This window comes from Gnatocerus cornutus, chromosome 1 (assembly GCF_029298725.1).
Source record: "Gnatocerus cornutus isolate USDA-ARS CGAHR chromosome 1, icGnaCorn1.1, whole genome shotgun sequence".
NCBI classification, from domain to species: Eukaryota; Metazoa; Arthropoda; class Insecta; order Coleoptera; family Tenebrionidae; genus Gnatocerus; species Gnatocerus cornutus.
In genome coordinates, this window is record NC_142233.1 from 10884170 (window position 1) to 10999257 (window position 115088).

Sequence of the window (115088 nt, forward strand, 5' to 3'; positions counted from 1 at the left end):
ATTGACGTAATCAGTTTTAATCTAGTGCTAACCATATGTGATTTAAACGCCAAAAACTACGTTTTTCAAAAACCGAATTTAGAAACCGGATTTTTTTTAGAAAAGGCTTCCAGATTTTAAGTTTTGAGAATTTTTGCATTCCGAGTTTACTTGTTTTTGTAGATTTTCTGTTTTTCAGAATTTAAAATCAACATTTTCAATTTTTTAACAAATGTTCTGATCTTGAGTAACCGCATTCTTTGAAAAGTTTATGGCCGGTTTACACAATAATTTAATTGAAATTAAGTTATTTTTGCAACTAATTTGACGATTTCCTAACATTTGATTGGCGGAGAAACGATCACATGCCACTTTTAATATGATGTTACGTATTTAATCAAAATTAAAGATTTAAGTTATCTTCTGTAAACTGGCTCTAAATATTTCAAGTTTTTAAGTTATTTGACAAATACTATAAAAAATAAAAGATATATATTCTAAGAATTTCAAAATTCAAGTAGGTAAATGAAAACTTCGAAATTTGAAAAGCTGATAATCTGAGAATCTTACCAATCAAATCTTATCAAATTTTTAGAACGTAATAATATGTGATTGTTTGAAATTTTTACATTTTGAACTTTTAAATTAGAAAACTAATCCGTACAAAAAAAAATCGAATATAAGAAATTAAAAAAGCATAAAAATTAGGAGTAATTAGAATTTGGTTAACTAAAATGACGAGATTTAAACATTAGGAACTTTAAATCTTATAAATATTTAGATAATGACGTTTTACATTGAAGTCGTTGGAAAAGTATAGTGCATAACACGTGTTGATTGGATATTTCACTCTCCTGTCACAAGTCACAGTAGATTTATACGTAACATCCAACTTTTAGCACTACAGTAGAACCTCGATTATTCGGATCTTTATTATCCGGATGCGCGATGATCTGGATCACCCATTTAAAAAAAAATACGTGGCGAAAGGTTTTCTGTTATCGTTTCGGATTACGCCAATAAACAATGCGTGCCAAAGAGTTGCCTGGTATTATTGCTGGTATATTTTTAAACAACGTTTCTTTAATAACCCTCAAATGAATTCGAAACTTGGCCGCCATCAAGAGGAAAAGTTACAACAATCATTATTTGTGTTTTTTTTCATATATTCTATTATCCGGATTTTCGATTATCCGGATGACCTCTGCAACAATTAGTCCGGATATTCGAGGTTCTACTGTAGTTATACAAAATTTTCGACGACTGAAATGTCAAAAATTCGTAGTTAATACGGTTGAAAAGAAGCATAATTTTTTCCAAAAAGTAAACGACATAAATAAACAGTATCTGAACAGGCCAGGACGCATTTCGTACATTTCGATAAATTTCACTCAATGAATTTATTATAAGTTTAAATAACGACAGTTCCGAATCAGATGACAGTTTGATTTAAATTTAAAAATAGTCAAGTGTAAAGTTCCTTTATTAAAAAACCACCAACACCGCACTCTCCCACCACTTTACAACCGGCAACGTCGTCGATGGTGACTTTTTGCTGATAAAATCAAATAGGTTAGCTGCCTAATTGACAATTTGATTACACAAAACGGCCTTTCAGGCTGTGCCGAGTCTTTTCACTATTAAATCATTTGATTTGCAATTTAACAGGCTGTAAAAGAAACGTTTTTAACGGAAAAACTGCCTAATTTTTAAAAATGTCAAAAATTTGACAACTATTTTCTCACCAAAAATCTCCCTAGGCAACGTTGCCGGTTGTAATGCAGGGGAAAATTGCAGTGTTGGTGGTTTTAAAAAAAACGGACTTTACGTATGTAAATAAATTATATTCGATTCAATTTTCTTTTAAATACGACCCTGTTTAAGTACCGACCGATCACGGCGTGCGCTTATTTTTATGCTTCCTAACCACAAAAATTAGTACTGCCCGGTCCTCTCATAATGTGGCCATAAAATTTACTAGGTGTATGTCATCTGAGTTTACAATAAAAGAACAAAAATGAAGTTGTCAAAAGAGACCATTCCCACGAATCTACGCCACTGGTGGGCCACCACGCACGCGCTTTGCAATATCCAGTAAAAAACCACTTCATGGTTCCCACCATTCCGTCAGTTGATTCGCATTGAATTGAATGAAACCTCGTAATTTTTGTAGTTTCTTTCGAGTGTGAGCGTAGTGTTGCGCAATTTTCGTCGGTAAAAAATGGCGAGTGTCGAGGTAAACGGACTAAACTCCCAAAATGGGTCACCACGAAAAAGGCTTCGGACCCACGACCAAGAAACGAAAGCCCTTGTAATCCTAGGAGCCCAATGGGGAGATGAAGGCAAGGGAAAGGTCGTGGATATGCTGGCTGAGACCGTTGACATTGTTTGCCGGTGTCAAGTAAGTTTCCGTGTGATTTCATCACTGTTTTTAACTTAATTTTGTCTTTTTCGTTTTCACCAAATTTATGTTGTGCATAAATCTAAATTGTTGGAAACATTCGCGTTTTAATTGACCTTTATGTAACCAGAACATGGGGTGACACGTTGTTTAAATATTTAAATATAGATCCCCCATGTGGCGAAACATGTTCCAAGCATTTTATTGCAAACGTGACAGGTTTTTTATCACAATTAGAAAATTTCCAACAAAACTTTCAGTTCATCATCCTCAACCCTTATCCCGATTGCTAGATTCTGTTTTAAAACGGCAAAATCAAGTAGGTATGCATTGAACAACCTGTGAAAACTTGTTAAAACAGCTTCTAAACAAGTTGTAACTTGTTTCCATTGTAACTTGATCATTAACCTTCGTGGTGTACAATTTTTCAATCTTGTCAGAAAAACAATTGCTTCATGTTGCTAGATGTGGGTGTTACACACACGCTGCAGATTCAAATATTTATAGGATCACTTCGTCATGTGATTTTAGCGTTTAAACGCAGTTGGTTATGATTATTTGCGGGCTCAGAAATGTTGAGGCTAAATATATTTACAAATGCACGAGCTTTCGAAATCAATGGACAAAAATGAGTGTAGGTTCAATAAAAGATATTCTACTGCGACGAATTGCTTATCTTTGACTCCACCACGTTGCTTTGAAGTGACATTGAATAGAACACAATTATTGAAAATTCTAGTAAATGAGATCCTTTTATGTGCTTTAGAACGTTGGAGATTATCAAGTACCTTCTCATGTTACAATCTGATAAAATTAATAACAGAGTAAACAGAATGACACAGTTCACAGTTTGATTCAGCACGTTCAAAACGAACCTGATCAGCTCAAAAGACAAAACCGGCAGTCTATTTGTTTTGAAACACAAACTAGTTTAGTTTTGTTCTGAAGATACGAATATCGGAAAATTTCCATGTGGCTTTTTTTTGTGGAGCTTATTTTATGGTTCTAGACAAAATGTCAGAGGTTCTCATTGATAGGTGTCAAAAAGTGTAAAAAAAAACAATTCTTTTCAAATATTTCGTCAGTAGTGATTCTAATAGCAAAAATACTTATAAATACCGTTATTCAATTTTAACAAAAAAGACTTGATTATATTCTTTTGTAGCACTAACCGTCTTTTTTTTCACACCACCTTTTAGCGTCTTTTTTTGGATCCAAGAAGTGCCTGAAGAAAATATGTACCATGAAATGGAATTTGCAGAAGATAAATTTTATAGATTGCTGGAAATTTTCGTGGATTAGGCTGACTCGATGCTCCCTCGACATGAAAATAGCATTTCAACAAGCAAGTTCAACAAAAACAAAAAAATGAAAATCGAAATTTAGAAGAGTATTGCTATATATACATAATAATTATCTTAAAAACGGTAATTCCGACGAAAAAATATCACGAGTCCAATTTTCCTAATAAGTTTGTTTTGTCGTTGGAATCGTTACTGACTAAATAGTCCGTTTAAAAAAAAAAAAAAAAAAGCACCAACACCGCACTCTCCCACCACTTTACAACCGGCAACGTCGTCGATGGTGACTTTTTGGTGATGAAATCAAATAGGTTAGTTGCCTAATTGACAATTTGTTTACACAAAACGGCTTTTCAGGCTGTGCCGAGTATTTTCACTATTTAATCCTGTGTTTTGCCATCCAACAGGAGATAAAAGAAACGTTTTTAACGGAAACACTACGTCATTTTCAGAAATGTCAAAAATTTGACAATTATTTTCTCACCAAAAATCTCCCTAGGCAACGTTGCCGGTTGTAATGTAGGGAAAGATTGCGGTGTTGGTGTTTTTTCTTTTTTTAAACTGATTTTACAAGTTTCTAGCAACAAGGGTGGCTATAAAATGTTAAAGCAATTTGCTACTTATTACAAATATGGGTTTAGATTTTTCAACTGACATTTGTAGTTAACCTCAATCAAGGAGCAAAGAAAAAAAAAATTTTTTTGTTGTACAGTCGGACCTCGCCGTTCGCGGATTTGTCCTTCGCTGATTTAATTTTATGCGGTGCATTGTTGTGCTCTCTTTTTTTGTCATTCGCGGACAGAATTGCTGATATCAAGTGTTTATATTCCATACGATATCGATAAGTAATTAAAGCAGAGAGGTATTTTTTCATCTTATAGGCAAATTTTGTCTAAACTAAAAAGAAAGCAACATTAGAAATTAATCAGATTTTTTTTAAGAGTAAGGCCACCATTGAACCATCAACAAAAAAACTAAGAGACTAACATTTATGTCCATTAATGTGTACATATCCTTGTTTTCATTCGTTCTAAACTACTACACATTAGCCATCTAAATCTTGGATATTTTTGTGCCGAATTTTTCTGGACCATTGGATAGATGCCTAATTAGAATTAGACACTGGACACTGGTTGACAACAATTTTTTCACAGCTTAATAACACTGGATAATCAAAATAGTGGATTAATATTAAATATACACACATGCATCACCATTGTTAGAACTAATTATAATAATTGTTAGCTTTAATTATCGTTCATTTGCAAATTGTGTGATTAAGTAATTAGCGATTTTGCTCATATCTGAGATTTTTATTTAAATTTAAACAGAATGGCGATTGATGAGTAATCAATATTCTTCAAACAAAATGAATTGTCACAATACTTAGTTATTCTGAAAACTTTTGATCTATAGGACTTAATATTAATATTCTATAAAAATACAGATATGCTATTATTTGACAATTAAGGCGCGTATTTAAATGTCCATTATTTAAACTTTTTTTTTGCATAAATCATTTATTTTTAATGTTTTTAGACTCAACAGATTTATTTTTCGGTAGCTTATTAAGGTCCAGTTATCTCGAAGTTATTCGTAATCTGTACACTGATTTTCTACCACTTCTGTTGTGATTTAAGTTGATTTAAAAGATTTTTATTTTATTATGATTTTTAATTACCGAATCTAATCTGGTTTTGAAGATTTATTAGTAAAAATCTTTCAATATATGTACTATTTTATCTATTCACTGCAACTATCAAATATAATAGATGCATTATGTCTGTTAGTAGAAGTATGATGACATTCATATTCCAACAAGTGGTATAATGACCCTCATATTACACGGGCTTGGCTATAACCGTGGTTTTGTTATGTGTTACCATGCCTACGTAATTGTTACTATAGCTAGATTATGTAAATTAAACAGATGTCATCAGCTCATAAGTCACATTTCACATAGACATTAATAAATGTACCTACTTAAAACTGCTTAACATGGACTATGAAACAATTGTCGTAAATAAAACATAGTATTTGATTAGTGTATAATGGTCATGTTACAATTGCCGTCTAAAGTTTTGTTTTTTAAAACTTTATCCGTAATTTTTATTAAAATTTAGCTTATTAAATAATTTATTTAGTCTACTATGTAACGAATAGATAATTAACATAGACTTTTTTTGTAAAATATTTAACTTCATGTTTTAGTATGTTCATTTTTTTTGTAGATATGACATGCTATAAAAATTACAATTTGATCTCAATTTCATCTTCTTCAGTTGACCGGACTCATAAAGTAGTGTTTTAGCCCCTCAAATACAAAAATTAAACGTTATGTGTTTCCTCTGTGAATGAATATTGTTTTAGGAAGGTAATGTGTTGTCTAAATATGATTAAAAAAAAGTTAACTTTGGGAAATAAAAGCATGTAAAGCATAGATAGTCCCCGTGCCTGAATTTTTATTGCTAACCGTGTTTTGACAACATGCCATTAATTTTACCGTACAGATAAGAGTAGTGTAAGTGCTTCGTAATATAACAAACATTTAAAAATATAATTAGAAAAAATTAAAAATTACATGCAATAAATATGCTTGGTATCTTACAACTTTGGAGTTTTAACTTGCTATACATGTGTCGTATTGTACCTACATCGGTTGGTATGCAAATGATGGCATTTAAATTGTGTATTTTCTTACAAAAATGAATTAGGTTAAACGAAACGTTTGCTGCGATAATCACCATACCGTTAGACCAAAAAAAATGACCCTCAAACGTAAATATTAATAAAAGCTTTTTTTATTTATTTACTAAAAAATGACAATGAGTTCTAGGTTATTTTTTCAGTAAAGCTGATTGTAAGATTCAATTTACTACAAAACAAATAATTGTCCAAATATTCTCGTTAAATTGTAAAAAAAAGTAGGAAAAACATTACATCCAAGGGCAAAGATATCTTATATTAAAACTATACAGGTGTGGTATATTATTTAATGTCCATACATAATGGCGACTATTCCACACGTGCAGTAAGTTTAAAAAACGAGCCGTTGATAAATTATACCATGGCCATTATACCCGAATTAAATACTATGCTTTATCTACAACAATCGTCCCACTACACACACCAGTCACAATTTTAACCAAATTTATAAATGTTTAACGTGAAATGTAAATTTGGACACATTTTTACATGCTTATAGTCACGGTGTGGAATGTGAGGGTCATAATTCCACTTGTTGGAATATCAATGTCATTAAACTTGACATAAAATGTATCTATTTTTTAACAGTTGCAAATAAACAAATTTTTAAATTACTTATTATAAAGCTACTGTTATGGCTATCTTAACTGTGGTGATGATGGTATATTATCATTCACTAGACTGATCTTGAAGAAATTTTACGCCGATCAAAGTCTAACAGAAGTGGGACGCAGTAGATATGGAAAAACAAAGATCTATATTTTTTCACATTTTGCATAAAATTTTAAACTTCAATTTTATTTTGATGGTACATACATACAGATAAATGAAATATAAAAGACTCGTTTTAAAGAAACAGCACTTAAAAATGAAATTCAAAAATTTACCATTGTATTTCTCATTTTATTCTACATCTTATACCATTTTTATTTTTTAATGTAATTTAATAATTTCATGAATTTTTTTTTATTGCTATATCTTTATTTCCAGGGAGGAAACAATGCCGGTCACACTGTAGTTATTGAAGGAGTCGAATACGACTTTCATCTCTTGCCTAGCGGAATTATACACCCCCAATGCACTTCATTAATAGGTGAGTAACTTTAATTGTGCCAGTTTATAAATGTTTTAAAAATAGTTGGTTTTAGTTTCTTATTGAATAGAAATTGTATTTTTGTTGGCAACGACTTAAGTAAATATTTTGAAAGCGGACCAAAAAATATATATTTACAACTGTTCAGTTTGCTGCGGTTTTAAATAAATCTATTGCTTACGCGTATTTCATGCAGTTTTTTGTAACTAAATTGCGTTGTAGTTATTTGCATGCATACATGGGAAGACGTAGGTACATGAATCTTATCTAAACGTGTCACGGATACGATTTACCACCAAACTGTTGCTATTGTTAAAGAAGACAGTAATAGTATATTAAAAAAACAGTTTTATAAAACGCGTATGAACAATCGAATGCTGGAAGAGACGTTTTATAAAACTTTTTTTTTTAATTTATTTATACGAATAGTCCAACCAAGGGCTTCTCCCTCACCCCTGTTTTATTTAGTTACAAGTAGTCCCAACTGCACAGCTTGTCTCCCGCCTGTCTTATTTATTTGCAAGTGGTCCAACTGCACGGCTATTCTCTAGTCTGTTTGATTTATTTACAAGTAGGTTAACTGCATGCCTACTTCTCCGTCTGTCTTATTTATTTACAAGTAGTCAATTGCACGGCTACTCCGTGTCTAACTACACGGCTATTTCTTCGGTTACCTTATTTATTTACAAGTAACTGCACGGTTAATTCTCTGGCTGTCTTATTTATTTACAAATAGTCTAACTGCACGTCTACTTCTCCGTCTGTCTTATTTATTTACAAGTTGGACAACTGCACAGCTACTTCTCCGCCTGTCTTACTACACGGATACTTTCCCGCGTCTCTTTTTTGCACGTGTCTAACTACACGGCAAGTATTATTTATTAATAAGTAGTCCAACACACCGTTAATTTTCCGACTGTCGTATTTATTTACAAGTAGTTCAACTGCAAGGCTACTTCTCCGACTGTCTTATTTATTTACAAGTAGTCCAACTGCACGGTTACTTCTTCGTCCGGTTATTTACAAGTAATTACGGTTAATTCTCTGGCTGTCTTATTTATTTACAAATAGTCTAACTGCACGTCTACTTCTCCGACTGTCTTATTTATTTACAAGTAGTCCAACTACACGGATACTTCCCCTCGCGTCTTTTTTGGACGTTTCTAACTACACAGCTATTCTTCCGGCTATCTTATTTATTGACAAATAACTACACGGTTAATTCTTGAGCTGTCTTATTTATTAACAAGTAGTCCAACTACACAACTTCTCCGACTGTCGTATTTATTTACAAGTAGTCCTACTACAAAGCTACTTCTCCGATTGTCTTATTTATTTACAAGTAGTCCGACTACATTTTAAAAGGCCTTAACTGTGATGTTCCAAATACTAAATTTCACTGTCTTAAAACTTGATAATCTGCATTTCTTCTTCAATTTTAAACACAATGTGTATATAATCTAAAATGACAATTAAGATATTGTTAACACATTAAATTGAAAAAAATAGCGATTGGTTCTTAAGTTATTTTATTATTCAAGATGATTTTCTCACTTTAAAATTTAAAATTCAAAAATTGCAATACAACTGACATTGTCATTGTCAGATTAAGTTTGGCTAGTTTATCAACCAAAAAACATTTTACAAGATACTGGAAGAATTTTACAGCTCTCTAGCAAATGCCGCTTTCGGGTCAGGGGCCAGACATTGCTATCAATCCTACTTACAGTTGCTCGAATGAAATATTTGTTACTGTCGTCGCAAAAAAATGATAATGCAAAAAACGAATGCAAATTTGTAATATGTTGTAATATTTGGTAATTTCCCCTCTGGGATTTTTCGTTTAACTTTACTATCTTATCTGTTTACCAGCGTTCTTGAATGATTTCCGGTCAAATTCGGTCGATGGCATGGCGATAAACTCATTCCGCGGAAATAACATTAATTTTTATTTCTCCTCTGAATGGAAATTTCTTTAGCTTCATTTACTGCAATGCAGCGAAGGCTTTCACGATTATTTTAAGAATTTATTGACGACTATTATTATTGCATGCAAACTTACTTTTCTCCCGTGGACAATTATTTTGAAATCAGCGGACGAAATAAATTATACCAACCGATGAAATCAGATGATTGCTTTAGTTAACAATTCATAGGGAGAACCACGTAACTGTCGTTAAATATAATTCTTGCATGTTTTACTGAAGAGTTTCAACTCTGCAGGAAATTTATTGTCATTTGATAACTAAAATACCAAATGGCGCATGGTACCGGTACATGACCGTGTCCTATATTCTTCTAAAGGTCGTATGGTTTTAGGATTAATAATTTAAATAAATTTTAGATTTAATAATTCTCTTGTACTTCAGGAAATGGAGTGGTGATCCATCTACCAGGCCTCTTCGAAGAACTAGAGAAAAATGAACGCAAAGGCCTCACAAATTGGGAAGGCCGATTGATCATTTCGGATCGTGCCCATTTGGTTTTTGATTTTCACCAACAAGTTGATGGACTCCAAGAACAGGAGAACACTCAAAAAGGTCAGGGATTGGGAACAACGAAAAAAGGTATTGGACCAACTTATTCTTCTAAGGCGACGAGAAATGGTGTAAGAATCGGAGATTTATTAGGTGATTTTTCCCAGTTTGAGTCAAAGTATGTTAGGTAGGAAAAGTATCATTTTTTTAATAACGTTTTCATAGGTTTAAAGGCCTCGCTAATGTGTATCACCGCATGTTCCCGGATTTGATAGTGGACGTTGAGAGTGAGTTGAAGAAATACAAGAAGTATGCGGAAAAAGTGAGACCTTTTGTTTATGAAACTGTTTCTTATTTGGATAAGGCGATTAGAGGAGGGAAGAAGGTTTTGGTTGAGGGTGCTAATGCTGCGATGCTGGACATCGATTTCGGTAAGTTCGTTTTTAGTTAATAATTGTTGTTTTCCATGTACGTATTTATTTAATACACTCCTACAGAGTTATTCACATGTGTGTAGAAATGTCAATTATTGTGGTCTTAATATTTCTTAGCATTATTGTTTGTTTAAAGCCATAATGCACTATGCAAATTTGCATTATTTAATGTTCAGTTTGTTTTGTTGCTTAATATCTATTTTTGGTAAGTGATGTGTTCCGATCGGTGATGAAGTGTTAATTTTCTGTTGTAATTATAATATTTAGCGCATAAAACTGGGCTCAAAACTATTTAATTATGTGTTGGGAAGGACAGACCGCTACTTTATCATGAAACATGATAATAGAAATAAATTCGTATCGCATTTTCAATTAAATTTCCAATTGCAGTTGGCTTTGGAACAAAATGTAATCTCGTACCGGCCAAATTTTTAACATTTAAAAACTAGCAGGTGATAAAGAAAATTTGTAATTTTTGGTTTAGGTTGCAAATGTCTGCCAAGGTCAGAAATCCATTTTTTTTTTATCGTGTCATTTTCATTGCAAATGTTTGAATGGCGGTTTTAAGTGAACTGAGTTTTAGGGAACAAAAGGCGAGCGTGAAAGTTCTATCAATGTAATGTGTTTAAATTCAATTTTAAACGAAATTTCTTATAGACTTTGAAATTTTCACGTGTGCCCTAAGAATATAGGAGTATTTTTTTTAAATCTCAGTCTGTTGCTCTAGAATTTGGTGCAGTTGATAAATAATGAGCTCATCGTTGCAATCTATTCAAATTTCATTGCTGTGGCGTTAATTAAAAAAAAATCTACGATTTTAAATCTTGGTTAAATAAAACTCTGCATTCTAAATCAGTTGCTCCAGAATTTTGAAATTTAGTGCAGTTGATAAATGAGTTAAGAGTCGCAACTTCCTCAAATTTCATCGCTGTGGTCCTAATACAACCTAAAATACATTTTTTTTATAGATTTTTGATTGCCCTTACCTAAAAATAAAGTTTTAAATTATTAATCTGTTGCCCCAGAATTTTGAAAATTGGTGCCGTTATTAAATGAGTTAAAAGTCGCATCTCTCCAATTTTCATCGTTATGGCGCAAATAAAAAATTCAATTTTTTTACAATTTTTAAGTTTGCCATCATAATAAATAAAAATTTCTAACATCAGAGTTTGTTGTTCCAGAATTTTCACATTTGGTACAATTAATAAATGGGTTAAGATAATCTTTCCAAATTTTATCGTTGTGGTGCAAAAATAACAAAAAGTACATTTTTTTACAATTTTGAAATTTTTGAATTTGTCATAAAAATATATTTTTTCAAATCCGAGTTTATTGCTCCAGAGTTTGCACATTTGTTACAATTAATAAATGAGTTAAGAGTCACAATCTCCTCAAATTTCATCGCTGTGGCACTAACACAACAAAGAATACAATTTTAAAACTTTTGAGTTCGCCTAAAAATAAAAATGTCGAAATTCTTAGTCTGTTGCTCCAGAATTTTGAAATTTGGTGCTATTAATAAATGAGTTAATAGTCGCAATTTCTCTAAATTTTATCGTTGTGGCGCAAACATAACCAAAATACAATTTTAAGCTTTTGGATTTTCCCTTAAAATTAAAATTTCCAAAATCTCAGTTTTTTGCTCCAGAATTTTGAAATTTGGTGCATATAATAAACGAGTTAATAGCCGCAATCTCCCCAAATTTCATCGCTGTGGCATTAACACAACAAAAAATACAATTTTTTTACAGTTTAAAATTTTTGAGTTTGCCATAAAAATAAATAAAAAATTTTAAAATCTGATTTTGTTGCTCCAGAATTTTCACAATTGGTTCAGTTAATAAATGGGTGAAAAATCACAACCTTCCTAAATTTTATCGCTGTTGCGCTAACACAACCAAAACACATTTTTTTTTATAAAATTGTGAACTTTTGGATTTGCCCTCAAAATAAAAATTTTCAAAATCTCACTCTGTTGGTTCAGAACTTTAAAATTTGGTGCAATTAATAAATGAGTTAAGAGTCACAATCTCCTGAAATGTCATCGCTGTGGCCCTAACACAACCAAGAATACAATTTTGAAACTTTTGGGTTTGCCCTAAAAATAAATATTTTTAAATTCTTGGTCTGTTGGTCCAGAATTTAGAAACTTGATGCAGTTAATAAATGAATTAAGAGTCGCAACCTAAATTTCATTGCTATGGTAACATTACAACCAAAAATTCATTTTTAAAACTTTTGGATTTGCCTTAAAATATTTTTTTATAGATTTTTGAAAATTTTATGTTTGCCTTAAACAATAAAGCCTAAAATCTGTTGTTCCAGAGTTTGAAATTTGGTGCAGATAATAACTGAGTTAAGAGTCACAATCTTGCCAAATTTTATCGCTATGGCGCTAACACAACCAAAACACATTTTGTTTTTATGCAATTGTGAATTTTGGATTTGCCCTCAAAATAAAAATTTTCTAAATCTCAGTCTGTTGGTCCAGAATTTTGAAATTTGGTGCAGTTAATAAATGAGTTAAGAGTCGCAATCTCTTAAAATGTTATCGCTGTGGCCCTAACACAATTAAGATTACAATTCTAAAACTTTTGGGTTCGCCCCAAAAATAAAATTTTCCAAATTCTTAGTCTGTTGTTTCAGAATTTAGAAATCTGGTGCAATTAATAAATCAGTTAAGAGTCGCAACTTCTTCAAATTTCATCGTTGTGACAACAACACAACCAAAAATTAATTTTTGAAACTTTTCCCTAAAAATTAAATTTTTCAAAATCTTAGTTTGTTGCTCCCGAAATTTGAAATTTGGTGCCGTTAATAAATAAGGTAACAGTCTCAATCTCTCCAAATTTTATCTCTGTGGCGCTATCACAATTAAAAATACATTTTTTATACAATTTTGAAACTTGGGTTTAACCTAAAAAAGAAAATTAAAAATTTCATTCTATTGCTCTAAAATTTTGAAATTTGGTGCAGTGAATTAAATGATAGTAAATGAAAAAGCACACATTATACATATGTGAATAATTCTGTTTGTATCAACACAATTGTCAGCCCACAATTTCTCATTCCGGATATCTATAGTTTACAATTTCAGGTACTTACCCATATGTTACCTCTTCCAATTGTAGTGTGGGTGGTGTGTGTACAGGATTAGGTTTGAGTCCTTCTCGAATTGGCGAAGTCATCGGTGTTGTTAAGGCCTACACCACAAGAGTGGGCGATGGACCTTTCCCTACCGAACTGCACGATGTTCGTACAAATCCATTAATCAAAATTTAACAATATAACGATTGATGATTGTAGGCTATTGGAAAAGGTTTGCAAGAACGCGGCGCCGAAATTGGCGTTACAACCAAGAGGAAAAGAAGGTGCGGTTGGTTAGACATCGTTCTTCTTCAATACACCAATATAATAAATGGATACACGGCGCTGTGTCTAACGAAGCTCGACATCCTAGATGCGTTACCAGAAATTAAATTGGGAGTTGGGTATAAACTCAGAGGGAATAAAATAGAATATTTCCCGTCCAATGTTGCGGATCTTGCTGCAGTAGAGGTACGTGTGAAGCGCCCGTTTCAATTTAACAATAAACAGTGAATTTCACAGGTGGAGTACATTACTTTACCGGGATGGAACGTCTCGACCGCAAACGTGCGGAAATTTAACGATTTACCAGAAAACGCCCGGAAGTACGTGAATAAAGTTGAACAATTACTTAATGTTCCAGGTTTGTATAATTGTTTTATCTCCACAAGGTCGCTCAATAATTTCTTTTTACAGTTAAGTGGATTGGCGTGGGCAAGGGCCGAGAGTCCATCATTACAATAGATGGAGAATAATTTACAACGTATTTAGTCATAATGCACGTTTAATTAACTAAATTCTTACATGTTCTTATGATTTGTCGCGATATTGTAAATGATGCAATAGTATTAGCTCTTAAGTACAAAACTTAGTATTTTAAAACAAGTATTGTTATCTTGTGTTTAAACTGATCATGGAGACACAATTGTTACTTACAAACCAAATTTCTGATTTGGGGAGCACAAATATTGTAGTCACGATGAATTTAACTAAATTTTGCCTTCCAGAAACTGCTACTAGTAACATGTGCAATCAATGACTGAATTGCTGGCGTCAGTGCCTATTGCGTTTTGTAAATAATTTATACAAGGCCAATTTTTGTGTATTGTGTATCCCTTATCCTGTGTACATTAACTCTTTGTATTGTTAAAACTGGGTGAAATAGTTTAATTGCTGCGTGTATTGATTACGACTTCAGATATGTTTTACTTTTAACGAAAAGTGGAAAGGCATCACGTGACTAATCCATATTTATCAGTATTTGTTTTATTAGTCAATTGTAGTTTCTCAATTTTAACATTTTTGTGCTTTATGAAATCGTTGTTTTAATATACTTAGGTAAATAAGAACTGTACTTGTGGCACATGATGCTTTACCATTCATTTTTGGTTGTTACATAAAATATATTTTAAAAAGGAAAGACGTTTTATTTTCGCTTTAATTGCACAACATTGCATGTTTTTAAATCGATAGTTGCTTGTGAGACGTTCATAAAAATTAATTTACTTTGTTTAAACTGAATTACTGCTGCAAATTAAATTATTTATTTTCAGGGGTACATAGTACCAACATTTAATTCGTACTTTATTGTTTTGTTCCGTTGCTGTCTTCTTGTTCTGCTTTTAAACTTCTTCCTGAGCGATGTTGCTGTTGGATGTATACTTACAACTTTTTTCGTAAAAAGCAAAAGAGCTATGAAATGCGATTCTCCAGTTCATATGAAGCAATTGCGGCATGCTCAATTGGTGATTTCTACATTTTTAGCAACTTTTAATTAAAAGAAAGAAAAAAGCCTAGCGAGGTAATGTAGAAAATGATAGATATGAATAGGTTTAGCATTTGTACATTTAAAATTTTTAGTTCATAGTTTCCTTGGATTCTTGGATTCCTGAACTGACGCTTTTATATTCTTAGTTTTTAATTTTCTTTTTCATAAAATTTTGGTTTGTTTGTGATGTACTTTTTTTTCGAATTGTTAATTAAAGTTTTCTAATTTTATCATATTTCTCATATACAGTATGTCTCCGGATTGAGTTCACAAGAGGGAAAAAAAGTTTATTTTCCATTTTACAAAAAAATTACAAAGAAATAACATTTTTTGCTTATTTCAAAGCAGATAAATCTGCAATTAAAATTTCAAAATTATTAGTTTGTACTCTTAAAATTAATTTTTTCATTGTTTTTATTTATTAAATTTTGTAATCGTATTCAAATAATAGCAGGCTGTGGCTTCACAAAATCAAATAGTGCGTTAAATATTAAAGTATAATTTACCTAATAATGTGTAAGTATTAAAAAATTGGAAAAAAATGCAATGGCATCCTTAACAATAATTGAGAAAATTCGAAACAGTCGAAAGAATTATGAGTTAGAATTGAACTGGGTGCTAAAACAGGTAATGGGTCAATCAAATAGTAGAAATTGGTTTGACTTAAGGAACAAATTTCATTCCTTTGACATTTTTTGCTAAATTAAAATAAAAAAGTTCTTCGTTATTTTTTGTTTTTTTCGATTTTCAGAACACAGCTTGATAATATTAAAGTTTTAATTAAAGAATTATTTATTTTAAATTAAGCAAAAAATATTATTCCTTTGTCATTTTTCTGTAAAATGAAAAATAACGTTTTTTTTTCCTCTTGTGAACTCAATCCGGGGACATACTGTATTTTCACATACATATTATGTATCGAGTTCTGAAGTTTGCAGATTATCACTTTATTAGGATTTTTATATTACTTCTATGAATTACAACGAACACAACAGTCAAAAAAATTACAACCTGTGTGAATGTTAAACTTTTATGCAATAATAATCCTGAAAAGAGCCCAATGTGTTTATTAGGAAAGCATAAAAAAAGAAATTTGATAAAGCAAGATTTGAAACTTTGTAAAAGTTTCTGAATATTTTTTAATTTGTGAAAAAAAACTTAAAGTATGAAGCATTTTTATAAAATGTTAAATGCCGGCAAAAATCAGTAAAAATTAGATTTTTTTGAAGCGTTTTTTTTTATTTTGTGGGTATATCTTTCAGTACAACGGAAAGCAGGGATTTTAAATTATATTGTCTAAAAATATCAAGTCCGAATCTTTATGTCAGCAAAAAAAAATTTAACGTGGGAATCTCTATGGTCATTGTTAAATTATGCCTAGTATATCGTCGTCTAAAGCGGCAACCTCCGCAATCTCAATTTTTACAAAGTGCAAACAAACTGATTTTTTGGCAGTGTAAACAATTTTGCTCAATGATTACTTGGTATCAAATCTTAGCTTAAGATTAAATCTATTCAAAAATATGAAAAATAATTTCCACCAGTAAGATTCCCGTGAAAAATTCATCTAAGAAAAAGTAGAAACAAACTATTTTCACAACTGAGATAGCGGATGTTGATTGTTGATGTTGATGTAAATAGAAATATTATATAAGTTTTTTTTTACTACTTTGTAATTGTTCTTTGATGGGTTTGATTGGAAGTTTCGAATTCGCGCAATACCAAGTGACATTTTGGCACGCATTTTTTATTGGCCTGAGACCAGTAATCTGAAACAATAACAGAAAAAGTTTCGCTACGTGTTTTTTTTTCAAATCGGCGATCCGGATAGTCGAGCATTCGGATAATCGAAGTTCTACTGTAGCACCATTTAGAACAAAATTTTAGGTGTTTAGAGACCACTATAATAAATATAGAAACTAACCAAAAGAACGAATGACTAGGGCTCGAACAGTCACAGGCATGCAAAATGAGCTCTAAGTAATCAAAATTCATAAAATGTACAAAGTGGATGCTTACCTACGTTGATCTTTCATTTTTATAGAAATATTTTGGTATCTAATGACTAGTGGCAGATGTATTTTGTGTTGCGTTTCCAAGTCGTTAGGGTCCCGTTATTAGACGACTCACCTTGTATATTTCTTTATTGTCTATAAAGCCCCGTTTACACGTTCAAGTCATTTGCGCAAATGAAGTGAATGTTTGAAAACCGTTTACATGCTCATGTCATTTGCGCAAATGTTGAGGGAAAGTCCTATTCAAAGTTGTTGTTCCTAATTGAGACGTCTCAAAATTATAGTAATTATTATTTTTGTACGTTGGTTATTAAAACATGAAAACATTGAATCCAAGGAAGAACTAATTCTGTAGTCGCGATATATTTTCCTCACGCTCAATTTTTGATGAATTTGCGCAAACTGATTTATTAAGCCAAATTTGATAGTGTGTACAAATTCTGTGTAAACTTTAGCCAACGTTTACACGTAACGATTATAATTCGCAAATGGCAGAACCCTTTAGAAAGTTTTGTCTAAAATTATTTTTTTTATTTTTCAATTTTCTTTTCATTCTCTACGAGATTGTAAATTGATCGACATTTTGTGCAAATGACAAGCGTGTAAACCGTGCTTAAATTTGATAAGGGTAAGTAGTGATATTATAATTAAAAACTCAAATTGTTAAAAGCGCTCTGCCAACGCAATTCGGATTTCAAGCTCAAAGCAAAAATTATCCTGAAAATTTTCATGATCATGTAAACCACATCAAGTTAATTTTTCGGTCATAGAATATTACGCTCGCTATTCGCAGTACTTTATCTTATTATTTTGTTTTTCCGCTATGTTAACTTTTTATTCTTTTCTTTCTTTATCAATGTAATGACTTTTGTTGTAAATAAAATTATTAGTATTATTATTAGGATCTATGGTCACGTTTGTGATGACTGATGAGTGACGAGATTGTTATCAGTAGTTAATTTATTTGTGATGATTTATTAGAGGCAGTTCTTTTTTACGATAATTGCCACGAACGAGTTGGTAATTTCAACGCAAATATTATCGATCCGTGAAATTAAATTGACATTCAGACATTTCAAGATAACAAAAGAATGGTATATATTTGTAAGTAAAGAGTCTCATAATGCTCAAATTGAAACAGTGACGGCCGTTCGGTACTTCGATTATTGAAGAGTTCGACAAAACTCCAAAATTTCATTTATGTCTTATTGTACCGTATAATAATCTGTTTTACAATATTATTTCGCGTCTATAAAGTGGCTCTTTATTGACGGCTTCTATAATTTAAAGTAAAAGGGCCGCTTGTCACTGTCAAACAATTATAAATAAATGAATGTAAAAATCAATTTCACCTCATATTCAGGGTGTCCGGAAAGTCACGCACCACCTTAAAACTGTATTATCAGACAATGTCATAGATCACCGGAAAAATATTTAAAAAAATCCATGTCTTCAATTTTTCAAGGTATAATGGATTGAAGAAGCAAAGTTTGATGCGAAAATTAACGATTTCTGTGCAATAATTTTACTTCAAATGAATTTGTTACCTAAAGGACATTTTGCGCAAAGGCATGGTGCAAAGAAAATCGGAAAAATCATGTAAGAAATGCCTGAAAACTGTTATCAAAATTTTTGAATCAACAATCTATCAGTGTGGCATTGTTCTCGTGAAACCATAGTTACATTACTCGTTCATGAGCCGACCTGACTATCGCCAACAAGACAACAGCAACGTTACTAAGGCTTTGAATATTGGAAATTTAATTTATGGGGGGTACAGTTCTGCAATGTTGCCATTTTCCTAATTTTCTTTAAGTCTTCCTGCGAAAACAGAGAGTCTGGAATTTTTTTTAACATTTCTTTGGTATTCTGGGGTACCACCCAATTACCTACCCTCTTTCAAGGTAGTGCGCTACTTTCCGGACAACCTGTATGTGTTGTAAATCCCTTCATATTCACTTCAAAACTTGGTAGAAAGAAAATTACCAACCTTTAGCCGCAAGGTCTCTATGATCTTCCATTCTGATCAGTGAAATCATTTAGAAACGCGTGACTTAATCGAAAACCTACAATTTTGTGGACATTCAAATTAAATTATTTACATAATGTTCGAAAGTTAACGATTTTTTTTTCTAAAAATCACCCCATATTCTTTGTCAGGTATCTTCTAAATGACAAGAAGCAATAAAGTAATTAACACCGCATTAGAATGTAGCGATCTCAACTTTTATTATGGCGTCCTACATTAAAACATCAAAGTACTAATTTAGAAGTTCTATACAAAAATGTCAATTTTTTCTTTAAATCAGTCGTTTTTATCAGTTTTTCTCAAATATCTGCCACTCTCAACGACTTCTATAGTTCCTTGGTAAGCTTATTTTATTGCCTTTTTAATGATGTATCATAAAGTGAACAAAAGTGAATGCGGGGTACTGAAACAAATTTTAATTTTAATTTTATTTTTAGTACAAATATTTCTGATTCCTGTCGTGATGGCCCAAAACAGGCTTCCGATTCAAATTCAGGAGGCATTTTACTTTAGAAATCATGTTCAACTGCTTCATTACAAATTTTGTCCGAAATTTGTTTTTACATTATAGTCCTTAGAGTTTGATATCCTAATTCGATAAGTAATTAATAATAACATTCTGGTGATTAAAAATATGTACAACTAAATTGTAACTAAATTCCAGTACGAAATAAATTAATCCATGTCATTCGTATTGAATAAAAAAAGCAGAATTTAAAAATAAGTTTCAATTTATAATAAGTGAGAATCTATCTAAATGAACTGAAAAAAAACTTTTTTTTTGGTTTTATGGGAAGAAAGAAGTACAAGGAGTAAAAAATGAAGCTAGATAAGAGGCATACAAAATTAATTTTTCTTATACAGTGTGGCGCACTCAAATTAAAATAACTTTCGAAGTAGAATTTTGAAACTCACCACATTTGTAAAACTTGATTTTGCGAATATACAGATGATTTTTAAAAAACGGCAGGCGTGGTAGAATTTTTGTTTATGAACCAATTTCAAAAATTAAAAAAACAAATTAAATGGTTTTTAATTTACTATAAACTGATGATTTTAGAATTTTTCTAAATGTCTTAGTATCTTTTGGGCGATATTCAACTTTCTTATTTTAAATTGGCACCCATATTTTTTTTGCATAATTTGGAAGATATTAATTTTCTTGATTCAGAAATGTGTAATATGTTCTACTTTTACAAAAAATATTAAAAAAAAAATTGTCAAAAATGAAAAAATAGATAAATATAAATAAATAAAATCTAGGTTAGGTCAGGAATTATCGATTTAGTAAAAGTTATTTTAGCACAAACACCATTGATTTTTCGAAATTTTTATCAATTTTTCTCAAATATTTTGGCAAAAACTAAGAGCCCGATTTTATGTTGACTCGCGGCATTGCAAATCAGAGTTGCAAGCGCAATCAAACTAATGCTACCTTAGCAACTGCGTCAACGCAATTTAGCGCCGCTGACTTGAAATCGAACCCCGCCACTTGTGTAGTTCGTTGGAAGCTTATTTAATTATTTTTAAAAGTTTTATGATTTTGCAAGTTGCATACTAAAGAAAGAGTATTTTAAAGAAACTGAGTTTTGGTGGAGCAAAACTGGCTTCGGATTCAGAATCAACACATTATTATTATTAAAAAATTAGCACATTGCTCAATTTCGGCGAAATTTTGTTGACAAGTATTATTAAGTAGTAGAAGTCATATTAAAATGAAAATTTTCCAGAAGCTAAGTTAAATCTTTAATTTTGATTGATTACAATTAAACTATTTAAATTAAATTACTGGTTAAAAATTAAATGTTAAAATATTTTATTAAAAATAGTTACAGTATTGAATTCACTAACAACAATATTATAATAATATTACTATGACTCTGAAAACTAGATATTTATTTTTTGTGTGCATGCATCAGCAATTTTACGCAATAATAGAGAATGTGGCATTTATTTTTTCTCATTTGAAGGAACATTTCTTCTATTACATATTTACAAGAAAATGCGCTATATTCCGGACACATGTATGAAGAAACTCAATATTTAACATTATACCTACCTACGTAGAATATTCATCCAATCTTGGAACGAGATCAACATCTAAACACTCACGTAATAATAAATTAGAGACTTAACTATGAAAACTCGAGTAAAATATGATAGTTCAATGAGTAGATACAGAACGCCAAGTAATAAATAAATTTTATTAAGATCTAAATTTATAAATTTATTTACATAGCATCACGTACACGCCTCTATTTTATCGCACGTCTTTACTTGTGAAACACATTTCGTTATTAATTGCCACTAAATAATTACTAATTGTCGACGTTTGATGAGAAAATAAATGAACATTTTGTACCGGGCTCGTTGAATTATTATTACTGCTGACCCCTGAAGTTGAACTTGTTTCGATATTATCGGTTTGTACTTTTTCTCTTCTTTCTCTAGCTCTTCTGTTTTGGAACCATATCTTTACCTATCAGTGAAAAAAAAAATAGGATTTATTAAAAAAAAGTTTGGACGCTTACTCTGACATCAGCCAAATGCAGTTGTCTTGCTAGGTCAATAACAGCTTCACTACTCAGATACGGACTTCGCTGAAATTTTTCTTCCAACACCGAAAGTTGATGACTAGTAAATGGTATTCTAGGATGGCGTCCAAGCTGTCTTTTTTGTGGTTTTAGTCGTTTCTGGGCCCCTTCACAAGTTTGTTACAACTGAGTTATAAAGTGAAGTTTGGTACTTACTTGGGACTTTCGGTGGACAGTATCTCGTACATTGTAGCCACGCGTAAGGGTCTAATATTTCAGGGGTTGTTGAGGAATCACAAATGTTAAAACTGATATTCGCACTATTTGTATTGTTTCCGGCTCTATTTAATATGTGGTCTATACTAAAATCCGAATTTGTTGGTGTTACTTGGTCGTTAGATTCACTGTTTTGTGCGGTCATGATTGAAAAAAAGGTAAAAATGTGAGACAGTATGCAATTTTCAAAAGACTGTTTGCAAACCAGTTAGTTACCCTTATTTTATAGGTCCCCACTCTTTTCATTGAGTATTTGGGTAGATCCCATCTTGGGGTAATTATGCGTAAAATAGTAGCCTATCTAACATCAGTAGCCTACTGGTTGCCCCAGGAAGGACGGACTTATAATTTGTGGACCAATAAGAAGAATAGCAATACAATGTGTTCTTATAATAATAAATTAAGGGTAGGTATTACATTGTACGATTTTTTTATGTTGTATGAAAAATAGTGTGTTACTCCCCCCCTCACATTTTTTGTGCTAACAACATTTTAAATAGATTTAAAATGTATCAAAATTGCAGTTTTTTTGTATAGTTGCACATAATTTATGCTGCTCCAGCAAAATTATGTCGTCGCTGTTTTGACGCTAATTTGACTTTTTATGAAGTTTTTTTTTCTTGTAAACATTGGCAACTACCCATCGGTTGACATACCTATTAAAATTTGAATATTCTGAAAAGTTTGAGGGTTTTGAATGTACAATTTTTATTTTCGATCATGCAAAAAGTAGGTGTTTTTTGAACAAATTTTAGTTTAAAAAGTACTCGTTTAGTGAACTCTGCCTATTGCAACACCCTTTTTGGTTTATACGACAAATCAGCTATCAATTTATTTCTACGATCGTTTAGAAAGTAGTCATTTTTTGCATAAATTTTCGTTCAAAAAGTACGCATTTAGTGCATTGTACAAAAATCCAACGCATCTTCCAGATGTGTTAAACAATAGTTATTTGTTTCACTAGGCTAGAAAATGGTCTTTTGGAAATGCGAGGAAAGTATTGAAATCCGAGCCCGGAGGGCGAGGATTTCAATTTCCGAGCATCCCACTCAAATCAAACGATTGCAGATTAATTTCAAATTAATTCAAATTAAATTAATTCAAATGTGTTTCAGCAAATTTTTGTGGTATCTTTGCTTAATTAGTCTACCTTTATTATTTTCGAAGGTCATTGGCCTCCAAATCGGCACACAAATTGACACAATTGTCATTTTATGCAGCAATGCCAACCTGCAAAATAAAACCAACTATTCGAAATGTCACTTTTGATTGCCTAGACATTCAAAAGGTGATTTTCTTGCCGCAAATGAGTATCACAAATGCTATGAAAATAATAATAGTTCTAGTTTGACTTTTGGTATGAATTTGAAATGTCATTCACTCATTTAGGAAAATTTTATCAGTAGGGAAATAAGTTGGTAACACCGCATTCAAATCGAACGATGAAAGATTAATTTAAATTCAAATGTTTCAATAAATTTTTGTTTCTTAATTAGTTTACTTTTATTATTTTGGAAGGTCATTTTGGTCTTCAAAAGGCCACACAAATTGACACAATTGACATTTATGCAGCGATGCTAACTAGTAATAGCATTTTCTTGCCGCAAATGAGTATCACAATTGCCATGAATAATGACGGAGTACACAGTTTTATTGCACGCTTTTTGCTTAAACACCACAAATCAGCAATCAGCAGTCAAATTATATTTATTTTGACATTTGATGATATGATTTCTAATTATCTGTTCTTATAAATTAGAAATGAAGAACAATAGTAGATAAAATATTATAAAATAAACGTTTAAAAAGTCTTTTAATGACATTCGGGGCTTTTAAAACACGAGTCATGTGCAAAAACTGTTTTTTTTTCTGATTTCGTGCTTTAAGAATTACATTATAGCATTGTCTTTTCAATAATTCTGTATGTATGTCGCTTCTAAAATATTGTATTTCAGAAGAATATCAAGATGATTTTAAAAACTTTCTTCACAGCGCTGAAGCTGAAGATTTTTGAAGTTTCTTTGTTAATTGGTTTGTTGTTGTTTTGGGTCCTTTGTTGCTTAGTATGTGGTAAATTAATGATAAAAGTTTGTCAAAACATTTACTTTAATAAAATATGAGTATGAACAATTTCAAGCATTACATGTAAGCATTTCTATCAGCAAATTTATTTTACATTAAGTTACATAAAAATTATTTGGAAAATTAAAATAGAATTAGTTATTAGCATTTCCAAACTAAGCCACAATCGTTTAGAAGGAAAACAGACTAACTCCAATTACGCCATTTATGATATCTGTCTGTTGTTCAGTTTTTTAAATTTTTGCTTGCAATTAAAGCTTTCCTCTTGTTATTGATATTTTCAAAAAATTGTGTTTATTACTTTCTGTATTTAACTGTAGCAGCTAAATATGTTGAAAAATTTATAATTTTTGCCGCTTTCTAAAAATACCAATTTTGGAGTTAGTGGAATTTTGCTCTCAGGTACAGAATTGTTCCCGATGCGTTAAGAAACTCCCTAAAGCACTGTTTGATGAGTTAGTACTCCTGTAAATTTCTTGTCAAGATATTAGATTTATCCATGGAGGAAAAATAGTATAATTCATGCGTCCATGGATTCATCCAATAATAAACGTTATTTAATGACAGTTGACAGTTTTGAATGACCAACTTAACCGTTCAAGAAAATGTCCCTAATATCGAATACAGTGAACATTCGATATAGTCACATTTGATATAACCAACCTTTGATATTGTCAACTAATTTAGTTTCTGTCATTCGATATAATCACATCAACTGTCAGTCGCTAAAATAACCGTGTTAAAGATGCAAAAACAGAAGAGACAGTGTTTATTATCGTTCTGAAGAATGTTTCTGCTATTTTCTTCTTAAATTTTTTCCATGTTCTTTTCTTTTCTTGTTTTATCACTGTTTGTTCTCGCTCTTGACAGTTGGTATTCTTCGTAGTTTTCGTAAATTTGTATTTGCAAGGTTTTCTTTAATTTCGGTATCTTGTCTTTTATTGTTAATTTTTCGTTGTTTGTCTACTAACACTAATAATAATTTTTTACTATTTTTCCTCTTTTTATTTGTATAGATTCTGATTGAGGTACCGTCAGAAATTGTCTTTAATTTGTGATTTTTTTAGTTTATACCTCTTTCGTTATTGTTTATGCTCTTTACCTTGTCCCACATGTCTTAATTATTTATTATTGATTTTTCGTTTCTGTTGGTAAATTCTCTGGTTATTTTGTGTATAATGTTTGGCTATTTTTCATCTTTAGGTCATTGCCTAGGCAAACTCTTTTGTCCTTTCGGTGTCTGCATATACATAGAGATACCATAACATTATTTTTAAAATATTGTCTACCCATTTCGATATAATCAAAAGCAACTTTTGTAAAAAATTGTTTCCAGACAGGGTGACTATATCGAATGTTCAATGTAAATGGAAGCTTCAAATTTTTTTAAAAACGTCAAAATAATGCCTCAACTCAAAAAATAATATAAAACACATATTTCGTAAGACAATTCGGCGCACTCGTTTTCTAATTTCGGGACGCGTGCTTTAAAACTCATGTTTTTCATGAAACTTGTATTAATATACTATTCGTACACAGATAAGTACGCCAAATCAGCTGTCAATTTTTTTATCTTTTGACATTTAGGTGCCATTGATGATTTCTAATATTTTTTTTTATAAATTATTACAATAGGAAAGTAATCGTAGATAAAACATTGTATGGAACACGTGTAAAAAATCTTGATAATATTCGTGATTTGTAAATTGGTGTTTTAAACTAGGCAACAATGCAATATGATTAGCTAAGAATGTAAAAAAATGATAGAAAAATCTAGAATCTGAGATTTGGCATCAAATTACCAAAAAGAACAAGGGAAAAGAACTGGCGACGATAATAAATCAGTGAAACAAATTTAGTAGTTTGGCAATGCTGGTTCGTGACATTTTTTAATTAATAATAATGTTAAGATGTTCAAGTTTTCTTTTGTATAACAGATCTGAGTTAAAAACTGACGTCAGAAAAAACTAATAAATGCTGCTAATCTAATCAGATCAATTGTTATTATTCTCCGAAATCTGAAATGTGAATAATATTATACAAGGTGTTTATAAATATTTCTTGCATCAAGGGTGCTTAAGGGTGGCTATGAAATTTCAAAGAAATTTGCCGCTCATTACAAATGTGGGTTTAGATTTTTTAACTGACATTTTTAGTTAATCTCAATCATAGATCAAAGTAAGTTTTGGAAAAAAAACTGTTCTAGTTGTGGTTTGAAATCTGAAAATCATAAACTTGGACACAAAACGGACCCTGAAACGATGTTGATGTAAGTGACATAATGCATAATTTTCGAAATAATAAAATTCACTATAAAAACAAAGCGGCAAAATAGTGCATGTCAGGAATTCCAGAGCTACCCTTGATGCTAGAAACATTTATAAACAACTTGTATGGGCATCTAATAGATTTAGCAACTTATTGAACTAAATGTCTCACAATCGATTAAAGATTGTGAAAATAAGTGACACAAACTATAAACTATTGCGAAGTCAATAATAAGAAATATTTGCAAAAGATTCATATTTTTCTCAAGGAGCTTATTATTATTTACTCGCAGACTCCTCCCATCTTAGGAGCTCTAGGTAGAATACTTGCAAGCTATGAAAATGTAGCGCACTTTTTGAAATTTTAGTAATAACAACTAGGAAATTAATAAGACAAATTAGAAAGTTAATTGACTAAGGTAAACTAAAATTGAATCTCATTATGAAGTTAGAATTAATTTAGGGGAATAAAAATACAGACTATCGGATAATAAAAGACTTGAATGGATTTTACGGAAAATTTCGATTAGTGCGAGAATATCTAGTGTTTTTGTTTTTGGGTCTTTTATATCTACGATTTTCTCATTTTTTGTCTATAAATATGTTTTGTTAATATGATGTTGCAACAAAGTTTGAATACGTTAATAGACTGTTGTCATTTTTGATGCATTAATAACTTCGTTACTATAGCAACATATTAAAAATTGTATTTAAATTACCTTTAAAGTAATTTGCTTATTATGCTTGCAAATTTTTATCCTGTAATTCGTTCCTTCTGCAAATGTTGCAATCCAATAGCGGTGTTATGTGAATTAGGTTTTGGGGTACAAAAGACGATCGTATAAGTGCTGTCACTGTAATGTGTCAGAATTAAATTTGTTTGTTGCCGTTTTTAAACAAAAGTCCCATTTGAGGAATGTTTTACTTTTGCTTGGAACATCATGTTTAATGATAGAACGTCCAAGCGTCCTTCCGGCAGGACTTTCTGTCCTGCCGGAAGGACGTGCGTTGGACATCCAAGGTTTTTAAATGGAAGTAGTGCTTCCAGCAGGACGTAACTTATACCAGCAGATTCCTTGAAAAATTCTGAGAAAATTGATACTTGTCTCGACTTGTTATCTTTAATGTGCACAAAGATATTGAAATGTACATTTTTCAGTCAGTTCGTTGCGAGTAGTCAGTGGCGCACACGAGTTTTGTTTTATAAAAATGGCTCATAATAATTGTGTATTGAGATTTAATGTATCCGATAGAGTTAAAACAAAAGCAACGAACTTTGACAAACCCGGAAAAAACAAATGGAGTGCGTTAGTTTTCGGTGAAAAGTATGGGAATGCCATGTGCCATGGGACTATTTTAAAAATTGACGGTACCATTGCCAATGTTTTGTGGGATCTGGATAATAAAGAAATGGCTATCAATGTAGAACAATTGGAAAAGTTGGGTATGTTTTTTTAATTTTAATTTGAACGGTAGATGACATTTCGTTTTATTAATATTAGATAGGACCGAGAAGCTAAAATCTACGACTGCTAGCCTGCCTAAAAAGAGAAAAATAGAGTCCATGGATAATGCAGGCCCATCAACTTCGTCACGTATACAGTATACATTCAGTTCTTCTTCATCATCATCAGACGAAAGTAACGATAACGACGATGATATAGAAGAAAATATGATAGGAGATGAGGCAGCAGATGATGCAGCAGCGGAAATCGTAATAGGACAAGAAGAAGAAGAAGACGAAGTACTTGTTCATGAAACAACATGGAGATTTAACGTAAAAGTAAGAATCAACAATTTTGGAGAAACACAATACAAACCCAGACTACGAGCTCCAAATGTTCATAACATGAACGAACTTGATATGTGGTTATTATTTTTCCCGGCGGAAAATATTCACAATATTTTGGAAGCTTGTAATGCCAATATTGATGAAGGCACAAAAAAAATCAGCAAGAAAGACTTCTACAATGTCATCGGCTTTCTCTATGCTATGAGCACAAATATTTTACACAGTAGAAGAGAGTATTGGTGTACAAAAAATGAAAATACAGTTTTTCCTGCACCATCTTTTGGAAAAAGATTTGGGATGGGGTATCACCGATTCGAATTTATTTTACAAAATTTAGCATTCTCTGTGGAAGACACCAATGCAGCAAATGACAGATGGAAATGTGTTCAAGTGTTAATTGACATGCTTCATCAAAAATGGAACGATGTGATTTCGCCAGGCTATAAAATCTGCGTTGATGAGTCTATGTTTGCTTGGTATGGCCGCGGAAACCATGACCCTGATGGAATGCCATCTGTAATTAAAATTAAGAGAAAACCCAAAGGTGTAGGCTGCGAGGTGAAAACTTTATCTGACGTCCAAAGTAATATCATGTTACGCTTAGAAATTAATGAGGGCAAAAATATCATGAGTACAAAAAAATGGCAACGTGAATTGGGGGCTGGAACAGCCACGCTATTGCGATTGACAGAGCCCTGGCATGGGTCAGGCAGAATTATCATTGCAGATTCTTGGTTTGCTTCAGTAAAAGCTACCCAACAGTTGTATGAACAAGGGTTATATTTTATAGGCATTGTAAAAACTGCCACCAAACAATTCCCCATGAATGAATTAAAAAGACGATGTCCCGAAGAACGAGGTGGAATAGTAGCTGCTCAGACAACTATAGGAGCTACTAATAGAGATTTGAATATTATTAGCTGCGCTTGGCGCGATAAAAAAATACATACTTTCGTGGGATCATGCGGAACGACGTTACAGGGAGTCCCTGCGAAAAAAAATCGAGTAAATGACCAAGGGAATAAATACACTTACGAAGTCAAGAGAAATAAAATGGTAGAAGAATATTTTGATGGAGCCCCTTCTATTGATACTCACAATCATTTGCGCCAATCGGGATTAGCCTTAGAGGAAGTCTGGCATACACAGAACTGGAGACACAGAATGTTCGGTTCTATATTTGGAATAATAGAAACAAATGCTTATCTTGCTTTTAAATATTTCAATGAACGCAATAAAATAACTCATGCAAACTTTACAAAAAATTTAGCATATCAATTGCTAACACATGATTGGAATGCAGATGAACCTGCGACTCAAAACAACCGCCCTCAGAATCAGCAGCAACAGCAAAGCCAAGGACAGCAACAACAACAGCAACCACATGTTTTGGAAGCATTAAGCGCCAACTCAGAGAAACAAAGAGTTCAAAGAAAATGTGTAGTGTGTTCACGAATTAAAAAAATCCAAAGAAAATCAAGTTATTTTTGCAAGCGATGTAACTATGTTTTGTGTGCCCCAACCACAGGTCGAGATTGCTTTAGTTACCATATTGTCAACACTATACCAAATAAATAGTGAAACCCTTCCTATATAGGCATATTCACTTTATTTGTTGATTTTTCTTAATAAATGTTTTGTGTTGGCATGTATCTCATTTTTTCTCTGATAATTATTTTATGTTTATTATGAGTACCTCATATAAAACCGGGGTTCTACGCCTTTGGAAAATATGCGAGTACTGCCGGAAGCCTAATGCGTCCTGCCAGCAGGACCACGCGGTTTGAAAATAAACGTCCTTCCAGCAGGACAAAGCTGTGATGTCCAACGGTCCTTCCGGAAGAGGCTTCCAGCAGGACAAGTGACTGGACGTTCTATCATTAAGGGTTCGCACTGATTAATTAATTACGTAATGGTTTATGCACAGCAATTTTCATGTCAAAATTGACAAATGTCAAATTATAAGGGGACAATGGCGCCAACTTGGTACTCTTAAAATTTTCAAAGTTAATTCATCAAGATTCCAACCTTAAATAAAAAATAAATGTTAAAGTGGGTACTTGCAACTTAAACCGATATGTATGTGAATTGAGTTTTGGGGTACAAAAGACGGTCGTGTCTTGTTCTGTCAATGTGAAGTGTCGAAATTAAAAATGAGTGAATATTTTGAAAGACTCGTCGTACTAATTGTTGCGTAACCTAAATTAACAGCAAAATTGATGTCAAAATGGACAAATGTCAAGTTCTAGGGTGATAAGGATGCCAACCTTGTTCTTTGACATTTTTAAATTAATTTATCAAAATTCCATCTTCCTTACTGACATCTAACGTGGAAGTTCATGACAAACATATAAAGAGCCACTTTATGGCTGCTAAACGATATTATAAAACATCAATTATTATACAATCGACTTAAAATAAGTTAAAAAGTCCCTAAAATAAATAAATATTGTGGTGCATTTTTCCAGTGATTGATCTCTAATCGAGAAAAGATTATTTCAGTAAATCTTTACGGTTAGTTTAGGAATGTTACGTGAAAAGTCAGCTTCTGAACTTCTGAAGTGATATGGGTCTAACGAGAAGATACCTATCTCGAATGATTGGCGGAAGCTTCAAACTTCTATCAAATTATTTTGTTGGGAATTCATTATGTTGTTCAAGGAATCGTGGATAATGTTTTATTACAGAAATATGGGGAGCTACACTGGTGGTCTGATTCTTATGTAAACCAATACTCCCCTGTATTATTCAGACCGATGTCTAATTTAAATATTCATTTATTGTGTAACTGATACTTCTGAAAGCAGCAGCTAACCGCTCAGTAGCTGTGGGTTATTATGCGGTCTTAAAACGACTCCGCGGATTCTTTAATTTGGAAATAATCGTTTCTACTTTTAATATCTTTATATTAAAGGATGTAAACTTTGAAAGTACCCAAACATGACTTGTTTTCGTTGATAAAAGAACGTGTAAGCTGAGGTTTCAAGATCCTAATAACAAGAGCACATTGTCGGTGTGTTTGATGAAAAGAGCTGAATAGTGGTTGTGGTGAAGGCACGAGTCGCTTAGGGACAGCCTCTTTGCTTGCAAACAAATCGTTGTGGCGGCTTTCTTGTTGTTGCGTGCCTCCTGGGGTGTCATATTACCTGAAACGAATTAAGCAGATCATGGTGCAATTGTTGCTGTTACTGTTGTTGTTAGAGATTAGATGCATCGTTTAAATCTGTATTCATTCTGACAGGCGGGAATATTGAGCGCTGCATTAAATTTTAATGGAGTTTTCTGATGCTCTTTTCAGTGTTGAACGGTATCGCTTACATGCAGCATGCTGGGGTACCTTGAAAATTACTTTGTGATTATTGTTACAACAGGATTTGCTGATACATTGCATGCCATCATATGGTAAATAAAAGAAATATGAAAAGGGAATTTAAAATAAGTGACTCAACAGTCGTTGAAATAGAAATGAAACAACTGGTAGCGGAAAGTGAGGAAAATCGACTTGCTGCAATGAAGCTTTCCAATAAACGAGAAACACAGCTGACTCAAGTTCGGTTGAACTGAAATTTCAATAAATATTGGTAATCCAATGTTTTAAAAAATGGGAAACAATAACGAAAAATCACAAAAATACGGCGGTAATTAGAAATAGATATTTACCTATTTATTTACAGTAGACTCTCAAAAATTTGAAACTTAAGGAACCTGGCAAAAAGTTCAAATTATCGAGAGTTTAAAATATAGTGTAATTCAAATAATCGAGAGAAAGACAAGAAAAAATTCAAATAAACGAGAGTTTAAAGGCAAACAGGCAATAGTCAGAATAAATAAACTCCACTTTAATGAAATATCGTAAAACTATTATTTTGAAAGCTATTAATTCCTCTGGTGAAACAGATTTATGTTACGACGACATTTTTAAGAACCCTTTAATAAAAGACATAAGTCAAAAAAAATCTTATTTCGATTTTAAAGCTGCAATGGAATTTTTAAGAATTTTTTAAGGACTTCAAATTAACAAGAGTTCGGGAGGAAAAAATTCAAATTATAAAGTGTTGGTAAAAAAGTTTTCGATTTTACTTCAAATTAACGAGGGGACCAAAATACATTGAACATTTTCAATTTAGCGAGAGAAATTGAGGGGACCGGGAAAAAACTTCAAATTATCGGAAAATTCAAATTATCGAGGGCCTACTGTACATAACAAGTGCGGAAAGTGCCAAATTTCACACGAATAGGAAGGAATGTACATATCACACAAATGCTAGAAACGAGTTATATACACTATTTTTTCTGCGACCCTTTGTCTAAAACAAACAATTAGTCTCGACAATGGTTCAATTTTTTTACTTATTTTAAATGTCATTTTTCTGCGATCCGTATGAATGTCAAATTTGAGTCGTCGGAAAAACTGATTTAGGAGGTTTTGATACCTTTGAAAGAATTGAAATCTAAGCGTCATTTGCTCCACCCTTACAATTAATTAGACATAAAAGTTTGAAATTGAAAGTATTGCTGTATGTTTATTTGCTGCAATTTTGGAAAGAGAGTTCATAAAAAATGCTCCGTATTCACATTCTGTTTGCTCGAAGATAATAAATATTTACTTAAACGATTATTGAGGAAACGGGCATCGAACGAATACATGAACGTGTCCAATATCGGATATTATGGTTATCTAAAGGTGGATCTTTGATATAACAGTATCGTCTTTGCTGTATCGATGTTCTCAAAATACGCATACCTATAGTATAGTTGGCTGGAGTACCAATAGGTATAAACCTCCGAATTATGGTCTCTGGGTAAACTTTATGAAACTTTGATGAATGTGTTGTTGACGAATGATCTATACTAATGTTTACCAATTAAAAATCCCCGCTTTTCGTGGAGCTATAGGGGTAATCTGCAAAAAAAAAACGTAGAAATGACTGATTGAGGTTTCAAAATAATGCATCATTGAATTTCTCTTGTTTGTTAAGTTTTTCAAGTAAAGTCAACTTTACTTTTTTAATATTTTCAACTCAAAATAGTCTGATTCTGAATCTAAAGCCCGTTTTACTGTAGCAGGACAGAATTCAGGAATATTCTTTATAAATATCTTTTTGAGTTAGATATAATAAATACTTACTTTCTTCAGTTTTACTCAAAAAACTTTTACTACAGAGTGTTGAAAAATAAATTAAATAGGCTTTCTAAAAAGTATGAAACTCATTACTAAGGTTAATGGTTCCAAAAAATATTTGAGAAGAACCACTAGTTTCCAAAAATATTTTTTTTGGCATCATCATACAATTCTGCTTATAACTTCTCTGAAAAGACTAAGATTTTGTCTTTCTGACCCATTATGAAACAGAGATCATTGTGGAAATTTTTGGAAATTGAATTGAATTGTTGTTTTCTGAATGAACACTCTGTAAATACAGGGTGTTTTCAAAGTATACTACCAAACAAAAGGTGGTAGCTGGTGAAAGCAAGTATAATCAGTTGAAAAAAAATGCTTATATAAAAGTCTTTTTGTTAAAATAAATAAAATTAATCGAATATTTGGTCAAAATTTCCAGTTCGCCCCTGGTTTAAAGATTATAATCTTGATTGTTTAGCAGCAATCCAAGGTTTGTTGTTTTATAATCCATTAACAAAATATAAAAATCAAGTTACCTTTGACTTTTGTAAAATTAGAGTGTACTTTTTAATTAGAATTTCATGGGACTGTACTTTGAAGTTTGTTGTCAATGTCAGTTTAGTTTGTTTAATTTTAGTTTACCTTAGAGAACTTCTTTAGTGTGTTTCCACTGCAGACATTATCTACTATTTCTTACGCTTTCTTGCAGAGTTAGTCAACAATAAAGTTTTAATTTTGAAATTTTGGCATTATGATGATAATTGATTTAGTTACCACTCTCACGAATGTTTAGAGTGATTTTAGTATCGCCAACTTTAGTAATTTGTATGTTTTGCTAATGGATATTAGGTAGATATTTTCATCAGTGGTGTTCCAAGTAAGTGGTTAAAGGTGTTTTTTTATCGTTACAAAAAAATTAAAAAAAATTGTCAATTCGATTCTTTAAGGCTGCCAAAGACCGTGTTTAATTTTTGGTAGTGTATTTCAAAAACACCCTGCATATGTGTATGACGTTAACCAATTTCAGTGGTATACAAAACTTGGAAAAAATCCGTACTAGACTCGTTCTCCAAAATAAAATTTCCCTATTTTTGAATCTGAGGTGCACGTCTATTCTTAAAATTTTTAAAAATGTTTTTTTCTTGCAAAATTAAACTTTTTTCTGATCTTTGTTTAAAATAGGTAATTATTTGTAGGATTATGTTTACTGAATTTAAATCTGTTAAGTATTGTTACAAAATTGGTCAAACAATAGTCAAACAATAGTCAAACAATAGTTATTTAATAGGAGAATGAAATCTCAAAATGGGTTTCAAATATGCATGTCGTAATTTGCATGACAAGACACAAGTCACTTTTTAGAAGACCCCGTCAAGTGTTACAATCGACACCCAACTGGTGTCAATTGTAACAAGATCAGTGTTAACTGTATTGCATTGGAGTTTACTACATCGTGACTAGGGTCTTACATCATCATTTCATTGCTTTTGAGGGGTGTCTTTAAGGGTCTACGAGCCTGCCCGAAAATTTCTGTTTGAAAAGTATGCAACTTTAACAACACCTTTGATTGACAGCTGCCAAAAGGGATTACCGAGGATTTGGTAATGAGGGGATCATAAACTTTATGGAAACGGTCGCTTGACCTGCACATTTCCTAAGAAACCCAGCGGTTGGAACAATAAATTCGTGTTGGACCAAAGATGAGTTTAAATATCAGGATTTGAGTTTCTCTGCGTTTTGAGCCCGTGAAATTTCTGGTTCTAGTAGGTAAAAATTTTACGGGCGTAATTTTTTTTTTCAATTAATGGAAAATGTATGTATAAAATCCGCAAATTTCCAGTTTCCATAGTACGTAATGGCAAAATGTTTTTTAATTGAAAAATGTAATTTTCGTAAATGTAGTCCGAAATTTTTCCTCACTGGTCGCCGGGGAAAGTTTAAAATTACTTATTATTTTATTATTTTTATTTGAGAAAAACGCATTTAATTTTTTTTAACCAAACCTTTTACCTGACACATGAGTTTTTGGGCCTTTTTTACTTTGTTGTTTTCTGTGATTTAAAAATTAACTCTTCATAATAATACATCCCGATAATCAATAAAAATAGTTCCCTAATTCATTTTTAACAATTTTAACATTTTAAATTATCATAGTTTCTATATTGGTTAATATTTTTTAAGTCAGAACCACACAGGAAAAGCAAAATTGTCGTTTATTGTTATTATGCAAAAAACTATTTTTTAAAAACCTGTATATGTAAAAAACGCGGACCGAAGTCTTTCAGTTGACAATAACAACACACGTATTTAATTTAATTTAATTTTTTTTTAAATAACTAGGTTCTTTGATCAATTCATATCACAATGAGGTTTGATTTGCATTCCAGTTTGGTTAGGCCACCATCTTATGTCTATAATTATTATTATTCTACTTTCTACAAATTTTAACTTGTTACTGTCAAACCAGACCATGTGTTACAATTAACACCGAATAACTTATACAAACATTATTGGTTTTATTTAATGTGTTTGGCCCTAGCCCAAACACAAATCAACAAGAAATCAAAGAAGAGACAATACAAAAAATGATCCTTATCTTGCAATATCTCCTTCTTGCTTATTTTCTCTAGTTAAGTGAAATTAATGTGACAGTGTTTATTTCCTTTTTACTCGTTTTTTAGACATTTGGCTCACACACATGGTATGTACAGAGCATGCGTGCACCCTGCACAGAAATAAGCTAAATAATGAATAAAAACTTTATTTCTGAACAATGTTTAAAATTTCAAAAAAATGCCATTGTAATACTCCTTGTTAAGAACCTATACCTCCGTGCAAATTTTAGTGGCGGAAGGTGTATGTGAGCGCGCAGTGTATGTAGACTTTAGGGTAATTAGCGGCCGTTGGCAATACGTTTAAAGTAGGGTAGAGTGGGGCACTGTCAAAATAAATTTGTTTACTATAACCTGAAAAGTTTTTAATTTTATGTAATTTCACGTAGACTTCGCGTATACACTCTGATAAGTTGGTTCAAAAACAATCCACGGTAGAGCCATTCCACATCCCGAGTTTAACTACAAGTAAAAAAAATACAGTCAAGGCAAGTGCGCCTAAAGAAAAGCATTATTTTTCATTTATTGTTGTACTGAACACATCATCTATTCACTCTGGCGATGTCTTTTACAAAAACGAGGACTGTTTTTTGAAATTACGACCAAGGTACTGCTGGTACTATCTTCATTACGAACAACGAACTAGAAGAACTTGCTGATGATGATAACCATTTCGTATATCGAGCTACTTTACACTTTCTAGATTTAACAAAAAACTATGCAACTATTCAAGTTTTTGTCAAAATTCAGAACTTCCTAATTTGTATTAACAGGCATTATCACATTTCAAACTGTTCATTGTAAACAATAGCACCACTACATTTGTATCCTTAATAAATGTCTCGTCTACCTAATTTGTTGTGAAGTTAAAGTCCTAAACTTTTAATCACAATGGAATAAAACGCAATACCACTTTATTTGTAATGCAATTCATCGAAAATTGATAAACTTCATCGTTGTTATTATTTCTGTCAAAGTGTCTGTCATCTGATGACAAGATGATGACAACACCAGTGCCAACATACAGTCGTAAAACTACCCTTTCACAGTACAACCCAATACATAAATTCTGTCAAATTTCGTGTACAGTCCCAAAATTTGGACGAATAATGACCTTGAAATGTGGTATTCAAAATAAATGAGGTGTAGGCTTTGTTACAATTGACACCTATTACAATTGACACCGGTTTCTCCAACTATATTTTATTAAAAAGGAAATTAAAATCGGTACATATAAGTAAAATTTCTTCTCTTTGTTGGGATAAAACATTGGATAATCGGACAGAATGTTCTGAACCTCCACATTTTCCGAGAAACAAAATAAAAACCACATTTTTTAAAAAGCTAATTATAAATATTAAAAGAAAATTAATTTTGTGCGCCTCCGTCATTTTTCATGGCATTTGTGATACTCATTTGCGGCAAGAAAACCACCTTTTGAATATCTAGGCAATCAAACGTGACATTTCGAATAGTTGGTTTTATTTTACAAGTTGGCATCGCTGCATAAATGTCAATGGTGTCAATTAGTGTGCAGATTTGAAGGCCAATGACCATCGAAAATAATAAAGGTAAATTAATTAAGTGGAGATTCCACAAAAATTTGCTGAAACACATTTGAATTTACATTTATCTGCAATCGTTTGATTTGAATGGGGTGCTACCAACCTATTTCCCAGCTGATGAAATTCCCCTAAATGAGGGAATGACATTTCAAATTCAAACCATAAGTCAAAATAAATAACTATTACTAATTGTCGGCGCACAAAATTTCGTGTTTGACACGGCTAGAAAAAGTTTTGGAAATGCTCGGAAATTGAAATCCTCGCCCTCCGGGCTCGGATTTCAATACTTTCCTTGCATTTCCAAAGGACCATTTTCTAGCCTAGTGAAACAAATAACTATAATCCGCAGTTCACGGTTTCAAATTTAAAAATGTCTCAGAAAGATTAAACTCTTAAAAAAAATTAGAAAGCATCGTAGTAAATTTAATGGGTGTTTGCCAGAACCACGTTTTTGCCCAGATGGGTGTTAATGGGTGTTTGCCAGTTAAGGTATTTTTTTGCAAAAAGGGAATGAGAGATGTCTTTTAAACGCTCTTGTCGTTTACGCCAATTTTGTTAATGCTCACGGGTCGATTTCAAGTCACTACGTTAACGCAAATTTGCAACCGTTGCCACAAGGTATGAGCAATGTGATTGGCGTTGCTATGTTGCAAATGGGATTTGCAGTAACGCAAGTCACACTTGAAATCGACCCCTCAGTCAGTGAAAAATATAAGGCAAAGTATACACTTGATTCTTACTTACTAAAAAAGGTAAAATAACTAAAAGGTAAATAATTTGTTGTGAATTAAATTGGCATTTTGTTTTTTCTTCTTTTTTCTACAAATTATTATTCTGTTATTTAATTATACTATAAAACATAATTTTCTTTTTCTGTTTTGCGTTCATAATGAAGATATTTCGATACGCGTTTGAGCGTATTTCGGTATCGTAATGAACCAATACCGTGCCAATATTTCCAGGAACATATATTTTTCTTAGGTTTGCGGCAGACAAACCGTCAATCTGCCGTCAACGTTGACAATTTAGATTTTGGTTTTGATAAACCTTGATAAATCGATCAGTACACTATTATTTCTTGTTGTACTTGGCTTAATAATTCATCGAAGAAAAACTCTTTGGATGCAAGAGAACATTTTGAAAACGCCAACTACCCTAAATTTCTCTAGATTTCGAAATCAAGTTTTTTCGTTTAAAATAAGACGAAATAGAAAAAATAGCGTATGATACTTGTTCATAATGCATTTTGCCGCACTTATTACTTTAAAAACGTGCGTGCGGCAAAATGTTCATTATGAAACGCGTTTCATAATATAATACTATTGTGTTTTGTCTAATCTTTGATTTATAGGGACTTCCGGAATATTGGGACAAAATACATTTTCTCGATGTGTTCCAATAATTAGGCCGAGTCTATTGTATTTCGTTTAATATATGCAGGGGGCAAAATTTGTGTTGTGCAGTGTAATTTATAGACCATGATTACTCATTTATCAAAACATGAATATTAGGATGTATGTAATACGTTTCTGCGCTTACACGTTAAGCACATCATAATATGTAGTGATGATACAAATAATTGAAGACTTGACATAAATAACTGACAAGGGCCATTGGAAAATCACAGTCACGCATGAGATTATTAATCATTTTCTTTTATACTAGACATTGCCATATTAACCTGAGGGCAAAAATTATGTTATTAGACTTTGGGTAATTGGCTTTCAATAAAATTTTTGCCGTCAGGTTAACACGACAATGCCTAGTTTAAAAGAAAATGTTCAATAATTTTAAAATTTGAAATGGCGCTTAGCCCGTTATTTATGTCAAGTCTTCAACTCATAATAACATAGTTACCGTTTCATAATAGCATAGTTACCATTAATCACCAATAATTAATAAATATCCTTCTCAAATAAGTAGCAATTTATTCAGTTTTATTTAAAAAACTTACAAAGTGATGCTATTTTGAAATATAAGTTTTCTAACGAACTATAAAACTTGTAATTAAGGGCAGTAGTTGTAAATATTAAAAAAACTGAAACACTGATACACACTTTCTGCACTATTACGCTTATAGCAACATAACATTTGCATTAGTGTGTGTTCATTTTTTACTGTAATACATCATTTGGCTGAGGCCCCGGTTTTCTGTGTCGTCTGACGCGTCCTGAAAAATCACTTTTACCATCAAGATTTTTGTGAAAAAAATACTAATTTGCATGGTAAAGAAAAATAATTATTTACAGCTAACTATCTCAAAACCTGTAATTATTTTTATTTTTATTTTTTTTTGTTAAAATAAATTAAAATCGTCAGTCTTATTCTGAATTTTGCAAAAATTCTAGTAGTCTTCAGACCAAATGAATGAATGAAATTTATGGCGTCAATAAGGCGAAGAAGTAGTGCAATTTTGTTTGGAAAAAAGGAGAGAAATGAAATTTTCAATAAATGTTCAAAATGACCATACTTTTGATCAATACAAACAAGGAAATCTTTTTGGCCGCAAAAAAAGTCGTCTCATATTTTTAAGCACGAATTTATAAATTGATTGTATCAATAAAAAGATCTTGTGTGAATTACCTACAACATAATGAAAGACACAAAGAAAATAACAACATTAATTAATAAGATAAAACAAGATTCTTCCATCAAAGGGATTCTGTGATTAAGCATGAAATAATAACTCCAAAGTGGCATGTTACCTGCGCATTATTAAGTTACAATGTGACAATAAACTGTTTCAGTTGTTTGTTCACTCATGTTTGAAAACATCCCTTGTTCACGTTATCTGAAACATCTACTAAACTAGTTATCTGATTTTGATTTAGTTTTCCACGTCTGCACTTATTAGAATTGGGCTTCAAGTATGGAAGGGCCAGCAGTACCAAACAAATCACGTATTGCACTTTCTGTAAACAATAACAGACTGAAATCTCTCATAAACGAAAATTAAATTAATTACCCTTAAGCATTTTTATCTCAAAATTCGGTGTGACGTATTTAGGTACTGTTTAAATTACAATCATGAAAAAAAAGTTAACATTTTTGGCGGTTCTGGTTAGACCTACGGTTAACATGCCACAAAATCAGATAAAATTGAGTGGCGGGTTCGTCCTCTTTAGTGGTTTACAATTCTACTATTGAACATCTCTAAATAGTTGTCAATTGCGTTGTTTTTTCCTTCGTTGTTACATCTGTCTTCTGCAAAGTTTCCGCGTGTTCCGAAATTTTTCCTCACCCAAACTACAATGTCAAACCAAACTCTTCATTTCTTTAATTGATGCAACGCCACTGGTCACGAATAATAAAGAATACGTACCTATTTAGTTATTGATTTCAGATAGAACCTTGAATTGCATAAAAAATGATTGACAATAATTATTATCCTTCCACCAGTAGGTGAACCATGAAAGCATGAAATTCCCGTCGTTGCAAGTACGAGGTCACCGTCTAATCCATAACAAATTGTACTTTCAGTCGCGTTAGTGTGGCGTGCATCTCGTCTTGATCAAGAAGTGAATTTTTTGATAATCTAAATTTATCGAAAAAGCAATTTTGTACTTTTCACAAAATTGATAGTTTTGTTTCGTGTTAATTGATATCGAAAAGTGAAATTAATTGAAGAATGAGTGTGCCGACTGTAAATTTGTGCGGAAATGTAAATATGCCCGTTTTGGGCTATGGAACGTGGCAAGTGAGTTTTAATTATGTTAAATGCGTTAGGTTTGGATTTATTCATTTATTAGAATGCACTGTATTTTGTAATTAGTAACTACTAATTAATTTACGCAGACGAAGGTGCATCAAGGACGCTGGCGGATTGTGATTTGCACAATGTAAATTACTTCCTAATGTCTGTGTACTTATTTTATCATGTTTTTTATTTGCTTGTTTAATTTTTACTAAATTATAAGTCAATTCAAATTAAAACGGAGAGTTTTATCATTTTCATACAAATGTTCGGTTCATTGAACTTCCCGGAGGATGCTAAACACGTGTGTTTTAAGATATCTTCTCAAATACGAATTAATTTACCTGATGGGAACTGTTATTATTCTTTATTTTAGACAAATAATTTGAACAATCATTATGAAGTCTTTTAAACTAAAAAAGTTTTGGAGATTTTAGAGAATTATTTAACGTGAGCGGTATTGTAGCAACCGTACAATCATTGCGGATAAAATTTTGTAGTGCATTCATATAAAAAAATTAAATACGTATAAGTACACCAAAAGTGATTAAAAAGATTTTGTTCCTGTCACTTAATTTTAAGGTTATGAGAAGAAATCAGTCATGAAGTGCAATAAATTGAAATGCGGAGAAATTTCGGGGTCAAGTTCTTTATCTCAGTTTAGCAACGAATTTTTTATTGTATAGAGTTTTTGTTTTTAAAAAGAATTTAAGCTGATTGAAGATGAGTTTTTATTTGGTTGCGCTGATAATGAAATTAGGGACGTTCTATACAAAATTTTGAGTGTATGTATTTGCAAATAAAAGTTAAAAAATATTCAAAAACTTAAAGACCTTCTTCTTTTGGTAGGTATTTTAGTTTTTTTTAACAGCAATAATTATTCAAAAATTTGATCATCATGATTAATAAACCTGTGTACAGGGCGTTTATTTTATCTATTCACGCCTAACTTTTCAACTTATAAATCGGATGTAGGATTATAGATCAGGGTGCCATCGCATTTGCTAATTTTCTTACCCTAAAAGAGGGTGCAATATTTTAAAGTCCAACCAGTTTACGACTGTAAAACTGAGGCTTAACAAAAAGAACTAATGAGAAAAAATATCTGAAAATAGTAAGAAATCTTTAGGAATTTTTAAAAAGTTTCCTTCGAAAAATTAAAAAATTTCTTTAAATGTGTAATAAAAACTTCTGGCAATGTTTAAACGTAGACTATCAATAACTGTAATTATTATTATACAAGGTGTTTATAAATGTTTCTAGCATCAAGGGTGGCTCTGGTATTCCTGTCGTGCACTACTTTGCCGCTTTGTGTTTATAGTAAATATAACTATATTGACAATTTTTTATAATGTTACATACGTCAACGACGTTTCAGTTACGGTTTCAAACCACAATTAAAAGAGTTTTCTTCTTATTTTTCTTCTTATTAGCTATAATTAGTGAAAATTGTAAAAAAATCGTAGCATTAATTAAAGAGAAGAAATAAAAAAAAATAACGTAATTGAAAATAATTTAAAGATGCAAAACATCTATGTAAAGAATGCAAGAAAATAAAATCATTATCGAAAGTACCATGACAAAATGATCGGTTATTTATGAGATCGTGAGTAAACCGCCATTATACGCAAATACAGGGTGTTATGGAAATGAGTACACAAAATTAAACTGGTAAGAGAACTCACCATTTGCAACAACTTTTCTTAATAATTTTTTTTCGAAATCGCATGTTTTTAAACTAATTTTTCCCCCCCATATTTTGACGAGTCGCCCACCTGCCATTGAATTGCAAAAAAATTAAGGAACAAAATAGCACAAAAAACTCTGCGTTATCAGTCCGCCCGTAAGAAACTTTATTAATGGCTATTCTAAACTAATTTGGGGGGCGGAGGGGGGCGCGGTGGTGTTTAGCCCTGTTAAGTTTAAGATAAACTAAAAAAAATTGGGAATTTACAAAAATTTTATTCAAAAAATTCATAACACTGTTATGAAATTAAATACACAAAATTTAACCGGTTAGAACGTATCAAGATCTACATCTTTTCTAGATAATTTTTTCCGTAAACGCATTTTGATTTTCGCCTTTTTCCGCCCTTAATTTTGCCAACCGTTTGATATCTCTAAACAAATTCACTTTCATTTCCGCAACGAGGAGGTTTTTTGACTTAAACCTTATCACAACTTTTTGTCACAAAAACGACTGATCAGCTGTAGTTTAATTGAAAACGCTCAGTTTGTCGTGAATTTTCACAGTGTCAAAGCTATCAGATTGTTCTTAAAGTGCAAAAGGTGGTACAAAATGGTTTATACTAACATGGAATACACGGATATGGTGCTTCTGTATGGGGAAATTCGGGGCAATGCCCAGGAGGCACAGCGTCTGTACAGTGTCCGCCAGACTTAAATCCCTGTGATTTTTTCTTGTGGGGGCATATGAAACAGTGTACGCAAACCCCGTGGATTCAGTGGAAGAATTAAGTGAACGTGTAAATGCTGTGGCTGAAACAATTCGCCAAAACCCCGCGATGATTGTGAGAATTGATAGTGAAGGACGGCATTTTGAGCAATTTTTATAAACAAATTCGGCACTCCTGGACAATTGTGCTTTTGTGAATTTATTATTGTTTTTTTTTCGTACAAACAAATGAACGGCGAAGTATCACCTGGATGTAAACACTCGTTTTTATGAAGCATTGGTTTTTGCCGCATAAATGAAGGTTAGTATCTTTAATGCATAGGCGGGTAACGCTTTTCACAGCAAATTTTCATTGATTTTTAATTCGAAAACGAAAGCATTTTGGATTTTTTTTTATTAAGAAAAGTTGTTGTAGGATATGTTGAGTTCTCTTACCAGTTTAATTTTGTGTACTCATTTCCATAACACCCTGTATAATATAGGATTTTATTCAAAACCCATATTGATTGTAATTAAATCGTTTTTCTGATTCGGAGCTTTAATGGTCACATTATCATTGTTTCCGATGCAGTAGAAAACTCCGTAAGCACTGTTTTATCAGTTAAGTTCTTGTTTAAATTGCTTGTCAAAACTATGGAGACTCATTCAATAAAAACGCCATTTGGTGACAGTTGACACTTGAATGACGTTTCAACAAAAGTAAACTCTCAATTGTATTTAAAAAAAAACGTTAAAATAATAAGTGGCAGCGATAAGTGTATTAACATGCATTGTTGCCATGGAAATATGACATTATTTTACTTTATATCTCTAAAGAATAATAAGGTACTTTTTTTGTTTCAAATGAGTGAGTAATGGACTACTATATTAGTGCATTTTGGAGGATTTGTATTTCCGTAAATTGTCTTGTACATTTTTATGATTAAGTCATCATTTTATTATACAAGGTGGTTTTTCCATGATTGAGGTTAACTACAAATCTACAAAATCTAAACCTGCGTTTGTAATGAGCGTAAATTTTTTTTTGATATTTCATACCCACCCTTGATGCTAGAAACATTTATAAATACCTTGTATGATTATTACGTTATTAGTTAAGCAAAATTCATTTGACGAATCGTTTACTTGTTTACTGAACATGAAATTTAAAAAAAAAAACGAAATTCATTAAATGAATACGAGCGATAATATTTAAAGAAAATAAAGTCAAACTGCTGATAAGTAAGTTTCTGTTATTTTCCGTTATCATTCCATAAAGGAAATGAAACAAAAGTTTAGTTCAAGATAAATACCTACTAAATGTACAGTAAAAAAAGGCTTTTATCTACGACCATTAGTTATTTGTTCACAACATAGTTCGTTTTAAACAAGCTTTGATAGTCATAACTGGAACCCGTGTAGTTATAAAATTCATCGCGGGATGTGATTGGCTGAACAACAACTGTCAGATTTTATTTGACAACTAAAAATTTACTAAAGTTATTAAAGTTTTTGTGTATTTTAAAAAAGAAAACAGTCTTTCAATATAGATGATAGTATTGCGAAATCGCAACCCTAGATCTCTTGCCGAAAAAATCTAAGGTTCTACTTTTTTGTGGTCGTAGATAAAGCATAGTATTACACTCGCATGTCATGGCCCTTATTCACCCAGTTAATTTACTCCACTCCACTCGCTCGCAAGTTCGCTCGTGTTGCTAACTCAACCTCGTAAATAAGAGGTCTCATAACATGCTCGTATAAAAATATATTATTGTACAATAAGCAGTGATATCAGCACAATTTATTTTCATATTTAAAATTTAAAATTTTTAATATGATTTATCATTATTGAATTATGATTTTTTAATCAATTTTGGACGTCATAATGGTACAAATTTAGATGAATCAAATTAACTTAAATTTTCGATAGCCTTTGAAGAAATGCATCGGGTGTTCCACGGATTGTGGAACATAAGAAAATAACATAGGAATTTAAATTTTTTCTCGCTCTCCCGAAATTTCAAATAAAATTCGAATAAAGGTGTTAATGTGCTTTAAAAGATTCTTAATCTGATGCCTATTGTAAGAATAAGTGATTTTACAGAATAATTCATAAAATTCGAATAAAAAAACGAAAACTTTCAAACTTCTCGCTTGAAATTGAAGAGCTATTATTGCGTTCAAACAAACTTCACTTTTTAATCATAAGAAAGCCAAAAGCAAATTTGATCCTAAAATTGCTTCAAAAGGGGATATTTACAGAACTGAAGTAAAAAGTCAGATTAGTTACAACACAGAGCCATGACGCAGTGACAGTTCTCCAATTCTCACTTATTTATTTTTTGAATATGTAGTGCTTTAATAACATTGAATCATAAGAATACATATCGCAATTTCACTTGGAGGTTTAGAAAAGCAGAAAATAAAAAAATAAAAATTCAAAGTGTTATGTAGTTTCCAAATGGTTTGCAATCGTGGAACACCCGCTACATTGTAAAAGAATAGTTTGTTTCGAAACTAAATAAGGTTTACAACTTCTCAAGTTTTCATCAAACGAAGTGAATAAAGCTCTGGATAAAATCGTTCTAAAATAAGAATAAAATGTTGTTATTTTTTCATTTCTCTAAATACCCTTGGCTAAAATTACAGATAAATTAAAACAGATTTTTAAGAAATTCCTGCAAAAAATTAATCGTCAAGGTTACATTCATCAAACATTACATAATTTCCACCTACACGACTTCTGCACGCATCCGACACTTTGTAAAAAATATTCACTTCATATCAGATCCCTCCTGAAGTTGATAGCAAAGTAAAACGGTATTTTTAGGCAAAAGACGATGAACTGGAGCAAGCTATTGAAGCAGCATTGGAGGCAGGATATCGACATATTGACACAGCTCACGTCTACGAAAATGAAAAGGTTATTGGAAAAGTTCTAAACCGATGGTTCTCAACCGGGAAACTCACCAGTAAAACGTTTATCAACCTGCCGTGCAACACTGTTAATTCTTCGTTTTTCAGGAAACGACATCTTCTTGGTGACTAAATTGCCTCCAGGTGGCAATCGACCACAGGCCGTCCAGAAGTACATCAAACGATCTCTTGAGTTATTACAAGTGGATTATCTAGATTTATATCTAGTTCATGTGCCGTTTGGTTTCAACGACGTCGAAGGTGATTTGCATCCGAGGACACCGGAAGGAGCCATCGACATGGATGTCACAACCAATCACTTGGCGCTTTGGAAGGTAAATCTATCGTACGATCGTGCAATTATCGTCGCGTGCAAAATGCAGTTGCATCAAAGTAAATGAAGCAAAAACGCGATAAAATAACGATAATTACAGGCTATGGAGGAGCAAGTAGACGCCGGATTAACCAAAGCGATAGGAGTGTCGAACTTCAACAAAAATCAGATCCAGAGGATCCTGCAAAACGCGCGAATCCCTCCTTGTAATCTCCAGGTGGAACTCCACGCGTACTTACAACAAAAGGACTTGGTGGAGTTCTGCAAAAAGAACAAAATGGTCGTAACGGCTTACTCTCCCTTGGGATCACCGGGATTAGCGACATTCATGGCTCAGTTTGGTCGCAAGTACAATTATTCCTCGGTTGCACGAAACAAAATTGATGGGTTTTTCCAGGATGGATCTGCCGGACATTTTGAAGAACCCAACGGTTTTAAAAATTGCAGCGAAATATAAGAAGAGTGAGGCTCAAATTGTTCTGAGACATGCGATTCAGAAGAACATTGTTGTTATTCCAAAGAGTACGAATCCGAAGCGACTTAAAGAGAACATTAGCGTGTTTGACTTTCAGTTGGATGATGGCGACATGAAGGAGTTAAACGGGCTGGATCAAGGAATTAGAATTTTAAATTTCCTGATCTTCAACGGGTGAGTGATTTAGTTGGAGTGGTTGTGTAATTTGCAAACTGTTGCAGGATTGAGAAGCATCCAGAGTATCCGTTTAAGGACGAACTGAAGTAACGTTTCATAGAAAATTTATTGATTCGTTAAAGATATGACATATAATACAGGAAATTATTCGTTGTAGTTTGGTGTTTATAATAATAATTATATTAAATTTATTGTTTTTATGCACCTAATTGACTTTCTCTTAACTATGATATGCAACTTTAGTAAGAAATGACTTTAAAAATTCAAGCATTACAGTCTTAAAAACAGGACCGCAATATAAAACTGCTAGAAAAGAACAAAGTAGGAGACACTTTTTAATAAACAGTAAGCGTAAAAAGTGCCTCCAAATAAACAACAGTATTATGTGTAACAATTAACAAGAGTGTCTTATAAACTACTTTCTTTGAGAGAACAATTGTTAGGAAAACTCCTACTTATTGTAACAGAGTTTGGTTGCGACGTCGACGGGTCATACTCATCAATGGTAACCCGCACACTATCATCCTCATTCTTCTGATCATCGAGCTCTTTATTTAAATTATTCTCGTTGTTAACTTCAGAATCACTGAAAGTATCCTCGAGGTTCTGTTCGTTGCATACGTCTATATTGCACATTTCAATACTCTCCGGTTGCGAGTACATTCGATTGGTGTATGTCCTGAACATTAAACTAACTTCACTGTAAGAAGGCGGAAGATCGGTGGTTTTGTCGCCGAAAATGTCTTCGTACGCCGGTGGTGAAACGCCCAAAGAAATGGGAGAAAGGCCTTTGCTTGTCGTTTCTGAGTCGAGGATGCTTGGTGTGCTTCCGGTTTGATACCTTTGAGTGCGGATGAGGTTTGCGCTCAGTTCCATAAAGTCAATGCCTGTGTGATCCGCCTGAAGTTGGGCAAATACGGCTCTGTCTACAACCAACATGCGTCCGTAAGGCAAAAGGATTATTGTTGGCGTTGCTGACTCTCCCGCCGTGCTAACTGGAAAAAGAAAGGACTTTAATTAAAATGCTTATTTTGGGCTTTAGCTACACAACAAAAATGCAACAAAGCACATGTTAAGAAAAGGCATTTGAAAAATTATGTAGAAGAGTTCGCTGATTCGATAGTTGAGTAAAACTTTCAAGTTTGAATCGCTAGACCAGATTAAGTAATTAATATTTAAATAAAATTCATTTGTGCTAACTAAATGAGGTAATATTTAACGGTAAAAAGTCGCAAAATAAAGTAGCATAACGTAGAAAAAGAGTAGTACGAAACACGAAGGCAAGGCCAATTACGCACTAGTGAAAGTAGTAGCGATTTTAATGGATTTAGAGAGAATAGAAAGTTTGGTGCAAATCTGAAAGAACTATCGCTAATTTATTACAATAAAAAGTTATTCGGAAATAAGTAGAAATATATTTCAAAAAAGATAAATTTAGGACAATTTACGAATAGAACAATTTTTAGCAGTTATTAGTTACGTTATTGTCAGTTAAATCTAATTCAAGTACATCGTTTTTACTTCCAGAATGTCGCGTCGCCGCCGCGACGTTCCTAATCACGTTTCCTAATTTGCTGTGGTAATAGAGCTATTTCCGCATTCGTTTTGAGTGAGTTAACGGACTGTTTTTGTATTGGATGTGTTAATAGCTCGTTACATCGCAAGGTGGGAAATTTTTTTAAAAAATAATCAATAGGCAAATTATAAAACTTAAAAATACTCGAGCTGGAAACGTTGACGCTTGTTTTAATACCCGTTTTATAAATAGTAGATTTTGTTATACGGCAGAAAAGTGGTACTTTTTGTCGAGCAATTAAATTGCAGTACCAAGGCAAAGCGTAGCGTAGCCGAGTGTATGCAAAATTGCGAGACAACACATAACAAATACTACTTTTTCTCCAAACGTTAATTCAGTTCCACAACCGACAATGAGTAAACGCAAATTGAACTAAAAACATGGATGGCTATGCATGTAGTTGTCATTGATGACATTTACTGTGAAAAATATTGGTTTCAAAGAGTTTCAAAGTTAAGATCGTGCAAGTGCATACAAAATGTAAGTCTCAAATAGTACCCACTTTTTGTTAAGGTCACTAGATCAAAGTTTCTGTTTTATAAGGTACCGCTATTAGTTTTCAAAGCGCAATTCAAGAGAGATAGACATAGTCCATAAAGCAATGAGTTAGAACGAGACGCAAGATTCTAGGGAATTGTCATAAAATTGTTGACGTAAAATTTGTCATTGATAAAATTTAAGGTTATCTTAAATTTATTTGTTTAAAATACACTTTAATAAACCGTAACATAAGCTGTACCGCCAATGTTTCTTTTACTCTTAGCTGCTTGTCTTGGTATGAATGATATCAAATTATCGATCTAATTTTGAGTCACACAACAAGAGTTTTGAAACGTTAGACATCCTTGTTAGTCCTCCAAAAGAAATCTCCAAATCTTTAAAAAGTGAGGTTAGTTTGGACTCACGATGATCTCTGCTGTCACAATGACAAATATCCAATTTCAATTGTACCGACATTTCGGCGGGAAGTTTGAAATTAACCGTTTTTAATTTGTTTTTTTTAATAATGTTGTAAAAGCATCGAATTAAAAAAAATACGGTCTGATTGAGAATCAATCAAAGAATAATCCACCATTGACTGAATTTCATTTGGGGATTCGAGAGAGCAGGAAAAAATTAAAATTCATTTTCCCATGTTATTTCCCTATGTTCAGCAATCGCTGGAACACCCGGTACATGGAAAATGCAAGTGACGCGAATAGTGAGGAAATGACTGAAAGTATATGAAATAGTTGGAAGAAGTTGAATAGTTGAGAAGTTTGAATGTGGAAAAATATTCAAGAACTTGAGGGTGCACAACACTGAAATACAGATTGTTGCAATGAAACCTTGTGATTTTCTTATGAAGTAATAAGAAACCAAGTGCAAGTCTGCAAATGGATGAGACTGATATTAGTCATATTTGTGAGTAAAACAATAAGATGATATAGTGTAACTGATAGTAAGTAGGTGTTTACTAAAAACTGAGGCAGCAGTAGTTAAGATACATCAATGATTAATTTCAGGTAAAATGAAGATTCAACGTTGTATTCAAAAACCAAAGAAATAGTGCAGCATCTTTAACTTAACGACAATAAAATAATTTTAATCTAATCTTTTATTCTACTACATTTTCTCTATGAATGTACCTACAGCTATGCGTAAGCACCCATGTTTTTAAGGACCTTCGTACGCCACTTAGAACTATAGAACCTGTTTTGCCTATCCTTATGTGTATTTCTTGTTCTATTGCATTTTCAGTGTTCCCTTTCATTATAAGGAAGCAGCAGTGGCTTCAAGCCAATCATCTTCTGCCGCTGATGTTGAAAGCGATGCTGTATCTCCCTCCTGAGGCTGCGTATCTGCAGTGTTCAGTGCAATGACTGTATCTTGTCCCTTTGCTGTTTTATGAGGTGCCTCTTTTAGATTAAGAGTAGCAAGTCAGTTGGTCCTACAACACATTTTGATGACGTTTCCCGTTAAGGCGAGTGCCAAGACATTTTTCTTATGGAGAATCCCATGTAAAGTATCGTCTAAATATTTCGCTTATTTTTTGATGTATCAGTTTCGTTCTTATTCTCAACTGCTTGTATTCACATTTTCTTCTAAAACTAAGTATCAAACATTGGAAAAAACATTAAATTTAAAAGTTAAATGACTTGAAAATTGGATAATTTAGGGGTAGTTTTACGAATGGAAGTTTATGTCCAATTTTTGTGAATTTTTAAACTTAGAATTAGTAAAGAATACTTTCAAAATCACATTCCCGCTAAATTTAAATCGATATCATTAAAACTATTCTAGTTATGAGAGAGATAAACTAAAAATTTTTCAATCGAAGCTCCGAACTTTGCAGTTAATTTACGACTAGGCTGATTTATAAGCGTACCCTCATTTGCGGTTTCTTGACCAGCTTTAGAAGTTGTAAATCAAGGGATTTCTTCTAAAATTTTTACCTGCTTGTTTCGCACAAAGGATAATAAAATGGTTACAATTAGAAGAGAGTTATTAAAAGTGCTAATAAGTACAAGCACAACGAAGTTTCATAATGCTTGATGTATGAAATTATAGAAACAACTATGTAGTATGAACATTCATTCAATTTATAGTCATGTTTTCAACTAAAGTCTTTCAATGACACACGAATTAATTTCTCGACTATTTCACGTTTTTTGGACGTAAAATTTAGAAAATGAAATTTAATAAAATAGTAATTTATTATTATTTTTCTTATTACATATTTTATTATTTATGTTTATTTTTTCTTATTTCACTAGAATTTAAAAGTTCATCAATGAATGAAAAATGTTGAACGAAACAAAATTGTTTTGAATGGTATGACTCTATGGAGCAACCTGATCGGATGCAATTTACCTGATGTTTGCAATATTGGATTAGGGTTTATCTAAAAAGGTGACCGGGGTTTTACTAGGTAATGCCAATTTCTTTCATTTTGCCTCCGGCCGGTTCAACTTTTACTAAAAAACCCACTAAATCTTGTTCCTTTGAGAAGAATATAAATTTTTGGGAGCCACACATGACGGTCATTTTGAGGAAGACCAAATCCAAGGGCAGTTAAGAATAACACGAAAAAAATGTACATTCTGGGTGTTTGGTTTGGACAAGAAAGTGATATCAAATATGAATATATTTATGAAGACACAACTTTTTGGAAAGAAAAAATGGAACCAAAATTGATTAAGTTTTATTTTGATCACATGTTGCTGGAATTAATTGACTCTAGGAAACAAAGATTGTCTATTCCGATCCGCCGTCATTGAGTTTGTATTACCTATGTATTAGTTGATTGTCAATATTGTAAATAAGTACCTATTATGTAATTACCACTTTTCTTATAAATACTTACTAACATGTACATATGCACAAAATGTACATATACACATTATTATACTATGTATTTGTATCTTCATACCAAATACGTATCTATTTGAAAATAAATCAAATTAAACATAAAACAGATAAGTTTAGTTTTTTTTAGAAAATTTCTGTTTGGCATTCTAATATTAAATAATACTTTAATCTATTTATTATTCGACTAGTTAAATTATTTTTTGAACAACCTACTAATGTACTTACAATTTTAAAATAAAATTTTTTGATTCATATTATTTTACCCATGAAAAAGTATTTCTACCAGACAGAGGCAAAATAAGCATTTATCATTTTATTACAATCACTTTACGATAGCACAGTAAGGGGTGTTGTAAACAGAGGTACCGCTTGACACTCTTCCCGATGTGACAGCTCAGCTCGAATTCTGACCAGCGACGAGTCTTGGCACTCGCCTTAAGGCCGACAAACTTACACTTTACAAGATTTTTGCTTATTTTTAAGGCCATTGAAACATTTCTGTTCATAACGCAGGTTTTGTGATGTACTTAGGTAGTACCACATGTGAGTGGCCTTCCTTCTTCCTTCTTCCATTTTCTTGTCCATAGATTTGATTTTCAACTCATATTAACAATAAGATGAACGAGTTATTCGCCTGAATGCAAGAAGTTCATGTTGGTATTGCGGCTATTGGAATACAAAAGCGATTGAAGACAAATTGGGGGAACATTATTTAAATTTAGTTCACGGAATTCGTAAACTAACAGGTACAAAATTCCATAAGCTTATAAAAAGTACTCAAGGGTTCATATACAAAAACCAACTTTAGTATTCCCCCAATACGTACTGCTTAACCAATGTCACAATGATTGTCGGCTTCGATAGGGCTTCCATCTACCTTCTATTTGGAGTTTTCTAAAATTTGTGGAAAGACGTCATACATAAAACGTCAAATTGTATTTACTTACGGCGGAGGAAACAAAAACACCAAAACGATTCGTGTTGAGAAATCGCACATTCGAACGATATTTGACAAGAATTGACAGTTCATAAAGCAATGTGGCCATACAAACAACACAAAATTTCCATGTCATTTAGTGCGCATGTAGAGATAGACAGAAGATATCGTTATCTTTCTTTTTGTTACTAATAGCGGTACCTTATAAAACAGAAACTTTGATCTAGTGACCTTACTTTTTGTGCTTAGTCAGCAAAAGTGTTTTTATATCAACGAGCGCTTTTCATTACTTATAACAAAATTGCCTACTTTACTGTCTAAAAACGATTAAAAAATAGTGACTTTTTGTGACGTTTGGAGAAAAACTCGTTTTTTAATATACTATTCCAATGTTCCCTCATGCCCATTAAAATGTTTTTTTATTAAACATTACAAAATAGACCCTTTGTTTGATTGTAAAGGTTAAAGTTTCATTTTTATGCTTAAGTAGATGAAGCACTTTATACAATGCTTATTGTTGCACCGTAATTATAGAAATGTTTCCACTGCACTATGATTCTACATTAATATAATTTTTTTAAAGTCTAATTGAATAATTTGGTTAAATTTATGCAATCGTTTGAACAAAAATTGGTATATTTTATTCAGAGCAGTGCATTGTGTGCTTCGCCTGTTAATGTCTGCTTTACTCCGTTCGGCTAGACACACGACAGTGAGTGTCTTTTTTGCTCTTAATGACATAATGTACATTTTTTTTAATTTTCTAAAATCAATATTGACTTTGTTTAATTTTTAAAATCTTTAATTGTTCTGTCAATATAATATTTTAACTTCTTCTATGCCTATGTGTATTGATGCCTTACTAATAAAAAATGTAAATTTAATTAAACTTTTATCTATAATTCATGGATTTCGTTTTATAGACTCGCGGTGTTCCTATTAATGCCGTAATTTCGCTATTTTTGGAGAAATTTTATGTCGGTCTATACTATGATAAAAAAATGAGGGGTTTCATTTAAAATTTAATAGTTATTTAATAATAAACTAGTTTGTTAATGAAGACGATTAACAATCGAAACTGTCTTGAGATTATTAGTCGCCCATTAACAAATCGTCGGCTTAAGTCGTTAAATTGCTAAGTCCATTTCGAATTTGTTTAACCGAAGTCGAGAAATCTTAATTTTTTACATACGACGGCGGGGTGAAATATTCCGGGCCTGAACAGGAAAATAAGCAATTTTTGTAACAATTCGTATTTATTTTTCAACATAATATCTCCATTGAGGTCGATGCATTTACTCCAACGATCTTCCAATGCTTTTATTCCAGATTGATAAGTGTCGAGTTCCTCAAAATATTCGTTTACGGCGTCGACCACTTGATTATCGTTTGCAAATCTTTTTCCACCAAGCCATATTTTAAGATTTGGAAATAGATGGAAATCACATGGGGCTAAATCTGGAGAATATGGAGGGTGACGTAGCAATTCGAACTTTAATTCTTAGATTTTAGCCATAGCAATGAGGGACGTGTGAACTGGTGCAATGTTTTGATGGAACAGTTTAACCCATCTTGCGCAAAGCTTTTTCATACATAAATCTTCAAGCAAAATTTTTCGTACCCGTTCTGTTGAAATGCTTATAGTCTCTGCTATTTCACCCAATTTTATTCTTCGATCAGCCAAAACGATTTTATAGACTTTTTCTATTGTTTGTGGTGTAGTCGCCGTAATGGGTCGTCTACTGCGTGGTTCATCACTTGTGCGTTTCTGACCCATCTTCAGTTCAGCCACCCAACGTTTAACAGTTTTGTTCGAAGGAGAAAAGTCCCCTAAGGTTACGTCCATCTCCTTTTTAATTTCGGTTGGAGTTAAACCTTTTAAAAAAATATATTTAATCACCGCACGAATTTCAAATTTGGCCGTTGTACGAAAATTGCTTGCAGCGTTGACTTCGAAGGACTACTGTCAATCTAATAAGCGACATATTGACTTGAAAATTTAAAGGTAACTTTATAATGGATAAAATTAAACAGTGCCGTCAAAAGGTAGAATGAATGGAGCATTATCTTTTATTATATGTTATCTATTATTTCACCCCGCCCTCGTATTTGTCGTCAAATCTGGGATTTGAAAATTTGGGGAATAAAAATAAAATGTTTCTTAATTCTGAAATCATAACACATCAAAGAATCCAATGCTGCACTATTCTGTTATCCTTTTTATAAAATTGAAAACGCATTTTGTTCAAAAATGGACTTAGCAACTTAATAACTTATGCCTACGAAACGAGTTTTTACGTATTTTTTCGTAGACCGCAAACTTACAATCATCAGAAAAGACAGAGCAGTTCAATAATAAGAAAAATGATCATGTCATTTTTTTTTCTTTCACACTTGATTTTATTCGTTAAAATTGCATAATAAAAGACAGAAATTGCACTGAACGTTGATAAAATCTTTCGTTGGATCCCATTAAACAATTAAATACACATTGTCGTTCAATTTGTAAGAAAAAGAATGTTTAATGCGTAAATTTATTGCCTTTTAATTAATGAGCGAATGTTATTTACTCAATCCTTTTCATTCGATGAGAGACAAATTGCTTTCAAGGATTTCATTACATTAACAAATTAATTTTGACAATCATCTCTCGCACTAAAAATACTCCCAGTTAACAAAACCTTAACTTAACACATGCACTCAGTCACAAAAACTCAGATTTTATAAATATAAAATATAGTTTATATCAAGACATCAAAAATCCCAAAAAAGAGTTACGTAATGAAAAGATTGTATTAAGTCATTCGCTAATATTGACATTAATAAACGGTCAACGAAAAAAGTTATTTTATTTTAAAGTAACCAAAAATTAACGGGTTACAAATTAGCCCCTGTAATATCCATTCACAAAACATAAAAGTTACTAAGGTTGGCCATAAAAAATAACCCTAAACGGAACAGTTGGTGAGATTGGTAACCAAATGGATATTTGACAATAATAATGCCAAAATTTCAAAATAAAATGTTTAATTTCGACTCACTCTGCAAGAAAGCGTAAGAAATAGATAATTTCTGCATTGGGAAGTTTCAACAAAACACTAAGAAGTTCTCTAAGGTAAATTAAAATTAAACAAACTGAACTGACATTGACAACAAACTTCAAAGTACAGTCCCATGAAATGATGATTGAAAAATACACTCTGATTTTACAGAAATCAAAGGAAACTTGATTTTTATGTTTTGTGAATGGATATTATATTATTGTCCAATTGAAGTGGCTGTTTTGAATAGCTCATAGTTTACTTATCTTGGAAACAAAATTTCACTTTGCTCACATGTTTACAAAAATTATAAATCATTTTTCTTTGTTGTGCAAATTTAACTTTTTTTTGAAAGAATCAAGATATCTTTGAAATGGCACAATTTAGGTATAGGACATTATTTACAAAGTGATCCTCAATTTTGATGTAGAATCCAGAAGTGCAAATGTTCCATTTAAAATATTGTAAACCCAGTTGACATACACCTAGTAAATTTTATGGTCACATTATGAGAGGACCGGGCAGTACTAATCCTTGCGGTTGGGGACCATAAATGAGCATGAAATGAGTCCGGACCTGTTCAACCATCGGTCAATCCTGTATCTATAAATTTGTCGGCTGCAGTTTACAATACTCAGTTTTATGTTTTGACTTAAGCAATAAAATGTTTACTAGGTATATGTCAACTGGGTTTACAGTACGCCAGTTGACTACTACTTGCGGTAAACCGGAATATTTTCATTAGATTCGTCTTGTCCGATTAGTTTTCTTCTCAAAATTGCCATCATTTGTAGTTAAAAAAAATGGGCTGTACAGGGTTCGCCAACACTATTGTCCCGGCCCAAAATTGCTATTAATTAAGAAGCAAACTTATGACAATTGCTTCTGAACCGCAAACTGCTTGAAAAAGGTGATGAAAAAAAAGCATCAAAAGTGGCTCTGAAATTTCTGTCATGCATTATTTTGCCGCTTTGGTTTCATAGGGGATATAACTGTGTTAATAGTTATTTACAGTCGCGTGTGGTAACTTACATTTTACAGCGCCAAATCAGTTTGAAGCACGACGGCGTAGCCGGAGTGCTTTAATGATTGAGCGCTGTAAAATGGTTAACGCACAAGAGTTGTATTAAACTTTTTGGCCGAAAAATTTTAATTTAAATAATTGGGTTTTTCAAAATTCATGAGAACTGTCACATCTGACATTTGTAAATTTCACCATCTGTCAATTCTGTCAATTTTGTAGTTGGTGCACAAAAAGTACACAAGATGGCGCTGTATAAAAAACGTTTTAATATGACTTTAAAAATAGAAATATTGTCTTAATTGAGATAATAATTTAGGTAGATTCCACTTTGGTGATCAATCTTCATTATGGTAAAGTGATTTTAATTTATAAACGCATCTGAAGAGCAGACGATTTGGGCAATTTTTACCGCACGGCGTGTGTAAACGTCCAGGGTGCTTGTAAATCTAGTGTTTCCGAAGATGTCAATTGAATGTTAATTTGACGTTTACAATTCCTGAGGACAAAAAAATTATTTACAATGGCACTTACGTCAGCGTCGTCTAAGTTTTTGATTTTCAAGCTTCACAAATCACAATTTGAACAGTTTTTCTCAAAACTAACTTTGCTCTTTGATTAAGGTCAACTGCAAATGTCAGCTGAAAAATCTTAACGCACATTTGTACTAAGCGGCAAATTTCTTTGACATTTCATGCCAATCTTGATCTTTACGTAGAAACATTTACAAAGACCTTGTACTATTCCGGCCAAGAATCTTTGGTCGTCAATGTCACTTAAATGACACTGACTTGTAAACGAAGCTTGAAGAAAAGTTAACACTCTTCACTCATTCAAAGTTTCTTAACATGCATTCTAAATTAATATTTCTGACAATAATTTTTAATATGCTTAGTAGATAATCGTTCTACAATTTGTCCTAAAGACAACTTCTCAGAGGCAAGAAGACTTTCTTACATTTATTAAGAGCAGATGAAAAATTTAATGGCAAACTGTCATTTTTTTAATGGTTGATTTAGAGCAAATTTTTTTTGAACTGGTAAAAATTACGACCAAAGACTTTCCGGCCGGAATAGTTAGTACATAATCTATAATAATGATAAGTAGAACAAAAAACAAAAAAAATATAAAAAATACTAAAGAGAACTGATAATAAAATCTTGTTTCTAAAAGATATACAGTATGTGTCCAGATTAAGTTCACAAGTGGGAAAAAAAGTTTATTTTTCATTTTACAAAAAAAATGACAAAGAAATAACATTTTTTGCTTATTTCAAAATTATTAGTTTGTACTCTTAAATTTAATTTTTTCAATATTTTTATTTATTAAATTTTGTGTTCGTATTTAAATAATAGCAGGCTGTGGATTCACAATATCAAATAGTGCGTTAATGATTAAAGGAAAATTGACCCAATAATGTGTAATTATTAAAAAATTGGATAAGAAATGCAGTTGCATCCTTAACAATAATTGAGAAAATTCAAAATAGTCTTAAAGAATTACTAGTTGCAAGAATTGAACTATGTGCTGAAACAGGTAATGGGTCAATCAAATAATGGAAATTGGTTTGAGTTAAGAAACAAATTTCATTCCAATGACATTTTTTGAAAAATTAAAAATAAAAAAATTCTTCGTTATTTTTTGTTTTTTTCGATTTTAAGAGCACAGGTTGGTAATATTAAAGTTTTAATTAGAGATTTATTTATTCTAAATTAAGCAAAACATTTTTTGTATAATGAAAAATAACGTTTTTTTTCTCTTGTGAACTCAATCCGGGGACATACTGTATAGGAAAATGCAGAAAAGTTCAATTAAAGAAAAATCATAAAAATCAGTTTTTTTTCTACCAGATATCTTCAAATTCCTCCCGTTTTACGTTAGTAAAAAAATGTTTTTGTTTTGATTTTTCATGAAAATAACAACGTTTGGTATCATATTATTTATACAAGGTGTTTATAAATGTTTCTAGCATCAAGGGTGGCTATGAAATGTCAAAGAAATTTGCCGCTCATTACAAATGTGGGTTTCGATTTGTCAACTGACATTTGCAGCTAACCTCAAACATGAAGCAAAGTAAGTTTTGAGAAATAAACTGTTTCAGTTGTGGCTGAAAACCTAAAAATCGAAAACTTGGGCACAAAACCGTAACTAAAACGTCATTGAAGTAAGTAACATTATAAATAATTTTCATGATAGTAATATTCACTATGAAAACAAAGCGACAAAATAGTGTACGGCAGGAATTCCAAAGCCACGCTTGATGCTAGAAACATTTATAAACACCTTGTACATGCAATATTCACAATCACGAACAAGCGCATTTCCATAATCAAAATAATCATCCATTGTAGGCATTTCCTAAATTAGAATTTAAACACAAATCATTGATAAGATAAGTCTTGTAAATTTCATGCCTAATTTATTAACGATTGTACTACTTTGTAATGCAGCTATTTTATAAAATTAAACTAAATACATAAACAACACGCAAATTTTTAAATTGGTATAACATAACATAATTTCATTTCCTTTACAAAGGACGAGTGTCCAAAATCTGTCCAGAGCCAAAAACTCGGAATATTTGCTTTAACAATGTTTTTGTAGATTGAAAACAATCAGTGAGAGTGTTTTTGTGCAGAGTTTCAATTTCGCTCCTTTCATTAGGAACACAGACACCGCAACCAAAGGAGGATAATCCCCTTTTTTGTAATAAACACGCAGCAGCCGTTCGATAAAAAAAACAAATTGAACCAATTAAACCCTTGGCTTAATTACTTCGTGGTGAACTAGCTCATAATCTTATTATGACAGACAAAATCGAGAATAATCGGTTTTCTTGTATAGCGGGCTTCTACAAAAGAATATAAGATCGGAGTTGGCGTTGAAACCAAGTAAAAACGTGCCGCCTTTTAGTGAAAGTGAACTCTGCTATTGTCAAAAACGTCAACTGTTAAAATTTGACGGTGCTGACAATTGTCTCCACTCCGGTTGCATGGTTTTTAAATAATTAGATCCATTTTTGCATTCGATTTGGTTAATTTGATCTCAGTGATTGATCCTTTCAACTCTTTATTTTCGTCCACAACCCCTGATTGAATTATTTAACCTCAAAATTTAACGTTGTAAGATTGTTCAAAATTTGAGGTAAGTGGCAAATCGCGCCTATAGGCTCAAGTTTTCCAGAGCATTGTGGATTAGTTGGTTAGAAACAAACGAAAAAGTGGAAGAAATCTAAAAAATCTAAAAATTGACTGTTTCCAATGAGTATAATCCAACGTTAAAGATACTAAAAAAACAAAATATGAGAAATTTATAGCGAAAAATCAAAGGAATTTCAAAATTTTAAAGTGGAATGTTTTTGAAGTAATCAGAGAACGGAAAGAATGAGCAAAAACTGCCAGTTTTTATCAAGAGTCGACGGCTAAATCGCGAGAAATCAGCAGAAGTCAGCACGAAATCTGCAAAATTCGCAGAGAAATCCGCTAATTTTGATGCTAAATGACGATTTTTCGTACATTCTGCCAGTTTTCCGGGTTAGATTCGCAAAGTAGAGCTCGAAATCCTGAAAACTACCAGTTTTTATCAAGATTCAATGGCTAAATCATAAATTCAATCTAAAATCATAAAGACTCAAACAGTTTGGAGAATCCAAAGGGTAAAAAAGTATTGACATTAAACTCCAAAGTATTCAGAAGGCTTAACGGATACACACAATTCTGAAAATGAAAACAAACTCAGTCATGCATTCAAACAAAATTCCAAAACCTCTTTAATCCAATCAGCTACTTCAAAATTCGACAATGACCCATTTATCTCACGAAAAAGTAAATCTAATTTGTAACTGTCCAAATTTGTAACTTATCCGAAATACTATTTACCTACTAACAAAATTTAAAAAACCCTAAATATTTTTCTTTGCGTTGACAGTCCAGCTGAAGTTTATCATCTGAAGACACCAGAAATACGACTAAGTGGTATTGCACCCAGTATTGCTGTCAAAAATAGAACAAAACTGTTTACTTGAAAATCGAGCAATCCTGGAGTTATTGTGGGAACTATTCAATGAATGAATTTCACAAAATATACGATGGTCATGTTTAGCCGAAATGCCAACGACTTGGACAATTTGTGCTATTACAGATGATTTCAAAAGCAAAATAACGGAAACGTTTTGCGCGTCGGGGACTTAGTATAATCTTATTTATAAATCCATCTGGTAATAAAATAACGTCTGGCAGCAATGATAAACAGGTATACGATGTACTGATGGATAAGTTTGCTAATCTAATTCGTTTTTTCTAGCAATTATCATAAAACAAGCAAACATTTCAAAGTTAATTGGTTAATGTTTACCGTGCAAAAAATATTTGATTTATAGTAAGCTCAAAATTAGGCAAATCAAATAAATACCATTAAGGACACAAAGATTAGTTTTAAACAGACAGTTCGTTAATAATAGTCATTACAACACTTGTTTGTTACCTGCTTCTTTTTTTTAGATTCTGATATAACATACATTTCGTCCCTTCGACCAGCTCTTCTAGTACGTACTGAAATTTAAAAAACATGTGAATTTATGGTGTAATACGTCAAAATTAAATCAGAAAAAAAACTTCTTTAATTATTTTTCTTCGCACTTTCTTATTTTGGTTTTGCAAATAAAAGCGATTTGATTGAAGTAGAAACTACTTGTTTTGACGTCTTTACCTGAGATCTGCAAGACCTCAGTGAAATTACAGTTTTTAAACAGTGCTAAAATTGTTCCTTGATCATGTGTTTTTAAGTAAACGCAGAGTGGTTGTGTATTAAATTTAGTATTAATAAAATTGGCTTCAAACATGTATCTATAAATTATTTGGATAATCGCCTTAGCTTTTTACGCGGTAAAACCGGTAAGAATATACTTTGTGGTAAATTAAAAAAAAGGAGAATTTAAAAGAAAACAACTTGACCAACACAAAAAGGGAAGGACGAAAAAGAGCGCAAAGAAGGAAATATTAGGAGGGAAACTAACTATAAAAGATGATTGTGAAGAAAGATGAATTTTGTGAAAATAATGAAACCAAAAGCCAATAAATAATAAATAAAAAGAAACAAAAAACAGTGAAATTTTTTTTCGGCAGCACGTGGAAAGACGTAAAAATAACCAATCACGTCAGAGTTTGCATATTTGGAAAATTTAAGAAATCAAGTTATTTCGTCGAACAAAATCTCACACATGTCACATCTGACATTTTGTGACATAGGCGTACGCTGTCAGATATCTGTCAAGGTGTGCTGAATAGTTTCGCAATGGTGCTGAGATTACAGTAAATCATTCCTTGTTATGGCGTTTATATCTTGGTCCAGATCGGAACAAAGGACAATTTGGATGTTTTTTTAATTTCGTACACAATACAATTATTAAATATTTAGTATCAAGTAGATTTGTGCCGCCACTGACTAATCATATCAAATGTGACAGCTGTTTGACACTCTCGTTTTTGTCAAAAGCAAACTACCATGTTTTCAGTCAGATCTTTAATTATTTTTCGAGTCTTAATTGGTCAACTTTAGAACCTTATAACTTTTATAAGAAAAGCAATAAAAAGAAAATTTTCACTCAGACCTCTTTCCGTAAACTATCTGATTCTCCAGGTAACAGTTGGTGCTTTACTTACTAAACACCCAGTATATGTACAGGGCTAGCCACGAGAAGATTACTTCTGAAAATTATATTTCCGCAACCCAAAATACTAAAATCCTGTACTACTCGATACTCCCAGAATTAGAAATAAAATGCTGAATCCACGATTGCTTTGGGGTGGTGAATGTCACTTTGACATTGTTTATTTAAATTTCTATTTTATTATTAATTTTGCTCCCTTAGAGCCCTATTACTTCGAAGTACCTCTATTAATCTGTCCTATACCGAAGCTGTAGCTGCTCGACCAATAATTGTTAAGTTGAGTTGAGAAACCCGTCAGATTGTCTTATACAAATGATGAGAAAACTGACATGATTCTCATCTACGGAGAATGCCAAAAAATGCTGTGGCTGCTACGGACCTTTATCGTAAAGATATCCACATCGAAACTGAACTGAGTTGTCTATGGACACTCACGTAACCTTCTTTTCCGTAATTGTCAAAGTGGCACTGTCAAAGCCTAAGCAATCGTGGATTCAGCATTTCATTTCTGATTCGAGTTGTATCAAGTGACTTAAGAAATTAGTATTTTGGGTTGCGAAAAAATCATTTTCAGAAGTAATCTTCTCGTGACTAGCCTTGTATATACGATAAAAAAATCGAAATCAGGACAGGACAATAAGGAATGGGATAGAAAGAAAAAAGATGATGATCTGAAATGCACTACAATTTAGGAAACGAATCAATTAAGAAAAAAAAGAGAAAGAGAATACGGAACGAGCTTGGAACGGTTAAATATTATACGAAAGATTAAAAATATTAAAAATTAATTAAAAAATAGACTGAAAGCAAAACAAAAACTAAAAAGTTAAAAAATATTAAACAAGATAGAAAATAACTGAAGTTCGAGACATGATCATTTAAAAAAGAATTAAATAAGAAGAGAACAATATATGTAATTGAAGAGAAAAATTTAAGAGTAGGAAAAAATGAAGAAAAGAAAATCTAAATAAGAACTACAAATTTTTGAAAAGTAGCATGAGGATTTCAGTCAAATTGCAAGAAAGTGATATAGAAGATTTTTTTTAACTCGTTTCTATGGATGCGGATGAGAAACCAAGAAAAACAAGTTTTGGCCACGAAATTAATTTTAGAAGAAGTTACTACAAGGTGTTTATAAATGTTTCTAGCATCAAGGGTGGCAATGAAATGTCAAAGAAATTTACCGCCCATTACAAATGTGGGTTTCGATTTGTCAACTGACATTTGCAGTTAACCATGAAGCAAAGTAAGTTTTGAGAAATAAACTGTTCTAGTTGTGGTTTAAAACCTAAAAATCAAAAACTTGGGACACAAAACCGTAACTAAAATGTCATTGAAGTAAGTAACATTATAAATAATTTTCAAGATAGTTACATTCACTATGAAAACAAAGCGGCAAAATAGTGTACGACAAGAATTCCAAAGCCACGGTTAATGCTAGAAACATTTATAAACACCTTGTACATTGTGTTTCAAAATGATTTTCATCTAGTTAACTTTGGAAAGTAATTGTGCCGCTCCAATTGTACTGTGTTCAGTCACTTTGGTCATTTGTCAATAGGGTTATTTGTCAAACGTCAAAATAAGAAAAGAATTTAAACAGCAAAATTAAGTAGAGGTTGAGTCAGTTTTATCCCTTCAGCGATCCAGAAATTTTTTCTGAATTTTTATTCTTCGAGGATCTGAAGATTTGGCATCTCTATTTCGACAAAGAAAATTTATTGGATCAATTCTTGGTGTTGACAAATTATTAAAATTACAATTTTTTCCAAACAACAAATTTTTACCAAAAGCTTTGAAAAAGAACTTGAATCTGAGCTTGAATATTTTCCAGAAATCTGGGTTAGGTATGTGGACGACATGTTTGCCAATTTTGATATAGCAGCCTCCAAGATAATTTAGCGCTGACCTGCTCAGATGACTTGACTTTTAAGGATTTTTACAATGCGGTTGGGGGGCCATAAATTTCGGCTCTGAGGCCTGGGTTGTCACTCAAACACTGCTTAGGGGTTCGCAATTAGGAGTAATGTTATTTTTATAAATAATATTGATTTTCTAATAAGAAAACGCGTTTTCGTCGTCTTATTATTTTGAATCTTTTAAGTAATAATTTTTGGTTACGTTTTAAGTTATTATAAGTATTATATTAAGTATTTTGTTCCGTTATATTACAAAATTTACTGGAAAAAATACGTTCGACGTGGGAATTATTATTTGGTCGGAGTTGAAGGCACACATCGGGCGAAATAATACAGCGTCCAAATTTAGCAAAGAAGCGATTGATTTAATTTATCGAGAAGTGCACAAAATCTGCGTTTCTAGCTGGAAAAACAGTGTTGCGCATGTAATAAAGATTGAAGATAATTATAGAAAAAATCATCATCAAGAATTAATAATTAGTTTAAATGACGACGACGATTCCACTGAAATGGAATTTGATTATTTTGTCTATTTGTTAGTTAATAAATTGTATATATTTAATTAGTTAATAAATTATCTCGTAATTTGTTGTTGATTTTTACATATTTTTTTATTGGTACAAAAAATAAAATTAATCTGATATGAATCCTCTTAATTTTGAATTTAGCAAATGCGATCCTAACAATTTAATGTATGTTTGACAGCTTAAACCAGTAGAAATAAATACCTAAATTTATGGGCCCCCAACCGCACCGTCGTAAAAACCCTTAAAAGTCAAGTCATCTGAGCAGGTCAGCGCTACATTATCTTGGAGGCTGCTATACAAACAAGTCAAATATTGATGACTTTTTAATCAAAATAAATAACCGTTATCCAACGATAAAATTTACTTGCGAAATAGAGAAAGACGGAAAACTTCCATTTTTAGACACAATTGTAATTAAAAATAAGAACAGATTAAAGTTTGATGTTTATAGGAAGGAAACCAGTACTCTTCGCTACATCACTGCACATCATTGTCCTCAACATAAGATGGCAAGTCTAAATTTTCTTGTTTACAGGCTTTTGAATTTTCCATTAAACAAATTCAGATTCACAAAGGAATTAAAATTAATTAAAGATGCTGCCAGGTGTAACGGTTTCGATCCCAACATTGTTGATAAAATTGTTAAAAAATTTAGATTTAAGAAATTGGTCAATGAATATTCTACTTTTCAGAAAACACCTGAGAAGACTTCTTTTGTCACAATCCCTTACTCACCTTCAGTGATAAAGGGACTGGAAAGAATTTTCCAGGGTTTGGATCTCAAAGTAGTTTTTACTTCGGGTCCAAGCCTCCAAAGTCTTCTAGGTAATCCTAAAGACCGAGTCAACAACAGAAAAGTTGGGGATTTATGAAATTTAATTTAAAGATTGTGATCAGAAATATATTGGGCAAACAAGAAGGTCAATTTTAAAAAGGTTCAAAGAGCATCAAGCTCATCTCACTCAAATTTGGTTTGAAAGGTTTGAAAAATCAAGCGTTGCCCAACATGTTTTTGACAATGATGAAAGTTGTCTTCGTTTAATTAAAAATGTAAATAATTGTAAATTTCTAGACATTTATGAAAGTCTGGAAATATTTAGGAACAAAAATGTAATAATGAACTCAGACAACGGCCCCATCCCCTCCTCCTCCCTCTACTCGCTTCTACCTGCGCCAAAGGGTGCACGTCGACAAGCTTTTAGTATATAAGAACGAATTATTTGTTAGTTTTTAGTTTAATCATTGCTCTGATGATGATAGCATTGCTATCTAAACGCGCGTCAGCATTTTTTGTTAAAATTTGGTGTTTTTCGAATTTCGATTAATTTCGAATTAAAAAAATATACATTTTTCTCAAATTTTGTTTTATTATTATTTTTTTAATTTCATTAATTTTTTTCTGTACAAATTGGAACAGTAAAATAATTCCGTTAGAGAGAAATCTTTCTTGAAAATTTGTAAAACAGTATCTAGTAGTACACTTGCGGCCATAGTTTAAACGGATTTTTCCGGCGATCGCTTGTTTTTAGGTACCATTAATGCATGATTTGTCGGCTGAAATCATGTATTAAAGTGGGCTTACAAGTTAACAAGTTGGGCGTATCAACATCTCAAATTAATTAAAAACTTGTTCCAAAAGAGGGATTTTCGTGATTTTTAGGCTACAGCAAGGTTTTTCCAAGACACGTTTTGAGGGCAAAAACTTGATTTTTCCACATTACCTTCCATCTGAACGATTTATTAGTCATTTACATATTTACGTATAAAGAACAGAAAGAGATAAATTACGCCATTTCGGGCTTTCGGTGTTTTTGGCACTTTTGACAGGTAGGTTTAATGTGACAGTTATCAAGCGCTTTTCGTTATAGTTTTACTGCCTAGTAAAAAAAGTTTTTACGGTTCGTTAAGCTATTTTTATAGCATTTTGCATAAAAACGTAAGATCTTCTACTCCACCTTTTGCAACGTAATAGTAGGTATATTATGTGACAAGTTTTATAAATGTCACTTTAGTAACGAGTTCATTTAGGCACGAGCGGAGCGAGTGTTTAAATTTCGAGCGTCTACAGTAGTTTATGAACGTGTTACATACTATTCTTCTTCTACGACCTCAAAATTAAAACCAATGAAACCACAAATTAATTTCCAATCAATTGTCAATTTCATCCATGGGTAACTTTAACTCGTGACTAAAATAATGGCGCCATTTTCAGCCCATGACTAAAGCGAAAAACGGAAGTAGAAAAAAAATTTTTGACAGAATTAAACGGTATAAATGTTGCATCATACTTATTTTCTCCTGGACCCTTTCGCCGCTTTTCTTAATGTTTTTGTTTACGTATGAAATTTTTGAGCAATATCAAGAACCATTTGGCAAAAGCATTTCAATTGCGATTTTGGCGTCAAATTGAGATCTAGAACACTTGATAAAACTCAACGAATAAAAATTTCAGAACGATATTCGAGAGGGCCCGAAATGCTTAAATTTAGGTAGTATTTTCACAAAAATCTAGTCTTAATTTTATCAAAATTAGATATGTTTTTTAAAATAATACTCCTAACAAATTCGAACTAATTTGATAAAATTTTGATAACAATTATACTTCTTAAATATGGCTGTAAAACTGTTGAAATGTGATCATGACAACTAAGAAACTGTCAATAATTATTGACTTGGAATTTTTGGAATTCCAAAAAACTGCAACATTCAAATCTCTGTCGCTGTTGCATAAATTAATAAATACCGAGTGCTCCACGGATTGCCAAAAATCCATTTTTTTCCTGCTCTTCGGAAACTCCAAATAAAATTGTATTGAAAGAGGATTGGGCTTTAGTAGATTCTCAATGTAATACCTATTTTTAAGATTCAATGTTATTACGGAAGTATATAAAAAATCTGAATAAAAAAATTTCGAAATAGGTGTAAATATCGAAGAGCTATCACCAGCTAAATTTATGAGAAGTATCAAAAGTACACAAAATTGTTTTGAAAGGGTATAATTCCAGTACTGCAAGTAAAACTTAAGAATTCAGAATTCGAGCGGGAAATTTGAAATTTCACAATTTTTATTCAATTTTTTGAATAATGGCGTAATTCCATTGTATATTAGTAATACCTCTTGAATTAAGAATCAGCCTTAAACAATCTTTTATTCGAAGGTTCAGGATAGCAGCCTTTGCTTATGTTCGGCAATCCGTGGAACACCCGGTACATTTTCATATTACATCTGCTACATAAATATTTCAAATCGGATAGGTAAATAAAGTTCTGTTTTTACTTGTTCCTTTTGTAATATCGTAAAATCGTAATACAATGTTGTGATCAACCAAAAAATAAAACTTAAATTTATTTCAAACTGTTCTGCCAACTCTGAGATGAATTTTTGATTTATTTGTCCAGACTGATATATGTATAAATCATAATGAGACTAATTTTGTTTCTTTACAACAACATAAGCCGGTCTAAAAATACATCTGAAATTGTCATATCGCAACTGCACTTATTAAAATATTGCAACATTGCAGCTTAAATTTAATAAGACAACCTGAAGGAAACAAATTCTACATAATTTTTTTACCTATTTGCTACCTACAAAATTTAAGAAGCTGCAGCTAAAATTAAAGCGACTGTTTTCACAGAATGCCAAGAATTTAAAAAAACAATTTTTGTTGGCAGGGCCACGCATAATGCATAAGAATGGATAAAGTATTTGCAGACACTTCCTCGTTGATTGCACATTATTTTGACTATCAGATAACATTAGTGGTGGGATAATAATAAATAAATTAAAAATTAGACTAAATTTATTTTTTTTAATAAAATTAAACTCCCATAACAGTGAATCAAAAAGGTACGAAAAGCAGATTTGTTTAACAAACACATCATTTTAGTTAGCAATGAGTTTAGATCTTATCTTCGTGTTCTAGGAACACAATTTGGTTGTAACAAAAAACAGAAGCGCAAAAACGTTTTAAATTTCTATTTTTATACCATAATTTTAAACAATCAAAAAAGAACAGGTAAATAAAACAATACATCAGAGATGATTAATTAATTTCTTTTTTCTTTGGAAGTGCGATTTGCGGTTCCTGTTTTGTTAATTTGACCTTAGCGGTGACAGCCACTAAGTATTTATATTTTTAGACATTTATTTAAGGAATTTTTCCCAAATCGTTTCAAGACTTAATTTTACAGCTATTATTTTTAGAAGTACGACAAACGTAACAAATTAAGAAAGTTTCTCTTACAATTATTTTGTTAAAATTTCTTTAGTTTTTTTAGGTACAATAAATTTGTGTCAAAGCATTTAACTTCATCCTGGATGATATTTTAAATGTAAAACAGGACAAATCACCACGTGTTCTTTATAAAAAAAAATTGGTGGGTTTTTCAAGGTTTGATTTCAAGTTTTTGGCTGCGTTGCGGTCTGATGGTTCACATTTGTAATAAACTCATTTATTTTTTCTTTGTGTTGAATGAATTTTTAAATTATTGGACTCGGCGGAAGACAGGGTGGTCTATAATAAGCTTCTTCGACATTTTTCTCAAGAAACGATGGAAATTTGGAATTTTGGGAACAAACGCAAACAAATTAAAAATTTTTTGGTTTACATTTTGCAATAAATTAAATGTGACTGAACTGGCTCCCAGATTATTCGCAACTTCGGGCAGCAATTGCTAAATTGAGAGCCTTAAACTTTGTGAAGTCAAGTTTGTAAACTGCAATTCGCCATAAATTTATTTTTTTGTGTTTTTTGAATTTTATTGCTAAAACTAAGCAAAAATTGCAGGCCTCAAAAAACATCTAGTGCTAAAATTTCTTATTTTGATAATTTTTGTGCTTTAACTACGAAATTTGGAGAAGTTACTCTTTTTGAAAAGTTGATTAATTCCATCAAATTGCAAAATAGTAATTATTAAAACAAGCAAAAATTGCCAACATTTTTTGCAAACATTCGTAATTTTGAAAATTCACGAGCTACAACTACAAATTTAAAAAATCACTTTTTAAAATTGATCATTAACTACGAAACTCCAAAACTGTAGAGCAGAAGACTCAAATTTTAAAAATTTTCAGTTTAAAACAAGCCAAAATTGCCGGCATATTTTGCAGAAACTCGCAATTTTGATCATTTTTATGCTACAACTACAAAATTTTGAAAGGATATTCTTTTTGAATTGTTTATTATCTCTACAAAATTACAAAACTGTAGAGCAGAAAACTGAAATTTTAGAAATTTAAATTTTGTAAACCAAGCGAAAATGGCCGACATGCAAAAATTAGTAATTTTGATCATTTTAGAGCTACAGCTACAAAATTGGAAGAAGTAATTCTTTTTGAATAGTTTATAAACTCTACAAAATTACAAAACTGTAGAGCAGAAGACTCAAATTTTAAAAAATTTTAAACCCAAGCAGAAATTGCCCATATCTTTTGCAAAAAGTCGTAATTTTGATCATTTTAGAGCTGCAGCTACAAATTTTGGAGGAGTTACTCTAATTGAATAGTTTATTAACTCTACGAAATTCCAAAACTGTAGAGCAAAAGACTCAAATTTTAACAATTTTTATTGTAAAACAAGCGAAAATTGCCGACATTTTTTGCAGAAACTCGCAATTTTGATCATTTTTGTGCTACAGTTATGAAATTTAGAGAAGTTACTCTTTTTGAGTAGTTAATAAACTCTACGAAATTCCAAAGTGTAAAGCAGAAGACTCAAATTTTAATTTTTTTTAAACCTAAGCAAAAATTGCCCATATTTGTTGCTAAAATTCGTAATTTTGATCATTTTTGTGGTACAACTACAAAATTTGAAAAAGTTATTCTTTTTGAATTGTTTATTATCTCTACAAAATTACAAAACTGTGGAGCAGAAAACTCAAATTTTAGAAATTTAAATTTTTCAGACCAAACGAAAATTGCCGAAATGCAAAAATTAATAATTTTCATTTTAGAACTACAGCCAAATTTGAAGAAGTTGCTCTTCTTGAATAGTTTAAAAACTTACGAAATTGCAAAACTGTAGAGCAGAAGACTTAAATTTTAATTTTTTTTAAGCCCAAGTAAAAGTTGCCCATATTTGTTGCAAAAATTCGTAATTTTTTATCATTTTTGTGCTATAGGTACAAAATTTGCAGAAATTATTCTTTTTGAATTGTTTATTAACTCTACGACATTGCAGAACTGTAGACTAAAAGACTCAAACTTTAGAAATTTTCATTTTTAAGACAAGCCAAAATTGCCGACATCTTTTGCAATAATTCGTAATTTTGATAATGTTACTGCTATAGCTATAAAATTTTGGAAAGTTATAAGGAACGTTCAATTTAAAATAAGCCATTTGACTACTACTTCCTGCAAACCAGAAGCCTAAAAAAAAATTGTAAATATTTTCATTGGACTCGTCATATCTAAAACCAAAATTGTCAGACTGAATTTAAGTGGCAAAAAATAGTAGTTAAACCTGGGCGGACCTGGGTGAAACGTATTCGTCAAAAATTATTATTGGTTTATTGTCTTTGCGTTAGAAATAACTATCATTTGTTGAAGTAATAAGTGATGTTATGCACAGAGTAAAAGCGAATTTCCTAAAATCCAAAAAATTCCAATGCATCAAACAGGATCACTGCAGAGAACTTTTTAGAACCACTCGAATCTGTCAAAGTGACAATTTCGGTTCATAGAATACTGCGCTGAAGTTAGCGGCCAAATTAATTCATGGACTTTACTTTTATTCCCAAAATTTCAAATTTCCATTAATTTTTAGTTTTTTAGTCCAATAAGCTCATCGTGGACCACTTTATATAAATGAATAATTACCATTGTCTTCGTCTGGGTCGTCCATAACGCACGAGCGGAAAACATATCTCTTGCATAAGTCTCGAACACCAGGTGCGGCAAAACAACAAAACAATATAATAATTGTTAAAACTGCGATCATCACAATAAGGGTTGCCAGTCCTTGAGTATTCGTCGAACTTGATGGGGACTTGTTCGGCTCTGAAAAAAAACGAGAAAATATTGTAGTGTTGGTAAGACAACCCGGTTGTAATTAGAGGAACAGTTTTACCAAATTAAACGGAATAAATTGGACCCCCTTTAAAAATGCAGCCTCTTTCTTTCCTTCAGCTTCCAGCATGATTTGAGAGGGTTTACATTTGTGCGTACATGAGCAAAATCCCTGAGAGAATTTACTCTTCAACTTGGCATTCCATTAAATAAAAGCTGAGGAGAGAACGGTGGAAAATTGGCTGAAAACAGTGCACCAAAATATCATTTCGCGACGTGAGAATTATAAGGTTCTAAGTGATTTTTTGTAAAAATTTAAATTGTTTATTTTGCGATTTTTTTAAACATTTTCTATCATGTATAAAAAAGGGTGAGCTAATATTTTAACAAGCCGAAATGATTTTAATAGATCCTGCCATTTTTTTTAAATAAATGCTTAATAAATTAAAGAGATATGACTATTAACGTGAACGGCTGATCAATTTAATGCAAATGTTAGTTAGAACCTTATAGTTCTCAGGTCGCGATTTAATGAAAGAAGAGGCCTGCAATTTTATATTGGGTTGGTAGTACTGTCATCCAATCTTGTATATTTAATCTCAAAATGGAAGCGCACTGAAATAGTTATTTACATTCGCGGATGGTGACGGCGGCATTTCCTAGAGAGCCATAAAATACTTACGAGATTTTTGGACAGTAAATTATCTAAACGGTAAAATAAGTACCATGATCTGACAGTTCTTTGACAATGTCATTTGAAATTTTCGAATCCTCTAATAGATGGCGTCACAAAAAAATATTTTGTTTCTTTTAAAGGTGGAAAAATCATCTTAGTAAGTTGTGTAAATAAAAATTAAAAATAAAATTTCATTCTAATTGCCACACTGCCGAATCATTTCCGCACTGCCAGCGTAAAAATTAAGTTACGGATCGTACAGTGCTATTAAAAGTGTGTGTACTTTGTAATTCAAAAGACAAGTTTACCCTCACAAAAATTGAAAATCAGTGACAGCAGCAGCCACTTCTGCTAAACGATTTTAAAGCCGAACCAATCCTGAACAAACTATTCATGTCGCACGTGTGATTAGCCAATCTTGCGGAAACTATCGAATCGATTGGAAGTGAACTTATCCCGAAGGGCTCGTGGGAAAAACCACATTCTCATTATCGAAAGTTTAATTAAATGAACACGATGATTTGTAGAAAAAAATGAACCAACAGCAGCAGTTTTCGACACAATATTAGAATATCAAGGCTTGGAGAAAAGTGCCAGAATTTTATTTCTAGCTACAAATAAATGTTTTAAAAGAATACCTATAATTTACGTCTAAATGACAAAACTGCGTTGTTGTACCTACTGTAGAAAATATGACCGAATAAATCGTTGTTTTCAATAACTGTCACTTTGTAAAATATGTTCGAAGCAAAAAAGCAGTGTGGGATTTCTTAGCTGGAAATTTCGGGTAAAATGGTTGAAGCTTTGTTATAGATTTAGAAATTGGCAACCATACCTGCTCTGAACAATACAGTTTATTAGAGATTTCACTTTTAACAGTGTCAGCGTCCGAATCGATTCTTGGCCGAGTTTCGAGCGCCTTATTACACGCACAAATACCCTAAACCTAGAGGTCCTGAAAATCTCACGCTTGCATGGGGTGGCTGTGGCTCTGATAGGACTAATTTGTAGTTACATTTCTGTCTTTAAATAAAACAATTGTGTTCGTACAATTTTCTTTTTGTAATTGTAATTTAACAATTTGTATATTATACAATATAAATTGTGTTTTGTCGACTAGCCGCTATCTGAACCGTGACTTTATAACCATCAAGATCATAATCTAAAAAGCATAATCCATCACTTTACGAAAATGAAAAAGTTGTTTCGTAAAAATGTTTTGACGACAATGTTGCAACCTAAGAAAAATCGTTAGTTGGTGTTACAATTAATAAACAAAATTTCATTAAACGTTTCATTCAATTTGGAGTGTGGTTACAAAAGACGATCGTGTACGCTCTGTCAAAGTTATGTGCCGAAATTTCAATCTGTTTGTTACCGTTTCCAACAGTAGTCGAATTTGAGGGAAATTTTAGTTGACTTGGGCCGCACTAATTAATTAGGTAACCTTAATACACAGAAAATCTTGCGCAAAATGGGCAAATATCAATTTCTGGAGGATGATGATGCCAACCTTGTCATCTAAAAATTTCCAAAGCTAAATCAATATTCCAACTTTAAATAAAAAAATAATTGCCAAAGTAAATATTAGCAATCTCAACCAACTCTAGTGAAATTGTACAAGGTGTTTATAAATGTTTCTAGTGTCAAAGATGGCTCTGGAATTCCTGTCATGCACTATTTTGCCGCTTTGTTTTCATTATAATTAATAATTATTTATAATGTCACTTACGTGAACGACGTTTCAATTACGGTTTTGTGTTCAAGTTTATGCTTTTAGGTTTCAAACCAAACTAAAACGTTGTTTTTTAAAACTTACTTTGCTCCATGATTGAGGTTAACCACAAACGTCAGTTGAAAAATCTAAACCCACATTTGTAATAAGCGGCAAATTTCTTTGACATTTCATAGCCACCCTTGATGCTAGAAACATTTATAAACATTAACAATGCAATCACTTTTCTAACAACAGACACCTTACTAATAACAGCACTGACATTTAAAACTTTCAGCTACATACAGATGGTCAAGATAATTTGTCATCAAAACGTCTATGAATTTTGCTCCGCATCTCGTGTTATTGATTCATATATGGCTGTCAAAATGCCATAAAAACAAAGTTGTCGTAAAATGTTAATGCTCTAAGAGGAAGATTTTTGTTGTGCGAGCAAGAAAAAGAAAAATGAATTTAAACATTTATTGCAATTTGTCTTTGTAACAAAACTTTTGCTTTTAAACTGTCACTTTGTCATTTATCAATGTCTCTCACGAGTGACTCAATATGAATTTTTTTACGCTGAAAATAATTTCTGAATTGGCATTTGATTAACAAAAAAAACACTAACCTGCTATGAAATTTTTAATGTTTAAACCATAAAGTACAATTGCGGTTTGTGACAAAATATTTTATGTGTTTTTCAAAGGATTTTAAAGTGGTTTTATTTTACAGTAAGAATGCACATGTTATTCATAAACATTAATTTTACTACCTTCTGAATGCATGTGTCAATTTTAGTTTTACGGTCTTATTTACTTTTAAAACCTCTGTTATTTTGGTTGTATGCGAAGGTTAAATTTACCTTTCAAAATAGCTATTTTTGCAACAATTGCGAAATAGTAGTGTTTCATGGTTTATGCCCTACGGGTTCACGTCGCGTCCAGATCATTTCGCACGTGTAACAAACAAGATTTTTTCTACAATCGTAGCAAAATTTTACCTAATATCAATCAATTCATCGCATGACACTTATGACAATTATTTTACAGTTCACTTCATTTGTCAGAATTTTGGGTTACGGATTCAATCATCAACATACAGAGCTTTTACGCGAATTCAACGGGAATTTAAGCAATCAGCACAAAAAATTACTCATAAATGAGGTTAGAAAATGATTATTTACTTTCAATAGCAATGCCTGTGACTTCGAAATTAAAATCAAACAACTTAATATTTTATAGAATCACTCCACATTTAATCCAATTGTCGTCACTATGGTTCAATTTTGAGTCGTTTAGATTGAAAATATCAGCTTTGACAGCTATTTGTTTATTTAGGGTTAGAATCTTGATGAATTAACTTTGGTAATCTTAAAATTATAAGGTTGGCATCTAGAAATTGAGGTTTATCCACTATGACATAAAATTTGCTGTGAATTTAGGTTACCTAATAATAATAAATTAGTGCGTAGTTTTAAAAATGTGTGGCATTAGTTCTAAAAAATTGTAACAAATTGAATTACATTAACAACACTTGCATGATCGCATAACACCATCATTTGCAACAAGGAATTAGGTTAATTCAGTATATTTTTGCTAGTTGTATCAACTTGAAAACCACAAAAAGTATGATCGGACGATTTTAGCTTAAAGCATATTTCAAAATAACTTCACCAACTTTGGCATAAAAGAGAAGCACAGATCATGCTGGAAATACGTAATATTTTATAGAAAGGTTAACACCCACAAATAGCCCCATTTTTTCAGTTACACCCTCTATTGATATATCATAAATTTCAGCCCCTTACTTGATTACTTGATAGCAAATCAAAACAAGCAAATTTTGTGTAAATTTATGCATAACGTTCTGGAAAAAAGTTTTAGATCCGTAGATATGTCAGCCTTGGTTTTATGAAGTAATCGTAGCGTATTTCGTGTAAAGTTGAAATTTACATTCGTCCGAACCAGCCATAAAAAATCTTTCAAACTGCCCTCTCAAGAGATTTCGATTTAGGAGTATGAATTTTGAGAGATAAAAATTCCCGAGCTTTGAAATATTGCTTTCTCGATTTTCTGTTGTAACAGAGCTATTTCCGCATCAGTTTTGAATGCGTTAATAGAGCATTTCCACATCAAATGCATTAATAGCTTCATTGTTTGTATTTGAATATGTAAATTAGGAAAAAGCATGACTATAAAACACCTTTTTACTTCACTGCATATTTTGGCCGACTAGACGAGGTATGTTTAACATCCATTTCACATTAGTAGCAAATAATATTTTTTCTACAATTGCAGCAAAATGGAGTAAAATTTAAACATGAATATTTCACTTCATAGTTCTTACGCAGATTCAATTAATAGAACTCGAGCAAAATCTGTCAAAAGAAAATGTCAAACCTTTTTATTAATTCATTTTTATTACAAAATTAGAAAAAATCTTGTATAAAATACGAGACAAAAATGTGTTTTCGACTCGATGAACATGATAACTGGTGATAAAATAAATCATTTCTGCCTCTGGTTTCATAAATACCAATAATACACAATTATTTATTAAACATTGATTAAGTATTCATACAATCAGGAGCCAACGTTTAAATGAATTTCAAATTTCAAATTGATAAAACGCAATCGGATCTATTTTACGTAACAAGGACAATAATGACCGCATTACCGGCCCGGCTCGGCCGCGCTCAGAAGATCAAAGCCGATTCACATTGTTATTCCGTCGCATGCCACATTTTCAATTAAAAATAACAAATAGGAATTTAAAATCAAATTTAAAAGTGCGGACACGTTTGTTTACCACATTGACATATATGATGGTTTTCATCCACCTTATCAGCCTAGGCAACAAAAGACTGCTTTTTCGTCCTTTTCATTGTACACTATAAATAAATACTCGTGATCTGCGATAAAAGATTTAAAGAAACAAACACTTTTTACCAACTCAAAATACAGTGAAATTTAATAAAGTTAATGAAAGTTGGTGTATTGGTCTATTTATAAAATTAGCTTTGATTAAGTCTATTGTTCATTGTTCCTAACAGAAACATTCATCAGCTATAAATGTTTTATTCACATCAATTTATCGATTTTCTTAAAATAAACGACATTGGTGTAAATTTTCGTTTTTTCAAGCTCTATTGTGCTCTTTTATAGTCTTTGGAGACAAGTAATTATTCATAGCTGCAGAGTTATATTTCTAATTAATTACGCTAATCTACAAGAAAGTGCGAAAGCAGTGGAAAGGCGTTTCTAGGCTATTTTTAAAGTTGCTTGCAAATCTGTTTTTAAATCAAGTCTAGACTTTAAGGCATTAGAGTGAAGTACAAACCAGAACTAAGTTAAAATGACCTTAAGAATCTAAGAACTAAAATTTGTGGGAATAATAGAGTCTAGAAATTAAAGAATTCGCCTCCAAAAGCGTCATGTGGTTGTGGTGTTATGGACCATTCATCTCTAGACAATTCGTTCCGGTCGATTCGTCCCCAGACAATTAGTCTCTGAACTCACTTGTCAAATTGGCAACAAATAGAAAGTGCAATGAGGCTTGTTGCGAAGTTATTTCAAAACAATGAAGTTTGCTGCGAACAAAACTGCAATTTCGGTCTTTTGAAATAGAAATTGAAAATTTCTAGTCTTAGTAAAATCCGAAATCTTGCGGACGGAGAACTTATAGCACAATGCAACAGTAAGATTTTGTGTACTTCTCTTTTTATTTACCGATAGTGAATTGAATAAAGTTTCAGAACTATTCAAATGAATGTAAAAACGTCCGGAAAGGAGTTGTCCTCGGGGACGAATCGAACACGGATGAATAGTTCGGGCCGAGAACGAATTATTGTCCGGGGATGAATTGTCTGTCACCCATTCAAATACCTGTGGGAATTCCGGGACATGGGAGATGAAAATATAAAATTTCAAGGAGCAGAATCTAAGAAAATAGTTATAGGAATTTAGAGAAGAGCACGGTCGTCCCAGAACCCGGAGGTGCAGGCTCATTTATTTTATTTTTTTTAATTAGCTCATAAATTTCTCGTTCGTAACTTTGTTATTTTTTAACCGATTTAATTCAATTTCCTAGATAAGTTTTTGGACAAAGTTTGCTGGTCGTAACAATTAAACACGGCGCTACAGCTGAAAACATGGTGAATAATCGATAAAATCAATGTAACGATGTCAAATTTAACTCATATATTCTCTGAATTATTCGCATTGCCATAAAAAAACACACTTTAAATGCAACCACTAATACATAAAAAATAAGGCGAGTTTATTTTTTCAGGCTAAAACAAAGTTAATTCTTAAACGATTTTTGGTAACTTTCATTGTGATACCAAAAATCGTGCTGGAATGAAATAGATATTTACATAACAAGTGCGGAAAGTGAGCAATTTCGCACGAGTGTAAATGTAGACGCACGAGGCGCCAGCCGAGTGCAGATGTTACACGAGTGCAAGAAAGACACTTTCCGACGAGTTGTGTACACTATTTTTCCTACGACCTTCCATCATCAGGAAGAAACCATAAGTCTTGACAATAGTTCATTTCTTATCTATTCTAATTATCATTTTTTACGACCATGAGGTTTTATATGAATAAAAGTGACGTATTCCACATAGTTAGATGGTTGATGTTTTCGTACATCAATTTCCGAAAATAAAAGTCACTAGTGTGATATGAATATTTCCGCACAGACGTGTCAAAATTGTCTTGTCAGAAACGACCTAACCAATTCATTTTTACCATTATGCATGTTGTTTTACAGTGAATTGTCAGATATTTAAGACAAAAATCAAGAATTACATTTGTATTTCAAGATAACTGTCAATTTTGACAGGTCTGTGCGGATATATTCATATCACACTAGTGACTTTTACTTTCGGAAATGGATGTACGAAAACATCAACTTTCGGAGTCATTTAACCGTGTGGAAAATGTCACTTTCATATGGGGTCGTAGGAAAAGTTACTAAATATCGAAAAGAATATATTCAGGAGGCACTTTTTGGTTCCCTAAGCAAAAATTAGAAAATGACTTACTTAGATAAATATATGTCAAAAAAATGACAGATTATTGACGAGTTTGTACTAATTTTTTCTTTAAATCTCCAAAAATATCGAAATTTCCAATCAAAATTGTTAAAGTGATATTTTGTATATCTGTCATGTAAATTTGACCAATCGACACTTTAGTGTGTGTCGAAAAAATCGTTACCTGTCAGTGTCAGGAAAATTAGACTCAGGAGCGAACAGTCCATATGTGATTCGAATTCAACTCACGTCACACGTAATCTACTATTATCAACGAAAGTGTTGCAAAACCGCAATTACATCATCTTGTGTAATGAAAAAAATGTAATGTACTCAATATTAAACAAGTGCTGTAATAAAGCAGCAACTACATTACATAACTTTTTTAATGATTTTTGATGAAACAACGCACCAAACCTGTCAAGTTGAAAATTGTTTGCCTTTTCTTAACCATGGAGTGGTTTTTATACAAAACTCGTTCGAAAGGTTTTTTATTACGGCATTCGAATGACGACATTCTATATTAAAAAATTATGCTAGAACAAGCTTCTTTTTTACACGACGTGACGTTTGTTCAGACACCAAAAATCGTGCTGGAATGAGAAGTCATAAAAATCGTTTAATAATGGCTCATTTCAGCACGAATGCAAAATTACTAAATACTGTTAAAGAATGAATGTTTCAACTTTACTTTTGAAGGAAAATTCGAAATAAAAGCCGGTGTTTAAAGCAAGGTGTTTTTAAATGTTTCTAGCATCAAAGGTGGTTGTGAAATTCCTGCCGTGCACTACTTTGCCGCTTTGTTTTCATAGTGAATATAACTATCTTAAAAATTATTTATAATGTAAATTACATTCATGACGTTTCAGTTACAGTTTTGTGTCCAAGTTTTTAATTTTCAGGTTTTAAACCACAACTAGAACAGCTTATTTCTCAAAATTTACTTTGCTCTATGTTTGAGGTTAACTGCAAATGTTAGTTGAAAAATCGAAACCCGCATTTGTAATGAGCGGCAATTTTTTTTGACATTTCATAGCCACCCTTGATGCTAGAAACATTTATAAACACCTTGTATAAGAAATAGTGTCTAAAATCCGTTACAGAGGCCAATTCCACTACTCGTTCGTTCGGTTCATACTAAAATATTGACTGACTATTTTGCAACTTCTTTTAGAATAGGTACATTATTTTGTGTAGTTTGAACATTCCTCGTCAAATTCAAATAATCTTAAGAAGAACTTTGGCAATTTAAACTCCGATTTGCAACACAAAAAATTCTCATTGAATTTACAATCGGCAGCAAAAGAAATGAGCTCTTAGGTGTGGTAAACTCTTAACGAGTGGTGTCGATAATTTGCACCCTCATAAAACAAATTTGCATATTTGAGAACAAATTCTAAAGGAAGAAAACCCGAGAAAAACTATCTACCGTAGTTTTAAAGACATTGAGCATTAAAAATTTTGAAACAGAAAATTTACTATCCCAAACTTTAATCGGTCATAACTCAGTTATTTGTTGTCGTTCTTTGATTTGGAATAGGCGTGAAATTTTGCCTAAGATGAGCCTTAATAACGCAAGTTTGATTCAAAATTAAGTGAAAGTTGAAAATTTCAGTTATGATTTTTTTTTCGGCTGCATCAAATTTTTGACTTCCGGAAAATCTAAAAACGAATTCTTAGGTAAAAAAACAATGGCCAAAACCAGATTTCTCTGTCTGTCTGTTTCCGAGATGAAAAAAATTTGGCCCTCTAGCGACTACCCAAAAATTCAATCGACCATAACGTAGTTATTTGTTGACGTACATTAATAAAAATTCGCAGTTTTGAATTCTCCTTAAAATTTTGGATTAAATGATCCATAAAAACGTAAATTTGTTTAACAAATTAACTAAATATTGACTAAAATAAGTTTTCAGGAAGTTTTTTGCGGTGAATTTTAAGTGACTTTTTCACGTCGAAAGCGACGTTTAAATTATGAGTTATACTTCAGTCAAAAAAGCAGCTCCAAATCTATGAACTGGCCAAATCTCAGATCGTAGGTCACATTTGCGAGTGGCGATCAAACAACGAAAAATTCAAAAATTTTCATCGATTGAGTCAAAAATTTATTTTGGTAAAAAATCGACCTTCGAATTTTGCATATTTGAGAGCAAATTCTAAAAGAAAACAGCCCGAGAAAAACGAGGCGGTGACTAGTCATAGTTTCGAAGGTTTTGAGCCTTAAAAATTTCGGTTCGGAAAATTCAGTATCTGAAGCTTTAATCGGCCATAACTCAGTTATTTGTTATCGTTCGTTGTTCGGACAGAATTTGAAATCTGCCTGAAATTCTGCGTAAAAGGAGCTCTAGTAATGCAAGTTTGCTCCAAAAATAAGCGAGATATGGAGCGCAGAAGTTTAATATAGTTTTAGTCATCAATTTTTTTTTTCAAAAAACTAAATTTTTGACTTTTGGAAAATGTAAGATCGAATTCTTAACAAACAAAATGCAAGAAAAACGATGGCGAAAAGCAAACTTTTAAAATTTTTGCCCTCTGGTGATTATTTATTATCTAATATTATTAATTAATGTTCTTTCTTTTGTTTCTTTTACCTTGGCTATTTTTATGATGGTATAGACTGAGAGTTTACTACACCTCGTTTCGACCTATTCCGCCGATGAGCTCAATTCTTTTGCTGCTACCTGTACAAAAATTAACGAAAAAATTGCCATTAAAATCAAAATTTGACACATTTTCTTATCTAAAAGCTTTTTGTAACTAGTGACACTATTTTATCGACCAACTTATTTTTTATGACTTTTGACGCAAATAAACGTCAAATTATAACCGAAAATAAATTAAAACTAATTAAGTAAATTATGTTTTTGCCTCGATGGACAGTAATCATGTCATAAAATGAAGTACTTCTTTTAGTGGCAAAAATAGCAATTTTGTGTATTTTGTATTTGCTGTATTTGGTGTTAATTTAATGCATTTTTGTTGAATTATTCTCAAAATTTAACAATTTGGAAAAGAATCTACGTTTTGAATCAAACGTTAGTTTCAAGTTAAAATTACAAATTGGAAAAGTGTAATAAAAACTTGACATCAGCATCCGTGCTGAAAAATAAATCGCCACCTAATTTTCTGTTAGAAAAATTGTTCGTGTTGAATAATTCTACCCAACTAAATGGTCCAGTAAATCACCGAAACATCTCTTTGATCAGTGAAGTTATTGACAGCGATGTTGCTCTTCTCACTTTAATGTCAGTTATATAATAATACAGAAATTGACTATTTATAACGTTCTCTGTTCTTTAAAAAAGTAGAGTATGAAAATTTCCAAACAACGGTTTCAAAATAGAAAACTTACATACGTTCAGCTGTATAGGTAAATATTATTGGTCTTGGAACTAACTGAATGAAATAACACAGATGCGTATAAATCAGAGAGTTGGTACTGGTAATTTATAAATACATTTACAGATCACGAAAGATAGTAAGCAAAAAATTATCTCATTATGAGAAAGTGAGGATTTCAAAAACTCAATTAACTCTACTGATTGATTGCGACCTATTTTAATGATTCGGGTAATTGAACGTAAAACGAAATGATTTATGGGTGGTATAAATGTTTATTTCAAACTCTATTATTTACGTCAATACAGAAAATGACTTGGAATTAGTTCAAAAAATTCATATCCAATTAGAGAAGCTAGAAAATTTCCATTTTCAATTCTAAGAATGAGGATTAAAACAGTACAGCGGAAAATGTATCCACTATTAAAACTTTTAAAGGAAAACCACTGTCATAAAAGGTAAGTGTAAATGTTTAATATACAAACAAGAAATTTTACAGAATAGTCCGTGGGAAAAACCTACTTATGGCAAAAATGCTACAGGAAATCACATTTTACCTTTTTTTAATTATGCAATTTTTGAGTTTATGACGTAATCAATGCTATATCGGAAAGGACGTCCAAAGACCTTTTCAACAAAGTTAAATTTGTTAATGATATGTCATTGTTTTTCAGATCAGAAGTTTTGGAAAATTTCCAAAGACTTTTATTGTTAGATTCAAAGTCTTTGAACTTTTATACCTTTTTTTCTCTCAATTATGCAAATTCTTTTGAGGCAAATATTTGCACAGAAGACATTTTTTCCAGAATAGTCTTGTAATAATAAATTACAAAAGTGATATTTTATTAAAAGAGTGTGATGTTCAGCGGAGTGCAGGAATAGTATATTCCAAAACGAGCATGGAATTGTGCTCGATTTCCACAAGTATGAACCGAAGACGAGTGCGGCAGTTCATACGACTGGGTAACAGACATTCCATGCCTGTTTTACACCGTACTTTTTCTACGACTGCACATCTTCACTTAATCGGACAAAAGAAACACTAATGTCGACTGTTTGTATGTATTTGTCATGTTGCAAAAGTCAAATTATTGGCACATAACCTTCAGCCCTAATCGATTTTTAGTAACTTTTTATTTCGCCACCAAAAATCGTGCTGAAATAAGCCATTGTTAAACAATTTTTGTGACTTGTCATTCCAGCACAATTTTTGGTGTCAAAATAAAAGTAACTAGATATCGTTGAACAATATATCTTGTTCTGGGAGGATTTCTGAGTATAAGATAATGTCATACTAATGCCATGAAATAGAAAATAACTTTTCTAATGAGTTTTGTATATTATTTTATCTATGACTGCTCATGGTTACGAAAACACAAACAAAATTTTAACGTGACAGGTTTGACACATGCATTATGCCATCAAAAATCATGTAATAAAAGAATGTAGCTTTATTACAGCACTAGTTTAGTAATGCGTACTTTACACAACAATTTTTTTCATTATACAAGAAGTGATACATTACCCAACAGAAATGAGTGATGTAACTGCTGTTTTTCTAAACGTTCATAAAAAATTATTTTCTGTCTTGATTTGATAACCAAGCAATGATAGAAAGCGCATTTTACATTATTGGAAATACAACTTTTTCCGAAATCGCTGCTGATTTACGCGCAAGGAAATTAAATTTCCCTGACTAGTACCGTAATGATTTTACAAAACGGTTTTATTTCATTTGCTTGGCAACAACTTGTTTGGAAGTAAGCAGTCAACAAATTGACAAACTTCATTGTTGGCATTTTTGTCCAAATTAAAGCATTGATTTAAATTTTTACGATTTCCGGAAAAATCTAATACAAAACACGTCAGTAAAATGTCTTACTTGACTCGGAGCCTTGAAATACTCGGCACAAAATGCCAAAATATCCTGACTCTTATGTAAATAACTCTTCACTGCCAATTTATGCATAGAAAATTGAATTTCACTGACACTAACTAGTAAAGATTTTACCGTCCTGAATGTTAACAGATTAACAAAATGTCACTTTTTTGACACTTGCCATTCCAAACCGTTGTTAGTGCCAATTTACGCAAAAACAGGGTTTCTTTGGATTTGGGTTGTACAGGGTCCGCCAACACTAGTGTCCCGACCCAAAATCGCTATTAATTTTGAAGATATAAAATAATTTTTTTTTGTGCATGAAGAGGAGCGCTACAAACTGATGTGATCAGTTTTAATCTTGTGTTAACCATATGTGAATTAAACGCAAAAAACTACGTTTTTCAGAAATCAAAATAGAGAAAAGAGTGGAAAAGTCAACCTGTCTTGTCCCATTTTTCGTCAAAAGGATGAAAATGATATTAAAATTTGAATTAAAATATCTGGTAGAGAGATATTAAATATTTCTTAAAATTTAGACAGGTTTACGACAATTGATTCTTCACCGCAAACTAGTCCCTACTAAGCCATTTATGATGGGTAATATTTTTACCCACAATGGGCTGGATCTTCCATCGGACAGACCGACTGTTTGTTGTCAGGCCCATGGTAATCTCCTAGGTACTTAGGGGCCAGTTTGCGGTTTGGAAGCAGATCATAAATCTTATAAGGGAGTTAAAACGATTTTTTAGAATCATTTAATATCTCGGTACCACATTTTTTAAATCACATTTTCGAAAAATCGAACAAGACAGGTTGGGTGCCCCACCATTTTCTTCATTTTGATTTTTGAAAAACGTAGTTTCTTGCTTTTATTTCACATATGATTAACACAAGAGTAAAACTGATCACGTCAGTTTGTAGCGCTCCGTTTCCTCTTCATGTACAAAAAAAAATATTTTTATAGCTTCATAATTAATAGCGATTTTGGGCCGGGACACTAGTGTTGGCGGACCCTGTATAATGCCAAATCTATGTCTTGCTGCAAGTGGTTTTGCTAAACATCTGCTACATTTGAAATTAAACAAGTGTGAAAGTCAAAACGTTGAAAGTCTTAAATATAAGCCTAGCAAAAATTAAGATAATATCGCATTAAAAACTAAGACAAGTGCGGTAGAGCTCTTCAAAAGATGGCGAGACACAATATTAATCGTCTTTTAGAAAGACGATTCTTAAAAAAGTATCCATCTTTAGCTGGACTTAAAAAGTTTTGCATTGTAAAAATTTGCTCACTTTAAACATTTTTTAAACATTGATAATAAACTTTTTTTTGATGTTCTTTTGCGGGAATGGCTTTAAAAAACATTATACTAACACATAAATTTAATTTAGCTTATGGGCATTGGTTACTTTAAGAATAAAACAGTTTTTTTGTTTCCTGTAAGATTATTAAATCGGCACTTACAACGTTTTGGAATGGCAGGCACTTAAATATTTTGTTTGGCAACAATTTTTCGAAAAAATTTATTACATAGCTCGTCAATAACGTGTCATTTTCCTGACTTTTCTGTAAATAAGTAATTTTAATTTTTGCTGAGTACCTATTACTGCTGGAGAACCAAAGTCAAAGAATATCGAATATCATCATCATTTTGTGACATGAAAGTGAACAAAAAGCTGCAAATTATGTTGTCTTTTTGCATTTTTCTTTACAATGCCTTTGAATTCTTCACACATATTTTCTACTTTGTTTCTTGAGATCTTTGAATTCTTTTTCTATTATAGTTTTGATACCTACTTATTTTCTGCACCCTAAACTAAAAGCACCTCAAATACCGAATTTAATAACAGGAAACATTTTTGGAGCGTTTCCATCATTAAACTATTTAAGTTCACAACGCAAAATTTTATGGAACGTGTTTTGCTTAATTTCTCAAAAGTTTTCGTTTTGGCACTTGCTTAACAAATATATTAAATTTAATGAATATAACACAAAGATAGCAACAGAAACAACAAATATTTCAAAGCAATAAACAAATTGAGGAAAGAGAGAACAGAGTGAAGAAATTTCATTGACTTGTGTAACAATAACAAGCAGGAGATACGCGTAATTAGCAAGCACAGAAATAAAGTGAATAATAGCAATGTGTGCATAAAGAATGGGAAAAAATAAGATGCCAATCCCCTTTTTTCCTGTAGACATTTTTTGTAGGCGCCCAATTTAAAATACTACAGAGCGAGTCGGATTTGTCAAATTGTCACCAAATGGTAGAAACATAAACAATAACAATAACAGAAATAAACTTGTTTTAGTTATTCTTAATGCAGATTAGCAGGTATTAACTTATAAACTTAATATTAATCAAAAAAGCCATGTGTCCATTACAGTTATCCAACTTATCCCTTTCAAATCTGCTGATTTCTAAATGAGACATGTAGGAAAGCTAGGAAAAACCTATGACCGAAAAAAATAAGAAAAACAGTGAGTCACAGATTAAGACGGATAGCGCAAGAATGAAAGAATGGGAATCTTGAACTGGGAAAATCAACGGAAGATAAAAGAAATGGAGACAAACATGTAACCAAGGCTACGTCTCTTTGATGATAAATGATATATTGGCAATTTTCCTTAAAGTAGGTAACTATAACACTTGCAAATTGTTTGTCTTAACCATGTCAGCAAAATATACAAAACACAACATGAAAATAAATATCCGTTCTTTGTGTCGTTTACACAACTTCTAATTCAGTTTGGCTTTTAATTAAGTGGTTTAGATCCCACCACATCAATTAATTTAATTAAAAGTTAAATTACCCGCCAAAAAACAATTTAGATCGGCAAATTTCAATTTTCTGTACAGATCAAAACACTCATTTCCAGCTGTCGTTCATCGCCTTTGATTATGTAAGCAAACTTCACGTTTACAGAAATCATTTTTTATAAAGAGCGAACTTCTTAAGTAGGTTAGTAATTAAATTAATTTTTCTTCATTTAATACACATGTTCGTACATGCATGACAAAACTGTTTCCAATTCTAAGATTTCAATAACACGCTGTATAAAAATAAATTGGATTGTACCTGCATTTATAATGGCCGCACGTGCGGTTCCAGTTGAAATGGCATGAAAATTTAAATTGATGCCGTTTCCAATAGTCTAATCAGATCTTTGGACCTATCCGTAGAAGCATTATGCATAAAACACAACTGACGTTCATATAACATCTAAATTATGTAACACAAAAGCCTTTGTAGCGAATACGGAATGTGGATGTCATAAGAGAATAAGTAATGCCCTACTCAAAGTGTTTCTTGGTTAATTGGTCGCATAAATAATTAAAATCTAGTATTTGGAAAAGGGAATAAAATCGTTATGTTCGATCATAAATTGTTATAAACGTATTTATTACTTTACCCGAGTTGAAGAGAATTTGGATCTTGAACTTATTGGATGAGGAGAGTTTCGTGTTATTCACTAACGAATTTTACACGTGTTTGAGTGATTCCAAAAATGCCAAAATGTTAAAATTAAAGAACTTCTTCCTTAAATTTAAAAAAGGCTTTTCGTAACCAACTCAATTCCCCTCAATTTGATATTATTGTAAAATTTAAATGACGGTAATAAGAGTGTCAAAATTAGATATGTGGGCAGGAAATCAAGCAAATGAGGCGTAGGATCAAATTTTTGATATTTTTCTCTCCCGCTCGTAACTTTGTTATTTCTTAACTTATTTTGTTCGTTTTAAGAGCGTTAGATTGAGAGAAAAAATCCTAGGCCACTATTAAATCAAATTTTGATAGAACATAGGGTGTCACAGACGAAAACATCTACATGGTGAAAATTCAATAAAACAAACCAAACTAAGTTCGATTTGATACAGAGATTTTATGTACAGGGTGATTTTTCAATAAAAGCGGAAAAAATAGTTATTTGTTTCACAAGGCTAGAAAATAGTCTTTTGGAAATGCAAAGAAAGTATTGAAATCCGAGCCGGAGGGCGTGTCAAACACGAAATTTTGTGCGCCAACAATTATTAATACTTATTTATTTTGACTTTTGTTTTAAATTGGAAACGTCATTCCTTCATTTAAGGGAATTTCATCATTTGGGAAATAGGTTGGTAACACCCCATTCAAATTAAACGGTTGCAGATTAATTTAAATTCAAATGTGTTTCAGCAAATTTTTGTGGTATCTTTACTTTTAATTAGTTTACCTTTCATATTTTTCAAGGTTATTGACCTCCAAATCGGCACACAAATTGACACAATTGACATTTATGAAGCGATGCCAACTTGTAAAATAAAACCAAATATTCGAAATGTCACGTTTGACTGCCTAGACATTCAAAAGGTGATTTTCTTGCCACACATGAGGATCACAAATGTCAGAGGCGCCCAAAATCCATTACAGCTTATTGTAAATGAAGGAAATTGGCAAGTTTAGTTTTTTAAATTGCTGTCTCAGTTTAAAGAAAAAAAATAAAAGAAATTTATTCCGATTTTTATGCTACGCCAATGATTACTAAGGTTACTAAGCACATATTATTAACAAACAAAAGGGCCTGCGTTGTTGTTAAGATTATTTTGTGCATATCAGTAACGCCGAGTAAGGTCGGGATTTTAGAATTTTTACATTTACCTTAAAATTAATAAAAATCACCGAAAACGTCTTCTACGTATTACCGTGAAGCCATGATTTTTTTCCGCTCCTATTTTAAAATCACCTTGTATATTTAAATACGGCAGAATCATTTCTCAATCGATTTTATTCATTTTTACGCCGCAGCGCTGTATAGAGAAGAAAATTGTCTACACCATTTTTGAATCAAATTTTTATAAACATTGCAGAGGGCGTGTCGGTCGAAAACCTATTCCTGATATAAAATCAACAAAATCAACTTTCCTATGTTAAATATCTGACAAAATATTGTAAATTTTATTAAGAATAGCCCAGAACATCTCTGTGTTAAATTTGAGATCATTATATGGATTTGATTGATTTTGCAGCATGTACAGGTTTTTGACAGTCACGCCCTGTATAACAAATCAACCTGAAATTGATCGAAAAGTTGTCTGAGAAATGTTTTTTTCCATCATCAATCGCCGATAAATCGAATGAAATCGATTAAAACATAATAATATTAGGAGCGGGAAAAGGAATTAAACATATTTTTTCACAGCTCTCTAGTTGAATGATAATGAATGATAGTATGTCCTGTTAAAATATTATTCAGACTAATACAGAGAATTTCTAAGCCAAATTTGACAGTGGTACGTTAATTTAATCTATTGTTCAACATGTGTTTTCTACTGTAATATCCTTAAAAATTTGGTGACAAATTAATATAGAATGTTTTTTTGATCCAACGCCGTCAAAATGAATAAAATTGGTTAAAACACTAAGTGTTACGAAAGAGTTACGAAAGAGAAACAATAACATTTTCGATTTTTAAACCACCATCAAAAAATGCTTAATTTTGAAAATATTAAATCGCAAAATTATTTTTTTTGGTCAGTAGTTTTCACTCTGTTTGTGCTAATTTTCAAAAATAAAAAAATATGGACCTACACCTCTGGGATTGAAATCACCTTGCTCTAGTCCTTTTTTATTGTAATAAAGTCAGTGAAAATTTTATTTAAAAAATGAGTTAGAAAATGTAACATTTTTTTATATTAACCTAGATTTTGAGTAATTTTGGCTCGATGGAAATAAAATTTTGGGATTTCACTCTTTAATTTTTTTATTGAATGTACCAGGTTACAAAGATATCGTATAGAAGAGACAAATTTTAAACATTTTTATTTCAAGAATGAGCCAAAAAAAATCATCAGAACCAAGACTTTAGGTAATTTTCGCTCTATTGAAATAAAATTTGAGAAACTCACTTTTTTTAGTCTATATTGAGTCTGCCAAGTTAGATAAATATCTGACAAAAAAAAACAAATTGTAGAAATTTTTATTTCGAGAATGAATCAAAAAATGCAATTTTTTAGTTGAACCTGGATTTTGGGTGCTTTTTGGTTCATTCTCGAAATGAAAATTTGTACAATTTGTTTTTTTTGTCAGATATTTATGTAACTTGGCAGACTCAATAAAGATTAAAAAAGTGAGTTCCCCAAATTTTATTTCAATAGAGCGAAAATTACCTAAAGTCTTAGTTCTGATGATTTGGAACCTGGATTTTGGGTGCTTTTTGCTCTATAAAAATAAAAATTTGGAGAAATAATTTTCTTAATTAATTCTAATCAATATGCCAAGTTACAAAGAATTCTGACAGATCAGACAAATTTTAGAAATTTTTATTTCGAAAATAAGTCAAAAAAATGGTAAATAACAACATGGATTTTGAGTACTTTAGGTTCTATGGGAATTAAATTTGGGGAACTCGCTCTGTTTTAATCTGTTTATTAAATGTACCAAATTACAAAAATATCGGATAGAACATATAAATTTTATAAATTTTCATTTCGAGAATGATCCAAAAAAATTCAATATTTTTCATCAGAGTTTGAATTTTGAATAATTTTTGCTCTATTGAAATTCTTTTTTTTCACCATTATACCACCGTAAATTCGCAACTCAAAATTTAACATTACCAAATGCAGTTGTAATTTAACTGAACCTGACTAGATAATACCTATTTTTACCGGAATTTTAAATAAATATCAGGCAATTCACATAATTTAAATAAATAGACCTAACAAAAGTGGGCTTTAAGTATGTACTTTCATTTCAAGCAAAATAAATTGAGTTTTTCATCGGTAAATTGTAATGACTCAAGTGATTAAAATATTCAAAATCATACAAAAACTACTGCCGTTGATCTGTTTGTAGCAATTAACACAAAGAGATGAGCTCACAAAGCGTAAAGGATTAAATTGTGAAACTTTCCGCTACATTTACTCCATCCTACTTACACATTCATTAATAATATTTCTGAATCTCCGCATTTTCCAACATTTAAAATGAAAATTCATTTCCAGTTTTTCAAAATTTCAGTTTTGATTGATACACAAAACACACAGCTTTCAACATTCTTGTAGCCCACAGCTACAAATGTCTTTCATCTTCCAACCTTTTAAAGTTTCATCTCTGTAAATTAGTTTTCGAGGAACCGAGCCAATAATAATTTCCGGTAGAAAAGAAAAATTTGTCTTGACAAGAAAAACAATCATGAGAAATTAGACAAAAAGTATCCCCGATTTTGGGGGATAAAATAAACAGGAACTAACAGAGTTCAATAAAACCGAACTATTTCAATTTGATTACTTGAGGCGCATTGCCTTGCACCTCTGAAGTTTTATTATTTTAAAAGTTTGCAGAAGGTTTAATTTTAGTTTTGAGCTCACCGGTTTATTACATTTCGCGGATTTCGGATAACAACAAAATTCGAATGACACTAAATGCGAAATAAATTTATGGCAAAAACGAATTTCCGCTAGTTTGGTTGCAGCTTTCAGCAAAAATCGATACGCTGTTTAAAGTTCTTGTAGTTTTTTACCCAACTTTTCATGGGGATGAAATTAAAGTTAAATTATCCCATTCATAAATTGGAGGTATGAATATTTAATTACACTCTCCAGTTAAAATTAATTCAATTTACAAACGACGTTTTTGGCACGCAACAACTCAACTTCTCGCTACTTATCTTAATTTCTTGCGTCGAATCTTATTGTGATTCTGTAATAGAATGTCAAATGAAACAGGCAGGTGCTTAGCCTTGGGCTAAAAATAATTTAATAACAATACCAGAAATAGAGATTCGGAAGTGTTTGTAATATTTATGAGTTGAATGAATCGATATTTTTACATATTCAGCAGAAACTGAGAATGTTATTAACGCACTCTGTTTGAGAGCGTGTTGCATTTTTTATTTACGCGAAAAGCTACTGAATAGTACTCACTGTTTAAAACTCCTTCAGTTCCAGGCGACCCCATGGTGTTGATTTCACGTGCTCTTCAAGAAGAATAGCATTTTATGAGTGTAAAACCGCGGAAACTCGTTTTTTCTAATTCGAATTTTTTTCATGAGGTATTGTTTCTATCACCATGCCCAAGACTCAATGGTAAGAAGCATGGTCTACACAAACATTTCCATTCTTTTCGTAGTTAAATCACGTCTAACTTTCGTGTAGAAAGTGGTCACCAACTCGCATTTTAAACGAAAAATGACTGGAGACTTCCTGGAGGAAATATTTTAATTGATGACTTGTTGAGAATCCGAACTCTGTCCCAATTTACCAACCAACGCACCTTCCACTCAAACGCTGACCATGCACTGCGGTGGGCGCCTTTTTCCCGTAACTAGCACGCGACGTCATTACGTCATAAGTCCTGCAGCTCCACTTACTGCGACGGCGCCTAGCGTCGCCTAGATAGTGGAGATTAGAACAATAGCGTCGGCTTTTATTAAACTCTGAAAATTTACTGGGATTTATCGCATTCGAGTGACATAATGGGCAACATAATTAACTCGGAGAACAACGACGGCTTTATTCACTTGGCTCGTTTAATAAGTAGATACTACGTTACAGAGTTTTTAATTACTAAAACAGTGCTAAATTTTGGCAGAGTGGTTGGAATTCGGTAGACACAGTTTTGTTGGAATTATTAAGGAAATCATTAAGGCAGATACTTTTCCGTGAAAATAAAATAGAAAATAGAACTTGAGTAAGTGGGTCACACAGGTGATAAAAATATATTGTGGGAGGTTGACGTATTGTAATAAAATGATTGGTATAAATCGACGCTGTCAAAAATATCAAGATGCGTCTGGCAAAAAAGGATGAAAAATAACATGACACGACACGGGTTGTACCCTCTGCATAATTTGAATGAAATAAATTTGTTTTTTGGAAGCTAATTACATATCTGAAACCCTCCAATTACAAAAAAACGGTATTTATGGCATTTTTTACTAAAAAATTGAGGGTATTTAAAAATTCTGCGAGCTTACTTTTAGCATTGCGACCTCATTTCTTCCAAAAAAGCAAAAGAATTATATTCAACAAAATCTAAATAAAAAAAAATATAATATAACAAAAGCATCAGTTTTGTTAGGTAACTTTATTAAGTAGTATTCAACAATTTTTTTAAACTAAAATTTTTTATCCAAAGGTGAGATAAAACGTTTAATATATGCTATTTATTTTGAACGTGAGGTCCAAAGTCCAACATGGTGTCCAAATTTTGGGACTTTACGCAAAATTGGGCATTGGGTTGTACCTACTAGTGATATTTTTTGGTTTATTAGGTCGCATGCATTGTCTTGTTGACAGTTGATTTTGTTTACAATTAACTGAAATAACAGAAACAATATTAGCAATGTTGAGAAATTATTTAATTTTCTCAAAATTTAGACAAAATTCGTCAATGTTTTTGTTATATGTAGAACTTTTTTTGATGAAAAGATGGATCTGCATAACTCACAGTGAGATTGAAAAACAAGGGTTGTAATTAAACATAACCTATCGTGCTAGTTTTTAACTGTAATTAACGGTAGAGGGTGCAGTGGGTGCAAGTAATGTTTAATTTATGGCTTAACATGTTCAGATCCTCAAATTAAAACCCTCACTTTGAAACCTTTGAGAAAAAAAAGAGAAAAATATAATCTTCGAGAATAAAAATATATTCTTCGAGAATCTAAATGTTGATAACTTCATCTTTTTTTGCTCACTGAACGTCAATAGTTGCACTTGCTTCGAATCTAAACCCAAATTCTATTAAAAGATTGCAAAATGTTCGCCCAAAGGTTTAATTTGGAAAAATAGACGATTTGTTTACAAACATGTTTAGTAGTCAAAAAAACATCCACATCACGTAGTAAAAATCTTTTATTAACCACTTTTCATCAAATTAGATTTAAATCTTTTTGTATTTTCAATAAATTCCTGATTTAACCAAAATTGTCAATCAAAATGTAAACAAACTTATTTTGACACCCTCCTACGCCAAATTAGTACCTACTTTGATAAAAATCCCTAACTTGCCAGATACACTCAGCTCTCATACATACAGGGTGATTTTTTTAAAACGGCAGGCGTTGTAGAATTTTTATTTATGAACCGATTTCAAACATTTAAAAGACAAATTAAATGGTTTTTAATTTACTATAAACTGATGATTTTAAAATTTGTCTAAATGTCTTAGTATCTTTTGGGCGATACTCAACTTTCTTATTTTAAATTGACACCCATTTTTTTTTTTCATAATTTGGAAGATATTAATTTTCTTGATTCAGTAATGTGTAATATGTTCTACTTTTACAAAAAATATTAAAAAAAAAAATCAAAAATAAAAAAATTTAGGCAATAAAAGTTAATAAAATCTAGGTGCGTGGTGTCAGATAACACAATATCGTTATTGTAATGTCAAAAAACAGCAAATAACAGAAAGAACAAGTTTTCTTTCAACAAGATGGGGCTGCACCTTACAATGCACAATGCATTTCTCGTAGGTGTCAATTGTGCAATAAAAAAACCGGGATGGCGTTTCAACAGTATTTTAATTAAATTATGTAGTTGTTTTTTCTGATTTGTAATTATTATTGTCTTTTGTTATTAATAATTTCAAAAAAAAATTTAGAAAATTTTTAAAATCATCAGTTTATAGTAAATTAAAAACCATTTAATTTGTTTTTTAAATTTTTAAAATCGGTTCATAAATAAAAATTCTACAACGCCTGCCGTTTTAAAAAAATCACCCTGTATATACCTTCCGCCAACAATAAAATTGGGACCTTTTATAGGTAATAAATGAAGTTTATTGTTCTTTGGTGATATCAGTGAAGTAAGTTCATTCCAAATTAGATACTTTACAAGACTTTAATTTCACTAAATGCAGGGAATTCCAAAATTGGCGAAACAGCGGAATGGTACACCGTTAAGCAATTCCAAAGAACATTAAAAAGTATAAAAAAATAGATTTGATTTGAAGATTTGGCGGCTCAATGTTCACGGTTTTAATATTGTTTTCACTTTAAGTGTACAAATAAAGTAGTCCTACCTCACTTATTTGTGACAGATAAAGTTCTCTAATATTCTCTGGCAAGATAAAGTAATTAAAATTCAGGGCTACGGAAAAGCAAGGTCTATAGAAAGAGCGAGGTCCACCAATTTCAGAGATCCATTTAGCCTGATATTGTAACTTTGAAATTAAGTAAAAATAAAATTAAATCAATGTAATGTAATAATGCACACAGAATTTGATAACAATATTTTGACTGAGTTATCATCGGTTTACCTAACTAATTAAAAAATTGGAAATAACAATCAACCCTATTATTGGATCTTATTAGGTAAAATAACGTCACGAGTTATATTAAAAAAGTTTTTACAAGAATCAGGATTATTAATTATGATGTATTACACTTAAATTGTCACTAATTGTAAGTACAGGGTCCGCCAGCACTAGTGTCCCGGGCCAAAATCGCTATTAATTATGAAGCTAAAATATTTTTTTTTGTACATGAAGAGGAAACAGAGCGCTACAAACTGATGTGATCAGTTTTACGCTTGTGTTGTCCATATGTGAAATAATTTAATAAATGGTTTCCGGGTGCATCTTTAAATCCACAAAAAGCGCAAAAATGCACTAACCCACAAGCTTTTCTGTTTATTCCACTTTTTTTATACCACTCTCGTTCTGTATGTTGCACTTTAGCAACTAAGAAATTGATAAATAAAAGAATAGAAAGAGTTTAAAGGAAGTCGTTTTTTTGTGACCATTGGACGTCATTAATACACTCATTTTTATTACGTAACTATTTTTGTGATTTTTTGTTTGTATATAAAATACATTTCGAATTTATAAAATCTGAGCTTTTTGTGGCGTAGGGTGTATAAGAGAGCTGATCTTATAAAACCCTCTATAATGTATAAATTGTACAACCAACTTCATTTTTGTTACTTAAAAAAAAACAAAATTCTAAAAATTCCAGTTTATAAAGATTTAGAAAAAATACAGGTGTTCCAGAACTCATAACTCAGAGAACAAGGGGAGGTGCCGACAGCAATACAGATGGCAAATTTCAAAACAAAAATTGCTTAAGTATAATAGTAATCGAGAAAGGATAAAAAATTAACTACCAATCCCGAAAGCTTAAGTAAAAGGCCATCCCAATTTCCTAGACAACGAAAGTCTGACCAATGGACGATAGGATGTATCTATAGTTACCGATTTTCAAATTGTGTTCAGCTTCTGGATTGGATATGGTTTTTTTGTCTTAACTCGATTTTTTTAAGCTAAAAAATTTTTGTTTTAAAATTTTGGTTCAGAATTGTTGCCTCCATAAGCCTTTTTTCTCTGGGTCACAAATTCTGGGACACCTGTAGGTAGAACCGAATAATTAACTTTTAGATTTTCTCTTTTCGATTTCTCTCAAACTAATTAAAAGTTAGCAGATATCATTTTTTAGATTACAGTCTCAATTTGGAGCAAACAATTTTCAAAAATCGTGAATCTCAAAGATATGCTCCTGTTTTATTCAATTGGTATGAAAGTTTTTTGAATCAAATAGTAGCGCCTAATGAAGTCTGAATTTTAATATTTTTTCTGCGTTAAAATGAATGAAAACCACTAGAAATCTTTTCTATTTTTTCTAAAAATTAATTATTGTAATTTAATTTTCTATACTCACTTCTCATTTTATTACTTCAATAAAAAAAACAAATCAAATTTCAGGGAAATAACAAAAATAAAATAATCTAATATACGGGGTATTACCTAAATAAGCAGCAACTCCTTCCTGGAGAATCAAATTGCTTACAAAAAGGTGTCTAAATGAAAATATTTTCTTTTTAGCTTTTCTTGGTAAAGTTTAATCAGAACTCAAAAAATTATTGAAGATTCGACTGAAAACATAGCAGTGTGGTTATGTCAAAAACGAGAGTGACATCATTATCTGTCACATTTGACATGATTAGCCAGTCAGTGGTGACACAAATGTACTTCAAAATCAACATTCAAATAATAAATCATATAGGTACATACAGCCGGGGACAAAAATTTTTAGACGTCAATGTCATCTAATTGTCACCTGGTGTAAAACCCCACTTAGAATTTGTAACCTTACTTTTTTGCATTGCCCATTTTGACAGTTTTAATTTTTTTATTACAAAATGGTTAGAATTTTCGGTGTTTTCAATATTGTAAGAACCTGACTGTAAATTATACCACTCTGTACTAAAGAGACTTCTAATTTTTTCGGCTTTAAATACTTCAGTCATGACAATTCTGAATTGACAACTTGTCAATACTTTGATGTTTTAAACGTCAATAATGACAGTGACAGTAATGCACAGACTACACTCAAATTTTTGAAACGTCAGAAAAATGACGTCTAAGATTTTGTGTCCGCGGCTGTATGTTACAAAATTATAAAAACATTCAAATTCTTCTTTGTTTCGAAGTAGATTAAGAATATAATCTTCGGAACAAGGAATGATTTACTGTTATCTCTAAACAATTGCAAAACTGGTCAGGACAACTTGACAGATAAAGTCCGTTTTTTTTATTAAAAAACCACCAACACCGCACTCTCCCACCACTTTACAACCGGCAACGTCGTCGATGGTGACTTTTTGGTGATAAAATCAAATAGGTTAGTTGCCTAATTGACAATTTGATTACACAAAACGGCCTTTCAGGCTGTGCCGAGTCTTTTCACTATTAAATCCTTTGATTTGCAATCCAACAGGCTGTAAAAGAAACGTTTTTAACCGAAACACTGCCAAATTTTCAGAAATGTCAAAAATTTGACAACTATTTTCTCACCAAAAATCTCCCTAGGCAACGTTGCCGGTTGTAATGCAGGGGAAGATTGCGGTGTTGGTGGTTTTTAAAAAAAAAACGGACTTTACCTAACGACGTACAGTCCACAAAATTACTAAATTTCTTAAATTTACAAATATTTAAACTGGGACGTGATTGGTTACTTTTATGTTCGTCCACTGGTTACAAAAAGCGCTACAGAAAAAAAAAATCTTCGAGATTTCAATTTTACCAACTTCCTAACACTATCACATATTACAACTTGGTCTTTACTTACATAACACCCTGTAGTATATAATTCTAATACAGATTTAATTATAGACAATTACAACATAGGGAAACTCAATAATGGAAAAACCTAAAGCACGTAAAAATTCCAAAATCCAGAAGAAATAAATAGTATATGAGCATGTTATGAGTTATGGGGCCTCTTGTTTACCGAGTGAATAAAGGCCACCACATGCGAGTGTAATACAACGCTTTATCTACGACCACAAAAAAGTAGACACGAATCTTGAATTTTTTCAGCTAGAGATTTAGGCTCCGCAATGTTTAGCGGAGTACTCATTCATCCGTTAGAACTACTATCACTATTATCATCCATGTTGAAATACTTATCTTTTTCAAATTCACAAACACTTTAATGACTTTAGTGAATTTTTAGTTGTCAAAATAAAATCTGACAGTTGTTTTCATTGCGTACTAGGATAAATTGATAAAACATTGAGTTATAAAGTCCGTTTTTTTATTAAAAAACCACCAACACCGCACTCTCCCACTACTTTACAACCGGCAACATCGTCGATGGTGACATTTTGGTGATAAAATCAAATAGGTTAGATGCCTAATTGACAATTTGATTACACAAAACGGCCTTTTAGGCTGTGCCATGTCTTTTCACTATTAAATCCATTGATTTGCAATCCAACAGGCTGCAAAAGAAACGTTTTTAACGGAAACACTGCCTAATTTTCAGAAATGTCAAAAATTTGACAACTATTTTCTCACCAAAAATCTCCCTAGGCAACGTTGCCGGTTGTAATACAGGGGAAGATTGCGGTGTTGGTGGTTTTTTAATAAAAAAACGGACTTTAGTAATCATAACGAAATCGTTTTAATCCAATCAGAGCTTACGATGAATTCATAACTACGTGGGTTCCAGTCATGACTGTCATAACGTGTTTAAAGCGAACTACTTTACGAATAATTAACTAAATGGTCGAAAACAAAAATTATAATTTTTAATATAAAAAACATCATAATGCACGTAATACGTTACGTAGTTACAGCTGAATTGTTTTAATTGTCAATCAAACATTTTAATGCCAACTAGCAATTTTGTCAATTTTTCTCGCATTCTATAACTTAGCCATGATCATTCCACACCGATCTAACAATTACATGGCCACTGCTTTATTACTTATGAGTTTATGACAATTTTGGCAGATTTCCTCTACTTATTAATTTTACTCGCTCCGTTGCTCAAAACATTAATCATTTTTGCATATGGCTAATTGGCTATGGACATTGCGTTAAATTTCGTTTCTTCACTAGCAGTAAATAAATTAATTATTATTGACCTATTTTTACATAACATTCAAAATCTTTATTTTTTATCGCCTATGCAATAGAACAATGATAATTCTGTAGTGAACTTATTATTGTCCAAGATGTAACCTTGACGCTCAGGTTATAATCATAGTTTTTTCAGCCTTAGTGGATAATGTACTAATTTCTGCTGGTTGCTATTTAACGTTTCGCGCTTTTCGTTTTAAATTTAATGCATTTTCTATGTTCTATCTCGATGGTCTGGGGATGAAATGTATCTCACCGAGAGTCGTTGCCAACACCAAAAAAAAAACACACACAGCTTGTTCAATTCAATTGTTGAAAACTAAAAGTACCTAAAAATTCTTTTCGTAAAATGCTTGTTCGTAATGCATTCTGTTTCGCTGTCGAACATTTTAATCTCAATTGGTCACAAACTTACAAATTAATAAATTATAGTCAGAATTTTATAACTTTGGTTTACTCCGCCTACCTTTTGGGCCAATTGAATTTTAGCTGAAAGTCTGATTTACTCTGCAACATTTTGATATTTCGTTGATATTTGCGAGAAGCCGGGGTAAAAATATCCAAACATTAGAAGACAAAACACGATCAAAATCGGACAAAGGTTTCACGATTAATTGAATTTCCGTAAAACTGCAAATCTTCTTGACACGTGTGACACTTTAGTTGTCAGATTTTTTATTATGTTGGGTAAAGGAGGCTAGCCATTCCTTGATTCGACAAATTCAAATCGTCACTTGTTCATGTGGGCGGGGTTAAACCAAAGTTACAAAATTCCGATCATAATTTATATACATTATGTATAAAGTGTAACTAAATTTGCGGACTATGGTGTAAATTGTTAAGCAATTATAGAAAGACAAAAGACATGTGAAAAATTTTAAATACAGGGTCCGGCAACACTTGCATCCACTCATAGTTGACAACGCTGACGCAAAAATTTGTTTTTTTTATCACGGTTTGTTTGGCGACGCAACGTCTAAGAAGTATAATTTTGAGCGAATTTTCAGATTTTTCTAATTTTTCAACATAATTGTGATACAAATATTTGAGTTTGTATTTTAAATCGACTGCAAATTGTGTTGAAATTTTCCGAAAAAACGCTGTTTTATCAAGTTAGTTTTCAGAATTATGACGGCGCAGTGGCAAAGTACGTTTACACCAAATTTTCTAAAGTCTTCATTCACTGGTTTGAAGGTCAGTTTTGATTAACTCGGACATGTTGCACTTTTAGGACAACAGAAATCGTTAATTAACATCGACAAAGCGACAATTTTACCAAGTAAGACTTTTGTTACAATCTAAAGCGCACCAAAGAATACATGTCATTTGTGACCCAAGATGTTGACAGATGGGTGTAAACGTAGTTTCCCATTTTGACGTAAAGAAGTTGAAAACTAACTTGATAAATTAGCCTGAAGTTCTGAAAACAATTTGCATTAAATCTAAAACGACAACTGAGATATTTTTAACACAATTATATTGAAAAAAAAAATTAGCGGTTGATTTCACAAACCTTCACAATTAGCTAAAAATTACATTTTTAAGGCGTCGCGACGACAAATCTATGGGTGATGAAAAACAAATTTTTGCGTCAGCTTCTAGAGCTTTGTCGACTACACTACCGCGTGAAAGTATTTGCTCACTAAAAAATATAATTAATTCTATTGCGATTTCGCGGTTATTTCTGCTGATTCTGTGGTAATCGATAATCATTGCACTCGTTTCCACACCTAACTTAACTTTCTTCACCATTTCTACACAAAACTGTCACTAATTTTAAGATAAAAACTTAAAAAGCAATAAACTTCCGCAACTACAAATTAAAGAAGTTTTGTTGTCAAACATCTCTACGATATTAAAAAAACAGTAAACGTCAATCAACACTTTCGTTTTTGCATTTATAGGCTGATGGATTGTGAAAATAAAAAATAATAATAAAAAAATAAAGAAATTGATATTTTCAAAAACATCAAAACAAGAAAATAATTGCTGTTAGCAACAATGAAGTTTATAAACATGAAAACAAAAAACGCCAAACTAAAGCGGAAGAAAGAAATTATTTTGGAGTTACGTAAAAAATGTTGGTAGACAAATACTTTTGGGCGGTAGTGTATGGAGCGTATTCAAATTTTCAAAATTTTCTCTTAAAAATTAAACACGATTTTGGGGGTGGACACAAGTGTTGCAGGACTCTGAATAAAAATAATAATCACTTCGTAGTGACACATCCTGTTATAATAAATAGTTAAAAGTTTGTCAATCATCTGCCACTTTATGAATAATGAATTAGAAATTTTTGCCCATCAACTAAACAACATATTTTATCTAGTTACCTACGTAAGTAAGATATTTCATACCATGATCTAATAAAAATAGACAAAAACTTAAAAAGAGAATTTAATAAACTTAATAAATTAAACTACACATTTACACAAAATTAACAAAACAAACAACTTCCGTTAAATTACATGGACTGAATAAAAACTAGAATTTTCTCTAACCACAGACAAAAAATACAATTTCCTTGAAAAATAAATGTATAGACAATATGGCGCGCGAAAATGTAATTGTCTGCGTTTGTGGCCGCTCTAATAAAAGAAGTTAGGTTCTTGAATTCGTGCCAAGTATCCAAAAAGTCGCGGCTTTAATAAATATTGCTTCATAATATATCACCAAAACCATCATGTTTTTCCTTGAATACATACCTACGTGAATTATTTTTTCAATAATACTAAGTAGTCACTAGTCAACAATATTTTGTACATTTTTTTGGGTTGTAGAATAACAAGGTTCGGGACCCCAAATCGTCTTTAATTTGAAAGTACATATAAAATTTGGAAACTTGCATGCATTTATAGTAGATCAAGTTCCAAAACCTAACGGAAAAATTTGTTTTTTAACACATTTGTTTGGCGTCACGATCATTTTCGAGTTTTCTTTCAATAGTCGCCAATTTAAATGTTTTTCCTTTTTAACTGCATTCAAAATGTCTACGTTTTTATTTTAAGTTGGTTTGATGCAAATTATGTTTAAACTGTTAGTAAAAAATACAGTTTAATCATATTATCACCTTGATCATGATAACAACTCACTATAGGATGTATTTCGACTTATATTTTGCGGAATCAGCCTCAAAAACCATCAGTCTGTAGCAGAAATTGTCATCTGAATTAAAAATTTTAAGATTCGGAAACTTGCTATCCACAAATTAACGAGTTTGATGCAATTTTTCGATTTTTTCTCCAATTTCCCCGAAACTACGATAGATAGAAGGAAACAGTCTTTGTCATAGTGTTTTTCGCTTAGAATTCGCTCTCAGATATCCAAAATTTGCGACTCAAACGCACCTATCGATCTAAGATTTGGTCAGTTGATGGATCTCGAGCTGCTCTTTTAAATGATGTACATAATCAGTTTCGCTCTGAAAAAGCTTCTTGTAAATGATCCTCTAAATAAGCACCTTCCGAAAAATCTATTTTTAACAATATCTAGTTTTTTGTTAAGAAAATTTGTCTTAGTTGGGCTTTTTTTACGCGGAATTTCACGTTGAATTCAAAATTGTTTAGTTGAACCTAGTTGTTTTTTGAGTAGTTTAGTTTTAGTCTTTTTAAGTCAACAAATAACAGAATTAGAAGCGTTTGAAACTTTACGTAGTCGCTAGAGAGTCAAAATTTGGAAGCTTCGAAAATGTCGGTGCTCCGGAATTACGCCAGATAGAAAAATACGGTTTTCGAAATCGCCCTTTTCTTGCTTAGAATCTGCGCTCTGATATCTAAAATTTGATATCTAGTTAATTTTTGTGTCAAAAAAGATTTGCGACTTGAAGATAAAAAAATTTGATCCCCACTCGTATACTATTTGACTTATCGATCTGAGATTTGGTCAGTTGATAGATTTCAAGCTCTTCTTTTGATTGATAAACGTATTAAACGTCGTTTTCGTTCCAAAAAAGCTATTAAAAATGATCCCAGAAACATTCTCTCCAAATCTATTTTGATCAAAATCTAATTTATTTGTCATGGGGCTCATTTTACGCAGAATTTGACACTGAATTTAAAATTATTATTATTATTATTATTATTACTATTACGTCAAGAAATCACTGAATTAGAGCCGTTTGAAATTTAAGTTTAGTGAACGCGGGGAATTAAAAAAAAAACTTAAAAAAATATCTTCTGATCTAATGGAGCAAAGGGGTTCGAATTCCGAATCAGGAGAACTTTTTTTTAAATAGCCTAATATGTGTTACTTTTAAACTCAGATGCCCAGTTTTCTTAGTCATTTTCCTACTTTCTATGCATTTATTTTCAACAAAAAACACAGATTCAGTGTTACGTCTGGCTTACATTTTTTAAAAAATAATAAAAAACAGGGTAGTTTACTTTATTTGTAGCATACAAATTTAGCTCACATTTTTTAAAAGGTCATAAAAAATAGGATATTTTCTATAAAAATCGATGTTTTAATAGATAAAAGGAGTTAAAAACAAGTCACTTTTTCAACCTCAATAAGCTGTTTTTCAAACTCAACAAACTTCAAAGACTAAAACTTGAAAATTGACTCATTTTTCTAAAAAATTGATGTTTTTGGAAAAATCTAAATAAGTCAGAATAAAAGGGGTTAAAAACAAGTGTATAAAGTCAAATTCAACCTTGTTTTTTGATGTTTTGGTAGAAATGCCGGTTTTACTAGAAAAAAAGCAAAGAAAATAGAAAAATAGAAAAATAGAAACTTAAGTAAAAAAGTTACACATATTAGACTACTTAAAAATGACTTTCCACTGTTTTAGTAAGTAGATGCTAATTTCGTCATCTCTTATCGTGTAAAAGTTACAGGGCAGAACATTTTTGTTATTTTTTGACGATTTTTTTTTTTAAATCATTGCGTTTGCTTAAAAAAATGATAATTTCTAAACACAAATTAAGTTTTAAAACGATTTTAATGTTAACGCAGCCTGAAAAAAAGCATTTTACAAAACTAGAAGTTTATTTGTGGACCACTGAACTTCAAGGATGGAAATCGTAGAAAGAAATTAGTCAGGATTTTCTAAGGAATAAAATGAGTACCTAGTAATTACACAAAAATAGTCGCCAATTTATCAGAAAGTTATCAGAAAATAGGAAGATTAACATAAAAAAGGAGTGAACGCCGAAATTAAATTAACATTATAATAAAATTATTCTTTGGTTGTAATTAAACTATTGTGCATGACGACTGACAAAAAACTTTCGGCATCGTCCCAAAATTCCATCTAAAATTAACCTGTCTTGTGGAACAACAGAGATGTTTTGATAACAATTCATTATGTATGTTAGATTCGCTGATTCGACAAACTTACAACTTAATGACTTAATTTCATTAATCAATTAAACTTACATCTTTTTACCAAATTTTCTAATTCAGTGTTGCATTTGCAAAACTGAACATTAAGAAATAAATAATCTTAATATTAGTTTTGGTCAAGAAAGTAATAATAATGATAATAAAAATAATGCAGATAGGTCCTTGGAATTTTAATAACTTATTTACAAAATAGCGTGCAAATAGCACTTCGGTAATATTTGTCACTTAAAAAGACATAATTTGCTGTTTTAAGGTTTACGGAGCGAGTTTATGAACAGCATTGTCGTAAATTTTTTACTGTGCAAATGCTAGTGTATACTCGTTATTTGGCAAATTGCCTTAAAACAGTAATTAATAAACTCAACGTGTCACTCAGCAATTGCCAAACGATAAGCCTGTTTTATTTTCTATTATTATTAAGAAAATTCCCTTCATTCTTTCTTTTACATGCAAGAGATAGACGAGTGTCTATTTTGTCCATTTCGCGAACACGTTGGTAAAATTTCCACGGTGTGACATTAGTTTCTTATTTGGTCGATTTTGCGTGAGGAAAAGCGACGTGAATTTAAAGCTTGCCTAGGAAAATCTATCCAGCGGCGCGCGCACATTTATATTATGATTTCCGGGGTCAAGGATGGAAGTTCAAGGCAACGAGTGCGCTGTGCCATCTACAATAATCTATTTTGTTCGCATGGTTTTAAATGCAGTTTCTAAAAATGGATACAGTTGAGAAATTGAATCGCTACTCAAAGTTTACATGTAATTAATTATTTTAATAATAATTAAATTACCAAAAAATGCAAACTGTTCATTGATTTACCTGAATAAAACATTATTTGGCACATACATACATATTAGATATAATGATTCGAAAATTCGAAATTTCCAATCCTCTTTATCTCTAAGGACATAATAGTACAGCGCCAGCGCAGCGCCGAAAGATTTTTAGTTCGAAATACGAATTGTTATTTTCACTAAATGCTAAAATTTTTATCAAAATATTTTCCCGCTTTCGATTTTTCAAATATCTTTACGAATAATTTAATAAATATTTATTTTAAGTAGATTTAATTTACTTTTGAACACAGTTTTGAACAATTTTGTAAATTTGACTCTGTAGATTTATGTGAAAGAGTAAAAGTTACGGAAAAAATATTAAAAAATGTGTAGTTATAAGTGATAAGCTTTTTGTGCTTTTTTTAAGAAAAAAATCTAAACGTCTAGACTTTGTTCTATGTAGATTTTCGAACTCAGGGCACTTGAACTAATAGAAATTTATCAACATAGGTCGTGGAGGTGCTTTTTTGCATTTTGTTCTCTAGTGTAATTAGTTCTTATCACTTACTAGTCATAGCTACAATAATTGTTGCAATTTTATTGTTGATTTACGGACCTAAGTCTGACATTACTTGCGCATAAGAAATTGATAATAATTCTCTACACTGGCATAAGCCGCTACTTTTACGAGAGTAAGGATTATGTATGTATGTAAGTAATTGATAAAACTGTAATTAATCAAACACGTAAACATGTTAACATGTAAACATGAAAGCGTTTGATATGCTTTAATTGCAGTATAAAAACATAAGAGATATTCAGGCTGATTGACGGACTTAGCGAATATCAAATGCAACCCAAAATACAATTTTTATGAGGAACTTGAAATTTTTAAATGCATTTAATATCTATTCATGAAACATAAAAATTACTATAGTTGTCGATGTCAAATCACCCTAAACGGAACAGTTGGTCAGAGTGGTAACCAAATTGACATTTGACGATTATTATAATGTCAAAATTTCAGAAGAAGATCTTCAATTTCGACTCACTCACGACATAGATAATTTCTGCAACCAGACACTGAGAAGTTCTCTAAGGTAAACTAAAATTAAACAAATTGAACTGGCATTGACAACAAACTTTAAAATGCTGAATGAAAAGTACACTATGATTTTACAAAAATCAAAGGTAACTTGATTTTTATGTTTTGTGAATAGATTATGTGTATTTATCTAAAATTTAGATAACAATGCCAATTTTTTTATGTTTTCAAAGTACTTTTTTGTCTCTATAGTGGAAGCGTTGAATTTAGAATGGTAATAATAATAATAATAATAATAATGTTTATTGGTGTTATAAATACATTGTATTTTTACACACGTCAATTTGGGTTTCTAGTTAATTACAGATATCGACGAACTTATTTTTAATAAATTCCTCAATTGAGTAGAATGATTTGCTAATCAAGTATTTTTTTAGTTGTTTTAAAAACAGTTTGATACTGTTGACATCTAAATGCATGTGGCAGAGCGTTATAGAATTTTATGCAATAATAGTTATTTCCACATCTGGATCTAGTAAGTCTCAAATTTTCAATATTCACATCACTTCGCCTTGTATTGTAACTATGAAAGGATTTTAATTTTTTAAATTGTTCTTTATTGTGAAAAAAATATTTTAATGTTTCTAGTATAAATATGCATGGTACTGTTAAAATTTGTAGTTCTTGGAAGAGTTTTTTACAGTCTGCTCGATATTGTATTTTTCCTATAACTCTTAAAGTAAAGTAGATTATAGCAGGGGATAGTTATTTACATAAAAATTTGGAAAGGGAAACATTATTGACGAGATGCTTGTTGAAATACGAGGCAATTTGTGGCATATTTTTTATCATAGATGGACATAACGTTTTGCGTTGATATTTTTCGACTAAAGTTAATGAAAAAAGGGTTAAGTTAATGTACAGGGTCCGCCAACACTAGTGCCCCAAAATCGCTGTTAATTATAAAACTCCCGGCTAAAAATTTCTATTAAATATGAAACTATAAAAATTATTTTTTAGAACATGTAGAGGAAACGGAGCGCTTTAAATTGACGTAATAAGTTTTAATCTAGTGCTAACCATATGTGATTTAAACGCAAAAAACTACGTTTTTCAAAAACCAAAATTGAGAAATCTGTGGCAAACTTAACCTGTTATGTGTCTTTTATCACCAAAAGAAAAAGGTAATGATATAAAAATGTGAAATAAAAGATGTGGTACCAAGATGTTTAATAATAAAAATAATTGTAATTCTAGTAAGATTCATGACAATAGGCTACCGGACTGTTATTTTTTTATTTCAAAAAATAAATCTGTCCACTCTGAAAACATTAAAAATCAGTGTCCATTTTTTTGCGCACTTTATTTATACCAAAAAAAATTATTTAAAAAATGGATAGTTTCAAACACGCGCCTTGGTGACGTAACAACTTTTTAGTCGACGCCTATTGGCTATAGGTATGCCGAGGTCATTGGTGAAAACGATGAAGTTGAGTTTGAATTGAGGTTATGAATGCATAAAATGTGTGTGCAGAACGTGAATTGCTGTAGTTTTTGTATCTTTCTTACTTTAGTGCTGCAATAATCGAAAAGCGAAAATGGACAGATGACGTTCGGTGCAGATGACTCCTGAGCTGACTTATGAAAACAAAACTTCTGATTGGTGAACGCAAGTGTGCTATAAATCGGAAACCAGTTAGGAATTATAACGATTACTCTATCTCACTCTCACCAATGCAACATTCCATTGACGTATGCGTTTTCTCAATTCATATGCATAGAAAGGAGTTATGACGTAGTCACTGAAGACTTATTTAAACTAACGTCGCGAAGCTGGATTTCAAACGAATATTTAGCTAATAATTCCGACCTTTAGAGAACAAAAAATCTGTTTGGTAATTGATTCATGCGTATACGTAACTCATAAACATAATAAAATGCATCGATTTTTCTGGTGTCCGGTAGCCTATTGCTTCTGAACCCCAAACTTACAGTACTTACACTTGATATACCTTATTCGCTTACGTTTTTTATTTTTAAAATTTTACATGCTTGTGACTTATACAGGGTGTCTTTGATTTCCATAGTTACCGATTTTTAAATTCTGTTCAGCTTTCGGATTTTTGAACTAAAAAATTTTTGTTTTGAAAATTTGGTTTAGAATCATTGTCTTTATAAGCCTTTTTTCTCTGGGTCACGAGTTCTGGGACACCTGTGTATTTAACAATTTTTTAGAATCTCTAGCTGCTTTCAATAAGAGCTAAAACATATAAAAAAATTTTAGCGTTTTTAAATGGCTCTTTTAGAGATCTTTGAGAATTAATAGTGCCTACAAGTATCTTTATAAAAGCTTTCTACAAATTATTTGATTTAAAATAAAATTAAAGATTTCTAAGAATGTTTGAAAATCTGTATAAATCTCCTAGTGTTTCTAATAACCTTCATAGATTTCTAAGAACGCGTGCCAAAAAATATTTAAGATCTGTAAGGGTGTTCAAAATCTCAAAATATTTTTTCAAAATCTTATATTTAATGATTATGAGAACATCTGCAAAGACTCTTAGAGGTTTTTTGATAAATTCTAGAAATCTCCAACAATCTACAGGATTCTCAAATGTTTCAAAGAATTCCTAGAAATTTTGGAATCTATCTAGAACAGAAAATTTTGAAAATTTTGGTTGAGAATTGTTGCCTTTATAAGCTTTTTTTCTCTGGGTCACGAGTTCTGTGACACCTGTATAACGTATACATACTAATAGGAGTAATATTTCGAAAACCTACACTTATTTTTAACCTGTCTAAAATTTTACTTTTTTCTTCAATGGAAAGAACTTTTTTTTTTCTTTTAATAAGAACTTCAAACCTGTTAAGTCGACAAAAAATACTAAAGAAATAACTTTGTTAGTTCTTAGAAGCATTTCCGTTCCAGTATTTTACTTATCGTTTCAGGGGGGTCGCGAATGTTGAATTCGCAAATGTCGAACCCGCGAATGTTGAGGGTCTACTGTATTCTCATTTTGCACTTTTTGGATATAAATTTTGTTATTGCATTTAAACTTTTATACTGTTTATTTTCTTTTGTTTTTTGGTAAAAATGTTACTAAAATTTTTTGTTACAGAAACTTATACCACAGATATGAGGTTATACATTATGCTACCAATAGAAAATAGCAAGGTCTTCTAAATGTCAGACATTTATTTATGTATTTTTACTTTTTTCAAAATTTGCATGTTTTTATTGTCCAACATAATTTAATTCGTCTATATAGTGTGTCACTTCTTTCAAATAGGATTATTCAGGGTGAATTCTATAAATGAAAGCTATGTTTTTTTTAATTATGAATTTAGTACTTTTTGTTAAATTGGCCCACCTTTTTTACAAATACAAATTTGTTACAACAGTATTTTACATTTTTTCTTTTCGTCTTAAAACAATTAATTTTGTTCTAATATTAACAGTAGATGAACGCACTGGCCAAAACGTTAGGCTTTGATCCAAAATTTTTAAACATAGGTGTAGAATAATAATCAAGAATATTTTATAATACAACTAGAAAACCATAATTTTATTATTTAACTGCAAATGTTACTTGCTGCATCTTGGTGAGTATGTATTTTTCTTTATTACATATTACATTTAGCTAACACATTTTAATAAACTGTTTTATTTAGAACAAGACGTAGAAGTTCTCTCCAGGTTTACTCAGTCACAAAAAATATTTAAGATAAAAATTTAATTTTTCTACTTTGCGTTCGTATCCGTAACGTAAGAAACAAATCCCGTGCTACAAGAATTTTACCAAAAACAGTAACATTTATTTTTCTTGGTTTGGCAATAACAGACTAGAAAACTGCCAATGTGTTGTTAATCAGAAATCGATTGATGAATCACTGGTTCGATATTTTATTAAATAAGATTAATCGTTTGTACCTCCCGCCAAAGCTCGTATTTCTAATAAATCTTTTAAAATCTAGAAAATTCAAACAAAATCTAAAAATAAATTGAAGAAAATTAAGAGCGTCTAATGACAATTAGACCAAATTTAAAGAAATACAAAATCTTAAATATCCAAAAAAGTACAATGGAAATCTATACAGAATATGAAGATACAAAAAATCTAAAGAAAATATAAAGACAAAATTTAGAATATGTAGAGAAAATTTGAAGAAAATCGGAAGAAAAGTTAGAGAAGATCTAACTTCAAAATTTGAATAGTATCCAAAAGAAGCCCACAGATTTTTACTAGGAATGTAAAGAAAATTTAATAACTATTCGACAAGAACTTCTAGATTCTTAGAAAAATCGAAAAGAATTATGCCTCTGCTACACTGAAAATTTTCGGTAATACTATATGTATGTATTCAAAAGTAAAAACAGCTTCCAAGACCACAACTGACGATTTAAATACGATTTCAACTAAAATTTAAATGAATTCAAATGGTTCCATATTGTAAAGAAATTCCATGTTTTTTTAATCGCATGTTTAATCGTAATTACCTTCGAATTTTAGTCCCCAATAAGCCATTACCAGTCGTTTTAATTAATAAACGCGGCATGTGGTTTCACTAGCATATAAACAAACACATTTGAGATAAAAGCTTTCTTAGAACTTCTGTATACAAAACTGCAGATTCAGAGTGCATTGACATGGTGTTAGGGTGCAATGAGGCAACGGGAAATGCATTGAAAGCTCGGCGTTACAAACCACAAAGTTTCCGCAGTGTTATCTTTCCAATTTCCGTAGATTCATTTTGGCTGTACAATATTATGATTATCAGATTGTAGAGAATTTCATCCCCATTATCACAATCGAGGTCGCCAAAGATCACAGGAAGTGCTGGAAGTAGAGTCTAAAATTTGGGATTTATGACAACGGTTAGTGTTAAACTGTTCATGAACCAGAAGTACATTTATATTACATTCAGAAGGTTCAAGCATTAAAGGCAACAATCTTCGTCGCGGATTAAAGGTTGGTTGAGCTTGAGGACATTGTCATCTGAAATCAAAAAAAAAAATTAAATTCAATAATAATATTAGAAAATTTTCATTACGTTTTAGTCTTTTTTTGATTTTTCAAGTTATACTTTTATAATTTTTAGATTCTTTCTAGATCTATCTTTTGATTTAAATTGATTAATTTTTAGAATTTTAAGATTTAATTTCCCTTAAGCTCTTCATTCTATTTAAATTCTTTGTATGAGGCAATTAGGTACTGTTTGCTAGACTATTTTCTGTATGCTTCTTATAAATTATTTCTTCTCTATTCTTTCTAAATTTTATTTACATTCACTTTAGAATTATTAATTCTTCCTCTTCAATTTTTTCCAACATTCTTCAAATTCATCAGATTTAATTAATTCTTTAAAATTTTGTTTTTTATATTTTAGATTCTGTATTTTTATTTTATATCAATGTTAGGCTTTCTGGATGTAGACTATGTACTTATATGGATTTTTGAATTCTGGGGGTCGATTAGAATTTTTGCTTTTACAGATTTTCCTTAGAATTTTTAATTTTCGTTAGATTGTTTTTGAATTAACTAATTTTTTTTTAATTTTGGTCATATTATTATCGTTAGATCTTTTTGGAGTCTCTAAATTCTTTATTTCTTTAATGAATTTTTTAGATTTTGTGCATATTTTTTCTATATTTTACATACATATTTAATTTTCGCCTGGATATTCTAAATTTTGTCTATACTTGTCTGACGATAGCTTCTATTTACATTTTTTTTTAGTTTCTAGAAATTATTCTAGATTTTTAAAGTTTTATCTAATTTTTAGTATATTTTTTACATTAACATTAATTAAATTCTTTTTGGATTTTCTTTAATTTATTTCTCAAATTTTATTGGATTTTCTAGATTCTGTACTTCTTTTTTGAATTTAATTTTCAAGTTGTTTTAGAGCTTTTGGTTTTTTTTAGATTCACTTAGGATTCTCTCTAATTTCTGCTGATTGTCATTATTTAACGATCTATAAATTTTTCAAAATTTTTGTACTTAAATTTTTTTTTAGATTGTACATAAATTCTGTTTAAATTTTTTCGTTACTATTTGGATTGTCTATACCTAATTATTAATGAATTCAAAATGTTTCTTTATTTTAAAGATTCTCTTTGGATTTCCAAGACTTTTTCTTAATTTCTTCTCGATTGTGCATAAATTGGTCACTCTTTAGATTCTCTAGATTTTCCTTAATTTTTGGGCAGTTTTTTTATATTATTCTAGATTTTCCTAAAATGTTTATTCCTCGATATGCTGTAAGTATTTTTTAATAACATTTTCTAATTTTTTTTACTGTTCTAAATTAAAACTTGTAAATAAAAAATTGTTAATTTCACGCTTTGCTGAAAACTTTTCTGAAGTCTCTGCTTGGATATTAGATTTAGCATCTTGTCCAAATAGTTAACCGGTTCAATTAATTAACAATACTGTCATAAAATGATTGTATCTACAGCAGTTAAATAATAGATGGACTTTCTCTGTGTTAATAGAAGTACATGTGACATTCGAATTCCTGCAAGTGGAATAATGACTCATATCACACGACCTTGGATATAAATATGGTTACGTCATGTGTTACCATGGCAACGTTATCGTGACCAATTTTACGTTATGTAAATATTTGTCGAAAAATTACACTTTATGTTAGACTTTAATAACTGTTGTAAAAATTGTGGTGAAAACGGACTATGAAACGGTTATTGTATATAATGCATAGTATTTAACTCGAGTATAATGGTCGTATTTCACTAAAATGATTAAAAACTGACCTATAATCCACGTGTAAACAGCAACATTATACCCTTGCAGCAACATTCTCACAATTTGTCACTACTTAATTGGTTTCATCAAAATTTCTAAAAGAAAAGAGAAAATTGGAATGAGTTTAGTGATCGAATTTTTCTTTTTCCAATAAAATTCGCTTTTATGAGGGTGTTTGTTCCTTTGTCTACAAGTTAATTTGTGCTGATGGGGTTGTTTACATCTCTCTAATAAATCTTTATGGAAGCAGTTATTTCAGAGACGGAGTAACGAATTTAAATTTGAAAAATTATTACTTGTCAATAAACGTTCTTTACTGTTGCAATAGGAAAACACTTCCAAACTAAATTACTTCCTGAATTTGAATGTAAAGTTTTTGTTTTGCTCCATCGTCAGTTCAAGATTTAGAGCTTGCAGTTTTGGACAATAGCATAACTCCGTATATTGTAATAGAACTGAAGAAGATTCAGAAAAATTAATTTCATTTATTAGAAAGTTTATTCATTGATTAAAACACACCTAAATGTACACAGCACGCAGCACACTTGTGTATTACTGGTTGCATACATACAATTTGTT

The 115088-nt window shown here is 31.5% G+C and overlaps 4 protein-coding genes across 5 annotated transcripts; 2 read left to right on the forward strand and 2 right to left on the reverse strand.

Moving 5' to 3' along the window:
- Positions 1-2065: 2065 nt before the first annotated feature.
- Positions 2066-14898, forward strand: Adss (adenylosuccinate synthetase). The gene is made up of 8 exons (XM_088040353.1): positions 2066-2380; positions 7378-7480; positions 9850-10135; positions 10183-10388; positions 13489-13643; positions 13698-13949; positions 14001-14121; positions 14175-14898. The coding sequence occupies exons 1-8, from the start codon at positions 2201-2203 to the stop codon at positions 14231-14233; spliced, it is 1362 nt and encodes a 453-aa protein (XP_087896479.1). The 5' UTR covers positions 2066-2200; the 3' UTR covers positions 14234-14898.
- A 6652-nt stretch (positions 14899-21550) lies between these two features.
- Positions 21551-22245, reverse strand: LOC148180346 (uncharacterized). The gene is made up of 3 exons (XM_088036824.1): positions 22041-22245; positions 21822-21991; positions 21551-21769 (listed from the first exon to the last, which is right to left on the reverse strand). The coding sequence occupies exons 1-3, from the start codon at positions 22243-22245 to the stop codon at positions 21551-21553; spliced, it is 594 nt and encodes a 197-aa protein (XP_087892950.1).
- An 18733-nt stretch (positions 22246-40978) lies between these two features.
- On the forward strand, positions 40979-47735 carry LOC148180347 (1,5-anhydro-D-fructose reductase-like). The gene is made up of 6 exons (XM_088037442.1): positions 40979-41237; positions 46460-46601; positions 46654-46880; positions 46980-47227; positions 47277-47528; positions 47576-47735. Exons 1-6 carry the CDS (start codon positions 41169-41171, stop codon positions 47619-47621), a joined length of 984 nt encoding a protein of 327 aa, XP_087893568.1. The 5' UTR covers positions 40979-41168; the 3' UTR covers positions 47622-47735.
- On the reverse strand, positions 47620-93535 carry LOC148180348 (uncharacterized). Of its 2 annotated transcripts, none has more exons than XM_088037454.1 (3): positions 93137-93535; positions 72392-72571; positions 47620-48526 (listed from the first exon to the last, which is right to left on the reverse strand). In XM_088037454.1, exons 1-3 carry the CDS (start codon positions 93168-93170, stop codon positions 47940-47942), a joined length of 801 nt encoding a protein of 266 aa, XP_087893580.1. In that variant the 5' UTR covers positions 93171-93535; the 3' UTR covers positions 47620-47939. The 2 variants fall into 2 exon arrangements, with proteins under 2 accessions (XP_087893580.1, XP_087893587.1); XM_088037461.1 differs by lacking the exon at positions 93137-93535 and adding an exon at positions 61974-62007 and having other exon boundaries at positions 72392-72535.
- Positions 93536-115088: the final 21553 nt, after the last annotated feature.

Coding starts and splice junctions, on each gene's coding strand:
- LOC148180348 (XM_088037454.1), bottom strand. CDS start 93,170: ATGGGGTCGCCTGGAACTGAAGGAGTTTTAAACA. Junction 72,572..93,136: donor AACTGAAGGAGTTTTAAACA/GTGAGTACTATT, acceptor GTTTTTTTTCAG/AGCCGAACAAGTCCCCATCA. Junction 48,527..72,391: donor CGACCCAGACGAAGACAATG/GTAATTATTCAT, acceptor TTCTTTTTCCAG/TTAGCACGGCGGGAGAGTCA.
- LOC148180346 (XM_088036824.1), bottom strand. CDS start 22,245: ATGACCGCACAAAACAGTGAATCTAACGACCAAGTAACACCAACAAAT. Junction 21,992..22,040: donor CTGTCCACCGAAAGTCCCAA/GTAAGTACCAAA, acceptor AAACTTGTGAAG/GGGCCCAGAAACGACTAAAA. Junction 21,770..21,821: donor TGCATTTGGCTGATGTCAGA/GTAAGCGTCCAA, acceptor TTTCACTGATAG/GTAAAGATATGGTTCCAAAA.
- LOC148180347 (XM_088037442.1), top strand. CDS start 41,169: ATGAGTGTGCCGACTGTAAATTTGTGCGGAAATGTAAATATGCCCGTT. Junction 46,881..46,979: donor ATCACTTGGCGCTTTGGAAG/GTAAATCTATCG, acceptor CGATAATTACAG/GCTATGGAGGAGCAAGTAGA. Junction 47,228..47,276: donor ATGGCTCAGTTTGGTCGCAA/GTACAATTATTC, acceptor GGGTTTTTCCAG/GATGGATCTGCCGGACATTT.
- Adss (XM_088040353.1), top strand. CDS start 2,201: ATGGCGAGTGTCGAGGTAAACGGACTAAACTCCCAAAATGGGTCACCA. Junction 7,481..9,849: donor CCAATGCACTTCATTAATAG/GTGAGTAACTTT, acceptor CTTGTACTTCAG/GAAATGGAGTGGTGATCCAT. Junction 10,136..10,182: donor TTTTCCCAGTTTGAGTCAAA/GTATGTTAGGTA, acceptor ACGTTTTCATAG/GTTTAAAGGCCTCGCTAATG.